The following is a 144179-nucleotide window of genomic DNA, read 5'->3' on the forward strand; positions in this document are numbered from 1 at the left end:
AAATATAAAAGAACTACGACGGACAGAGAGCGGGAACTTACTGACACATGTGCGATCGGCGAAGCAGCTCAAGAAACAGAATAAAGAAGACGTATGTCTCCTTTTTTTTCTGTCCATAATTTTTGTGTCATTCGCATATTTCCATGGTTAAATACGTGGTAATGTTAAAGCGCAAAGCAAAATAACATCTGGAATATAACTGCTGGAGTTCCACGTCTTAGCTTGCCGCGGTGAGCTCCGTTCGCGTGGTGCATTTGCATCGCAATTTGCGCTCGTTTTCTGCTTTATATACTGCCTGATGCCACGAATGTGATCTGTCTCGTACAAGTGACGACCTTTCTCAAAAGCAGGCACACGAAAATGCGGTTTCTGGTGCGTCAGCCCTTAAAACCCGCAGTGTCAAATCACTGTAAGCACTGAGCGCCTACGTCCCGTCGTCTGCTTCACATGCCAGTGCTTTGACAGCTGCCGTTCGCGGCGCTGTCCGCCAGCATATCGCCGGCGCGCCGCTGGCGCCTTACGACGGCCGCCCGGTGCCTATATCACCAGCGCCGTCAGACGGCAGCCACAATATTTGCGCGCATGCTCGGGGAGGGTAGGCTCCTTTCGTGCGCATTACGTCATCGTAGCGCGCGTGTGTCGTCTGCTAGCAGTTTTTCCCCCTCAATAGAAACCAATTTTTGACAGAAACCATGATTTTGATGCTTTTAATTCAAAACGTTGTGCTTCTTATGCTTGGCGTTATTGTAATTACTTCAACTTTTCACTTTGTTTAGTTTTCCTTCTGCTGTGTTCTTATCGTACAACGAACAGGCAAGGGAACACAAACATCCTAACTTTTATTTTGAGCAAGTTCAACAAAAGATTGATCCGTTTAGAAGTAGTATTAGTAAGCAGGAATAATTTTCTATTTGATGATGTTAGTATTTTGTCATACAACCCTTTGCGGAAACGACTGCTACCATCCTAGAGGGCAGTGACGCGTACAGCGCTGGCACAAAGTCATGATGCGCTCGAAGGTCCTCCCAATCTTGTCAAACGGCTGCCCACAGCTCGTCCCCAGTCGTCGGGCGGACAGGTTTTCGCACCATGGCTGCTTTGATGTACCCCCACATAGGCGCCGACTACGGGGGGGGGGCTCTGGGGCTCGAGCACCCCTCCCCCCCCCCCGGAAATCCGAAGCCTTCCCCCCCCCCTCCCCATTTCTCGCCAAAGTGTCATCACCAGAGTTCTGTTGCCCACATCATTTGCGGTTTCTTTAGAGTTGCCTCAACGTTTCACTAAAAATTTTATTGTGGCTGAAAGCTTACTGCATCAGCGTGGACGTGCACGGCTTTACATTCACACTTTCGCTTTATTTCTGAAAATCCTGACCATAGGACGACAAGCGCATTAGAAGCGCCAGCGGCGGCTACCTCATAAGCATTTTTTCTCACTTCCACGTTTTTTTTTTCTTTAAATTTCGACTGTGAACACTATACACACACATACAATATATTTAAATATATACACAGGAATAAGTTTGTTACATTTTTTAAAGAGAATTGTAAGGATAGGTTATGCCTGGAGAAGGAATACGTTGCTCTATGTTCACCTCCAATTTCCCCTGCCTTGCGCTAGCGTATTCCTACTTGCGCCTGCAAGTTGGAGCAATACGCTTGGAATACAGGGATAATTGGAGATCGCAGGGAGAGGCCTTCGTCCTGCAGTGGACATAAAATATAGGCTGATGATGATGATGTTCATTTCTCAGCCGCCGCGATGGCTCAGTCAGCTAAGGCGTTGCGCTGCTGACCACGAGATCGCGGGATCGAATCCCGGCCGCGGCGGCCGTATTTCGATGGAGGCAAAATGCAAAAACGCCCGTGTGATTGCGTTTTACTGCACGTTAAACAACCCCAGGTGATCAAAATTAATCCGGAGCCCTCCACTACGGCGTGTCTCATAATAAGAACTGGTTTTGGCTCGTAAAACCCCCAAAAGAAGAAGAATGTTCACCTCTCTTCAAATTGCTTTGCGTGCTTTTTTTGACCCTGAAAAAGAAAAACCTGCAGTCGTCAGTGGCCCCTTCAGCAGATTCTTTTATCAGCGGCGTGTGAAATGCACATGAATGTTGTGTGTCTGAGTATTGCTACTGTTTCCAGTAGGCAATGCTAACGACTCACGAAAGAAAAACCAACCAAAAACTGTTCTAATAATTTACAACATTTATTAGGGATGGAAACATCCCCACATGCCTGCAGCGGTCATAAATAAAAATAATTTACTCAGTAACCGAAGTGAGGCTAAGCCGGATTCACTCGCAATCAGAATCAATAGCCGCCATGCGCAGCAGCGCTTCTACTCGCACTAAACGTAAAAAGAAGAAGAAAAGAAAGAGGCGCAGTGTCGCCCGAACGGCGAAGCATCGATTGCAATAGAAAATTAGTAGACAGCTATTATGAAGTAAGGATAGTAGTTTTATCGGCCGTATAAACTTGCAAACATTTGCTTACTAACTGAATTATCAAGTATATGTTGTCAGCGCGCCCAAGAAAACATGAACACAGCACACTCGATGACCTCTGACACTAACCGTCAAAACGCTGGCGTATGAAAATGCGACACCAGCAGCAGCAAGCAGTGATCTTCGTACTGTCTATCGCTTCAGCGGAAACTGAGCGGCAAAAACACAGCGCGTACAAAGGTATTAGCCGTCTGCGGATCGCTTTCAAGATACCGCGCGCAGATTACCGCCAAAAGAAAGCGCGCGACCCGCGTATGTAGTACTCCCCAGGCGCACGGACAGCCGCAGTCACTACAAACCAGCAGATACGCGCCGTTCTTGTCCCCCCCCCCCCCTTTTTTTTTTTCAAAGCGCACGCTTATCGATAAAGTGAAGGCGGGTTCAAGACTTGTACTCTGCGCATGCGCCGCTGCCTTCTCCTCTGAGCCTTGCAAGAACCCTAAGCTTAGCGCGCTGCCACTGCGCCGTCTATAGTGATGTCTTGTGAGCATTAGCAGGAGGCACCTTCGCGTTTGAGCAGGTGGAGAATCCGAGATAGGAGAACCAAGCGAAGCGCCATTGTGTCCGTTGTGGTTTTCATGCGCACAACTTTGGAAATGTAGAGGACTTTAAAAAGCTCGCTGGTTTTTCAACGAGGTAGTACCATCGTGTCCAGGCCCTTTGGATGCGCCTCACTCGTCTCACTTGTGAAATTAAGCGAGTGCCTGCCCATGCAGACAAGTTGACAACTGACGTCTGCGACCTGATCGGTCCGAACAGGTGAGTGAAGTCTTCCGTTATTAACGCATACCCCTTCGAATACTCGACGTCTTTAGTAGAGGTTCACTGTCGCAGTAATCGTCGTCAGCATGAAAGCAATGTGAAGTGCATCGTCATGATACTTTGACTTGCGTTAACTATAATACTATACGCGCGCGATCGTACATGGTTCTTTATGGCAGCCTTGCGCATCTGGCGGCGTCAAAGTCGGCTACCACGTCAGCAGGAGCACAAGTGCCCGCGCTTAAGCCACCCAGAGTGACCAAAAGTGGTCGGCGCTGACTGATTCGGAAAATTGTTCGATCTCGCTCTAATGGAGGGGTGCGTCTTTATGAACATTGCGTGGCGGTAAGTTTTAATAAAAGGAAAAAGTGGGAGCTATCGCATAGTTCTGAGCCGTTCTGTACCAGGACGGCAGTCTTACAGAGAGAGTGCTCCTACAATAAGGCATGTACGAGGTATTCAGTTGGCAAAACTTATCAGGCGCTAATACGAGCCGAGGAGGCAGTGAGGGAACCTTCAGGAACAAGTGAAAAGTGAACGTGCGTGGTTTTGATTGTGTAAGGCAATTACTGTGTAAGACAACTACTGTGTTTATGTAAGGATCGTGTAGGCGCGGAATGCTTGATCGCGTAGAGAATCGGCCTTTGAGGATTATTCGTTCTCGCAAAATTGGTTCCCAGTGGCAGATCTATTATTCCAGTTTAAGAAATTGAGAGAATAACCTTTAAAAATAGCAACAGTTTGCTCAAGTGGCAATACATGGCTTGCACGTGACGTCACGTCCGCCCGCGCCGCTGCGTCCGCGCCATGGGCGTCTTGCGCTGGAGTTTGAGGTATAGTAGCGGCGCCTGGCGGCGGCGAAAAACGTCATCTGGGTAGTACCAGCTTGGATAGTATTGAGCCCTGGCTGTGGCGAAGCACGTTTCTAGCCCGCGTTTTGCGTCGATTCGCACTTTTTTCTGCCCTGTTTCGAGTGCGAAAAGGCTCGTCACTTCTCACAGACTATGGCGACCAGGCTGCGAGCTGGCCGCAGCCTATAGTTTTACGAAAACGGACTCTCCGTGTGCCGTGGGACGTAATGCTGGAAGCAGAAGACATCGGCGACGCCGATCCGGAGAGACCTAGCTCAGCCTCGAAAAAGCGTCACCGTCGTTCCAGCTGCGTCGTGGGCTGCCATGAACAATAAGGCCTGAATCCCAACATCAGATTCTACCGTTTTCCTTCAAGGCCTCACGCTGCGGAGCGTCGGGCGCGCTGGATAACTGCAGTTCGTCGCGCTGGGTAAGCGAAATGGAAGACCGACATAGCAGCAGGCATGGCTGGTGATTCACGATTCGAGACCCGGCCACAGCGACAATTAACAATTCGACCGGTGCGAAGTGGTGAAGTGACCAGGTGTGTGCAAATGACCAGAAATGGTCGGGCTCATTCGGTGACAATTCACTACCCCACTACGAGCAGCACAGGTTAGAGAGTGGAATGTGCTCATCCTTGACCTCAAGCCAGCACGTTGAGGCAGCACAGCAAGGTAGTATTGATTACATCACATTGATGTTCGAGCGCTGTCATTAAAAGCTACATCAAGCGAGCAGTGCACGAGCGCGCGCTGCAGCGCGATTCCCACGTACGTACGTTACTGCGAGCTTATATTCATTGCATCAGTTATTTATCAATTGCTAGACAGATGGCCGCTACTACAGCGCAGGTATAACTACTTGTCTAGCGGCATGCAGTCAACAAAGATTGCAGGAGACCCGCCGTTTCGCGGCATGTCGAAAGACCGCTGCCGTCGCGGCGCGTACGATCGTGCGCTCGAGCAGTTCGTACACCGCGGCATGCTGAAAGACTGCTGCCGTCGCGGCGCGTACCGTCGTGCGCTCGAGCAGTTTCGTACACATGTCTGCTTATCGCTGCTGTGAATTCATTTACAGAAAGAATTTCCTCGCGTTTGTGCGCCTGAATCTAGCAGCGTTCAAACCTTACCTGAAGTTCAATTTCGCACGTGCGTGACTCGCTTCACTTGCGATCGACACCGCGCGAAAACTTCGCTGCTTATTTCTTGAACGGCGTACACGTATTCGGCGTTGCATAATTTCTTGCCTTTACGCAGCATGCAACCCATGGAAAAATCTTCGGCGCCCGATATTCGTTGCAAGCCGTGGTACAACACAACCGAAAGTGGCGGGTCCGTATTGTAAACGTGCTTCCCGAAGCAGACGACCGAGCTTGGTACTACCCAGTTTCGGATTGAGGGCGCTTTTTAGCACCATTTTTGCAGCGCCCCCTGGGCAACGCAAGAGCCCCATGCCGGAGCACCGCGCGCGCCGCCTTCGCATCTGATCGCGTGCGCTTATGCGGTCTCACTGTGTTTTCTAAGCGGATTTCACCGCTCCTCGCGAGAAATGCCACCCGTTTACAGTAGGCCTGCGTTTAACGAGGCATTTGACGCAGGACTGATCGGTTCGGCGCGTGCACGATATCAAGAAAAAGTGAAACTGTGCGACGATGTGGACCCGTACACGTTGCGACTGAGTGCGGATACGACGATGGACGTTAGCGCTTTCCCCGAGGTCTCGCACGGATGCATTGTAAACTGCCTAGTTTACACTGCATCCGTGCTTCGCGACACTGGAGGAAATGAAGGCTTATAAATCGCTTGAATCCCACAACTATTTCACAAGCGGTTGGGTGAAAACACTGTCGGCGAAGCGGCTGCAAGGAGAAAAGGTGCTCCTACTAGGAGATGTAGGCTGCAGCCCCCGTTTTCCATGCCGCATTTTGTTTATAACATTCAGAGGCATTCCCTGGTTAGTCAGTGGTGCGTGCAGGAGACACGCAAGATTGGAGCTTGGTGCAAAGAAACGAACTGATACTGTCCATTTAACAACCACGCAAAAGCGGAGTTTATGTGCTAGGGTCTGAAAATTTTCAAACAGGATATGCAGCTTGCGCGAGTGTTTTGTGGCTGGGAGAATGATGTGCGTACTTTCCATGCTTTATTTGGATCGATATTTCTGCATTTTTTACATGTAAGTTTTGATTTCAACAGTTTTCAACGGGCTGTCTGTGTATGTGCGGTCGTCGTCACCGTCGTCGTAGCGGTTTTCGGGTGGCGTTGCGCCGACTGCTCTTGCCGGTGCAGCGGTCACCGCGTCGACCTCGGGAGTCGGTCGTTTGAACCATCGCCTTGCAGCACGCTCGTAGCGCACAGTGCCTTCATTATTTGCTTTGTAGCCTAGCAAAAGCGTTGGCGCCCAGTCCGGGTTCGTTTCTTCACAGAGCTTGGACGGTCTTCCTACAAATTCAAACAAATGTGATTCTAGTGCAGCGTTAAGTGCGCATTATGTAATATTGCGCAGGCTTAGCTGTTACGAAGTGGGCGCCGCACACTCGAATGTTTGGGAGATTGCCCTTGAGATCAGCACGCTTGATACGCGCAAGCCACAGGCTGCGCCGCTTCGAGCTAAGTGCTTTCGTTCGTTCGTCTTGCCATTCCACAACCTTCGGAAGCCGAAAAAGGTTCGTGTTTGCCGACTCCTTCCTTGAGCTGCTTTTACTGCGGTTGCAACACCCAACAACTGCGCAAATAGCCATTGCAAAACAGTGCCATTCGCATACGACTAACAGCGTGGGGCCATATGGTGGTGCTCCGGGTGCTCCGGTATGGCGGAAACCTAACCCAGCATTGGCGGAAGTGACGTCAGTGCAAGCCATGTATAGATTGTTGATTTGCGTTATTAAGCGTTTGTCCAGTTGACCTATCGTGGCTGAGAGAGCTGCTCTCTGCGGGTTAAAACTAGGGCACTCACAAAGAAGGTGTGCGATTGTTTCGTTGCACCGGAAGAGCATTAGAATCACAGTCGGTCAGATAGGCCGGTGGCTCGCAAGAAGCGCAGAAGCGCTTCTGTAGTTTGAATAATGTATTCCAAAATGTATGGTCATGCTGCACAACGTATTCACAAACATGCTAACAGCCCCACAACTTATTTCTATTTTCACAACAGCCGTGATCTGCACCTTTGTGGTAGTTCTTCAACGTGTGACACTTTGTTCAGCGTCCTCATGCCGCTCCCGCGTCCGAAAAGTCATTCCTCTGTCAAATTATGAGCCCGAGCTCCTTCGCAGTGAAGCCAGCACACATTGCCATGACGAAAGTTAAAACGCGCATGCGAGCGCCAGCAACGAAAGTGGGTAGACACTCAGGCGTAAGAAAAAGCAAGCTGCATATTCGCTTGGCGCATCGCTCATCGAAACAATTCGTTTTCGCGGCTCTCGGCAAAAGAAACGCGCCGACTGCGGTTTAATGTACCGCGGTGTCACGGCGCCTGTAAACAAAGTAACTGCACCGTCTGCACGCCTGTGAAAGATCTAACGGGGCAATCATGGCCCGGTGGCACTTTGAGGGACTAGGAACAGGAGATAGAGCGTGTTATCTTATGCCACCGTCGTGCGGCAGTGCGCTCAAAGAATTAAGATAACATGACGTGTGGATGTAGTTCACAAATGTAGCGCCTGCATCTTCTTTTTACATGAAACGTCTTATCTGCTTTATATTTTTGTTTGATGGCAATAATAATGTAGCTGCAGAGATCACAAGTGTCTGGTTATTCGCGACCGATGATTATACTGTGATATTTTTGTTTGTGTTCTGCTTCTCTTTTATTCCAAAAAGAGAAAAGTTGACGGCGCAGTAATGATGACATCGCAAATTGGAAAGCGCAAACAAAAATATCGCAGTATAGGGGGTGCATCATCGCACAGCACGATGAAACCGGACGTGCGCGCCTGTCAATGGTGATAACTGGACGGCGCGCCCTATGGGGCTCTTGCGTTGCCCAGAGGGCGCTGCAAAAATGGTGCTAAAAAGCGCCCTCAATCCGAAACTGGGTAGTACCAAGCTCGGCCGTCTGCTTCGGGAAGCACTTTTACAATATGGACCCGCCACTTTCGGTTGTGTTGTACCACGGCTTGCAGCGAATATTGGGCGCCGAAGATTTTTCCATGGGTGGCATGCTGCGTAAAGGCAAGAAATTATGCAACGCCGAATACTTGTACGCCGTTCAAGAAATAAGCAGCGAAGTTTTAGCGCGGTGTCAATCGCAAGTGAAGTCAGTCACGCACGTGCTAAGTTGAACTTCAGGTAAGGTTTGCACGCTGCTAGATTCAGGCGCACAAACGCGAGGAAATGCTTTCTATAAATGAATTCACAGCAGCGATAAGCAGACATGTGTACGGAACTGCTCGAGCGCACGACGGTACGCGCCGCGACGGCAGCGGTCTTTCAGCATGCCGTGGTCTACGAACTGCTCGAGCGCAAGATCGTACGCGCCGCGACGGCAGCGGTCTTTCGACATGCCGCGAAACGGCGGGTCTCCTGCAATATTTGTTGACTGCATGCCGCTAGACAAGTAGTTATGCTTGCGCTGTAGTAGCGGTCCATCTGTCTAGCAATTGATAAATGACTGATGCAATGCATATAAGCTCGCAGTAACGTACGTACGTGCGAATCGCGCTGCAGCGCGCGCTCGTGCACTGCTCGCTTGATGTAGCTTTTAATGACAGCGCTCGAACATCGATGTGCTGTAATCAATACTACCTTGCTGTGCTGCCTCAACGTGCGGGCTTGAGGTCAAGGATGAGCACATTCAACTCACTAACATGTGCTGCTCTTAGTGGGGTAGTGAATTGTCACCGAATCAGCCCGACCATTTGTGGTCATTTGCACACACCTGGTCACTTCACCACTTCGCACTGGTCAAATGGTTAATTGTCGCTGTGGCCGGGTCTCGAAGCGTGAATTACCACCCATGCCTGCTGCTATGTCGGTCTTCCATTTCGCTTACCCAGCGCGATGAACTGCAGTTATCCAGTGCGCCCGACGCTCCGCAGCGTGAGGCCGGAAAAGGAAAACGGTAGAATTTGATGTTGGGATTCAGGCCTTCTTGTTCATGGCAGCCCAGGACGCAGCAGTAACGACGGTGACGCTTTTTCGAGGCCGAGCTAGGTCTCTCCGGATCGGCGTCGCCGATGTCTTCTGCTTCCAGCATTACGTCCCACGGCACACGAGGAGCCCGTTTTCGTAAAACTATAGGCTGTGGCCAGCTCTCAGCCTGGTCGCCATGGTCTGTGAGAAGTGACAAGCCATTTCGCACTCGAAACTGGGCAGAAAAAACTGCGAATCGACGCAAAACGTGGGCTAGAATCGTGTTTCGCTACAGCCAGGGCTCAATACTATCCAAGCTGGTACTACCCAGATGACGTTTTTCGCCGCCACCAGGCGCCGCTACTATAGCTCAAACTGCAGCGCAAGACGCCCATAGACCTTTTCACCGGGCGAGGAGGAAAGGGCGCGCGACGAGCCTTTCCTCCTCTCTGGCTTGTGCGAGCCGGCGCGGCGCGGCTTGAATGTGTTGCCGGTCGCGCGCTGCCGGACGATTTGGAGGTGTTTTAGCTAGTTCTGAGTGCAATTTACGCGATTTAAGTTCTTACAAGGTCGTCGAACAACCACTGTGTAGCCTTTAGGTGCAGCAGCAGCTATTGTATCTGAAAATTTCTCCTGGATGTGCAAAAATGCGACGCGCATCATCAGCCGCGGTGTGTGTATGTGTTGTGAACTACGTTGGATGTATCGGTTTTCACTCGACGAAGAGTTGTAAAACATTTTCTTCAGCCACCGGCATCGTTCTCACGCATTTTAAGTTTAGACTTCAAATCACTGTCTACGTTCAAGGCCGAAGGCATTGCTCAACACAGCGAGCACTGCGGTTGGCAAACCAACATGTACACACAAGCTTCGTGCTTCGATCGGCATTGCCTTTTTGCCCTGTAAGGCACAATATACAAAGGGGATCGCATAAAGAGAATCCAACAGCTATGTGTAAGGCCACAATTTCCGTAAGATGGGTGAATGCGTCGTAGATGACTGAACTTACGAGACTGAAAAAAAAAGAGTTCATATATGTCCTCCTTCTGCGGCAAAATAAAACAGTACACGGGATAACGACGCAATAAGACTTCGCATGGTCGTGCCGCATGCTTGGACCACTTGGAACATGCGCTATATACAACAGACAGATCTATAACACAGCATTTAGTACTGCCTCGGACGCTCGCGTAGTCTGCAGCTAGTCCTTCGACCACTCGAAAAGTGTGATTTACACTGTACGGTATGCGGCTATTATTAACCAACTTATTTTATTTGTGAGCTCAAACCTTGCCCAGCAAACAAGGCAGTCGCCCAATGTATCTACAGATAACAACTTGAACGCTTGTCAAAGTAAACGGCACGACTTATTCTCCAGCACAACGGTACCCACGCTGTTAGGATCGTCAAATGTTTCGTAAGTACTCGTTGCAGCTAAACCAAAGCTTAGAATTACTGTGCTGAGAATGCTACAGTAAGGTAACATTCGTGAAACGAACTTTCAGAAATACCTAACTGATATTCGAGGTTCATTGTAAGCCCAAACAAACGCGCACACCTCACGCTGGGTGCTCCGTCCGCCTTAAAAATGAAATTATGGGGTTTTACGTGCCAAAACCACGATCTGATTATGAGGCACGCCGTAGTGGGGGACTCCGGAAATTTGGACCACCTGGGGTTCTTTAACGTGCACCTAAATCTAAGTACACGGGTGTTTTTCGCATTTCGCTCCCATCGAAATGCGGCCGCCGTGGCCGGGATTCGATCCCGCGACCTCGTGCTCAGCAGCCCAACACCATAGCCACTGAGCAACCACGGCGGGGCTCCGTCCGCCTTAACGTCTGCATAAACTCCAGCCGCTTAATTATACTTCAGACTTAAATTCCTTCACTACGCCTCACACGACCATTCCCCACGTAGAAGACGCCATTTCATGCTAAATAGACCGCGCGGGTGCGAAAAAATCCACCAGAAACTGCCGCCGAGCGTATACCACAGCATACAACACGGGCGTTCGCCCAAGCCAGCATGCCAACTGCCCATAGATGGCGCCACTGCCTACGCAATGGCGGCGCCCATGAAAAAACGGTCTATACCTTCAGGCTTGTAATGCTTCGGCCACGCGCTCCGCTGTTCGCATTTCTTTTCATCGTGATAGTACGTATGCCATGTGTATTCGCGTATAGCTTGTAGACAAATGTAGGTTGATCGTCCCATATTCGTTGCCACGTGAGGGTATAAAATTATTCGCATGCTGGTCGGCCCATATTATGAAGAAATGTATTTCTAATTTCAAGAAGACGCATACCTTTATTGCAGCGCGCACTAAATGATATTATGGGTAGCCGAAAATTTTTACAGCTCATTGCCACAGGCGGCGCCGTCATTCAGACTTGGCAAATCCTATTTTTTTGTGTGAAAATTGGGGTTTTTTACCGCGGGATAATTCTTCATGCTTCCAGAAATGGTCTAGATTGTTTTGTCTTTTTAAAAATTGAGCAGGGTTCCTACGCGCTTGACCAGCTCTGAATATGAATATTATACCAAACTTTGTATGTTTATGCGAGCGTCTATTCAAAATGTTATTCATTTCCCTTGCATAATGTTCAAAAGCAATGGAAAAATATCTGATCAGGAAACGGAAAGCCCCCGGTGAAGACTGCGAGGAGAGCCGTCCCTCATCCAGCACTCCCTGATTCTTCTGCAACCCTGGTTCAGGCCGGTCAAGTGGAGACCACGCTGAAATCTTTAGAGAAAGTGATGACTTTTCAGACAAAGAAATTGACTAGTTTGGAGGACCATAGCAGGCGTTCTAATGTGATTATTTACGGGATAAAGAAGTTCGCTGACGAAACCGAATCTATGATGAGGGACAAGATTGTCAAGGAAGTATTCCAAGACAAACTGGGCGTGAAATGTGAGTCTATTGGTCGAATACATAGATTAGGAAAAAAACAAAGGAAACCGACCGATCATAATTTACCTCCAAGATTACAGTGAAAAGAAGGCAATTTTTGCAAACTGCAAGAAACTCAAAGGGTCTGACATCTACATTCAGAACGATTATTCCCCATCCACACTGAAAAAAAGAAAACTCCTCTGGGGGGGGGGGGGGGGGGGGACAGCTGTAAAGAAGACAGGATGCTGAAAAAAAGAGCTTCATTGATCCATGATAAGCTTAAGATTGGCAGGGATACTTTTTATTGGGATGAATGCCTAAACAGACGCGTACAAATTCTCCAAAGCTCCCTTCGGAATCGCACAGCGAACGAACCAAACACTTCCTCAAACTCACAGGATTGACGTGCGCCCCAAGGGCCACATAAACAGCTCAGACTGATTAATGTTAATGCCCGCAGTATTAAACATAAAACTGATGCGTTAGAAATTTTATTACTGAAGCACGATCCGCATATTACTGTCCTAACTGAAACTTGGCTACATGATGAAATAAGCGACGATATATTTCCTCCTTCCTATACAGTGTTTCGAAAAGGGGAGGTGGTGTCGCCATCCTGATCAAAAATGGCATTTCTGCCCATCTCTTGGAAGATATCCCTGATATTGAATGTGTGCGCGTCAAGATAAGCTCTTGGAGTCACAGCTTTATTGTTTACGCAATATATAGACCACCAGATACTACTCCCGAATACTTACAAAAATTAGAGGACGAAATGATCAGGCACAAACAGAATAAGATTATATTGGCGGGTGACAATAATTTACCGAGCATCGATTGGGATCGCCTTAATACTGGAAACGCATACAACAAGCACATCAACATTGTCTTCAATATTATGCTACGTTATAACCTAAAGCAGGTGGTATGCGAGCCGACACGCGTGCAGGGCACTTGCAGTTCCATTCTCAACTTGGTATTTCTAAGCCAGGATTTTTCGGAATATTTTGTTTGTGTTGAAGAGGGACTTTCCGACCACCGCCTGGTGAGCATTAGCTTGCCAGTAAAACAGATGGTGCAAAGTTATTCGTCAGTACTTAGTTACAAAGATTATTCTCATGCCGATGATGTGTCCATCATAGAGCACATGGAAAACTGCCTTGTTGATTGTACCATGACTGATGCCTGCTCCCTGTGGAATCGCTTCAAAGTTATGTGCCACTACTGCATAAACAGATTCATCCCTACTAAAAATAAGAAAGTTCGCAAACATACACCTTGGATGACACGCGATGTTATTCATATTAAACGCAAGGTAAAAAGGTTAAAGAAAAAACATGGGAATCCACTTAAAATAAAAGAGGCGCAAAACTCTCTCGAACAGAAGGTAATTGCTGCAAAGAATTACTATTATAACACCTCACTTCCTAACTTTATCAAAAATGATCCCACTAAATTCTGGAACCATATGAAGGAAAAAAAGAAACCGATTTCACAGATAATAATTGAGGGCACATCAATAACTAATGACGAAGACATAGCACAGCATTTTAATGAGTACTTTCAAAATGTCTTTGCAGTGTCAGATGTTTGCATTACTATGCTTCCAGTGAAACAGGTATTTGATGAGTATTCTATTTCTTATGCTGGAATTGTCAACATGTTGGTAAACCTGAAAACCAAAGCTTCTTGTGGCCCTGACGAAATCCCAAACGTCTTTTTAAAATGCTATCCTGAACTTATTGCCGGCTTTCTTGTCAAAATTTTTTCTGCTTCTCTGCTGTCGGGACAACTTCCCGATGAATGGAGGGTGGCCAGAGTTGTCCCAATATTTAAGAAGGAGGATCGATTAAGATTACAAAATTATCGTCCCATTTCTCTGACTTCACAATGTTGCAAGCTCTTGGAGCACATTGTGGCAAACTACATAAAGGAATACTTATAATGAAAACAATGTGCTCACGGAGTTTCAGCACGGCTTCAGGAAGGGTTATTCGACTGTAACCCAATTGGTATCGGTGATTCACTCGTTTGCTTTATCACTCGACAATAATGGTCAAACGGATGCAATATTTTTAGATTTCACAAAAGCCTTCGATAAGGTCCCGCATGACAAATTAATCTTCAAACTTAGAATTATTGGCATACCTGACATTTTCATAAATTGGATTATTGCTTACTTGACAAAACGCACCCAGTACGTTAAAATTGGTGAACATAGCTTGGCCACTCTTCCAGTCACGTCAGGGGTGCTCCAAGGTAGTGTCTTGGGGCCCTTACTGTTTCTAGTGTACATAAACGATATCGTTAAAACCATAACTTCCGGTGTGCAAATTAGACTGTTTGCCGATGACTGTATTTTGTACAGTGACATAACTTGTCAGAATGATCAGATTGTCCTCGAAAGGAATTTAGATAACATATTGAACTGGTGTAATGAATGGGGTATGTTTATTAACGCTGATAAATCCGTATTTCTTCGTATTACTCGTAAAAAAAAACCACTAACTTTTTCTTATACGCTAGGTTCCTCAGCTTTGCGTGAGACTAACAACTACAAATACTTAGGTGTTACTTTAACTTCCACATTGTCGTGGAACGTGCACATTAATGATATTTGTTCTTCTGCTTTCCGCGAACTCTGTTTCCTAAGACACAAGCTGAAAAACTCCCCTCCTAATGTAAAATTACTCTGTTATTTTTCATTTATTAGACCAAAGTTAGAGTATGCATGTATATCATGGGATCCTTACACTAAGTCAAATATTGCGCGTCTTGAAAAAATACAAAGAAAGGCAGTTAGGTTTATATTTCATAAATTCGCAAGACTGGACTCTCCCTCTAAAATTATGACAGAAAATTCCATACCCGCTCTTGAATCACGCCGAAAGCAGCTAAGGTTTGAATTCCTTTCCCTCATTCTTAACAACAGGCTTCAAATGAAACCATCGACCTACATAACGCCTGCAACAACACGACACACAAGACAGCATCATCCGGACTCACTAACACCCTATTATGCTCGAACTGATACGTTCAAATTTTCCTTTTTCCCCAGAACAATATCAGACTGGAACGACAGTTTACAGACACAGTGTGACTAAACATTGTATAATTTCGTACTTGCTTGTTCCTAATTTGTTCTCTTTTTTGTATGTATTCTGTTGCCCCTCTGCTTGAACCGCAAGGTCTGCAGTATGTACTAAATAAAATAAAATAAAATAAAATAAATTTCCAGTTCAGTCGCTGAAGCTCCACCTCGCGCTGATGACACTAGGACACCAAGCTCTGTGTGCACTGCAGAAGCCGGTCCTTCCAAAATTCGATCCATCGGCGAGGTTTCTGATGCACCATCTACAGAAAGACAAGGGCGGCTCTTCCAGCCTACCTGGAAAAGTACCTACAAGTGGTTATCTTACAATGTCCACAGTGACAAGGCGTTTTGCGAGACCTGTTGCACAGCATCAGAGATGAAACTGCCGCTCCCTAACACTTCCCAAGACAAGGATTCTTACCTGGCATTTGAGAAAAATGGTTTCTCAAACTGTAAAAAGGCAATTGACAGATTTAAATCCCATGAGAGGTCTAATTTTTATAAGGAGGCATGTAATGCCGTCGTAGCTGCAAAAGGCAGCGCGAATGTGGCATATGCTTGCGCCAAGGGAAAGGCGAAAGAAATGGACGACGCCCGACAGGCTCTCCTAGCAACACTGTCGTCACTACTGTACCTGTCGACCCAAGGCTTAGCAATACGTGGCCACGAAGACACAGAGAGTAATTTGAGGCAGCTGCTGGAACTCCGGGCTAATGATATTCCTTCATTGCGATCGTGGCTTTTAAGAACAAAATACAAATTGATTTCTCCCCAGATTTTAAACGAGATGGTGGAACTCATGGCACATGACATCCTTCGTTCACTCACAGACGAAGTTCGTGCGGCAGAGCACTACGCTGTCATAATGGACGAGACAGCAGACATTTCTGTCAAAGAACAACTTTCAGTTTGTTTTCGGGTGGTCACAGAAAGCCTGGAAGTAGAGGAGCTGTGCTGTGGGTTTTTCAACACGACGGACACCACAGCGACGAGCCTCTTTGCTATATTGAAAGACATTCTTTGTAGATTTAATCTGCCAATTGAAAAGTGCCGCGGGCAGTGCTATGATGGTGCGGCAAACATGAGAGGAAAGCACCGAGGAGTACAAGCTCTCATGCAAGAACAGGAACCTCGAGCGCAATATGTACACTGCCTAGCGCACATCCTGAATTTGGTTTTGCATGATGTCGGCCGGAAAGTAGACATGTGCCGTGATTTTCTTTATGCCGTCACTGAACTGATAAACTTCGTGACCTGCTCTGCAAAGCGCGTTGCTTCTTTTCAAGAGATTCAGGTAGAAGAGGATGTGAACTTGCGAAAATTCTGCCCGACGAGGTGGACGCTAAAGGCTTCATCACTGCGGTCAGTTCTTTCAAATTATTATAGCAGTCTCATAACGTTTTTCTCTGAAACAGCATCCGAAGAGTGAACTGAGGCCGGTGCGAAAGCCAGCGGATTTTTAAGGATGCTGTTAAGTTTGAATCGTTTTTCATGTCGACGCTTCTGACAAAGGTGTTTTCACGAATGGAAGCACTGAATACCGCCTTACAAAAAAGAACGCTCAGGTTTGACCAAGCGGAGAAAATGGTGAAATCCGTCACTGCAAGCGTCGCTGAACTGAGGCACACATTCGAGGACGTCGTGCAGATGTTTTCGGGGGAGAAGGGCGAACACCTGCGAAACCTTTTGCCGGAAATGGCCAAGCTAACAAAAATTGCGTTGACCATACCGGTCTCGTCAAGCACATCCGAGAGGTCCTTTTCTTGTCTTCGGCGACTGAAAACGTACCTGCGGTCGACGACTGGACAAGCCCGTTTGAACCATCTGGCCACTTTGCACACTCACAAAGAACTCTCCCGCAAAATCAATTTAAATAAAATTGCCGACGACTTCATTGCTAGAACAAGTGCCCGCGAATGAACACATTTTCTCTCAAGGTGAAACCATCCCATCAGACAACGAAATGATGTCTTTAATAGGAAAGAGAAAGTTGCCAACTCGCAAGTTAAAGCTAACCATTTGGCAACAAAGCAAAAAGTTATTTCCAGGAACGAAAACGAGGTGCATGACAGGTCAAGTAGGGTGAGGCCTTTTGGGTACGCAAAGACGCTTCGTTGCGCTATTTCTAAAGCTTCCCAGTCTATGCTGTGCTTTTTCCTTATTAATATTTATTTGTCATATGCTGCATTAGCTGCTCAAAAAAGCAATCCACGCTCTTACTACTTCCTCTCGTGCCCTTTCCCACTGTTGAGAGATCGTTGTGTCTTATTTATTTATTTGTTAATATGACTGTGTATTTCTGCGCCTGATAATTTATTACTCTATAATCATTTATTCCGCCGCCGGGAAATAAATGAAGCCAGTGGCATAAGGCATATGCTTTGACAAGTAAATAAAGTATTGCGTCATGGAGTCACGTTGTTTTATGCTAATAATTGTAGTCATAAGTTGTGTACAGAAATTGTTATATATTGGGTATGTTTTATATATGTTATGTCTTTTCTTTTCAACTGACCTTTAGTCAGGAAAATATTTCTTGACTGTGTCATTGTATATTAAAACCTTCACAAATCGTTACATGGCTGCTTTCATTTATGTGTAGTTGTGCGACTTACAAAACACACATATCTCCCTAACGTGAATAACTTAATCGGCTTTTCGCATGGCTCATCCGAGAGACGCGAGTCTCTTTGTGGTACGAGGGGACTCCGGTTATGAAATTGAACTATATATATATATATATATATATATATATATATATATATATATATATATATATATATATGACCGCTTAGGCAAGCTGGTCGGGCCCCAGCCCCCCCCCCCCCCCCCCCCGTGAAAATGAAAACTTTCCGCCTATGTACCCCCATATACAAAACAAAAGAAAGCTTTACGCATCATTTATAACTTAGCCAGAGATCACCCTTCTGCACAGCTCTTCCAAGCGGCCGATATCCCTACGGTTTTCAACACGTATAACTTACGCCTTGTTCTTAGATATAAATATGAAATAAAGAACAATATTCCAATGCTTGCAGATTTGGCAGAATTAGCTGAATATTCTTCTTCGTATCCCTTACGGCTCATGAGAAAGTACGAAACAAGAACACCGCGCACAAATTACGGGGCCCAGATGCTGAGAACAACTTTGCCCTCTGTGTTAAATCTGTTATCGCAAAATGATTTTGATATTTATTGTTGCAAGTCTGCACTTCATGCTTTTTTGGTGAGGTGATGTCTAAAATGTCAGCTTTGAACTTATCTTTGATGTTTTTTATTGCGTGTAGCTGTTGTGTTCTTTTTTTGCAACTATGTGCGAGAATAATGTACGCTTTTTGTGTGTTTATACTTATGTACGCCAGTTTTTTTTTTTTTTTGTATACCGTCACTGCATGCTGAACTGTAATCGGCTGGGAAGCCTAGTCAAGCTCACAAGAGCTTTTTCTTCCCATGCCCTCTACTTCCTGAAGTGAAATGAAATAAAGATAAAGAAAGATATATTTTCGCAGATGTTCATGTCAGCGCCTTTGGCCGGCCAGGAAAGCATGCTGATTCTGCGATTTTCTATATGTTCCTTGACAACTTTTGCCGTGTGAACCGGCGCCAGGTCTTGTTGAAACAAAGTCGGCATCGGGAAAGACGCTGTGGGCGTAGGGCAGCAACACATTGTCCAAAATTTCTGTGCAGTGTCGCTGCGATGTAAGGGCTCCTTCTATGCGATGCAGAGGCCCGAAACCATGCCTTGACGCCGCGCCCCGCACGTTCACGCAGTTTCGGCCACTCGCGGCGACTCCCTGCACATTGGCTGGCTCGTAACTGCATGGAAATAGTATTTTTCACCATCCTTCGCAAAATCAAACGTGCATTAAGAAAAGTTTCTTACCGTGTGCCTCTGGTTCGCCAAACTCGCATCCGTTGGTCTTGGCGAGTTGTAAAAGTCGACTCATCTGAAAAGATCACTCGGCCCCAATCATCTCCCATCCATGAGGCGTGTGCTTCGGCAAACTGGAGACGTGACTTCTTGTTCGAAGCAGTGACGACTGGTTTTCGGCAGCTACAGAATTTCGCAGTCCAGCACTTCGGAGGCGTCGCCGGACCGTAGCAAGGGAAGCGTCCACATCTAGCTGCTCCCGCACTTGTCTCGCGGACTGGAACGGGTTCTCGACGACAGCAGCTATTATAAGCGTGTCTTCATCCTCCGTCGTTGCCTTTGGTCGACGCCTGTCTGGGGCATCACAGAGTCGGCCTTCTTGCTGAATGCCTGAATAATCCTGTTGACAGTCTTTAGCGGCCTGTGCACGAGAGCACCGATGGAGCGCTGTGAATATTCCTTGAGCGAATATTGTACGATTTTCCACCTCTCTTCTTCGGGAACGCGGGCCATGCTGAAATTCAGTTGCTGATCTGACAGATGCGGTAATGTGCAAGAATATATATACGCTCCTCAAAGACGGAAGCCGCTTTTTAAATACGCCCACAAGTGTCATGAGCATCATGCATGCATGCATGGCCTGGCTACAGATCAACAATGATCTTGAGAACGGCCACAAAACATTACATATATTTTCAAGTTTATTGATGCATCGTCAAGAGCGTAATGAGAATTTCAACATCGTCACCAATCCCGAACCGGACGGCTACCTTATAACGGTACGCGCGCAGCAGACGACAGGCACTTGCTTGCGTGACGCAATGCGCGCGGTGGGAGAATTTGCCCACGCCGGACACACTGCACATGTGCAATGCTTCTCGTTGCCGCCGCTGAACCGCGCTGTGAGCTCAGAAGGCCACGCGTTCCCGTGTTCACCCTCAAAAAGATTGCGACTGTACCTGGGCGTCAACCTGTGCACGCAGCCAGACTACACTGCTACCCACGAAGATCACCTACGTACGGCGTCAAGCCGGGCCGGTAGTGTCCTACGCCGGCGAGGCTTATGGGGCTTCAACCGCTACGTCATGGTTCGCGAGCTCTGGAAGGCGGTACACGTCCCTGCCCTCACCTTTGCCAAAGCCATCATTTGCATGTCTTCGCCGACCCGAGAGTGGCTGGAGCGAGGCCAGCGGGTGGTCGGACGCCTCGGAACGGGATGTCATGAGAACGTCGCCAACGAGGCCATCCAGGGAGACCTTGCCTGGTCAAGCTTTGAGGCATGCGAGGCCAACAGCAAGATTTCGTATGATGGGCGACTGCGGGCGATGGGGAAGCACCGGTGGGCACGTAGGGTGTTTGACTACATCACTGTCAACGGCTTGCGAACAAGGTGGATGAAGCGTCTGCAACAACTGCGCAGGAAGTTTGGGTTTTTTTGTTGCCCTACGCAAGCGGAAAACGCCCAGATGTCGGCCAAGGCGGTAAGCAGTCAGGTGCGCCAACGCGAAACAGAAATGTGGCGAATGGCCATGGACACCAAGTCGACACTGCAGCTGTACAAGGCGTGCAAGACAGACATCCACCGTGAGGACTTTTACGACAACAGCGTTGGTAGCAGTCTGTTGTTTGAGGCGCGGGCAGGCGCACTCAGAACGCTGGCATATCGCCACCACTGCGACTCCACCATAGCCAGCACCATGTGTAGGGCATGCGGAGAGGAGGATGAGTGCATTGAACACCTAGTGCTACGATGCAAGAAGCTCCCCACTTTACTGCCAGAAGATGCCACCTTAGCACGCACCCTGGGATTTCGCTCACCCGAAGATGCCACATCAGGCAACGGGGACGAGGTGCTGCTGGCTGCGGTGATGGTGACGAAAAGACGACTCTCCGAGTGGTGGACCCTAGTGCGCCGCTAGTGAACCTCTTTCTTTTACAACGTTGTCCCTTTTCCTTTTTCCTTTTCTGTGATGGTGACGAAAAGACGACTCTCCGAGTGGTGGACCCTAGAGCGCCGCTAGTGAACCTCTTTCTTTTACTACGTCGTCCCCTTTTCTTCTTTCCTTTTTCTTTTTTTGCCCTTATTTTTTTGGCCTGAGTATGTTTGAATACTGCTCACCCGTTACAAAGGGTACGGCCACAGTTCAGTTCAGTTCTCGGCCAAGGGTGGTGCGGTGTAGCAGCGGTAGCGGCGTCACCGCCGACTGTTCGGAAAGCGCGACGACAGGCATCATTCTAGAAGAGTCGATGGTACAATATACAGTGGCGAGGCTATGGAGGCTACCGGCGAGGACACATAGAGTTTCTCACTATAACACCTAGAGGGTAATCTGGCTGGCCACCGTCTATGCGAATTTCCTAAAGGGCGATGTGCCGTTATGGGAATGCCGGGATATGTGTCTGCGAGGTTTGTGTTGGCTAGTGTTGTACGAGGCTTCGTCTAATACATGGATATGGCTACACAAATACCGCGTTCCTAAAATAAAATCTACATAGAAGGCTTTCATTGACCCATATTACATCTCTCAATAAAGTTTAATCAATTACAGTGCAGAATCAAGCGAAGGCAAGAACAGACAAGTTGTTCCAAAGCGAGCGAGAATCTTCTCGTCTGCCCTCCAACTTTATCGGCCAGCTGATACTTTTTACGCTTTATATAATTGCACATCCAATAGTAGGTCCTTAAAATAAACAACAAAGAAGTTTTTCTTGAATAATAAAGCTAAACCAGCTTTTTGGGTGCTGTTTTAGTAGAAAATGAATCATTGTGACAGACGGGACGGTGCTACGCATAGAGTTTCTCACTATAACACCTAGAGGGTAAACTGGCGCCACCGTCTATGCGAGTTTCTTAAAGGGCTGCCGTGTCCTCATGGGAATGACGGGATATGTGTCTGAGAGGCTTGTGTTGGCTGGTGTTGTACGAGGCTTCATCTAAAACGTGGATATGGCTACACAAATAACGCGTTCTTAAAATAAAATCTACATAAAAGACTTTCATTCACCCATATTACATCTCTCAATAAAGTTTACTCACCTACAATGCAGCATCAAACGAAGAAAAGCAAGAACAGACGACAAGTTGTTGCAAAGCGAGCGAGAATCTTGTCCTCTGCCCTCCAACTTTAGCGGCCAGCTGATACTTTTTACGTTTCATAGAATTGTGCATCCAATAGTATGTCCTCAAAATTAAACAAAGCATGTTTTTGTGTAATAATAAAGATAAAGCCGTTTTTTACGTGCTGTTTTAGCAGGAAATGAATCATTGTGACAGACGGAATGGTGCTAGCCAGGCGCGTCTTCAAGGCGTTCGGGCTCTCCAAGCACGATGCCAATCCGAATCCACAATATACCGGCATTCCCATGTATACCACAGCACAACTACAGTGCACTAGAAGTATGGTGTACCACAGCGCAGCAGCGCCACATTTCCCTCTAGGTTTTATAGTGTGAAACTCTATGGTGCTACGCAGGCGGCTCTGGACCCTCGGACTGTGGCGTCGCCGCAAGGGAGAACGTGACAGCCAGGCGCGTCTTCAAGGCTTTCTGGCTCTCCGAGAACGATGCCAATCCGAAGTCACAATATACCGGCATTAGAGTGACCTAGAATCTGGGAAAGTCTCCAAAGCGCCGGCTCCGGCGAGGGCCTTTTTCTGTGAACTGCCGCGCCGCTGCTGCTCTGGACCCGTGGGCTTTTCGCACTCGCGAAGCGCGCGGGAAGCAAGGGTCGTCTGCTACGCGCTGTAGTTTTTTGCGTTCATTTCCCACGCAAAGCACTTAAACTCTATTTAACTTCAACAGTTTGGTGCTGCATGGAGCTTACCCATCTTTGAGCGTTCCCCTGTGCTTGGGCAGCAAAATAATGCAAAAACGTACCAAACTCATCAGCGCGGTCTAGCTCCGGTGCTAGAGTTCAGGAACGGTATTATGGTAACTGTGCGTGCGTAGAAACGCGCTAAATGAGCCCGCGCAAGGAAAGAACGTAAAAAAAAGAAACGTTATTCGCATGGGTACGCGGGTAATAGTACCATGCCTACAAGAATAAGAGTAACGAAAAAAGTAAATTACTCGCGCAGTCAAGTGAAATACTTACGTGCGTCCAGTGACCACTTCGATCACCATTGTGCGCTTTTCGCTCACGGTCAGCAGTGGTTTACAGCTATATGCATATGTATTTATTCGAATATTTTTTACCCAGGACAATATTTTATTATGAACAGAGCAGAGTGAGAAGGTGAAAGGGAGGCAAGAGAAAGAGCAAAGACGGCCCTAACGCCGCAATATTGTTGGCTTATTTCGCTTCAAAGATTGCGCACACGAACAATTCTTGCTGTGCGCTATCTCTTCAATACAAACTTCGCGCATGATATACCTTAAGGTTCACCGTGAGCGAAGCTTTTTTTCAAATTCAGACATTCGAAAGAAAAGCCATTTGATCCAGCCAATATATAGCTAAACAAATGTATTCTTTTGCTACATTGAAATGAATAGATAGCTAATACTGGCCTAGCCATTTACTAATTTGTTTTGTGAAGTTATTACTGCAATAGCCTTGCTTTACTAATCCGTGAATCCTCTCTGAAATTACCAACATGTAACTTCTCATTAAACCATAGTTATTGCCATAGGCGGAAAGTTTTCATTTTTCCGGGGGGGGGGGGCGACAAGCTTTCCGAAACCTGCCCATATATATATATATATATATATATATATATATATATATAACAATTGTCTATTTCTAACTTTATGGCGAAAGCAATTATATCGACACTTCAGGCAAATTGTCGCGGTTGTCGTCTCCGTGATGTTCCGCATTAAATCCAAAAGCCATATACATGAGCGACCCATACCCTGTGGGTGCGGGAAAAAGCACGTAACAGTGAGCCGAAAAGGATGGCGGCTTGCTGGGCGTTATTTCCCACGCGCTCAATATTCGAGTTAGTTGTAGGCCACGTAATCAAACGCGAATTGGAAGGAGACAACGCGTCTTCTCCTCTAGCCCTACCGTAACTGTAAATGACTGTGCGCGGCTGACGCTTATGGGGCCCGCGTGCCATATCTAATTGTTGGTAATCAATGGTGGGGTGCAATGATAAAGGGCGACCAGGGATGGCTGCTAACTCCATGCACGCTGTCTTCCTTGCCGGGCTGTTTTTCTGCGCCCCTAGTGTTGCAGAGTTAAGAAACAGAGGTCATCGCAGATCACTCACAAAGGCCGTCAGTATAGTGGACATAAAAATAGGCAGATAATAATGGTGAATCTAGTTTTCAGAGTTGCGGTGAATCGCGCGGCTGTACGAACCGTTCGCCTCCGCTACCGGCGTTCTTCACAATGCTTGCGTTGTGCAAGCGATTGCTCTAGGTCATCCAGTGAGGTATTTAAAGGTTTACATGGTCCGTGCTTACTATGTCCACTATGTCCACTATGTCCACTATGCTTACTATTTTAATTTTAGGTGAATGTTTACTACAATTTATCTATAACTAACGTATAGACTCGTGTAAGGGCCACACTTTTCTGTCGCGATTTTGACGAGCCTTTCATTGGACCGGGTCATTTGACCTCCTTATTCCAACTACGAGTATGAAATCCGGCGAAACATCCGCGATCGCCTCCTCTTGACATCCAGTAGCGACACACGAAAGTATGCTGCGCGCAACAATTCGCTGTTGAGCCCGATCAGAATCAGCGCACGGAGTGCGATTGCTTCTCTGTTGGATGTCTTTTTTTTAAATATTGGCTGTCAAGTTATGGGTGCGGCCCTTACACGGGTGCGATCCTTACATGGTTTCACACGGTAAGAATCTTCCTTCGTGTAATTGTCTTCTACTTCACTATCACTAATACTGCTTCGCCTTCCCGGCCAAACTGCACTCTTTTTTTATTTTTTTAGTACTTTGAGTCCGAGTATAAGCGCTGCTGCGCATGACTTCTAGACTTCTATTTATTCTGATTTTGAGTGAATCCGGCTTGGGTAATTTCGGTTACTGAGTGAATTCTATATGCAAGGTGTTTCAGCGAACAATTTCCAAAATTTTCAAAGGTGGCCTGAGGCAGATAGTACAGTTCTAGTTCATGAACTCGTCTACTCGAAAAGGCGGGCATTACTTGCACAAAAAACTGAAATGCATAATCGAATAATTAACAAAATTAACCAATTAAGCTTTTAACCAATTACCTTATGGCCCATGTGGCAATTTACAAATTCTAGCCGTGGAGTGCGGATCCACTTTAAACTAAATCTCAGGCTGACACCAGTATGGTATGGTATGACAAATCTTTACTAAGGTCCCTCGGAACGCGCTTTAGCATGTAGCGGGCCGCTCCCACGACGGTACAGAAAGGCCGAGCCTCTCTGCGGCGTCGCGTGCGACGTCGCGTGCCCGATGGATACCAGTGTCGAAATATTAATTCTCTAACTTTGCGGAGAAATACATTGGCGCGCCAGTCACTTTCTCAACAAAACGTCGTTTTATTCATCAAAGCACAAAAGTATGAAAAGAACAAATTATGGGATTTTACGTGCCAAAACCACGATCTGATTATGAGGCTCGCCGTAGTGGAAGACTCTGGAATAATTTAGACCACCTGGGGTTCTTTAACGCGCACCTAAATCTAAGTATACGGGTGTTCCAGCCTTTCGCCCTTATCGAAATGCAGCCGCCGTGGCCGTGATTTGATACCGCGACCTCATGCTTAGCAGTCCAACACAACAGCCAATAAGCAACCACGGCAGGTAAGCGCAAAAGTAACTGGAACGCCAATGCATTTCTCCGCAATGTTCGGGAATTAATATCTCGAAATTGGTGCCATCCTGAGAATTAGTTCCTAGTGCATCCGCCTTGCGAATTCCACGGCTAGAATTTGTAAATTGCAACACGGGCTATAAGTTATTATGCTAAAAAGCTAATTGGTGATTTTTTTAATTAGTTGATTATGCATTTCAATTTTTTGTGCAAGTGATGTCCACCCCTTCGAGTAGACCAGCTCATGAACTAGAATTGTGCTATCTGCCACAGGAAGCCTTAAAAAATTGTTTGAAAGTGTTTGCTGAAACACCCTGTATTTATGGCCTCTACATGCAAGAGGTGATGTTTCCATCCCTAATGCGTAAATGTTGTAAATAATTAGAAGAGCTTTTTTTCTTTTATTTTGTCGCCAGTCGTTAGCATTGCCTACTGGAAAGAGAATCAATATTGAGACACATATCACTCACGTGCTTTTCACACGCCGTTGATAGAAGACTCTGCCGAAGGGGTCACTGAAGTCTGCAGGTTTTTTCAGGGTCAAAAAAGCACGCAATTAAAGTAATTTGAAGTGAGGTGAACACACATCAACATATTCATTCTTTAGGTATAGGCTATCCATTTAGTTGACTACCTCCTTCTCTTTAAAAAATGTAATAAACTTGGTCCTTTGTATATATTTAAATATATTGTGTCTGTGCGTGGTGTTCTCAGCAAAAGTTTTAAAAAGATGTTAAAGTGAGGAAACACGGATGAGGTAGCTACCGCTGGTGCTTCTAATGCGCTTGCCCTCCAATTATCAGGATTTGCCGAAATAAAGCGAAAGTATAAATTAAAGGCCGTGCAGCGCGCCAACAATAGTGCCGTAAGCTGTTAGCCACCACAAAAGTGAAAATGTGGAGGCAACACAAGATAATCCTCAAATTATGTGGGTAACAGAAATCCGGTACTGACATTGTAGGGGCGGGGAGGGGTAGGCTACGGATCTGCGGGCGGGGGGGGGGCCGCCGTTCTATAGCTTAGTGGCTATGGTAGGTTGTACTGCTAAGCTCGAGGACGCGGGTTCGATTCCCGGCCACGGCGGCTTACATTTCGATGGAGGCGAAATGCTTAAAACACCCGTGTACATAGATTTAGGTGCACGTTCAAGAACCCCAGGTGGCCGAAATTAACGGAGCCCTCCACTGCGGCGTATCTCATAACCATATTGTGATTTTCGGGTGTAAAACCCCAGAAATTATCATTACTATTAATACCCTTTACCTGTGCTCTCATTTCTTCATGATATATGGGTAAGTTCGACACTTTGAGATCGAGATTGGCATTCATCACGTTTTCATCGTCACACCCACAGCATCAGAGGGATTTCTGGCCGTCGTCATATGACCACACGTCATATTGTTATCGTTAATCGTGACGTGGGTGCAAGTATGTCAAGTTACTAATGCCATGACCCATCAGTCATCTTAGTCACACATTTGTGCCTTTCCACACTATACTTTGGTATATATACCAAGTGAAGGAGCCGCGAGAGTTACGCGGTTTGTATTTATTTTTGGTACCGCGGCATCGGCCAACAGACACATTCCGCTTCCCAAGAGCCCAGTTTAGGATTTCGCCTTAATAAAGAAACAACAGAGCGCGGGATGCAGTCTTGTAAATCAAATCGAATGCATGAAATAAAAGAAAGGAAACGGTAGGGTGTAAAAGCGTTAGCATGAGCTAGCCATATCTGCTACGTTCTCTTGGTTATTATCGCGGTCTCCAGCTTATTTTCTTCTGCAGCTCGTTCACGTTGCTCATTCCACGCATAACTAAATGAAGTAAGCGCGCGGAATTACGTAACTCAAACAACCGCGTAAGCGCGGACAAAGCGAGCTAGAAGGATATAGACAAATGTATGGAGTATTCTTCACTTGTAATGTAAATTTAAAAACGGCAGGCGACATGTGAATAATTGCTAGCTGCTTAGAAAGTTACATATATATCGAAAGCGCAATGACGCTTGTGAGGAGTACCGCACAGCAGACGACCGACGCCGGCGTCGTCTGCTTCTGCTATTGTTATTGCGCTTCCCGCTTGCTTTCGCCAGGTATATCCCAATTTTATCTTGTTCACGTAATATGTATTTTTTGGCACTCCGAATTAGCTTGGCCTATGCAGCAGCGCCAACCTTTGAAGGTCGGCGTTGCGGCATTACCCATTCGAGTAGGTGTCACGATATAAAACTTTTCAGCGTTTGAGCTGAATGTGCTTCGAACAATTTAAAAGAGAAATGTTTTTCTGTGCGTATGGGTTTGAAGAGCTACAAATAAAGTTTTAAATATAAAAGCTTAGCTGGCGCTTCGATTACCGCTGCCGGCGGTGAGCTTTCGTCGTTTCAATGGTGTTGACACCCCAAGGCTTTGACGCGAAACACGCCACATGCCACACGCGTGGGTTCGGGTAGCCAGGTTAGCCAGCTAGGTTCCGATGGCAGACGTCGAACGATTTCACCGCGAGCAGAACGTGCAGCTCGGGGCCGGAAATCGCACCCGTAAATGCAGCTAGCGAGCCTCTTGATGTGAAGCCGCGAGCCGCTTGCTGCACTTTTCGTTGCCTTTCCGTTTCTTTGCCCGTCACTGAAAAAAAAATGGACAGAAATTCTGAACATAAGAAACTAATACACCTAAAACAATATTATGATTTTTATTGCGATAGTAATTATATGGACACTCAAAGCGCATTTTTGCAGTCGCCGTCATCGTCGCCGTGAGGTTTCTTACAAAGTCCAACGGCGATAAAATCGTCGCCGCGCGCCGTATGCTGTATGTGCGAGTGAAAGCGCGCGAAGAACGCGCACTTTCACGGAGAGCGAACGCACGGCGGAGAGCAAACACGACCTCTTCCGTCGTACGAAAGGCCATGGGGGGATGGGAGGGAGGGAGGGGAGGCGACGTTTAGCCATAGAATAAAGACCAATTTTAGAGAAGGGAAACTGTACCTTCCACAGTGGTACGAAAATAATAAGCGGCAGCGCATGGAACTCACTGGGGTACCCGACAGATGGCGCTGCTCAAACAGGAAACGGAAATCATTTTTTTGTGCAAAATCCAATATGGCCGTTTTTTACCGGTCGCGCACGTTGGTACGCGTCGCGCTCGCCCGGCTGGCGTTGCGGCGTGCCTCAGTGCCTTGCTGCTTAGCTTGTGCGTTCTAATTGCCAGGAGACCAACGAGCTTCCCCTACTGACGCCCATACAAACAAGCCACAAGTGAGTGAACAGGACGTACGACTTTATTGGTCGAAGACAAGCAGTGCACATTCTCGTACAAGAGCAGCAATAAAACTAGCATGTTGAAATACGCTGAAACAACAAACGCGAGCTCGTAAACTGCTCACTTTCATCATCGCACATGGCAATCCGGTAACGTGCAACAATCAGCAGCGCAAGCAGATGTTTGCACCGACAGTCACCGTTGAAGATTAGCAACTTGCATACCGAAGCAATCGGGTGACGCAGGCATCTGCTGCCGCACCCAACACAGCAACATGGACTACCGTGAGTTTTAGCATTACCTCCTTTCCAAGCTGCACGTTTATGTTTGTCTATCGGGGCCGCTAATATGTCACTGACACTCGGTGCCCCATTTTCTCTCAATATGCACAAGTCGGTTTCATGGGCATCACCTTCGGCAGCCACTTTTGCGGGCCTTTCCTCCCAGGTGGCTATCAACTTCATACACTTACGACCATGTAAGCACGTATGCCAAATTGCGGCTCGGGAAGTCCACAAGCACAATTTGCCCACGGCTGCAGCAGGGAAGGACGGAACGGGGAGCACCAATCGCGGTGCGTGTAAATTGGGAGTCTATGTCGCTGCGCGGACTGCAGGAGCAGGTGCTTACCTCGAGAGACTGCTTCCGAATGTAAATGACCAGGCCGCCACATCCAAAAAACGTAATACAGCGACCATAAACAAGTCAGATAACAGCAAAATGAGATTCCGCATTCAATCACCTCATAAGGTTCAGACAATACACTATACATTGGCTAAGGTCCACATGGTAACAGTGAGGAATGACGTACACGGGTCACTTAGGCGCATTCAGCAGTCCAACTACAGGCACAGTGCGTGTGCTTGCCTTCGTTGCACATGGTGGTCTGGTAACAAGCGACAACAAGAAACGCAAACCGATTGGGCAGCATATCCCACCTGTTTGCACCGACAGTCATCGTTGAAGATAAGCAACTTGCATTGCGAAGCATTCGGCTCATGCAGGCATCTGCTGCCGCAGCCAACACAGCGACATCGACTACCCAGCATTTTAGCGTTAACTCCTTTCCAGCCTGCACGTTTCTTTTCTTTCGGGGGCCGCTAATATGTGGCTCACACTTGGTGCCCCACTTTGTCTCAAAATGGACAAGTCGGTTTCTTGGGCATCACCTTCAGCAGCCACTTCTGTGGGCCTTTCCACCCATGTGGCTATCAACTTCATACACTTCAGACCATGTAAACATGTATGCTGCTCTCTGTTGACGGCAAATCACGGCCAACGAAGGCCACAAGCAAAATTTGCACACGGCTGCAGCAGGAAAGGACGGAATGTGGAGCACCAATCACGGTGCGTGTAAATTGGGAGTCTATGTCACTGTACGGACTGCAGGAGCAGGTGCTTACCTCGAGAGACTGCTTCCCAATGCAACTTACCAGGCCCCCCAAATCCGAAAAACGTAACACAGTGACCACGACCAAGTTTCTGCAACCAGATTCTGCAACCAACCACTTCAGTGTAGCTTGCACAAAAACCCAGGCTATTGAGCAATAAGAGAAGTTTTGAACGAGACCAAGAATTAAATATGAGAATGAGAAAGCTTGCATTCAGCAAGCCACTCTGCTCTGCAAGCAGTGAAGGCCAATAACATTAAGTGAAATGCTACATAGCACATGGTGCAAAGCTTAATGCAAGACAGATGCTGATGCCGCATCTGCTATTTCAGGAGAGGAATTTAACATGGCAACGTACAGTAGAGAATACTGCTACAAAGATGTAATGCTAATAGACAATGATGGGCCTTAAGTATGAGCAAAAAATCAGTTCACCTTTATGTTTGGATAAGGAAGAAGAGTGATATCTAGCAAGAATGGGGTATGAGAAAGCTTGCATTCAAAGAAAAAAATTATGCTTGGCACAAATTGAATTTGACAAGGCCAGGAAGCTGATTAAGGAAGGGCAAACTGATGGAACTTTTTTTGGCCAGCATCGCGCGTGCTTGTTCAGAGGTTGCAGGCGCATCTGAACACGAAGAATTTCTTTTGTTGAGGTACCTGGATGACTCTGCCAACATGCGTGCTGGTGGAATGATGGCTGAGGGCACTTTTCAGTCTTGATACAGTCCAACATAGACTTGGTATATCATCCAAATACTTCTGGATCCGCTTCTTTGTTCGTGGTGTAAGAGCCTTGTGAGTTCGGCTCCAGCCCCTTCCTGTCGGTGTAGATATATGAGGGCTCCTGTGATGAGTGCCAAGATGTGCTTGGTGCAGACTCTGTTGGGGCAGAACAGCAACACATGAGATACAGCAGAGGTTACCCAAACTCGTGTAGAGCTTTCTATGTCTGAATCCATTATGCTGCGCCGTAAATATGAACAAACATTCATATCGTCTGCTACAAACAAATGACAATGTATCTCAAGACTAGCAAGCCAATACAGCGTATATCAAGCATATTTATTTCTGAACCCGGTGTTGTTTACCTTGTAGTAGCAGCAAAAGTCCACACGTTGACCTGGTTGTAGCAGGCAGTAGCTTCTCTTTAGTATGTGTAGTGTGTTGCTTTACACTAGTGCCGTCCTCTTTCCTTCATGCCTGGAAGAGAAATTTTGACTGCATCAAAAATTGAAAAAACACAATTTCACAATATGAAATGCAAAAAGCTGTGATATATATATATATATATATATATATATATATATATATATATATATATATTGTAATGGTTTCTGACTGCGCAACACATGTAAATGTACACTGTTTGTTCTAGGGAGCCTAAGCAGCATGTTAATTAACCAAATATTGCTACTGTCCGTAAAATTGATGTCTGCCTAACTACAATGCGTTTGAACACCTGACGTATTATTAGGATCACACATGAGAACATTTTTGCGCTAATTTATACACTAGAAGAAATCACACTGCTGGTTCCACAAGCAAACGCATGAAAGACATGAATTTCATGTACTGATGCATTCTTTTCCTGCACGACTGCGATGCACCGCTCCACTACTGCAAAAATAAATGCCCTAAGGTAAACCAAACTTAACAGCAAGAACACTTGGAACCAACAAGTACGAAATATGGGTTAATTATTATGCGTGCAATTGTTTAATACATTAAATTCAGTACTTTAACTTTAGTTTGCCAAATAGTTAATCGGTTTTGTGGACGAAAAAAAAACATATTGATAAGGCTACTCAGTCGCCCAAGGCCACGGCTACAACGAGATGAAAAACGTGCTGCGCGTTCCGATATCGCTCTCTTTCATGATTGTGTGTATTACGACGGTCTCGCAACTACAGGTTTATTTCAGAAACGGCAACGTAGGGTGCCGACTACCCATATGTAATGCAGGATTTAGTTCGTTAACTTGTCTCCGCCTGTGAATTAACGAGACGAATATTAAATAACGATTCAAGCAGCAATGTTATACCCCTGTCAAGCGGGCAAGTTAAGTGCACTTACGGAGAGTGTCACTCGGTTTAAGTGCACTTTGTCAAATCTAAACGGCGCAAGCGGAGTGTCACTCGCAGAAGAGTGCACTGCGGTCGGAGTGCGTTCACGAAACGCACTTTGCTGGTCGAGTGCGTAGCCTCGCCGCCAGCGGTTTGAATGGTACAGAATGCAATGCATAAAAAAAGGACACAGAAGTTCGTTTTAGTTGTTGAACAGCTAAACACAAAATAATTTGTGTTTAGCGAGAAGTGAAACAGCACACTAATGAACAAAATGATCGTATATGCAGCTTCGTCGCACGCCGCCATGTTGTTCTGGATTGGCTAGGTATTCGACTTGGCCGGCATTGACATTGCAACACCTCATAGTAAAAGAAATGACGTTTTTGTTGAGAAAAAATAGATTAAGTTTGTTTTTATTTATAATACCACGTAAAACAATCACTTTTTAGAAGTTTTTTTTTTTTCTTTTTTATCTATATATTCAAAAAACGCGCTCGTGTCTGTCGCCATGTTTCTTTACGGCGAGTGCACTCCGTTTTCCCGTTTAGCACCGCGTAGCCTAAAGTGTCACTCAAGGTCCCGAAGTGCACTCCCCGTAAGTGCACTTAACTTGCCCGCTTGTTAGGGGTATTAAACGACTCACCGGTATTGCCATCCTCAGTCGCAGCAGAATCCGGCTCCCGTTTCGATGCATACTTCTTCCGCATGGTTCACGACCAAAACCTAGCTTTCAGGCTTACATCTCAGCTCGCAAACACGTCACTTCACCCCAAGTTAAACAATGCAAGGTGTCGAAGCGTAATAAAGTGGTTTTAGCACAAATAATCAACCAGCGTAAGTGTACCGACCAATGAATCCGTGCTTGCCGTGTCCTGAAAATACCGGTAAAATTTTTAAATCCAGGCGCGAGGTCACGTGGGAGGTCGATGATGATGAACGTTATTTTGCGTCTATAATGACAAAATAACAATAGTGTTACTACTCAAAAGTGGGATGTATAATTAAGAATAATAAATATGTACTCTGTCATAAAATAACACTTCGATAAGCGTGGGAGTAAGTTTGTAGGTTGAAATTGCGCTTACTACGGCGCCTCAAGCGGGAGAGGACGGAACTTACCAGGGCAATTTTTTTGAAAACGCACTAGGCTTGGTTTATTAGCCGCGCCCCCGCGGTCGATTTTTTCGCCCTCTGTGGCCATTTGTTGAACTTGAGAGTGTGAGAGCCCTGGTTTAGCTGTGGCACCAAATGCATATCTTGCGACTGGGCGTAAGGGGAGCTGGCGACTCAACCTCCCCCGCGAAAGGAGGAAAGCCGGAAGGCAGCGCGGGAGGTAGGGGCGCGGCTTCTACTCTTCCACCATCTGCGTACTTTGAACTTTGCGCGGCTGCGGTCTGTCGTGCGCACCGTATACCTTGAAAGCGATCTCCATACGGCTCTTACCTTTGTTTGCGCTGTGCTTTCGCCGCTGAGTTTCCATTGAAGCGATAGAACGCACGAACCCTCCCTCGCTACTGCACCGCGCTTGCTCACGCCAGCGTTTTGGCAGTCGTAGTCTGCAGTCATCGAGTGTGATCTATTCATGCGTTACTTGTGCGTGCTGACACCATGTTTTTTAATTCAGTTAGTAAGCGGTGTCAAAGTTTCTGCAGCCGATAAAACTACTATCCCTCTCCGTATATCTCTCTACTAATTTGCTATCGCAATTGATGCTTCGCCTTTCGGGCGAAACTGCGACTTTTTTTACAGCGAAGCTCTTAATGGCTTGTTCCCCCAGGATCGTGTACGCGTGTAGAAAAAAACTATCATCATCAGCATTTTTCGGCTCCATGTACGAGGCGGTTTGGCTCCATGTGAGCGGTGGTTTGGCTCCCTGTGCGTGGCGGTTTCCCGCCTGTTGTGCCTTAGCGCAGGTGTCAAAACGGATGATGGATGGCCCATTGTCACACCCCTCACCACCGCCGATGCCTCTTTCAGAAGCGTCGCGATACTCGGCGGCGGCACGTCCCACCAATCGTTGTGCTCCTTTGTCTCGTGACGTTGAGATCGCGCTAGCGCTTTTATCAGCAGTTACCCTTTGGACTCGCCATGGGACGGACGCTCGTTTAACCACATCTTCCAGGATCCTGACTAGAGATGCAAAATTTCCGGAAATTTTGAGCAATCGGAAAAAAACAGTTTTTTTTCACGTTTTTTCCCGAAGTTTTGGAAAAAATGGAAAGAACAAATTTTCTTTAGCATATGGTCGATAGTTTATAGTCAAATGTCAAAAACCATAACACTCATTATGTAAATAACAGAAGTGAAATGCTTTCTGCCTTTTCACAAACGAATGCAGGGTTTAACAAATCGAAGACAAGCCAGAAGCATCCCCGCGAACGCGTTCAGTTCTCTGTGAACGGGTGCGGCTTCTTAGAATTGTGACGGCAGTTAGAACAAAGAACACTGAAATGTCTCTTCGGTGGCTATTTCGTCGTGGATTCGACTATGAAAACATGGATCAAGATGTCTCCCCGACCGTGAAGTGCATCCACACGTCAGAAATTGGCCGTACCATTGCCGAATCTGCTTCCACACGGCTTCATATCCGCCACAGGTTGCACAAGTGCACGAGGGAAAGTCGAAATTGAACAATAACGGGCACCAAAACATGAGAAACCGCCCCCGAATGAGGAAGCCACGCTGACGCTGGAGCTGAAATTATGTGATATCGATGGCGAGTGGTCAGCCGTCGTTTGGTGTTTTGGTATCATGTGCCACGTTTCGGTTTCGCGTTCTGCGTTCTGCGTTCAACGCTGGGTGTTGCCTAAGTTTTATTTTTGTACGTTTTTCTCCACGGAAATTTTGGCCAATTTTTCCAACTGCGCCGAAAAAAACGGGAAAAAACAGTTTTTTTTCGGAATTTCCCCGTTTTTTTCCACACTTCTCAACTCTAATCCTGACGAAGCCGTGCAGTGTGCCGCGGTACGAACGCTGTGGCTCATACGCTAGTCTATGACGATGGGGCCCACTTGGTGCAGCAAACGCACTACTTAGCCACCAAGCCGGGCGAAAACAATACGCTGGTGTCCTTGCTCTTTGACGAACATGCTGAAGACGCTCAATATAATCAATAATGATAATATATAAATTCACTATAGCATATTCACTACAGCAGACCCACCATAGTCACAGCTTCGCTGGCTTCCATCTTCACAGTATAGTGGAAGTGCTCTGAATTTTTTTTGCGGATAACTTGTCAATGAAATCGAAATCAGGCAAGGAAATAAACTTTTCACACAGACATGTGACACGAAAGCGACAGTACAGGATCTATATTAACGAAGCTTTCTCTTTCGTATGCTATACTTAGCTCCGAGATATTAAATTCTATGGTTATACGTGCGAAACCTAGCGTACGTTCTGATTATGAGGCATGTCGTAGTGGGGTGATCCGGTTTAATTTTGCCCTCCTGGGAATCTGTAAACGTCAGCCAATGCACGGTGCACGAACGTTTTTGTATTACGCCGCCATCGGAACACGGCCGCCGCGGCCGGGGTCGAACTCTAGACCTCGAGCTCAGCAGAGCGCAACGCGGCAGCCACTAAACCACTACACTACTGTCGCTGGTCTTAATTACGTGTTTACCGTAAGCTGAGGACAGTGCGATGGCAATGCTGGACACCTAACTTATGGTCGTTCTTCGAGAGAAAGAAGAACTAAATTTGAAGGAACAATAAGTATAAAGAAAGCACTGTGGTCACGTGACATTGCGCCGGCGTCTGCTGTCTAGACTGTGCGATGCCGGTCAATCATCCTGCGGTGTACTTTCGCGCCTTTCTCGTCCCGACGTGTGCTGTAGCGCTGGGGTTTGAAACTGAGAAGGCAATGAAAAATTGATCCAGCTGCGTGCAGAGGTGAGTCGAACAGCACTTGTGTTGATTTATTGGGAGTGCGTGGACATTTCAACAAGAGTGCCCGTTAAAGAACCCCAGGTGGTCTAATTTATTCCAGAGTCCCCCACTACGGCGTGCCTCATAATCAGATCGTGGTTTTAGGACATCAAACTACATAATTTAATTTAATTTAACATGGCTGTCATTTAGGATTAACTTTCCGGGAACCTCAGTATAAAAAAGAGTATGAGAAAGGTATTACAATCATTGGGATATCATGTGCATTAGCGTTCTCTTTGTATATATATATATATATATATATATATATATATATATATATATATATATACCGCATGGATCGACCAACTGCCCAACGACTCCTTAAGTTTTGGGGAGGCAAGCGCTGACAAGATTTCTTCCGTTATAGTACTGTACTGAATAGCTTGCAATGTACGTAGGGTGTACTTATAAAGGGGTTATCAATTTCCCGCGTATTTTATGAGATACGAAGTTTTTCTACCGGTCATTTTCGACTGCGAGCTCTTGCAAGCTTAACGGTAGCTGTATTTTTCGGAGCCCTCCACCACGGCGTGCCTCATAATCAGAACTGGTTTTGGCACGTAAAACCCCAGAAAGAAGGAAAAGCTGTATTTTCCATTCTTGTCATGCACTGAATTGCTATGGATATCGTCACTGCAGCTTTCTGCGGAAAGGTATTTGTTGGCGGTACAACATCACATCCAGGGGCGGATCCAGGTTTTTTCTGAGGGGGGGGTCAGCTTCTGTCAATGATGATGATGATGATGATAGTAGCCTTCCTGATTTACCGAAATGCACCGTTTCTGCTCACGATAAACCCGCGTTTTATACGGCTAGAGCAACACCTCTAGCCCGCCGTGGTGGCTCAGTCAGCTCATGTGTTGCGCTGCTGAGCACGAGATCACGGGATCGAATCCCTGCCGCGGCGGCCGCATTTCGATTCGATGGAGGCGAAATGCAAAAACGCCCGTGTGCTTGCGTTGTAGTGCACGGTAAAGAACACCAGGTTGTCAAACTTAATCCGGAGCCTTCCACTACGGCGTGCCTCATAATCAGAACTGGTTTTGGCACGTAAAACCCCAGTAAGAGGAAGAAGCCCTTTAGCGAAGCCAGGTATCGGTTTCTCCGAGTTTATAGGAAAAGGACGTTACCCAATACAGCCATGTGCTTGGCGGCTGTGCCTGATGATATCGGTCGGAATAATTATTCTAGCGTGTTCGTGCTCCGAGATATCCGACTCCAAATTTCAATTGTCTTACTGCGCAGAGTTATCGACTCGACGCATGAGCGGTTTATGCTTTGTGTTGCTGTGGAAGGGAAGCATTTTTAAGATTTTTTAGGGCATTCACATCTTGATGGGTGAAGTGTTGTCCAAAACTAAGATTTATGGTTTTCTTAAAATTAGGCAATTAGGCACCCAGCAGGTGGGCACAAAGTGAGATGATAATTATCGCTGTGAGCAGCCGAATTAACTAAAGTTGAACAACTATTTTTTTTCGACTGCAGTAAGTGGGTATGTTTGTATTGAAAACTTAGAGACAGTCGTGTTTCTACACAGTATCGGTCGGAATAATTATTCTAGCGTGTTCGTGCTCCGAGATATCCGACTCCAAATTTCAATTGTCTTACTGCGCAGAGTTATCGACTCGACGCATGAGCGGTTTATGCTTTGTGTTGCTGTGGAAGGGAAGCATTTTTAAGATTTTTTAGGGCATTCACATCTTGATGGGTGAAGTGTTGTCATGAGATTTGTGCATGACAACACCAAACTTAAAGCGGCAGTATGTATGAAATATTCGTTAGCATAGCTAAAAAGGTTTCTGCTGTTGATGGTGTAGTTGTTGCTTTTGATTTCAATAAAACTTACAATACTTGGAAATCAGCAGTCACTTTATTTGCGTAGCCCAGGCAATGACCATGCCTGGTCGTCTAGTCACCATTACGCACGCGCATTACACTCCGGCTTCTCCGCTCGCGCCATTATCTCGGCATGGCAGCTGCCGCCAGCTTTACAGGCTGCGCGGTCGCGTGTTACGACAGCGGTTACGGGTTCTTCGATTTTTTTTTCGCCAGCCGTGAGGCGAAGGGGGACAGTTATTATCTTTGCCAATGCCTCCGCCGCGTTGTCAGACTAAACGCCGCACTCAACAGCCGCGTCACATCATGGAAGAGCTTTGCGCCAATCCTCACTCTCTTGCATGCGTAATCATGCGAACGACAATTAAAATTTGGAGTTGGATATCTCGGAGCATAGACATGCTAGAATAATTCTTCCAAGTGAAACTGTAGAAACACGACTGCCTCTAACTTTTGAATACAAACATACAAACTTACTGCAGTCAATGAATAGTTAATTATTCAATTTTAGGTAATTCGGCTGCTGACAGCGATAATTATCACCTCACTTTGTGTGCCCCTGGCCACATAACTTATTTGCGCAGGTGCTCTTTACGTGCCTCCCAGTGCCTAATTTTAAGAAAACCATAAAGCTTAATTTTGAACACCCGGTATGTCTAGCCTGTATTGTTTCTTAAAATAAAATTTGGGATGATCTGTCGCAGGTTTGTTATGCATGCGTAAGCACGGGTCCGTCTTTGGAGTTCTGTTGGGACACCTTGATTTCCTTAAGAAGATTCTTTGTGTTCGGCTGAGACACCTTCGTTTGCTTTGGAGCTCCGACGCGGCAACCACTACGCTGGTTGTTTACGATATGCGGATCACCTCGCATGAAGAAGAGTCTCGACGCCACCTGCAAGAACGATGTGGCCTAGTAGCCGAGAGCGCGAGCCAGCGTCTTCATGTTTTGTTTCCCACGCGACGTCATCCTTTTACACAAGGCGCGCATCTGCTCCCGTTTCTCTAACCACGCGACGCCATCCTAGGCCCGCGTGCTGGCGTTGGCCGCTGACATCACGCTCCCCCACTTCGCAGCCGCTCCGCTGCTCGAGGCTTCGCCCCGCTCCGCGAGAACGGCCACTCAGGTAAACGGATCCGGCGGCTTTGAGCATCCTATGCTTAATGTACGACAATAAAACTGCGAAGTTATAATGAAAAACTTGTAGCGTACGAACGGTACTTTGCTCGTACTGGATATTGTCAACGTGTAACTGTGATCACACAGCCCGCCGAGGTGGCCCAATCAGCTAAGGCGTTGTGCTGCTGAGTACGAAATCGCGGGATCGAATCCCGGCCGCGGCGGCCGCATTTCAATGGAGGCGAAATGCAAAAACGCCCGTGTGCTTGCGTTGGAGTGCACGTTAAAGAACCCCAGGTGGTCAAAATTAATTCGGAGCCCTCCACTACGGCGGGCCTCATAATCAGAACTTGTTTTCGCACGTAAAACCACAGAAAGAAGAAGAAGAACCTGGGATCACACTGAGTGCTACAGTTAAAGAAAAGTTGCCTATGCGTAGTTCTTAGTTTAGCTGTTAGTTGCAATGTTATTATTTATATATGAACACTTCAGCGAGATATCTCTTTCATTAAGCAGGTTGGTCGCGGAACCGATGACAGCCAATGAGGCAACCGATGACACCTCAATGGGGAACAGAGTTGATCAGGCGCGAAGGCGCTCGCGCGGACATCTGCGTGCTTGGCAAAAGGGACGTCCCCTCGTTCATTCGACGCCACCGATGGGACGAGTAAGGCACGGCCGGCGCCAGGAGGTCCAAGGTGTTCATGAGAAAAAATAACTACGGCAACTTCGCCACACCACACCCCTACGGAATACAACTAAGCTTGTGAGCGAGCTAGCTTTATACTTCTACATGGCTGATACCACTGGTACTCGCGAAAAATAATTTTGAAGAATGCTGGTGGCCATATTTTTTTTTGCGACAGGGCCATCCACATTGTCAGCGAGGGGGCGATGCAGAAATTTGAGGGGGGGGTCAGGACATCCGGACATCCCCCCTGAATCCGCGCCTGATCACATCAATATGAACTTCCTATATAGAGTGCATATATGCAGAAATGCGTGGGCAGGAACTGCCGCGAGGAGCATTAAAAGTTCACTATAGTTTATCTAAAAGCCTCGAGAGGGTAATTTAACGATGATGCTTAAAATCCGTGAGCTACACGGGAGGTAGGAGAGACGCGTAACGGATGGCTTCCGATCTCTTTTTAGCACATTGAATCATCTAACGTGCGCATAAATTTCAGGAAGTGAAAGTGTTTGCATTGTAACTGGATCGAGAAGTTAGCACAGCGGCCGGAAAATTAATTCTGCTGCATCGCACCCAAGAGCACGACGCTACAGCCTTCAGCAGCCTCGTAAAGTTCGCTCTTCTTATTCGTATATTGAACCACTAAAATGGTGCGCCAGCGGGCACCATACTTTATTATAAAGCAGCCATTTAGCTTTGCACTTTGTATACGTGTTACATGCTTCGTTCGACGCCTATTCAAATGCATCTAATAGTAGTTAAGTGAAGCTAATGAAAACTGTGCGAGTGATGAGTCCCGGCATTAAGCAGCTTCCACATGAAAGGAACCAGGTAGTTCGTGAGAGCGGGAAGGTGTATTTTTTATGAATATAAATTTCGATGACGTTAACGGAAAGAATCTGAACGGGGTAGCGGGCAAGGAAGTACGCTCTATGCATTACGAAATCCTTTATTTATTTATTTATTTATTTATTTATTTATTTATTTATTTATTTATTTATTTATTTATTTATTTATTTATTTATTTACACATCCTGCAGCAAGTCTGTTATGTTGTAGCAGTAATGGACAAGAAGCACACAAGGTGAGTAGTTCACTTCGCGCCGGTTGCTTCCCGTATTACATAATGTTTTGAAAGGAAATCCAAACGATGAAAACTGTGCACGCACACAGGGCGCGGCGTTTGAATATTGCACCATTTCCCGCGTTTTCCGTACGCGGCCGAGCGGTGCACAGTGTTACCGCGATAGAGAAAACAGTTCGTCAAAGAAGCTAAGCAGAAAACTTGCATGCACTTTAAAACCGCAGAAATTGTTAAGCAGTACCATTATATTACAGAATTTGTTAAGAAATATTACAATTCACTTTAAAGAAAGCGTGTATTTGTATGCGCGCACTTGTATGAATGCGCGTTTGCGCTGTTGACTCTGGTCAGCGCTCAGATGCATTCCCGAGTTCGCGACTTCGTGGCCGTTTCATTTATTTTCCTGTGTTGTCCGCGCCCTTTCTTTGCCTGGCTGTGAGGTGGTACATTCCCACTTGTTGCTCGCTTTTTATTGGCTTCTTGTTGCCTCGAAGGTCACCATGATCGCATCAGACGCAGCCACATCAAAGGTGAGTGATTGTTTCGAATTCCCCTTGCGTGTTCATTGTAACGCGATGAACTAAAGCGCGAAAGTGCGTACAGCGTGTATTCTGCGTGCCTCTATGCTCGTTTTCGTTACTAGTACTCTCCTTCCGTTCCGAGAATTGGTTGTACAGCACTGGATTTGTGATATTGAACATTGAGTTTTGTCTTCGTTTAACTTCACACTGCGCTTGTGGCGACGTAAAACAGCTATGTGGCGCCAGCTTAATAAAACAGGGCATGTTGTGTGCCACGATTTTTGGTGCGGTGTTCGAGCACCTATTGCTTTGCCGTTTTGGTGGAAAACAATGCGACGTGAAATAATCGGAGCTGCACTGTAATGAATTATGTTTCGTTCGCTCCACGCCGTCCAGCGACGTGCATCTGCTACATAGCGTGTCAGCGCATTCTAGCTGCGAGGATCGGTGGGGTTAAAGTCCCTAGATTTTCTGCCTGGGAGAGGAGGTAGATGTCGCTACATAAAAAAAAAGTAGGAAATCTAGGGACTTTAGGTGGGGTAGGCGAAAATATGCGCGGGACGATTTGCAGTTCGAATGTATTCTGCTGCGCTGTTTGCCGTGCGGTCGACGCTCGCACGATCAGAAGGCGCGATAATAAAGAATTACAAGGGTATGCATGCGATTCTATGTGATAGGTAAGATAAAAAAGGGGTGGTGCCAACGAATGCTGCGAGATCATCGGGTTATCTGATTTGCCAACGACGCGTGTTTTCTGCCGTTGCGTTCGACGCCATCGAGTGATTCGCGCGAACGACTTCGGGTAGGCGCTCTTTGCATTCACGGAAAAGGCAGATTCCATGACATTCTAGATTCTACTTTAGTGGGATAGAACATTCAAAATAATGAGATCGCGTGAAATTTCAGCCTTTGGCACTTCAGTAGCTCATTGATTTGCAATGTTCGAAAATCGGTAAGGGAACGTACGATATACTTGCGCATATCTGTTGTGTCGTCCCACTGTGCTTCCAGCGGCGCCTATGCGTTATCGACACATAAACGTCAAACATTAGCAAAGTTTTTTATGGCTATGGAAGTAGGTGGTTATGTCAATAAGTTATTTTTGCTTTGAATTCGCTTACTATAAAGAGGACCGAGTGAAAGGTAAACATATCCTTGTTAACTAATCATGCTTTGCCACAAGCTTGGAACAATGCTTTGTTGGTGGAGCAGTTCTATGGAATACTGTCTTTGAGAGTAAGCAAACTGTAGTAGCAGCAGCTAGACGAGGAGTAAAAAAAAATGCTACACTGTGGTTTTATCTGAAGGAGCTGCCTTTAAAAGTGGCCACAACAGTTCAGTAGATGAGCAGAAACAATTTTAGAAATTAGGAGAGGAATTAAAAGGTAAGTATTTGCCCACCTCACACTGCCAGTGGCAAGAGCAGCCACACTTTAATGTTTTCAATCAGTCATTTATATTCATCCATTTATGTCAGCTTAAAGGTCCATGAAGATCTTTCAATTGTTGCTTTTGATGTATCGTGGTTTCACATTTTAATACTGACATCTGTTTTCAGATTCAGATGCCGTAACCAGAGCGGGAAAGGTGAATTCTTTCGCCATTCACCGTCTAGCATCACCATGATCAAATGCAGTGATGCTGTGAGAATGTATTGCAGGGAGCAGAAGAAAAACGTTGCTGATGCAGCCGCAAGCATTTGCTTCATTGATCAGTTGGTGCACAGTGCCTTCAGTAGCAGACGTGTTTCATCACTCAGCTCAGAGACTGCACCGGGACTGGGAGTAAATTTCGGTGTCACTTGTGAATAGATTAAATGCAAAATGTCTTTTCAGGGTCTATGCCTGATATATGAGGGGCGTTCAGAAACGTATTATTGGTGCCATAAATTTGGAACAGGTGTACACATTAGGTTTCAACATGAGTGCACGTCTGTCTGATTTTAACAGAATAATAGTGCTGCAATTCAATGCAAAGCAAAAACAGCACAGTCCATTGAGAAAGTTGTTTGAAGAATGAGCAGTCATCCAGGCTTTCTGCATTTTAAGGCACTAAATTACAGAGAGATGGATGTCAAGTTGCACGGTGTGCAGTGTCGGTCACTACATACCGTAACCAGCTTGGCATGAATCTCCTTGCCATTGGGTCTCTTAAGATGTAGCAACTGTATTGCTGCTCATGAAGCATTTCGAAATTGGGGGTTGGGGCAGAGGTGGCCGGGCTCTCCTCTGGATCAGGCAGTGCATGCCCTCTGCTATACTGGCAATCCCACCTTAATGAGAATCCGTGATGCATGTTATCCTATTATTGAGCCAAGCGTATTACTTGTTTTGTATAAAGGAGACACAAAAGACACCCTAAATCAATTTAAACTGAAAAAGCATCGTTTTGAATCTCCATTTCTGTTAATTTCTTGGCTGTAGGTTGATTATTAGATGCAAAAGTGAAGCTCAAAGTTGCATTTTCTGAGTATCTTCCCAATACCCCAGTGCTGATACCTCATTGTGACATCATGGATTTCAAGTATAGTTATGAACTTGGGGTCATTTTGGTTCAGTTAAAGTTCTTGATGCTTTTTTTTAATTTTGGTCCTTGCTCTTTTGGTGTACAATGAAAAACACCTTTATTTGCAAAAAAATTACCTAAACATGAGCAGACACCAGCAAAATCCATGGCGTCACAGCGCGGCGGTGTGGGAACTTAAAGGCAACAGTGCCACCATTTCGTCTTGCGTCTTTTACAGTTTACTCGGCCTCTAGTCACGGTACGAGTGAATCCTTTTGTATAGTAGGAAGGTCATTTACAAATACCTCTGAAGTAATTTTTCTCCTTAGTGCTCACTCATCATGGTTGCTTAGTTGCTTTGGCATTGTGCTGCAGGCATGAAGTCGCGGATCAAATCACTACATTTTGATGTAGGTGAAATGCAAAACCACCCGTGTACCATGCAGCCCCAGGTGGTCAAAATTAATCTGGACATGCCCACCACGGCATAATAAGATTGTAGTTTTGGCATGTAAAACCCCAGAATTTATTTAATTTCTCTTTCGTGCTCCTTTAGGCTGTAACATTTATTATCTCTGCAAAAACTCATGCTCAAGGTATTCTTCTTAAAGTAGATATAAGTGTCTATAAAAGTTCAGGTATATAGCTGCTGCCATGGCCTCATTAGCATAGCACCACAGATGATTTTCAGTTTCACCATTGTTTCTTTCCACATTAAAAAATTGGCAAGCAACCATCCTTTGGAGACGATTGGCAGCATTAATGCAGTTACCATTATGATAAGTGTGTAATTAGTGATGATAAGTGATGAGGATTCTTATGGTGGTGGAATTCTTAGACGGTGAAACGAACGAGACAACCAGGATTGTGATGCATTGTATGAGAGTGCGATGTTGCCCGTTCAGGAAATGGCCGAGTCTCCCACGAGGTCCATGACGTGGACATCGAGCAAGTTGATGCTCACGTGCTTCTCAGAGTTGTGCTTGTCCACAAACTTCCGAGCCTGCTCCGTGATCTTGTGCAGCAAGAGTCGATTCATTTAATTGCCGCACCCTGCTCTTGAGGCTGATGTACACTTCGTTCAGCTCAATAGGATCTCGCAGATTACTTTGGGACATAGCAAGCGAATCTGATAAGTAGTGGTAATCACATTAACGTCGACAGTTATCTGCCTCTTCGAGCTCCTGCTGCTGCTTACCAACACAAACAGCAGTTGCCCAAGATGGCGTGAAAGAAGTTCATTGAAGAGTGGCACACACCCAGGGTCACATACCTAGTGACCCAAGCTGGTCCGATGGTTGGTTAGGAACCCTCAACATAGCAGCACGATATTCCACCCATTAGACTGGACTATCTAGTGATGCAAAATTTGCGGGAAAATTGTTAGACAGACACCCCAACATATGTGAAGTATCCTAAGAATACTAATCGCATTCCCGAAAAATCCTGAATGTTTTCAGTACTTTGGTTTACATTTTTTTGTGCTGGATAAATCATTGTTTTCCTAAAGCACGTGGCATCCAAACAGCATAACACGCTATGAAACTAGTCAAGTAAGAGCATTCTAGGTCTGGCACAAGCACAATTATTGTGATTTAATTGGAGTACGGCTGTATTGTATATGTGCTTAAAAGCCTTAAAGGGACACTAAAGAGAAACCGGAAGTTGAGCTTAAATGGTAGATTATCATTTCACGATCACAGCCATACCATTCTTACTGCAAACAGATGTTTAATAGGCGAGAAAATAGCGAAAAACTGAAGGATAGGTGCTGACGCCCCTTCGAATTTCCCGCACTACACGTTCTGACGTCGGAGATTACAAATGCAGGCCGGTCGCGATTGGTCGAGAGCGATTTATCGCTGTTAATAAAACGCAAAATGAAATACACCTTAAACGTACATAAATAGCATTTGCCAACTTTTTAAAACCGTTTCAAGCGAGGAAGTACAAGTTTAGCACAAAATTAAATAAGAAAAAATGGCATGGCAATACATCCGGTCGTGATAGTTTCGTAGTTTCGTTTTTGGTCAATGCATCGTCGCGCGCGCCTGTTCCGCTCTACGGTGTTTGGTTGCGCGTTGCGTGGCTTGAAAAACGTTGACTTCGCGGGAAACAGCCAGAAAATGCCTCGTGTGTGTAATGTTGAGGGCTGTATAAATGGCCCAAGGCGCTTGCTCAGGGGCAGCGGCAGTGTTGACTTGATTGTGTCCTTTCATGTGGTGTCGCGGGGAGAGCCCCGGCTCCCCGGCGTTCGCAATGGCTCAGTGCTCTGCCGATGATAAAACGGCAAAAGAGCCAGAGAAACCGATGGTGTGCTCTCTGCATTTCTCGCCCTCGGATTATGTGTATAATCCTGCCCTCGAAAAGTATCTTGGCGTGCCCCAGAGGCCAGTCCTTTCTCGAGCAGCTGTTCCCTCAATGCGGCCTTCATCAAACCCCCTTCCGGTGCCCCTGCAGCAGCAAACTGGCGGCTCGGTGAGTGCTGGATGAGTGCGGTGAGTGCTGGACGAAGCTCGCCGCCGGCGCGGCCGGCAGCTCACCGCCATCGCACGCGGAAACACCTACCGCTCGAGCACGGAGGATCATTTCGCGCTCCGTTTCACTGAATATCGCTGAAATGCAGTCCTGCTTCCCTGCCGAGCTCTTCGTTGCAAGGTTTAGCTGCTGCAACGGTATCCATCGCGGCGAACGCAAACGCAGCGACCATGCATGCAGCCATGATGCGTCCAGTGCCTCGGTCGTTTACGCAAGCGGTGACGTATCATGGCGCATTCTGATTCGCCGAGAGCAATGAAATTTGTGACGACACTGCTTCAGCGCCAAATCTGGGGTGAGAGAAATTGAGGAAGAGATATTTGGGGGTCTTTGTTTACGAATTTCCTCCGCTAATAACTCATATTTTTGCACCCAACAAAAACTGCATGCACTCCTGAAGGTCCCTCTTTTATTCCAGCTGAACTTCCTGTTTCTCTTTAGTGTCCCTTTAAAACTACCTTGCTAACATTACCTAAATGTGCAGGTTCACATAGGTTGGAGGAATGGTCGTTGAGAGGATCCTGGCACAGATTACCATGGCCTGCCATGATGGACCAAGCAAGCTTGCAAGGGTCTTGCTTCACCGTGTGTTCACAGAGGACCTCATGGGCCACTGACTCTTTTGGAAATAACTCCAAGGGGCAAGAAGAGGCTCTTGAACACATCAGGGTCAACGCTGGTAATCCTTTGCCATTGCATTTTTGCATCCACATTTTGTATAATAAGTTACCAACTTGCCATTAGCGTAAGAAATCACTTTCAAGTAGCCTGTATCAACAACTGCGTGCTAAAATAGCCTACTATTTGGAATGACTGTTACCGTGATCTTAACTGCCTGATGCCTCCATACGCGAATGCTTCTAAATTTTAAAGGCAGCCTCAACTGCCAGAACTTTTTGGCGGCTTCACCAGACAAAATTATGTGCATTTGTGCATTAGTTCTGCTACTTGACTGTCATTGCAATGAATAGTTTTCTGTGAAGCTTGCTACTAATCTAGTGGCATAGAGGATGTGCTTAAGTAGCCTGAAAGTGTTGTTATAATATAGGAATGCTGGAGAAGCTATGCTAAAGTGCAGTTACTGCTCAACTCGAGGGACAGCACTTCCACCAAGTTTCAGCAATCAAAATAGCCCTCCAGGTTGTGTAACGCAAGACACAGTGGTTTCACCTATCTTAACAGACCACATTGAATTAAAGTTGCTCCTGTCTTGAAGGAGGTCTATGTGGTGCCATACAGCAGCCTTTCAGCAGAGGGAACATAAGTTATGTGGCATTTTTGTTTGGTTGTTTCGATCAAAGCAACAAAAGGGATTGAGTTGCCAGCTTAACTGTCAATAATACTATGTTCAGTGAACATTCATTAATTCTAAGCGCCTAACCTATTTATTAACATGCACTTTATCACTTTGTATTTATGGTAAAAAAATATGTTTATGTGGCTTTTCCCACATGTTTAAATAAATTGAGCAGCACTGAATAGGCCCTTGGGCCTATTCAGTACTCTCCCAATTTAGGCATTATATATTTTTGTGGGTGTGCGTATATTTGAACTGGTAAATATTCGAACTGGTTGGTGAACAAGCAATTGGCAACTACGGCGTCGATTCTAGGAACACTAGAGGACAGATGTTGGTAGAATTTGCAGAAAGGAATAGACTCCGAACAATGAATACCTTCTTTATGAAGCGCCTCAACAGGAAATGGACCTGGAAAAGCCCTAATAGGGAAACAAGGAATGAAATAGATTTCATACTCTCTGCCAGTCCCAGCATAGTCCAGGATTTACAAGTGTTAGGTAGGGTAAAGTGCAGTGACCATAGGTTAAGGAGGTGTAGGATTTCTCTCAACTTGAAATGAGAAACAGTAATATTAATTGAGAAGAAACAGGCCTACCTAGACGCAGTAAGGGCAAAAGCAGACCAATTCAGGCTGGTGCTCGCAAACAAATTATGCAGCTTTAGAACACAAAGATGAAGATAACATAGAGGCAATGAATGAAACCGTAACTAGGTGGATTTCAGAAGCAGCCATTGAAGTGGGAGGTCAGGCACCAAGGCACCAGGTAAGCTCTCCCAAGCAACAAAGAATCTAAGAAACGACAAAGCATGAAAGTGTCAAACTCAAGGGATCAGATAGTATATGCTGAACTGTCAAAACTGATCAACAAGAAGAAAGAATATTTGAAATTATAACATGGGAAAGATGGAGAAAGCAGTAAAATATGGACGCAGCATGAAATCAGTGAGAAGAATACTTGGCATAGGACAAGGCAAGGTGTATGCACTGAAATACACTTGAATTAGGATAATAGCATCAGCAATTTCGATGATATAGTAAAAGCAGCAGCGGAAGAATTGTGTACTGCCCTTTACACTACCCAGAGCAGAATGCTACCTTAATTCGAAGTAGTGATTAACAGGAGACAGATGTTCCTTCTATAACTAGCGATGAAGTTAGAAGGGCCTTTCAAGACATGACCTGAGGAAAAGCGGCAGGAGACGATTGAATAACAGTCGATTTAACCAAAGATGGAGGAGATATGCTTGAAAAGCTTGTGGCCCTTTATGCGCAATGCCTCACGACTTCAAGCATACCAGAGAACTGGAAAAATGTCAACAATATTCTAATCCATACGAAGGTAGACGTTAAACAATAGAAGAATTATAGGCCCATTAGCTTGTTTTCAGTGTTGTATAAAATATACACCAAGATAATTTCCAATAGAATCAGGGCAACACTTCACTTCAGTCAAGCTACAGAACAGGCTGGCTTCAGGAAGGCATATTCTACGATGGATCACATTCAAGTCATCAATCAGACAATTGAGTAGTAGTAGTAGTAAACGTTTATTTCATGAAGGGGATTGCAGGTTGAGTGGGTGGGGCCCTCAGTCCAGGGCTCCACTGGCCTTAGCGGCTCGCTGGGCTTGGTCGAGGAGAGCCAGTTGGCTCTCCCGTTCCGTGCTAGCAAGCCAGGTCTCCCACTGCCTGTTTCTGGGTATTGAGAAATCTGCAGAGTACAATCAACCTCTCTATATGGCTTTCATAGATTATGAAAAGCATTCGATTCAGTAGAGATAACAGCAGTCATAGAGGCATTGCGTAATCAAGAAGTACAGGAGGCATACGTGAATATCTTCGCAAATATCTACAGATTCCACGGCTAGCTTGGTTCTCCACAAGAAAAGTAGAAAGTTACCTATCAATAAAGCGGTCAGGCAAGGAGACACATTCTCTCCAATGCTATTAACTGCATTCAAGTATACATGTTTATATGCATGAAGTATACATGAAGTATTCAAGCTCTTAGACTGGGAAGGCTTAGGAGTGAAGATCAATGGCGCATATCTCGGCAACCTTTGGTTTGGAGATGACATTGTCCTGTTCAGAAATAGTGGGGACGAATTACAACAAATGATTGAGGACCTTAACTGAGACAGTATAAGAATGGGGTTGAAGATTAATATGCAGAAGACAAAGATGATGTTCAGTAGCATGGCAAGGGAACAAGAATTCAGGATTGCCAGTCAGCCTCTGGAGTCTGTAAAGTGGTACGTTAGCTAGGTCAATTACTCACAGGGGACCCTGATCATGAGAAGAAAATTTATAGAATAAAATTGAGTTGAAGTGCATACAGCAGGCATTGCCGAGTCCTGACTGGGAGCTTACCACTGTCGTTGAAAAGAAAAGTGTACAATCATTGCATTCTACCGGTGCTAACATATGGGGCAGTAATTTGGAGGTTAACAAAGAAGCTCGAGAGCAAGTTAAGGACAGCACAAAGAGCAATGGAATGAAAAATGTTAGGCGTTAACGTTAAGAGACGGGATGAGAAGAGCGGTGTGGATCAGAGAGCAAATGGAGATAATCAATATTTAATTGACATTAAGAGAAAAGAATGGAGATGGGCAGGCCATGTAATAAGTAGGGTTGTTAACCAATGAACTGTTAGAGTTACAGAATGGGTGCCAAGAGAAGGGAAGCACAGTCGAGGATGGCAGATAACTAGGTGGGGTGATGAAATTGGGAAATTTACAGGTAGAAATTGGAATCAGCTAGCGCAAGACGGGGGTAACTGGAGATCACCGGGAGAGGCCTTCGGCCTGCAGTGGACATAAAAATAGGCTGCTGATGATCATGGTGAATATTCGAAACTTTCTAATAACGGATTGAATGGTGTCCTATTTGATACGGTGTTCGAATCATATGGTCACAATTCGTAAATGCGAATATTTTTAGAATATTTCAAAACCCCAGTAAACATAAAATTGGAGCGAAAATACAGCACATTTTCACCTCAGCAGCTTAGTATAGACAACAACATGAGAACTTGCTTAGTAGAGCAGGCTACGTCGCTTAGGTAGCCATACTTTACATGCTATACAGCAATTATGCACACTAACTGATAAGTTCTGTGCATGTGAAGAACTTGTTTGCCTCTGCATTTGTGCTTTTAATAAACAGTGTTTCATAACGTAGTGCGCAATGACAGAAACTTGCCAACTTTAAGAATTCTAGGACGTGAATATCATTTTATAATAATTGTTTAAGAGCTGTTCATTGTTCAAAAACTATTCAAGATTCGATACGATTTGCATCTGGCATTATTTGATTCATATTCGATTCGGTCTCAAAAATCACTATTCGCACACCACTAATATATTTATTCCAGATTTAAGTTCTTCAGAGTGACTTTTCGAGAAAAAGCAGGCAAATAATATTTTAAGTGACAATAAAGCAACTAAATTTTTTTGAGTATTCACAGTTTTACGCATGGTTTATGGAAGTTATGGAAGATAAAGTAGCATAAATTTGTTTGATGTAATAAAATTTACAAAGCTCATTTTAGTCATTTAGTAGCTTATTTTAGTAACAAAGCTTGCTTTAATCATTTCAATTTTTCGGCAGCAGTGACAGGGGGTTGCTGGGAGACATCAGCTTAAGCGTCTGCTTGCTTTCTCGTGCAGTTGGTCAGTTGGCCGCTTGGATCCGTCTTCGTCTTCCCTGTCCGTGGTGTGTACCGGAGTGCGGCTGCACACTCGTCCTCCTCTACAACATCGTCCGCAGTGGCTGTCTGAGAGGACTATAAGGCGCATCTGGAACTTCGTGAGGTGAAAGCGCGACGTCATCGTGGAAAAAGAAGAAAAAGGCGGTCATTGACGTACAACCCCTCATTTCGGCAGCAGTGACAGCACTGGGAGGCACCAGCTTGAGCGTCTGCTTGCTTTCTCGTGCAGGTTGGTTGGTGGGACCTTTTTTGCTTTTGGTCTTGACGTTCTCATAACGCTGTTGCTGCTGCCGAGTGGTGTCGCTGAGGGTTGTTTTTTCCTTCGTTGCACATTTCTTGTTGTGATAGGATGGCAAATACTGCCCAGAGAGACTATCGTAGCGAAAATCGGGACCTTCGTACAGAAGTACGTGAGGTGAAGGATGCAATAGCATTTATCAACGAAAAATTCGAAAAGATCAAGCGGGAGGTGGAGAGTATTCGCGCTGATAACAAAAACTTGAGGCAGCAAAATGAGCGGCTTAGAAAACAATGCAGTGACGGCGAGAATCGCATCAAGGAAATTGAGAGCCGGCTAACCCAGATAGATTAGTGTTCACGTAGATGTAACATTGAAATTAAGGGCACGGTACAAAGGGATGGTGAAGACGTTGCGGAAATTTTGATGAAAATTGGAAATGTGTTGAGTGAACCTGTATGCTACGCTGATATAGAGGCTTGCCACTGTGTGCCAACACGGAAGAAAGGCCAGAGCAATATAGTAGTTCAGTTTAAAAATAGACTAAAAATGGACGCATTTCTTGCGAAGGCTAAGAAGCGACGCATCACGAATGGATGCATAAACGGGACAGAAGCGGCCGGTGAAGCTGACAGTGCTCGGACGGCAAGCACTGCGAGCAGACCTGCTGGTGCAGAGGTAATTTTCGTCAATGAGCATTTGTGTGCAGGCCTGAAATGACTGCTGCCTGCAGCCATCAGCAGAAAACGCCAGCATAAATGGCGGTTTGTTTGGACGCAGAACGGCAGAATCTTTGCACAAAGGTGTGACGGTACTGAGGCCATTGCTATTTCATGTGTGGATGACGTTGCGGCAATACCCTAGAGATAAGCTAATAATAGCCACTGCTAACTAACTTTAAAATGAAATGCTCTGCCAGGAATATGTAGAACGAGACCAATATAAAATTATGCAACCAAACCAACCAAATTTTTGAACAGTACTGCACTTGAAGCATGCTCCCTCGCTAAAAAGTATGATGACTTTGCAATGCTGCATAGTGATTTCTTGTTTAATTTCAACGCAATCATGGTAACCGAGATGTGGTGTAATACACTTAACAGCCTGCCTGATCTAGATGGATACACGCACTATTCGTTAAATCGAACTGACGAGCTGGGGGAGTAGCTATTTATTTTCTAAATATGAACATATATGCCATTGTTATTGATTTCACAGTATTAACACCAGATTATGAGGCACTCAGTCTGCGTTGTAATGACACCATTTTTACCGTTTGTTATTGCCCTCCTGCGGGAAACGTGGTAAACTTTTTAGATTTTATTGACTGCCTTATGGAGCATGCTTCCTGTCAAAAGTACCGGTTGATTCTTGGTGTTGACTTCAACGTTAACATCTGCCTGGAAAATAACGCTGTGGAACTGCTTAATAGACTGACCACGCTCAGTTTTCGCAATGCCATTACAACGCCCACACGAGTGTCAGCGACTAGTTCATCTGTTCTAGATCTCTTTGTTACCAATGCTGACACAATTGTAACAGCTGCTGGCACAATTAACTGTGACATCAGTGACCACTGCCCCATATTCATAGTATATTTAAGCTCTTCTGTTGCTAGCAAACATACGCGCATGCCCAAAATATTTCACCAAACAATAACTAAATCGGCATTGTATCTGTTTAGTTCCAAAGTACGAGATAACGACTTGAGTGCTGTACTAATGAAAACACACGGAGAAAGCGCATATGACGAGTTTTTGAAAGCATTTTGTAAAACATACAAACACTGCTTTCCTATGAAATTGTTTGGACCACAGAAACGATTACAGAAGCCTAGGATTAACCGTGATCTGATATGTCTGATTAAACAGATAAGTAAACTTCACAGCCGTTTTCCAAAACAGCGTGATCTATGAATTCTGGCGGCTTTTAATATGCTCTGCAATTGACTAAGGATTTAACGGGATACGGACACAAAAGTTGGCGGGTGCTTTTTTGCGTCGGAACAAAAGTTGAACTGTTGACAATGACGAATACAACAGGATGTTTTGAAAAAAATAATGAGACATCTTTTTTTTTTGCGATTTTCTGTTGCACCTTGCCTCCTAGCGGCCACCGGCAGAAGCTGAAATTTGATGTCATAACACCCACCCGCAGCCAAGGTCAGCCACAGCTGTCGCAGTGTTTCCAGGGGTGTCAGTCCCTTGCAGTGTTAGTTTAATCCCTTTTGGCGATGTTCGCACGTGGTCCGTCGAAACACTATCCCCATCGGCGCTCCACGCAGGTCTTACATGAGGCTTCCCGCGGTCGTTGCTGGGTATTGATGCGTTCGTCCCGGTGGAAGGAAATGCCCAGACATTGCTATTCTAACAGCATCTTCGGTTATGACACGCCGTCGCACACGTTTGCCAGAGACGAGAAGGTGCGTAAACTTTGGATCACTATTCACTATTAGATCACTATCAGATCACTATTAGATCACTATTAGAGAGCTTTAGCTTGTCCGGTAATCGGGTAAACGCAAGGGTTGGGGCGGAACCGTAAACGTGAGCGGCCTGTAAGGTGCTGCCACCTGTGGCGCAGAGCTCAAACAGACAAAAATAGCTAATATTGCAGTAAGCAAGTGTATTCTACTTCGCTGCTCGTGTAAATCTTCGGCAGCAACACGATTACGCCACTGCCGAAAATTTACACCAAGAAATGACCAATAATTTTTGCATAAGCGTCTCGTGCAGAGCGAAATCTTCACGCTACGGTTCGTGAAAACCTGACCGGCACTTCCACGGCCGCCTGCTCTTCTTCGTCGCTTGACATGGAAGGCTTGTAACCATAAGCGGTAATATTTTTTGCTAAGTTGGAATGGTCCTCGTCTTCAGACGTGTACTCATCGCTGGTAGACGCACCAGAACTAGAATCCATGCTCGCGATGGCGGCGTCAGCACGCTTCGAATGACTGCGGCCGACCGGCTGCCTATCCGACGAGGGTGTCGTGATGTCATGCCTTCCAACGCCCGCGGGTCGGGCGGTGAGGCGCGCGCTCACAAAAACGCCAAAAATAAAGCCATCGGCTCCAAAATGAGCTAAGTGGCTACTTCTTTTCGGTGTAATTACGCACTTAGGATTCATTTTCAGCATTTTCATAAAATTTTCAGATTTTGTGTCCATATTCCTTTAAAGAAAGCGAAAAAGGAATATTACGAACACCTTTTCCAAAGCGCACGCACACCTTATCGTGTGTAGGCGATTATAAGTAACGTGCTGGGAACGCATTCACGGCAAAATGACCTAAACAAAATTAATCTAAACGGCAAAACACTCTCCGGCACTGCTTTATTGGAGCACTTCAGCGCACATTATGCCTCATTGCCACTAAAACGCGCACCTCCAATCTCAAGCGCGTCTTACGCGCTTGATACAAGTATTCTCAACACAGCGTTTTTTAAACCAACAGATTGCTCAGAAGTGTACCAGACTTTTAAATCTCTGAGGAATAGCAAGGCCATCGGCATAGACTGTCTACAGATTAGGCCAGTGAAACACGTGCTCGAGCTTGTTTGACCATACTTAGCACATATTTTCAATCTTGCTATCGAATTGGGTATCTTTCCTTCCAAGATGAAGGAAGCAAGTGTATCGGTCATACATAAAGGTGGCGACAGGAATGACATTTCTAACTTCCGGCCGATTTTATTGCCAATAAGTGGCTTTTTTTCTAAGCACAATATCTTGTCCGGCTGCCAGCATGGCTTTACCAAAGGTAGGTCTACTGCGTCTGCGCTTCTAGTGCAAAAGGAAATAATTCTACAGGGCATCGAGAAGGGGCAATTCACTTGGAATTTTCGTAGACTACCGTAAAGCTTTTGACTCACTCCATCATGTTATACTGTTAACTACAACAATACGGAATCCGTGGAGTGACGCACTCGCTCTTGCATTCTTATATCACTAATTGTAACAGAGCGTGACTATTAACAGTTTTGTGTTAGCACCTAAGAATTTACCGACTGGAGTTCCTCAGGGCAGCATCTTGGGCCCCTTTTTATTTAACGTATATGTGAATGATCTAAATAAAATTGACAACCAATTCTGTCCTCTCAAAATTACATGAATGGTCGCTTCGTAACTACCTTTAAATCAACGCTAAAAAATCTAAGGGCATCATTTTCACAGCCAAAAACAAAGCCGTTACTACCATACCATGGGGCCCTATCCTATTGAAGCAGTGCCAGAACACAAGGTGTTAGGCGTAACATTTTCTAACCATCGACATGATTATAAAAAAGTTGACCTCAGCTATTGGCGTGTTGTTCAGGTGTCGACAGATGTTCCCCTCTCGAATCCTCTTCCAACTTTATCATTGACTCTTTCGATTGCATTTAAAGGGACACTAAAGAGAAACCGGAAGTGGAGATTAAATGGTAGATTATCCTTTCACGATCACAGCCATACCATTCTTACTGCAAACAGATGTTTAATAAGCGAGAATATAGCAAAAAACTGAAGAATAGGTGCTGACGCCCTTCGAAATTCCCGCACTGCATGTTCGTGACGTCGGAGATTACAAATGCAGGCCGGTCGTGATTGGTCGAGAGCGATTTATCGCTGTTAATAAAACGCAAAATTAAATACACCTTAAACGTACGTAAACAGCATTTGCCAACTTTTTAAACCGTTTCAAGCGAGGAAGTACAAGTTTAGCACAAAATTGAATAAGTAAGAAAAAATGGCATGGAGATACTTGTGACCGTGATAGTTTCATAGTTTCGTTTTTGGTCAATGCATCGTCGCGCGCGCCTGTTCCGCTCTACGGTGTTTGGTTGCGTGTTGGGTGGCTTGAAAAACGTTGACTTCGCGGGAAACAGCCAGAAAATGCCTCGTGTGTGTAATGTTGAGGGCTGTATAAATGGCCCAAGGCGCTTGCTCAGGGGCAGCGGCAGTGTTGACTTGATTGTGTCCTTTCATGTGGTGTCGCGGGGAGAGTCCCGGCTCCCCGGCGTTCGCAATGGCTCAGTGCTCTGCCGATGATAAAACGGCAAAAGAGCCAGAGAAACCGATGGTGTGCTTTCTGCATTTCTTGCCCTCGGATTATGTGTATAATCTTGCCCTCGGAAAGTATCTTGGCGTGCCCCAGAGGCCAGTCCTTTCTCGAGCAGCTGTTCCCTCAATGCGGCTTTCATCAAACCCCCTACCAGTGCCCCTGCAGCAGCAAACTGGTGGCTCGGTGAGTGCTGAATGTCATTAAATAAAGCCACAAAATAACCATACTGAGTACGTGCGCAACTTTCTACGCTTGTTCTGTCGGGAACATCGTCGCCTGGCGGACCGGACGCTTTGCCTTCCGTCGACGAAAACGAAGCTCTGCTTTCCGCCGGCGCGGCCGGCGGCTCACCGCCATCGCATGCGGAAACACCTACTACTCGAGCACAAAGGATCATTTTGCGCTCCGTTTCACTGAATGTCGCTGAAATGCAGTCCTGCTTCCCTGGCGAGTTCTTCGTTGGAAGGTTCAGCGGCAGCAACGGTATCCGTCGCGGCAAACGCAAACGCAGCGACCATGCATGCAGCCATGATGCATCCAGTGCCTCGGCCGTTTACGCAAGCGGTGACGTATCATGGCGCATTCTGATTCGCTGAGGGCAATGAAATCTGTGACGACACTGCTTCAGCGCCAAATTTGGAGTGAGAGAAATTGAGGAAGAGATATTTGGTCTTTGTTTACGAATTTCTCCGCTAATAACTCATATTTTTACACCCAACAAAAACTGCATGCATTCCTGAAGGTCCCTCTTTTATTCCAGCTGAACTTCCTGTTTCTCTTTAGTGTCCCTTTAATCTACTGTTTATTAATATGGGGCAGAACAACGAAAAGTAATATTAGTAGGCTCTTGCTTTTAGAAAAGAAGGCCATTCGCTGCGCAAGCCTTGTCGACTATTTTCGCCCAACAAAAGAATTATTTCAGAGAAACGGGGTAGTTAATATCGAGCACTCATACAACTACCCTCTTTTGCATCAGCTTCATTTTGCAGAAACAAAAACTGCTGAATTTCTAAAGAGCGTATCTAATAGACCTCTCCTGGGGTACGTCACACCGCACCGGCGATGTCACAGGATGACGTCACCGACGCACACGTGCGGTGACTCTGGCTGGCAAAAAACAGCCGCTGCCAGCTTTGTGCGTGGTGCAGTCGCGAAGTAGTTGGTGTAGGTGGTCACCACATGGACTTGTGTTTTTATTTCTTGTATTTATGTTTATTTTTACGGGAACCTTCACAATTCTCTTGACTGCCAGATTACCAGTAATGTGTGTCAGAGAACATCGGCGTGTGGTAAACTGCATGATGAAAATGTGGCAACGCTGGCCTTTTTTTACTTGTGAACATGAACCTTGTGGTGTTGGTCTGTGATGGATTGTGAATGAAGAATGTCGACTTTTCCATGGAAGTGCCACATTTGTTGTGCTAAAGTGTGCGGCGAGAACAGTGACGATATCGGCTTACCTTTGCATAGGGACACGGACCACATTAACATGTGTATGTGTGTGTACGTGCGCCTATTGTACTATGCGTTTAGCAATACATCTTGCTGATGAGACTGTGGACGCGTGTTGCATGTAGTGAAAGCAGTCGTAGTGACCACCGATAGAACTTCAGGACACGTAATTATTGAACAGGTGAGAATGAATGAGATGTGATGATTAGTGAGCGCATGTATTTTGGGGCCATCCGTGCCGAGTGTGGAAAAAAAACAACCTTCGTTTGAGCATAATTTATCGACTGAGAGGTATGACTACAAATGGAGCTCCTACGGTGTTTTGAGCACTGCCGAAGCTGCGTGTATACATTTAACCACGAGGAATGTCCGAGACGCAAACCACTGAAATAATTGATATTTAACACAGAACTCGCAGGTCCTAAGTAAACTGAACTTTCTTTTTTTTCGTTATTGGTGTATTCACCTTCATGGAATGAACTTTATGCCGTGATGATGCACATAAACATCCAAAAGTTGGGTCTTGTAAAGTTGAGAGCAGCAAAGGAGGCAGCAGACACAGCAAAGTTACCGCGCAACGGATTATGTACATGCAAGATTTGGCTTTGTACATTCACAAGACCGAGACTAACAATTAAAATCAAATTATGGTATTTAACATCCCTAAGCTGTACAGCGGCTTATGGGGGACAGTGTAACGAAAGGCTCCGAATTAATTTTGTCCACCTAAGGTATCTTACCATGCTCCTAAAGCAGGGTAATAAGTTTTTCTGCATTTCTTCCTCATCTGAATTTAGGCGCCGCTACTTGGTACGGCTCCACTGAACCGCCATGTAGTTGTAGGCAAAGTTCATCTTGTATATCGTTAGAGCTACAGTGTAAATGGGGCGCAAATCAGTGCATTCACTACAATGCATGCAGTACAAAGTTGTGTTCAAAGACCAGTCATTTAGCGAAGTATCACTTTGTCACCGCGAAAATGTGCATCATCTGTGATAAAATGTTCATTTTCTAGGAGTAATGCATTTTTGTGGATGTATGGATCTACGGAGGAGGTGCACGTTTACGAAATCGCCACACGCCGACTTACAGGAACCATGCACTTGGCAACAACACTACGTTGCTGTACCAGTAAAACGGGGTTGATTATACCATTATACTTCCTAAACACAGTTCGTAAATGCTGTCACTTCAAAAAATCCCAATATGCAGGACTTACGATCGCGGCAGTTGATATACAAGCAGTGCTCTTATGCAGATAGAACAGCTTGCATGAACGTTTTTTGCCAACCAGCGCCCATATGGAGGAGCGGCAGAGGGGAGGAGCCCCCGCAGTGACGTCACGCTGTTTGTAAACAGGGAGAGGTCTATCCTGTAGAACGTAACAGTATTCATATGACAAGGGAACGCGAAAGGTGGTTGGTACTGTGCCCTAGAACCAATTATCCTTTGCAATCTGTAACTCAAAATGTGCCAGTGCTACTGAATAAACTTGAAAAATGTTTTAAAAAAAGATGTTGGTTGTGCAATATGTTTGTATTTGATTAATGTTATTTATCCACTGTATTCATCTCGTCTTATACATTACTTGCATGGGTTATTCGTGCATCTAGGATGTAGTGCATGTATTTGCACATCTTGATATACATAGTATATATATTGATGTATCGCTTATAGTGTAAGTATTTATTCTTGTGACTGTTGCTTAAAGTATAGGTTTTTTATATTTTATTGATGTATCTTCATGTATTGTCATTTAAAGGGACACTAAAGAGAAACAGGAAGTTTAGCTGGAATAAAAGAGGGACCTTCAGGAATGCATGCAGTTTTTGTTGAGTGCAAAAATATGAGTTATTAGCGGAGAAATTTGTAAACAAAGACCAAATATCTCTTCCTCAATTTGTCTCACCCCAGATTTGGCGCTGAAGCAGGGTTGTCACAGATTTCATTGCTCTCAGTGAATCGGAATGCGCCATGATACGTCACTGCTTGCGTAAACGGCCGAGGCGCTGGCTGCATCATGGCTGCATGGCTGCTGCGTTTGTGTTCGCCGCGATAAACACCGTTGCTGCCGCTGAATCTTGCAACGAAGAGCTTGCCAGATAAGCAGGACTGCATTTCAGCGATATTCAGTGAAACGGAGTGCAAAATGATTCTCTGTGGTCGAGCGGTAGGTGTTTCCGCGTGCGATGGTGGTGAGCCGCCGGTTACGCCGGCGGAAAGCAGAGCTTTGTTTTCGTCAACGAAAGGCAAGGCGTCCAGTCTGCTAGGCGACGATGTTCCCGACAGAACAAGCGTAGAAAGTTGCACATGTACTCGGTATGGTTATTTCGTGGCTTTATTTAATGACATTCAGCACTCACCGAGTCGCCAGTTTGCTGCTGCAGGGGCACCGGTAGGGGGTTTGATGAAGGCCGCATTGAGTGAACAGCTGCTCGAGAAAGGACGCCTCTGGGGCACGCTAAGATACTTTCCAAGGGCAGGATTTTATACATAATCCGAGGGTGCGAAATGCAGAGAGCACACCATCAGTTTCTCTGGCTTTTGCCGTTTTATCATCGGCAGAGCACTGAGCCATTGCGAATGCTGGGGAGCTGGTGCTCAACGCGCGGCACTACATGAAAGAACACAATCGGGTCAACACTGACGCTGCCCCTGAGCAAGCACCTTGGACCATTTATACAGCCCTCAACACTACACACACGAGGCATTTTCTGGCTGTTTCCCACGAAGTCGTTTTTCGAGCCACGCAACACTCAACCAAACACTGTAGAGCGGAACAGGCGCGTGTGATGATGCATGGAGCTAGAACGAAACTATCACGACCGGATGTAGCGCCATGCCAATTTTTTCTTATTTATTTAATTTTGCGCTAAACTTGTACTTCCTCGCTTGAAACGGTTTAATAAGTTGGAAAATGCTGTTTATGTACGTTTAAGGTGTATTTCATGTTGCGTTTTATTAACAGCGATGAATTCAGAGTGCGTACAGGTCCTTGAAATCCTTGAAAGCCCTTGAAATTAAAAAGTTAGTTTTCAAAGCCCTTGAAAGTCCTGGAATTTTTTTCCTTCCATGAAAATCCTTGAATTTCGTGAGCAATGCACTCTGATATCGGCATTGCGACCTCCTTTCTGTGGTAGATCGGCGTCGATCTGGCAAACTCCCCATTTCAGAAACAATACGCCAGCACAAGCACACATAGTTCCATTTTGCAGAACTGCATGGTAAAGATAATAGGCTTCACCGCATCAAACCGCAAACGCAGCGAGAGACCCGTGCTGCGCTTCGGTGCTGGCTTGGCTCGCAATGGTATGCTGCTTTCCTCACTCTATCGTTCGTTTCACTCCTTGCCCGTCGGTCTGCCTTGGCCCACTTTCCATCTTGCACGCGAGGTGAAGCTAAAGAGAGCTATAGTGGAGCAACTTTACCACTGATGCTCAGTGCCTTTGTTAATGTAGCCAGCAGTTTAACGAATATCTGTTATCATAGTACAGTCTCGAATCTCGATAATTCGAACTCGAAGGGGCCCCGAAATTTGTTCGAAATAAAAGAAGTTCAATTTAAAAGAAGGATTTATTCTTGAAGTATGCATGCACCATAGCACGATGCATGAACGTTGCGAGTCGTGAAACATCGTGGCGCGCGACAGCGAGCGAGGACCACGAAACTGCCCACACCGGCCAACGCTCGCTTCCCGACAACTGCAGAACATGAAACTTCAGGGAGTGGGCTAGCTGGCGCCAGGCTGGCGGGGTTGACGGCGCTGGCACGGCGGCGGGCGCACGCGGAGATCGTCGAAGGTGGGGGAGGATGGAAGCTCATATGGCATCAGCAACTTGGCGCAGAGCCATGCTCCCTCAAGGGCTGCAGAAGGTAGCGCCAACCTTAAATTTTCTCATGCCGAACCACTTTTCCTTCCTCGGCAACTCCGCCGCTGTTGTGGCTCCCCTCGCCTTCCCTCAACTCCCCCACCTTCGACTGCCTCCGTGCGTGCATGCCACCATGCCAGCGTAGCCCGTTCCCTGAAGTTTCATTTTCTGCCGTCATTGGGAAGCGAGCGTTGGCCAGCGTGGGCAGTTTCGTTGGCCGGACTGGGCCCCCGCCGCTGCTTCCCTCTAGACCACAGTGTTCAAGGTCAACAGGTGACCACAAATTAGAGGGAGCAGAAAGAAGGGTTCACTGCCATTTTCTCTGCGTGGCTGAGATGTGGTTTCGCGCACGCGTGTTCCGGCGCGATGCAGGAACGGCGACCTTGCCATCTGAGAGAGGGTCAAATTTCCGCTGCATTTCTTTTTCGCGCGCTGCATTGAGGGTTCTCTTGTAAGCTTTAGCTCTATGGCGGGGTCGGAGGAATTCTGGTCGGAGGCGCCGACGCGTGTTTTGGCACACTGTTGAGAGCATTGTCAGAGTGCGGTATGTTCGAATTAACCATCGCAAATGCTTGCGCGTTCAAATTACCAGGCGTTTTTTTGCCTCTTGGAATATACATAACTTTGACGGGACCACAGCGTCATTTCGAATAAACCGGAAGTGCGAATTAAGCGTATTCGAATTAACGAGATTCGACTGTACTACCATTGGAGCTAAAAGTAAAAAAACAAAAAAACCTTGCGCTAGCCAAATATCAAAAGTACCAGTCCTGATTACGGCATCTGATGCTTAAGAATTGGCATCCACGCAGTATTTTTATTCATAATTTTTCGCACAAACGTTAACGCTACATAGATAGCGGATTCTCGTTGAGCTGCTGGCCACATTTGCAGGAATTTAATCGGTAATCTGTTGTCTATAGTATGCCGTATTTAATGCATTGTGTTTTGTATGTGGTATCTAGTGTGTGCTGCAGTTTGTGTTGTGATGGATGCCTGTGCACAACGGGAGTTTCAAGGCAAACCACCGTCTTTCGAAAAAGTGACTTTGGATGCCACTTTGAGTCCTTGAAGAACCTGTGACAGGTCCTGGAAAGTCCTTGAATATCCTTGAATTTTTGCCTTGGAAACCTGTACAAACCCTGTAAATTGCTATCGACCAATCGCGACCGGCCTGCGTTTGTAATCTCCGACGTCACAAACGTGTAGTGCGGGAAATTCGAAGGGGTGTCAGCACCTATCCTTCAGTTTTTCGCCTACTTTCTCGCTTAATAAACATCTGTTCGCTGTAAGAATGGTATGACTGTGATTGTGATAGGATAATCTACCATTAAAGCTCAACTTCCGGTTTCTCTTTAGTGTCCCTTTAATGCTATTACCAATGCATTGACACTGCTGCCGATTATTGCCCCCCCCCCTGGCCTCCGTCAAGCTGTATGCTTACAGCTTTTTTTGCCAGGGAAGCCTTCAACACAACTTTGTATGTGTGTTGTGAATACAATTGAATTGTATTGAAACGAGGTGAAGCGGCATAGTCCCAAACTATTGCAGTGACAGCCACATAGAACTGAGTGAAAGATCAGTTTTGGAGAAAGCGAAGGGGCAACAGCACAATGAGAATTTTTTCTAGAAAGGTCCCAGCATGTTGCTGCAGCACCTCCAAAGTGATGCTAGGGAACGCTTCATTCTGAAAAAGCACATTTTTCCAGATGTTCCGTCGCTGCCACACATGTACGGCGGTGACTCAAAGGGGTAAAGGAACCAGTGCACTTGCATATGGCTCTTAGAAAACTAAGCATTTTTTTTCTATAGCTGTTTTCTGCATCATGTGTTAGTGTAACTAGCTTGGCGCACAATTACAGAGAATCTTCGTTGTTACAGTCATTGAGGCAGGAAACTTCCTTATAAGCAGTATTTTCTTAAAGTAGAGAGTCTTTAGAACAGCCATTGTAAGGCGAGTAGTGCACTCCAATTCCATGTGAGCTCAAAATGTAAGCTCAAATGAAGCCACACTGTTGCATGTGGAACTTGGTTCTTAAAACTTGTTCTGAATTCTGTTCTTTTTGCAGGCTTCACCTATCACAAGTTTCCTGGCACCAACATGCCCTAAGAAAAGAATACCTGGGCCTTGCTTCTCGCATGGGACCTAAAATCTCCTGAAGAGCCCAAGTTGGACAGCACAAACCAAAACAAGTGTTGTGCATTTATAATTTCGACATTTTTATGTTCTTAAAGAGCCGAATTCGGATTGCTCGGATACAAATGTGCTTTTTAACTCGTGACATTGTTGTTTTATTATTTATGTCAATCCGCCTTTTTCACGGCGCTACGGCGCATGCGCCCAGCCCTGGCGGATTAGTCGCGAAACGTTTTGGAAGGGTCGCGCGCGCGGCCGTGCGGCCCGTCTTGGGGGAACGTCCCCCGAAAAAAAAAATGCGCTCGCACGTGCGCTACTGCAAGTGCAAACTTGTGCTGTGTACCTCCTTGAAACTTCACAGGTAGCTCGACGTCGCTGCGGTACCGAAAACGTGCGTAGCGTAAGACTGCAACTCCACTTTTAACAGAAAGTGGCGAGGGCTTCGTCTAGACTGCACAGGGAACCACGTAGTTGCCGCCTTGCATTGATGGCTGTAATAGCAAATTTATCGATAAACCCCTGCGTTACACTTGGACGACACTAAAAAACACGTTTCTGACGAAGCTTGCAGCGTCGGTCCTCGCTCGCTGGTAGTGGCAGCGTGTGCCCGACTTCACGTACTCGTTCAAGGCGCGGTAACACTGGGTCAATACGAGACCGACAAGACGTGCACGCCTACGATTGGCCGACCATTCAGCACTGTGTCGCTGAGACCATTTTATCATACCAGGCCTACAAGGCGTAACCGATGAGCGCGAGTTGTATTGCGACGAGCTTTCTTGTCGACGGCACCGATAAAATCAGCGTGCCGACCATCGTTCGACCGAACCCCGCGCGATCGGCTGTCGAACCGATAACGCGATAGCCGCAACGGCTTCGTTAGTATATATAAATAATCGCGCTCAAAGTGAGTCAAGACATGCCTACGAAGTTGAAATGCACAAGATTCGACCGTCTCAATCTGTTCACATAAGTTAGAGCCAATGTTGATTCTGTTCAGCGAAGGTTAGGCCTGGTGCCGTCGAGTTCACGCACCCGCTACCGGCGGACCGGTACGGAAAAGTAAGCAAGGTATAATGAAGGAAACTGCTTTTATAGTCGAATTCTAGCCTTAGCGATATGAAATAAACTACCCTTCGCTTCGATCGTCGTGTACACAATAAGCTGCAAGCGGGGACACAGCGCTGTGCCCAACGCCTGTGCCAACATCTGTACGTCACCGTTCCCGTAGGCTGCCGGTCGTATTCACAACGTAGATGGGTGGGTTTTTACGTGTTCGCATGCTGACACATTTCTTAATTCCTGAGATGTACTCTTTATCTCTGCGTCGAACCCGAAACAAGAGACGGTACATTCGGTACAACAGCATAAACAGCCGCTTCGCTCAGTTATATGCCAACGGTGTCAGCGATGGCATCCGCGTTTTTGCAGGAGAACAACACGGCCTTTAAATGAGCGCTTATGCGAGCACAGTTTGCTCTAATAATGCTTTATGACACGCGCAAGCTAACTATCGCGAAGTTAAAGAAAAGCGAGAATCAGTAATAAATTAACAGCACAATATTTGTAACTGGATCACAGCCGCCATTGTTTAAGTGGCTCAGCCGCTTATACTGACTCGTCTCACGATGGAACAACGCGGCTCATATGAGCAGATATGTGTGTTTTATTCTACGTTTTGACATTCTTTCATATCAGCACCTTTTCATTTATGCACCTTTCCCCCATTTTTTTATGCTAACAACGATCTGTGGCTGTAGATGGCGATGTAAACAAGTGCATCGCTTTTCTAAATTCGACGCGGAAGGCTGCGCACTCAAAAACATCTTATTTATGCGAAATGTCTAAAGAATGTGTAAAAAGAATTACAAAGAAAGCGAGGTGCAAGTGCAGGAGTTAGCGCCAAGAAACTCCAAAGCAGCCGCTACGGCAGAGGAAACTCACCGTGCCTTTATCGGCCACACTGTAAACAAAACAGCACACTCAGCCCTGCTCACCCTACATGTATATGGTTGGTAAATGCTACATGGCTTCCAGGAACGACATGCTGCCCCCCAGAAGCCATTCATAATTATTCGCGATCCACGAAACGCACAACCGATGCGCACTTAACACGGGCGCAAGTTGACAATTCAACCGGCGAAAGCCCCAGCACCCTACCAAAACGTTTCCAGCGGCGCTCGGCAGAGGGCAGCACAGGAAAATGAAAAAGGCGGATTATGCTGGTCTCCTGAATTTATTTATTTATTTATTCATATTACCCCACAGGCTCCAGTGGAGCATTGCGTAGGGGGGGTTACAGAAAAAAGGCAATAAATAAGGCATAAAAATAACTACTAAGTAGGAAAAAACAAGTAAATTTGTACATTGGAAGGGAAATAGGAACACTGGTAATCATAAAAAAAAAATATGAATTCAGAGTCAAGAGAACATATGAAGTCGCAATTGTTCACGAAATTTGGCAGAATCTTTTATTGAAACAATATCATTTGGAAGGTTATTTCATAGTGCGATGGCGCGTGGCAATGCAGAATTATTGAATGACTGTGTGCGGCCAAAAATGCACCTGAAGCTGAGATGATTATGAAGTCGCCTAGATGTGCGAGAAGGAATTTCAAGTGACAAACGGCTGGACCACGAGTTATAGAAGTATTTATGAAAGAGGCATAGAAGGGCAACAGAGCGGCGGAAATCCAAGTCAGGAAGAACACATGTTAGATCGCTCAGAGCAGCATACAGGTGTTATGCTTTGCAATTTTTTACTTCATTTTTCATGTTAATTTTCGATATAGTTCCACCAAAGATAGTATTTCTTTACTTTTTTATTTTTTAGGTATCTTGGTTCATTTCATGCCAAACAGCCCAGTTTTGTCAAAAACTGTTCCATCATGGCACAACATTTCAAGTTTGTTTGATGCAGTAAAAGTAGGTAGAATGAGAAAATTTTCGACAACTTTGGATTCATACATACACCTGCAAGTGCATCTGTGCAATTGTCAGAGTGGTTCTGTTCGGTAAAAACTGTATTTTACATAAGTTTGCAAAAATGGTTTGTTTTGCTGTCCCCATTACGTGAGTAAGAATTAAAAGGTTTAAGTTAGCTTGAATTTAAATTAGGAGTAAGAAAAGCTCACCAGTAATGATAACCGAAAATACGTCATAGGTGTCGCCCCCGGCACTTTGGGTTGCCAATCTCATAGTCAAGCCACCAAGCCAAGCGTCATGAAAAGTAAAAATGGCCGCTCGGGCCGGCGCGGTGTGGCAGTTCGCAACGCATGATGTGGGAACAGTCCCATAGTTGCGACGTAACAGCGGGGTTACCAATGCATTGGGTTTTATGGGAGCTATGCTGGGACTGGCCGAAAACGATGTCACAGCCGGAAAATGCAGCACCCGGGAATGTAACAATGGGGTTCTACTGTATCTTGAAGCTGGTGTCATTCTGCAAAGTCATTCCAAGTGCATGCTCCTTGTAAACCCACTGACTACAATTTGTAAATAGCAATAGGAGCGGTAAAGTATTTAATGAAAAAGTTAGTCAGTTTTTGTTAATTAATTGATAATGTGTTTTGATTTCTCATGCAAGTAATGTCTGCCTCTGAATAATCTAGTTCAAGGACTAGAATTTTTTTATCTGCAGTGCAACAGCCGATCTTCAAAAATTCCGTGAAACTTACAAATGACCACCCCGTATATAAGTGACTGCTGTGGGCTCATGCGACTTGTGCCATGGTTACTGTCACTGGCTGCGTAATAAAGAAAGCATGTACTTTTTTGTGTTCTTGTTTAGTGTCATGTTAGTCTGCTTGTATATGTATTTCTTTACTTACTTTTTTGCTATTTATATCACTTGGGAAATATACAGTTAAACCTGGATATAACAAAATTGACAAATTCCAGAAAAACTTCATTATAAAGAGGATTTCGTTATATGCAGGTTCGGCACGAAAATTTGAAAAAGAAACGCTTACCGTATGTACTATCGCGCAAGAGTTACTCCCAATACACTAAAATTGCAATGACCAAAAAGTCCCAGTTTCGCCCGAAAGGCGAAGCATCGATGGCGACAGCAAATTAGCAGACAGCTATACGAAGTAAGGATAGTACAGTCAAACCTCGTTAATACGTACTCGCTTAATGCGTAATTACGGTTTAAACGTAGTTGCAAAGATTCCCCCACCCAGCCCTCATTGAACCCCATGTTTTGGCTGACCACTTCAGCCATAGTCACTAATTGCCCACCAAACGGTTAGTGCGTACTATTTTTCTTGTTCTACACACACAGGCACAAAAATCGGCAAAATCTCATGTGCGCAGACGTTCGATTCTCAAGTTGCGACGCCAGGACGACAGCCGCCAGCGATAGTGAACTTACAGCATGGCAACTAGAACATATTTCCTGCTCATACAGCTGTTGACGATTGCCACGCACAAAAGCATGGCCTTCGAGATAAGTTCCTGGTTACGCAGAGAAGCTGCCGGTAGGGGGTGCGACTTCGCTGTCGCCGTCGGATTAGTAACCATGCAGAAGCACATTTTATTGCGAAGCGCATTTGTGCCGTCACCGTGGACGTCGCTTTGAGGTTCCTTGTAAAGTCCAAACACAGCAACACCGTCGCCGCGCGCCCTACGCTGTGTATGCGAGTGAAAGCTTGTGGGGGTCAACGCGCAAGGGAGAAGGGGGTGGTGGCGGAAACGCGTTTCCGCGCTAGGCATGGCGGGGAGGCGAGAAAGGCATTTACTTCGGCGGCAGCCGCCGTATCTTGAAAGCGATCTGCGATGTGGAAAAAGTGTGCGCCTGCGCGGGCTTATCTTCAAATCGAACTGCAGACAAGGTCAATTTCTTGCGTTTCTTCGTCGAAGTACTCATCCTTGGAATGTCACACCAGGTACTGGATGCGTGGACGCGTGTCATTTCGCACAATCGCGAGGCATCAGAAATGAAGAGCGAGCGATACGATGGCGTCGTAACATCGTATATTGTCACCTAGTGTCAGGTTAGTGAAGTGAAGCGCAGAGACTTGCGCAGTAACCAAAGAGTGGCACTGCGAGCGCATTGAAAAAAAAAGTTTTTTGTTTCCTTTGGCAACATCAACAGGAAAAGGAGAGTGCCGGCTTGGCTAGTCAGGTTTGGCGGGCTAGGCCAGCTGCAGCAAGCAGTGGGATCAGGCTTGAATGAAAGGTGGGGGAAAGGTCATGCCCGCGGCGGCAAGATCGCTGGGTCAAAGGATGCAGGCCCGCCTCGCGCACGCTTGCACGCACACACACGGGCACTCGCTCTCGCCTCGCAGTCACCATGAATTCGAGCGTGCCAAGCGCGCCGCCGCCGCTTTGCATTCTGTCGCAGCAGAGAAGGTGCTTCTGTTTGCTGCTCGCGCAAAAATGACAAAATTTGGGGCGAAATCTCTAGGTTGTCGGCGGGGAAAATTCATTATTTCAAGGGGGTCTCCCGCTGCCACTTCATTACGTAGAGGTCTCAAATACATGTGCTTCTATGGAGTAACGGTGGGGAATAGAAAAACTTTGTTATATCCAGGAATTCGTTATAAGCAGGTTTAACTGTATTTTACTTTACGGCCACATCGACTTCTGTCAGTATTCAACTTTCTTATGGTGTCAAGCTGCAGGCAGTTTGTACTTTGCAATACTTTTAAAGAAGTTTATGATGTTCTCAAGCTGCTCATGGTTGCACATTTACACAAATATTTTGTTACAAATAAACACTTCACCTAGAAAAATGTTTGTTGTTTTGCACTCTTTGCACTGTTGATTTAGTGAAGGAGCATTGACTTTACTGTGTTAAGCCAATTGAAAAAGTGGCATAATGGTTCTGCTAGCAGCTTTTCCATATGGTTTTTACAGGCTAAGAGCATGACTTTGACCCCTGGCCCACAATACAGAAGCTCCTGTATTTAAATTTTCCCCTGTCCTTTCATATGCAAGGACTATATCAACGTGGCATCTAAGGTGATACTATATGACACGACATAGCTCAGCAGTATTTTAAGAAAAGTGCAGTTTTCAACACTGCTCAATATACAGGATGTCCCTACTATTATGGACCAAGATTTAAAACTATGGAAATGCCACGTAGCTGGACAGAACCAAGGTAATGTTATTTGCCGTTGCTTGGAGATACTCGGATTAAATTTTGAGAAGCTTGCATATATTGCAGATGTGTGTGCAAAGCCTTTAAACCATGCTCAAATCATAAGCACTTTTTGCTGCCACTAATGCGGCTTTAGCTCTGACCCCCCATTCTGCGTGGGATATGATTTGCTTATATGCCGTCAGCAGCAAGGCGATACACCATTAAAAGAAAAGCACATTGCCAACACGTAATTGTCTTGTCTCTTATTAGAATAAACGTAGACTGCTGTGATTCTCAAGTTATGGAAAAAAGTAAAATTGTAATTTTTTATGGCTTCAACGCAATGCATCTGTGTAACGCGGCAAAGAATACAGTGTATTGCAGTGAAGCAAAGTGAGAATTTGCATGTGTACGCAGTGTACGCAATGCGTTACGAACACTGTAAACCTCACTGGGCCACGGTTCTCGCCTTTATTATCTCAGGAGCTCACCTGAGGCTTCCGCGGTGAAGCATACAGGTGTTGCAGTGAAGCAAAATGAGAATTTGCATGCGTACCAAGTGTAAGCAAAATGTTATAAAAAGTGGAAACCCCACGGAACCACGGTGCTCGCCTTTATTATTATCTCAGGTGCACACCCGAGGCCTCCGTCTGAAAATATTTTTATTTTTGCTTGCTATGTGAGTTCACCGTAATACATATAAATATTGTGGAGAAGTTTTTTAAAGCACATTCACCATCATGAAATGTGTATAACCCCCCCCCCCCTACCCGCAAGAAAGAAACGAACAATACCTACCAGATCCCATGAATGCAAAGGCGTCTATGAAAAGGAAGCAGGAACAGGAGCGCAGTCTTCCGAATCATTCCTCATCTTGTAAATACAGTCGAATCTCGTTAATTCGAACACACTTAATTCGAACTGCTGGTTTATTCGAACTCACGTTGTGGTCCCGTCAAAGTTGTGTATTTCAATAAGCGAAAACGCTCGGTAATTCGAACACAAAAGCATTAGCGACGGTTAATTCGAACATACCGCGGACCGACAATGCTCTCAGCATCGCGCCAAATAACGCGGCGGCGCCTCCGACTGGCATTGCTTCGACACCACCATAGAGCAAAAGCTTAGGAGAGACCCCTTAATGAAGCGGCGGAGGCCCAGTCCGGCCAACGACACTGCCCACGCCAGCATACGCTCGCTTCCAGATAATGACAGACAACGAAACTTCGGGGAGCGGGTTAAGCTGGTGCCGGGCTGGCTGGACTGGTGGCGCCGGCACCCATGCCGGCAAACGCTCGCTTCCCGATAACGGCAGAAAACGAAACTTCAGGGAGCGGGCTAATCTGCGCCGGCCGGCTGGGGGCAACCGGCGTTGCGGCACGGCGTCGTCGGCACGGCGTCGGGCGCGCACGGAGACAGTCGAAGGGGAGGGAGCTGAGAGAGAGGGCGAGGGGAGCCTGTGAAGCGGCGGAGTTGCTGAGGCCAAATCCACTTCCCTGCCGCCCTCCTCCCTCACCTTCGACGGTCTCCGCGTGCAGCGCGCACCCGTTGCCATCCAGTGCCGTCGGCTCCTTGAAGTTTCGTTTGCTACCGTTATTGGAACAAGCGTTGGCCGGCGTGGGCGGTTGCACGCCGTGATATTTCACGACTCACACCGTTCGTGCATTGTGCTATGGTGCTCGCATACTTCAAAACTATGTTGTTTTTTAATTCGAACTTCTTTTAATTTGAACAAATTTTCGGGCCCCTTCAAGTTCGAATTATCGAGATTCGACTGTATACGAACATGTCTTGGTTTTGTTGGCCTTGTTTAAACAATTTTTTTAAAGCAATGCATATTCAAACAAGGCATATGATCTGAAAAAATGCGCAGAGGATTCTGTAATGCTTTGTGGTCACGAGCACTAGTGGAAATACTTGACTCACATCCGGTATGCTAACAAGAGACTCCAGAGAAACCACCTGACAAAACAAAATGGAGAGGTTATCCAGTTGATAGTAGTATGAAGTGAGTCTTATAACTTGGAGATAACTAGCTAAGGAGAAACTTTGTACCGACAGGGAAGCAGTTAATTTGCTCCTAATTCTCAAGACATGGTGAAGTAAGCTTGAGTTAATTGTATGTGCATGCAGAAGTGTGGTAAATGAAAATGGTTTCATTCAAAAGTATGTTGCAGAGTGTTGTCCTCGTGAGCAACAGTAGACTTGCATGTTGTTATTGTGCTATCAAGCCTACTTCACCATTTAGAGTGTAAAACGTCGCACAGAAGGAAAAGCCAGGGGTGACACGAGCATGTTCTTGTGCTGTAAAACATGAATCTTTTCCAGCTGGCCCAGTAGTCCATTCTCGTTGGCACTAGTGTAGTGCTCAGGGATATTGGGTAATATTTTTAGCAGAAAGAGTAATATGCACTGAAAAAAAAAAACTAGCCACCCCAAAAAGTGGTGCAATACCGTTAACTGATAATGTAGCTTCGGGTTCTCAACTGATTCGTGATGTACACATGATCCACATAAATGAGAGCTGCCTCATCTTAGCACCATTATATTTCCAAGTAACAAAGAAAACGATGAAATCTGTTAGTGTCAAGTAACCTGCAGGTTGGCTTCTTATCACAAAAGAACTCAGCCAGATGCAATGTCAGAGATCCTTGCTGCATAGCAATACAAAAGAGCGTTTTGGCAAAGGCCCTATCTCAATGCGCAAGCCTTTTGTATGAATAATTGTCATGTTTCGTTTTAAAGCTCTTGCTTCTGAATTCTTGGCAAGGGCTTGTTTTGACAGTGTGAGACTGTCCAGGACAGTGCAGGACTGTTGTCCTGAAGGCCAGTTGACAGCATTAATTACACCTGGTCAAGCTTACTGCGGCCAGTACTTGTGGTGCTCTGGCATTGAAGGAGTCATCAATAGGAATTGCCATACAACAGAGACTGGCTCGTGTACTCTGAATTTATAGTGCAAAACTGTAGTTCCATTCAGGCACTTTGAGAGCAGACCAGCACAGAGCAAACAGTTGGTACAGTCTCACAGATGGCTCCCAATGGATCTTAGAACATGTGAACATATAACAAATATGTTTCAATAAAATTTTATTCCAATGCACAGACACACAGTTTGAAAAAAAAATGCATGAGAGGAGAAATAGCCATGCAATAATCCAGGATGGTGGCTTTAGATTCACTTCACACATCACTGGTAGTGTTTGGCACACGATTGCAAAGCATTTATTATGCAGAGCAGCAGGATAGCACTCTGCGACTTAGGCTTCCTCCATGCCATTGGAGAGTTTTCCTGTGCTGCTGTGAAAGTGGGCTCTGCATCCTTTCCACCAGTCTCAGATGCTTTTTTTTTCAGTGATTGTGTTGTTCATTAACATAACTGTGTCGTACGCTAACTAGCTTCATTAATTGTCTCCCTGTACATACATCAGGGAGGTCAACTTGGCAGGTCTGCTGTCACATTTGGGCATTGTCAAAGAGCGCAACCTCACTTCAACGATGAAAAATATTTCCCCATTCTTTGCTCCTCAACACAGTTCAATGGTTGGTGTCCTCTAAATTGTGCCAATTCAGTGCATGTTATTTGCCTACTAATTGCCAAATTATTTTCAAACTCCTTTTTTTCACTGCGAGTTGTTTCTCCTGTACATCTACTTACCCTAGCCAGCTATCCAACTTATTTGTATTCCTCGTTTGTCAGAAGATATATTGCTCAGAATACCTATACTTGAAAGCATTGCCTGGCTTATCTCTCGGGATCTTCATTTGTAATTTTCCTATGCGCACATAATGCTAATCTGCCCTGTGATTATTCACCATTCCTAGTTGCATCTTAAGTACAAGACCAAGTGTTCAGGTAAACTTGCACACTCGTTACACTACCTCGTAGCTGTCATTTCACTGTAACTCTGTTACATTGTGATTGGGCCTCACTTACCTTTTAATTAGATTACATGTGCATATTCTCCCATATAACAATTACTGTGTTTCATGAATACTTCTATGTGTTTGTATATATCTACCCTTGCTATGTCAGTGCTAGTCCCGTCTGTTCCTCTTCTTTTGCGTCATTTAGTTTGTGCCGTTTTTGTAAGATGTACAACATATAACAATTAGCCAAGCTTTTATTTTTGCTATGTCATTTCCCTGTATAGTGGCTGCCAGATCATTGGTATCATTAGGCACTAAAAAGCCCACTTTCTTTCAAGTAAAATCCTAGAGTCCAAAACAGGCTTATCTTGAGCTACCTTATGTTCACATTGACTGGAGCATAAGCGTTTGAAGAATGTCGCATTCAAGAGCTGCACAGCATACTTGTCCAGGCAAGAATTTATGCACCTTGCAAGAGCTCATGCTTATTCCTTCACAATTGGCCTTCAGGATGACCTACTACAGTGTAGACCGCTTATAACGTAAGTCGCCAGAGTCGCGAATATCCGCACTATAAGCAGTACCGCACTATAACCAAAGCAACAATTTTCAAGGCCCACACATATGCAAAACATGTGCACTGAGCCGCCACGCGTATGCGACCAATGTTTGCATTCAATTTACAGTCGAATCTCGTTAATTCGAACCAAATCACGCGGCGACGCCTCCGACCGGCATTGCGCCGGCACCACCATAGAGTAAAAGCTTAGGAGAGAGACCCCTCAATGTCGTGCGTGAAAAAAAAAAACGCGGCGGAAATTTTACCCTCTCTCAAATGGCAAGGTCGCCGATTCTGCGTTGCGCTGGAACATGCGTGTACATGCCAACGTCTCAGCTACGCTACCGTAGCCACGCGTAGAAAATGGCAGTGAACCCTTCTTTCTCATTTATGCTTCCTCTACTTTCTAGTCACGAGTTGACCTTGCACGCTGCGGCTACGGCGCAGAGGAAAGCAGTGGCGCTGTCCCAGGCTGGCCAACGCCCGCTTCCCGATAACGACAGAAAACGAAACTTTGCAGAGCTGGCGTCGGGCCGGCTGTAGCGGGGGCGGGCGTGCACGGTGACAGTCGAAAGTGAGGGAGGGCGAGGGGAGCGACCGAAGTGGCGGAGTTCGCTTCCCTGCCGCCCTCCTCCCTCACATTCCACGGTCTGCGTGCGCCCTTCCCCGTGCAGGCGCCGCTCGCTCCCTGAAGTTTCGTTTACTGCCGTTATCGTGAAGCGAGCCAAGGCCGGCCTTGGCAGTTTCGTGGCCCTCGCTCGCTATGCGCGCCGTGATATTTCACGACTCGCACTCAAGATTCTGGTTTCAGCCTCACTGGCTGTTCGTTCGCACCACGTGCCCTTCTCCTCCACTTCGTCTCTCTTCCTCGAGCACTCCTTGGGGCGCCCGTTTGAGGGGAGCGTTCGCCGTCTCTGCTGACTTCTGTACTCCCAGGCAGCCGCACTGTAACCGGTATTTCGTTTCCCGCAACTGCACTATAAGCTATATGTGTATACATAGAGTGCTATGGGAAAATTAACAGGAGTCTGAAAAGACCGCACTATGTCCGGTCCTGCACTATAAGCGGTTACGTTATAAGTGGTCTATACTGTATAGTGTTTAAGGATCTGGCTATCTGAACAATTGTAAAATCGTTGCTTTTCAATAAATTCAGCAAGGGAGCTATTACAGTTTTATGCTGATGTCCTCAGCCTTATACTCATTCGGATGCTCAGGGCCTGCATTTCAGGTTGCGATACAAAGGAATCTTTATTGCCTGAGTAAGCAGAGCACTGTGATGTAGTCTAGCTTCGTTCCTGTGGAAAGAAGCAAGCAAAGAGGAGCTTGACTGAACTCTGCTGACGTAGGCAGAGAGGTACTGATACTGTTCTGAGGTCATTCGTAGAACCCGCCAGGCTGGAGGCTGGGACCTTTCAGTGCAGCTTTGCACTAGATCCATTCTAACTGATGTTGTGCTGGAGGGAGTGTTTTTTGGCAGATGGCTCAGCTGATGGGCGTGTCCTGCAGGCACCCTCTTGGAGCCTCTCGTGAGCCCTGGTCGATGTCTGGCAATGCTCGTCGGTTGCACACGTATTTGATGTACATTGGGTGTCCTAGCAGCAGCAGTTGTCAATTGAAGGCCAGCATAAGCCCAGCTGCATTGTGTCCGTTCTGCACACGGTCTAGCTCATACGCAAGGCCTCGCATGATATCAAGGTAAGTAGGATTGTGTTCGTTCATGATGTGCACAGCCCATGAACAGACCTTCAGGCTCTGGTAAGCATCTTCTCGAGCCTGCACAAAAGGTGTTGAAATAAAACAGATTAACCCCCAGTATACTTCACACCAACAGAAGATGCAAATTTTTTTTGCTGTTACTTGTGTCCAGGCAACGGTTCACACGTAGAGCTAAGCTGAAGCAAATGAGGAGTTGTTTTTTGTCTTTTCTGCATGGTTAAGGCTCATACACATTCAACTTTGCAGCAACTATGACAGCGACGACTCCATTTACTAATGCTGTCCCGTTGGTGAAGTTAAAAAGAAAATGAGTTGACTCTTCTGAAATCAGAAACGCATCAGGCAGCCATGGTAACATGTTATAAGTTCACCTGGACAGTTTTTCACTATACCTGTAACGCTCACACAGTAATATATTAGTGAGTACAGCAGAGCGAATTAACACGTGCTCCATGCCACATTTATATTTTACTTTGTTTGGAAATTAGGAAATATACGAAGGGTGCGTACGGGTCTTTGAAATCCTTGAAAACCCTTGTGTAATTGAAAAGTGCATTTTCAAGGTCCTTGAAAGTCCTGGAATTTTTTTCCATCCTTTAAAATCCTTGAATTTCTTGAGCAATGCACTCTGATCTGGACATTGTGACCTCCTTTCTGTGGTAGATCGGCATCGTTACTTTCAGATATAGCGCAAATAAGTACACACACACTAAGACACGACTATCTTAGGCAAATCTACAAACTACACGGCTGAACTACTTGAACTCTGTTGTCTGAGGCAGATTTGTTTTTATCACCTCACATAGGAAAGGGGGCGTGACACTGGTGTACGTGGTTCACCTTATAAATCGGAGGGTTTGTCGATTGAAATTAACAGTTGGTAAGCGCTCGTCCGCGTCTGTCGTGTCTCAGTGTGTGTGTGTACTTAATTGCGCTATATTTGAAAGTAACTATGTTAGACCAACTAGCCAACAGGCGATCCTTCTGAAGATCGGCGTCGATCTGACAAACTCCCCATTTCAGAAACTATATGCCGGCGCGAGCACACATGGTTCCGTTTTGCAGAACTGCGGGGAAAAAAATAAAAGGCTTCACCGCATCAAACCGTGAACGGAGCGAGACTCGTGCCGCGCTTCGATACTGGCTCGACTGGCAGTGTTTACGCTGCTTTCCTCACCCTATCGTTCGTCTCACTCCTCGCCCGTCAGTCTGACTTGTCCCACTTTCATCCTTGCGCGCGAGGTGAAGCTAGTGAAGCTAAAGAGAGCTATAGTGGAGCAACTTTACCACTGATGGTCAGTGCCTTTGGGTGGAGGTTTGTTAGAATATTATTTATGATAATATAAGTGCGATAACATTACGTATTTTCCGGTCTATAAGTGTTACCTTTGTATACGACGCACCCCCCTCAAAATGGCAGTTTTTCCAAAAGAAAAGTCGCACCGGTGTATAAGACGCAGCTGTTCTTTCGGTAAGCGATTTAAGAAAAGTTGCAGTTTCGCCCGAAAGGCGAAGCATTGATTGCGATAGCAAATTAGTAGACAGCTATACGAAGTAAGGATAGTAGTTTTATCGGCCCTATCAAGTTGTAAATATTCGCTTACTAGCTAAATAAACAAGCACGGTGTCACGCGCGCACAGGTAAACATGAAAACATCTCGCTCGATGACCGCAGCAGCTCGTCAAAACGTTTGAGTGAGAAAGTGCGCCAGTGGCAGCGAGCAAATTAACCTTCGCGCTGGTTTTTGCTTCAACGCGAATTAAATGTCGAAAGCGCAGCGCATACGAAGCTACCCACCGTTATTAATCTAGTAACAGTGAAAGCTACCGGCACTCGGAGAATGCACTTCGGCCCATTGCAGATCGCTTTGAAGATGAGGCACCCGCGGGCGCACACTTCGGCCGCGTCGCAGATCACTTTCAAGATAGCTCCGTGAGCAGCAGCTGCAGAAGCAGAACGCAACCCCCCCCCCCCATCCCGTCTCCGTCGCCTCCTCCTCGCGCATCCGGCCGCCTTCCTCTCGCGTGCGCGAGATTAAGCTGCGGTTGCCGGCTCATCCTCGCACGCTTTCACTCGCACGCACGGCGCTTGGCAGCAATTTTATCGCCATTGGACTTTATATGGAACCTCACGGAGGCGATTGTGACGGCAAAAATGCGCTTGGAGTGTCCATATAATTGATCGCAGTAAAAAGTTAGTGATCTTTTGCTCCGTGAACACGGGTCACGCGCAAACGCATATGGGTGACATATATTTCCACTCCAGGCGCATTTGTGCCTTCCCTTTTCCCCAATGTAGAGTAGCAGGCCAGAGCAAGTTACAGCTCAGGCTGACCTCTCTGCCTTTCTGTAAATAAATTTTTTTTCTCTGTGTCGACAAGGGTGTTAACATTGTCCCCGTGTGCCATATGCGGTATGTGCGAGTGAAAGCATGCGACCATACAGAAAGGAATAGGTGACCCGTAAAAGAGCGAGGAATTTTGGGATGCGCCGTCTGCACGGTGTTTCCGGTTCGAGGAAGCGCTGCCGCCACCACCGCTTCACCCTTGAAGCCTATTGATGCGCTTGCAATCCGGCTTTGTCACACTCGAAGATTACCCGGTTGCAGGCGCCTAGCAAAACCATGGCCGACTGTTCAGCCGTTGGCTGCTCAAATTCAAGCCTTAACTCATGTAACTACTGCCTTGCAGCATCCCTTGTTGAGTCGACTGTGCACAAGCATCAGAGGCATGACTGCCACTTCCAAAACTGAACCATCAGTGAACAAAAAGAAAATGAACGTACTTATCAGGTGGCAATATGCTGTGTAAGGGCCGACATGGAATGATTCCCCAAGATATTTCTTTCTCTAGCATTGACTCAAGCAACAATAACTATTTCAGTACTCGTATGCACATATAGAGGTATTATGAAACATGGTTTTATGGCACAAATTTAAACGGCACACAGCGAGATACATATATAATGCTCGTAACCAACTAGCCCACTTCAGTTCCTTGAACACAGAGGTAATGCGCAGCCGTAATATGTAGGCGATACGGCCATTTCCCCATCTTGGTCAAAAACAAGCGAAGACTTCTAACTACGTACCACTTCAAATGAACCTCGAGTTTCGACCAAGAAATGCCGTCGACAGCGCGCAGTTTTCAAACATTTTGAGCACTTCAATATCTAATTACGCTAACTGCACCGTTACTGACGATTGCAGCGATGATCACAGGGCAGTATTTGCCAGGTTGCTAGTCATCGCCTCAGCACCCGATTTTCTGAGTTGAAAACTCCGTGTGATAAATTACGTGTGATAAATTATCGAATAAAGATAGGTTTTTCATCTGTCTGTCTGACCCACAGGCAGAGCAGTCAGTGACGGTGCGTCCAAGCAGCGGCAAATGTCGTAGAGCTAAACCTGGCAGAAACAAAAAAGGCCTCCGAAACGACAACCAGAGTTCGTTTATGAATAAAAGCGTATTCTTGCCTTTCTTGGCTTGTCGCGCCCAGAGTGAACTGAAACCTAGAAATCAGCTGCATGAATGGTACGACATTGCTGGTCGACAAAGCGAACGGAAAGCTTTGCATGACTGACAGTTGAAACCGCGTAGAAAAACATTTGCGCCGGGCATGCCGCCGATGCCGCAGAGTCGTCCGTCTAACCGGAAGCAGCTAACAGACGGCGCGCCCCACAATTCCCTGCAATTCCTCGTTTTACGGGTCACCTATTCAACAAGAGCGGACATTTCCATAGAGCCCAGCGGCCTAATTGATGGCAGCACGCCACGCGGTCGGCATCAATCACTTCCCTTTTCAGTTTTGGGCACGCGCATTTTAGCACGCTGGCTGCGCCCCCCTCTCCTTTTCTTTTGCCTTACCGTGCATGGTCTTCGTGCGGAATCGGTTTATTATTTGGTAAAAATGATTGCGAACGATCTTGTCAAGTCCGATGAAATCTGTGCCACATGCAATTTCACAAAGTAGACGCAAGACCCCTTGTTAAATGCAGAAATATTTATTTTGCTCTATATAAAAGCTCGTTCCACGCTTTTTGTGCATTCATCCAACGTTGTGACCCCAGGTAATGAGTAGTTCCCGTAGGAAGCTCCACCGGACGGCATCAGCTGAAAAAAAGTAAATTACAAGCATGTTACATTTACAAGCGTGTAACAGCATGTTACAAGCATGTGTCATTTTGGTATGTAGGTATAGGAATACTGCGTGTAGAGGCGAAACGTGCCAAAAGCGGTGAATGGGCGGCAATACAATCAAAAGCAATTCGCTTTTACACACATGGCGTAGAAAGTACCCGACTTACCCTAAACAATACCATAAAATATAAAAACATCTGATTTCAAAGCATTCCCCCATTTCCGGGCATTATTTCCTGCACTTTAGCATCATAAGTACACGAGCGACTTTGCGTTTCCAAAACTTCGCCTCGTGTGACACGAGGGTACACTACATACACAGAGACGGACGCAACAGAGGCTCCCAGCCGGACCATGCTAGACGTTCGCAGAATGCCATCTACTCGCACTCAAGACAAATGCGTGGGTGCAAAGCCTGTTTTCAGTACTTTAGAAGACGGAATTTGTGAATTACAAGTTTCTCATATGTTCCTCAGCGTCATCTTTTGCGCATTCTGCCGGCGCCAGCAACACACTGCCATGTTATCACTCGTGGCAATCGCCCATAGCGTTTTCGACTGGCGTGAGTAATGAAAGAAGGTATATGTTGTTGTGTGGCCACAAAAAACGTCACAAACTTGTCCCTCTAAGATTCATTACACGCCAAACTAACTTTGTCACCATGGCGGAGCTGCTTATCGCTAACTGCGTCACAGCCCGCTGCGCGACCAGTGTGCCTCAACAGCACCAAAATAAGTTACAATAATCCCCTAGGAAGCGTTGGAAACATCTCCCAGCACGATTCATTAACTCAAATTAACTGCGCCAGGACAGCCGAGCTGTTTTTCACTAACTGCGTCTTAAGTCTCGGTCCCGTGCCATAAGCCTAATTGCGTCGTAGACTGTGAAACAAAATTTCTCACCTTGCCGTAGTCCAATAGTGCAGTGGTGTGTTCTCCCAGTGCAGAAGGAACGCAAGAATATGCCGGGAGCCGAAGAAACCAGACTACATTAAAAAAAAAACAAAGAGACGGACGGGTCGCCGCGGGCGAGCGCTCAAATGTGCAGCCGTCCTCACTCGCTTCGGTGGAGTGTCTGGCGGATGACGCATGAGTCTGTCACTAGGTAGCGCAAGAAAAATAAGTCGCAAAGTTTAAGTTAATTTATACGCAAAACATTTTAGTTTTCGTGGCAAAGAATTGCAAAAATAAAACGATGTCTGTTAACTTAATTTCACTTTTTTTTGATGCTCGCAGCAGCTAACGTTCAGGATCAATACTATAGCGTGACATGTTTCCTGTTGCCAGTTTTCGCCGAGTGTCTCGTCTTGTTGAGTTTCTTTCTCTATGGTGCGACGATGAGCCGAATCACGCACAAGGGAGCAAAGCGGGAAGGCAGCCTGGGCCTGTACTCTCGTAGCAACTGCGTAATTTGTGCAGCGGCGCGCGCCGTATCTTGAGACCGATCTGTAGATGCGATGACTTCGGGGTCGATCGACTAATGGTCGGCCTATCGCCGCTTGCGTTGCTGATCCATGCTTCTCGCACGGCGCTCGGGAACTTGATCACGAGAACCCGGCACCTCGATAGCACGCACAGAACCAGTAGCAATTAAGTCAACCAGCGTGCTTCGCGTGGCCATAAGATCGTATCCGATTTTGACGACAGTTTTCCCGAAAAAAAAAACTACGTACATAGGTCGGCACTGTTCTATAAGACGCACCGACGAAAAATTCCGAAAAAAACCATGTCTTATACACTGGAAAATATGGTATTCTGAATGTTTTCTAAATGTTTGATGAACCAACTGCGGAAGCCTGAGCAGCTGTTGTGTTAGTTGTGTTAACTTTTAATATTCCGGACTTGAGAAATGATCAAGGCAAGACATGTTTTACAAAATTGCAATATAAATTTATTTGTTATAATAGAATGGATGTGTAGCAAACTACACTGAATGGTTTGGAATTGTACGGTAAACTTGCCCAGTTAATACTGGAGAAGTCAGAGTAGCTGTTGGGAGCACTCGTGTTTCGTGAACTTTTTTTTATTTTGGTATTGTTGTGAACTTGCATAATAATCAAGGCTAGACATTATTAACATCATTGGGAAATGCATTTATTTCTTTTTTTGTGCAATAACCCTATGCTGAATGTTTTGAATATTTTTGGTGAACTTTACCCAGCCTATACTGGAGACATCTCAGCCGCTGTTGTAAGCGTTCATTTTGTGTTATGATCTTGAGAAGTTATCAAGGCTAGACATTTTTATTATAGTTGTGATATACATTTATTTATTGCAAGTGCAATAAAAGTAGTCATTTTTGGAAATGTTAGAGTAAGGAAATCCTACTTTAGATGCTGCTTTGAGACGTAGAAAAGCCTGTGACAGGTCCTGGAAAGTCCTGGAATATCCTTGAATTTTTGCCTTGGAAACCTGTACGAACCCTGTATACGGTACTGATTTGGTGTAGAAAGCATTTTTAAAATTTTTCTACTGAATTTCATTTGGAGGTTGTTGAATTTATTTATGTGCCCAAGGACAATGTTCAAAGTATTCCTATTCAAACACTCCAAATATTTCCTTTTGTACTCTGTAATGTGATTTCTTTCCCTCTCATTTACCAAAAATGAAGTTCTTCTATACTCCAGTGATGTGATTACTGCACCAAAAGATCAGTCCTGCTACATTTTCAGTAATGTGCTGCAAAGCTGCCACAAAAGGGGTTTTCTGCTACTTTCAAAAAAGAAATTATTCTCTCAATATCAAGGCGCTTTACTATCTCAAGCGAAATCATTCCTCCAGCAGAAAGTACAAACTGCAAAGATGATGTTGGTAAATGCTGAGCTCCTCATCAACCATGGCATAATGACCAAAAGTTTCAGAGATGTTGGAAGTGAGAGAGGCTTTGCTTACTGAAGGCAAGAAACGACTCTCTATTGCTGTGGACAAAATTTCGCATAAGGAGAGTATTAACCAGTCAGTATTCATAATAGAATAAAAGTGCAAAAGCTGTCACACACAGATAGGACACAGAAAAGGTCCCCTGCTTCATGACAGATCAGCAAGCCGAGAATTTGTTGCCACCTAATTTACACTATTATCATACACGTTTTCATTGTGAATTGATGAGTGTTAACTTTGTTACTTTTTTTAACAAGCTATAGTGATTACTTGCATATCTGGTCAATTTGAAACAAAGTAAGTTCTACATTTACCTCGGTACTACCCAGGATTGGAAATTACCCCAAAAAGTTCCACACTAACCATAAATTCTGGGTATTACCCAGGATTTCTGGTTAGTGATGCTCATTATTTTGGTGTTACAACCACTCTTGTGCCATTGCAAATTTCCTTTGTTGCTTTTATTTCAAACACAGCTATTTGCACTACTTGCAAGTACAGTCACCGACGGACTTTCCGAACCTCTCGGGGACAGAAAAATAGTCTGAAAAACTCGTTCACCCCCCCCAAAAGAAAATTTATTAGGCTAACAGTGACGTAAAATATCTAATAATGCCCTGCCTCATACTACGCTTGGAGGTGATCAGACTTGCTGGGATTTGCACAAGTGATGTCGTCTCTGTATACAGTTGGCAAGGGCATCACCGCGTTGGTGATTTTCGTTGGCTGCATGGAGAAAAGAAACAAAATAAGAGAGGTCCTGATGTGATGTTTTTGAAGCCGGAAGTGCAGCCATGTCGGTGTGACATCTCCCTTTGCGCGTCCAATGAGCTCGCCGGAGCAGATAGGCGCAAGCTTTGAACTTGCATTGCTACGAGCTGCTGCAAGTGCGCGCTGCTGAAGCACGTCAGAACAGAGTGTATGAAAGTTCTGTAACAGTTTTAGTGAAGCAGACGTGTTACTGTGTTTTTCTATGGCACGTTGAAGACGACGACGAAGACCCACACTGTGATTGCTTGAGTGTCTCTGTTGCTGGCTGACACTCACAGACCCGAAACACTAATTTCAAGCTTCACACCACACTCCAAAATTGGCTTGTCTCACGAACAAAATGTGCTGCGAAAAAGACGCGGCAGAAAAATTTTATCTCACTTTTCAGAAGCCGAGAGCAGCAGCGAGAGCTTCTGGGGTGTGGTTGCTGTGGCAGCATTGATGTTTGGGGTACCTGTCCCAGTAATCCTTTGCGAAAAACAGCACATGACTTCCGCCACCCTTTCTCCAACACGTCCGTGCTGGTCAGGGCCTCTCTCACTCTTTCCTTCCTCCATGGTTGGCGGAGATCGCCATGAAGATCAAAGAAACGAGCCACGTCACTTTGCACCACTTGGCTCTCTCAAATGCACAGGCAGTGGCACTGATCACACAAATGCGAAGCCACACAAACACACACAAAGATGTGATGTCTCTGAGACACACCTGCTCTGTGGACACCACGTGCAAAATAGCAACCGAAACTGCCTAAACTTAGGAGAAAAAGATACTTACCCTGCACTAAGTGATTATGACAATAGTGCTGACCGAAAAAAGAAATAAAAATGAAAAAAGTGCCGTCCCCTGAAGCGTTTTGTCAGCTAAGGTAGAGCGGGCATGGCCTCCGAGGTTGAAAAATGGTGTGTGTGCCTCCCACTTTTGGAGGCTATAGAGCAGGCCACTGGAAGGCAAGCCTGGCTGAGCCAGCGGAAAATCCAACTGGGCGGCCTCCAGAATCGGGTAGAGTAGCTTGGAACGAGCAATTTAGTCTGGAAAATAAAACTTTGTGGCCTAAATTCGTCTTGAAAATCGGTCGTGAAAATGCGTTTGCTCTATGGGAACCCTGACGGTGCACTTACGAAGTCCATAATCCACCTTTACTGAGAGCATGCTAAAACAGAAAGGTTTGTTTGAAAGCAGTAATGGAAGTTGTATAGGAGAGTTCATTTCTCTGGGAAGTTTCAGTTCATGGCAGTTTCATGTGCTAAACTAGAGTGAAGTTGCATATTAAGCAATGGCCTATGCACCTTTTTCTACTGGTCGGGTAATGGTACATGTGTGTCAAATGTATAACATAGATGACAGATAAGTGCAGATTTTCTTGTCATGTACTCATTGGACAGCCAGTTGTACCCAAAGTTTACAAACATCTGTATCTGATGCCTCACCCACAGTTTGACCTCCAAAGCACAGTGGATGAGGGTGTCCTTGAGGAGCTCGAATGCTGCCAGGTAGCCATTGGTGCTCTGCTCGTGGATCAGTACTGCGACAGGGACAGCACCAGCGAGACAGTGCATTGGTCGCGTCACAAGAAGCTGTGGAATCCACAAACACGCTGTCCCTTGCAAGCTCAAGCTCCTGGGCTCGGCGCATAATAAGGGTCACCACAAGGACAGCCCAGCAGGTACTGCTGCCACCACGGCTCACTGTGACATGAGTGCCTGGAATGTTGTGTGAAAAGAAAAGGGATCTTTCAGAACACCTTAACTGCATGTGCTTCACCAATCTGTATAGCAAGAAACTTTTCTTCAAAATACTCTTTGTTTATGTCCAAAGAAGAAAAATGGAGCCCAAAATTACCACAGCAAATCTGCCAACATTGAGACTTTACATCATGGAGCCAAGGAAAATTTAGTGAAGGATACAATTCTTTCTTAATGAATAAAAATGTAGTCTTCACTTATTCATAAACAGATCAACTCTGTTCTATGAGGTAAACCACAAACAGTCACACCATGCTAGTGGCAAAATTTTTTTCCACAGATAACAGACATGTTCACGACGCTTTGTGTTAGAGCTAACAATGCTGGACACTCCTTAACCATTTGGGTACCAGGTGTTATTACGAAAGGAAAAATTTCACTGCTGTTTAAGTGAAGCATTGCAAATCTTTAAATTGAAATGCTATTTGCTGCCAATATGTTGCTGAACATAATATAAGCTTTTTAATTTACAAGTTCAAACAAAATTTCAGACATAACACCAATGAATCTTTTTGAATAAGGATAGCTGGTGTTGCTCAGGCAAGAAGGCCTCTTAGTCACCCTTGAATAAACCTTGTAATCAACATTGAGGTCCTCTGAATAAGGGTTTACAAGAAGTTCTTCAATTTCTGCATCGTTTGAAATACCTGCAGGCTTCTTGTGCCACTGTGCCATGTTGGAAAATGGGAGATGAGAGCAACACTAGTAGTATAAGTAGTTAGCAGTCAGGAAGCTTTGTTGCTCCATGTGTCTTATAAAAAAGAAGTTACAGGCCTGTGCAGCACATGCAGCAGTCACAGCGTTAGCTGGAGGAGCAGCTCAAGCGTAGCTCCAATTTCGGCCCCACGCACAACAGGGTCATCACGGTGAAGTCTCTTTGCCTCGTTTTCCCAAGAACGATCTCAACTGTCCGCCAGGTGTTGACGGTGAGCTGCGGCTTGTACTGCTCGCTGCACAACCTTTGCCGAGTCCGATGATGACTGGTGGCAGCCACGCACGTAGCTCTACGATTCGCTTCTCCAGCAGTGGTTCGTAGCTTGTGAGGAGGTGCCGTAACGTGTACCGAAGAAGTATCCAGAATACGTGGAGCACATCTCACATCCCTTGACCCAGGGCATGGTACATTGTTGTTGTTGTTGATGATGATGGTTTATTGGCATCTTCGAAACGCGCTGGTGACAAATAGTCGCCTAGCCTGCTTGAGTTAACCAGGTCCAGCTACATGCAGCATGCAACTGCTATATGCAACTGATACATGTTGAGACACGTGGTGGAATATTATCACACTGCAAAGCAAATTTCGTACATATCCAAGCTCGGCGGCACGCATGTCACATGGCGTGCCAAATGGCACGATACGATGCTAATGTTGACGATTTTGATATAATGGCATTTCCTTTGAAACGGGATGGTGACAAACAATCAGCCAGCTTCTTGAAGTAATCAGGTATGCCATACATGTTTTTCATTACATCAATATTTGTACATTACCAGTCTTTTTCTTCCTCAAGACTTCTCCATCTACTTCGTAACGCTACCTATGCAACTGCTACATAGCGTGCCTCCTGGTGCAATAATTTGCTTGTGCAATGCAAATGGTGCACGTATAGACGCTACACTGCGCACATCTCACATTGCAAGAGAAGTGGCAGTATACGATGCTGTTGCTGCTGATGATAATGATTTATAGACAACTACCCGGCTTGATTTAATCAGGTACACTTATATATTATTTCTAGCATTCATGTATACTCATGTAACTCCTTAAAATTCTTTTTCTTCTTCATATCTTCTGCCTTGTACTGTTACCTGTGCAACTGCTACATGGCGTTCTATCTGGTGTAATAAATAATGTGCAACTGCAATGCAAAATGTGCAGGTTATCGATGCTACGTGACGCGCTTGTCACATTGCGTGTATTGGTGGAAAAAAAAGCAGGGTAGAGATTGATACAACCGTATCTCTTACAGTCATAGGTAGCAGCACAAGGCAAATTTTGAAGGAAGAAAAAAAAAGATTAAGGAGATGTATACAGAAATGTTAGACAAACACGCGTATAGCACACCTGAATAAATCAACCAGGCTAGGTGGCCATTTGTAACAGCCCCGTTTCACAGGGGATGCAATTAAATCATTATCATAATCATCGTGTCTCCTCGTGCACTAGGGCATGTTTATAGGGCATTTTTCCACTGCCTGATGTCAAACGCTTGCGTGGCTCAGTGGTATAGTATCTGAATCCCGCGCAGCGGGCCCAGTTTCGATCCCGGCGGGAACTGGGTATTTTTTTTTTTTCATTTCCGGCAATAGCGGTTATGGACACCGGTGGCGGCGGACACCATCGCCAACCGAAATGGCCATTGGAATGAGCCCATAACAGCTTATGCTGTAAAACAAAATCTACCGTAACAGTTTACGTTAACCAACTGCTGAGTAGATGGCACAACCAGTCTACGGATGTTTCACATTTGCAAATTGTGTTCGCCATACTCGGGTGTGCATCGGCAGCCAGAGCAGTATACTTTGGCATGAAACTTGAAGGGTTAAAGGTGCTTCTTCTTATTCAGAAGCAACAATTTGTCACACCAGCAATATCAACATCATATTCAAATCCTGCTATAGAATGTTACAATACTTCCATTGGAGGGACTTCCTAGCACGTGAGAAATGCATGCAGTAATTGGTAAGAAAACACTTGCAAAATGTTTGTCTCAATATCACAACAGAACACTATGTCAAACTTGGCAGGATTGATGCTCACCATTGCCAACGCAAAAAAGTCGAAGTAGCAACGAAGTCAGAATAAGAACTTCAGTCTGGACACAGTTCACCACTGAGCAAATGACTATATCTGCCCTAGTACGAAGGATTGTAAGCTTGACTTGTTCAGCACTTGAGTCCCAATGCTATTTCTTTTATTTTCTCTCATTTTTAGATTTAATGCTTCTGGTGCAGCGACCATATTTGCATACTATGAGGCAGGCAAAACAAGAGGACTGTAGGCATTTAACTTTACATAAGCAGGGATGTTTCCAAAGCTTTCCAGAAAATAGAGTTTGTTTTACTGTGACACAGATGCAATTTATACAAGGTTTCGTTTAGGCTATGTGTAAGAATTACCCAAAAACATAGCTTATTTGAGTGCGACATTGTTAGCAGTGTAGTAAATGCTAGTGATTTTTGGTTTTTGCTGCATCGATTTCATTCCCGTCATCGGCATGAATTCTGTGAATTAAAACTTCTCATTAGTATAATTTTTTTCTAAAAGTGCTCTGAAGGTTGAAAATATTCCAAAGAAAATTGCTTTTGTTTAAGCAAAACTAGGATTCTAGGGAAGAATTTTGAATGAAAACACTGTTCAGTTCATGACTCCTTCAACCCCTAGAATCATTGCTGTATCAGTAAAGTGTATCATTAAAGTATTGTTGTGTATCAGTAAAGAACTTGTTTGGTTTCTAATAAAATGTTACATAAACGTGTTTTACATGCATCCCTGTCATTCTAACTTGGTTATGAAATCTGATGTATGCTTGCCACCAGGATTCAACACAACAGTTTATCTTTCTACCGTGATTGCAGCAGGATGGCCAAAGTAGCAGCTTAGATGCAGCAGTCAACTCTTGAACTGTCATCATCATCAGCCTATATTTATGTCCACTGCAGGACAAAGTCCTCTCCCTGCGATCTCCAATTACCCCTGTCTTGCACTAGCTGATTCCAACAAATTGCCTGCAAATTTCTTAACTTCATCACTCCACCTGATGTAAAATTTCGAGCAAGCGCCCCCCCTCAAGCAAGTCGAAATTACCGGCAAAGTTAGGGGGGGGGCGCTATCCCGGAATGGCACCAAAATTCAAGATGGCAACGACAAAATTTTCCTGCCAAAAAAAAAGAAGTGCAGTGGGAATGGCATTAAAATTTTATTGAACATGAACTTTATTAAGCCAAAGATTTGTTAGTGGTGTTTATCACTCTCAAAACCACCGAAAGATCTACAGAAAGAGCGCATTGACGCTGCACCAACGCTTCGCCGCAACCGGCGAAACGAACATTGGTTATGCAGCTTCTATTCCGGGCGAAATTATGTTCGCTAGAGTAAGGTGACGCGTAATGTTCACTTTATTAAAAACCATGTCCACGGTGAAACGTTTAGCACTAATGAGAGTTCTGATACAAGTCATGCCCAGCTGTAGTGCATGGCTACCGACGGCGGACAGCGAACTGCGGCTCGGCCATGCTCGCATCGCAGCTGGTGGCACCGCAAATATCAGCATGTTTTATTCATCATGTGGAATTATTGTGAGGAGAGGGTAAAGTGGCAGCGACGGTAACAAAACATTGCTGCTTGGGAGCGTCGGCGGTTCGTTCTGAAGCGCCGTCTGCTACAGATTTGAAGTGAACTGGAAAAGGCCTAGCGACGATATCGGTGGCAAGTGATTAGCAGCGGTGAAGCTGTTGGTGACGCCAGAGCGTAGCCGCAACCATTCCTCTGTTGCTGAGTGGTCACGTTGCTGTGCCGCAGGGAAATCATCTGTGCCGTGTGAAAGGCAGGTCACGCCGTCGGCCGGCGGTCACTGAACAGACCGCCAGCCTCAGTTCGCCCCGATGCGCACGTGTGCCCACTGGCGCGCCCGGGTACCATGCTTTCATGAAGTGGCTCACGGGGCACCCCGATGCGCACCGGTGCGATTTGCCGAATTTGCCATTATTTTCGTGGATGGGATGTGGCCGGTCAGTGTTGGTGCGGAGCAGGGGGGGGGGGCGCTTTCCCGGAATGGTGCAGAAATTTGAAATTAGCAGTGAAGTTAGGGGGGGGCTCTTGCACGGGTGGGGGCGCTTGCTCGGAAGTTTACGGTAGTTTTCTGTCGTCCTCGACTGCACTTCCCTTCTCTTGGTATCCATTCTGTTACCCTAATGGTCCACCAGTTATCCATCCTATGCATTACATGGCCTGCCCAGCTGAACTTTTTCCGCTTAATGTCAACTGGAATATCGGCTATCTGCATTTGTTCTCTGATCCACACCGCTCTCTTCCCGTCTCTTAACGTTAGGCCTAACATTTTTCGTTCTATCGCTCTTTGTACGGTCCTTAACTTGCTCTCGAGCTTCTTTTTTAAACTCCAAGTTTCTGCCCCATATGTTAGCACCTTTCAAATGCAATGATTGCACACTTTTCTTTTCAACGAAAGTGGTAATCTCCCAGTCAGGATTTTGTAATGCCTGCCCTATGTACTCCAGCCCAATTTTATTCTATAAATTTCTCATTATCAGGGTCCCCTGTGAGTAATTGACCCAGATAAATGTACTCCTTTACAGACTCTATAGAGGCTGACTGGTGATACTGAATTCTCATTCCCCTTCCAGGTTATTGAACAATATCTTTGTCTTCTGCATATTAATCTTCGACCCCACTCTTACACTTTTTCGGTCAAGGTCCTCAATCATTTGCTGTAATTCATCCCCATTGTCACTGAATGGGACAATCATCTGCAAATCGAAGGTTGCCGAGATATTCGCCGTTGATTCTCACTCCTTAAGCCTTCCCAGTCTAAGAGCTTGAATACTTCTAAGCATGCAGTGAATAGCATTGGAGAGATTGTGTCTCCTACCTGACCCCTTTCTTGATAGGTAGCTTTCTACTTTTCTTGTGGAGAACCAACGTTGCTGTGCAATCCTTGCAGATATTTGCCAATATACACATATGCATCCTGTACTCCTTGGTTGCGTAATGCCTCTATTACTGCTGGTATCTCTACTGAATCAAATGCTTTTTCATAATCCATGAAAGCCATATAGAGAGGTTGATTGTTCTCTGCAGATTTCTCTATTACCTGGTTAATGACATGGATATGAGCCTTCGTAGAATATCCCTTCCTGAAGCCAGCCTGTTCTCTCGGTTGGCTGAAGTCAAGTGTTGCCCTGATTCTATTTGACATTACCTTGGTGAATATTTTATACAATACTGAAAGCAAGTTAGAGGGTCTATAATTCTTTAATGTCCCCCCGGTTCTTATGGATGAGTATAATGTTGGCGTTCTTCCAGCTTCTTGGTACACTTGAAGTTGTGAGGCATTGCGTATAAAGGGCCGCAAGCTTTTCAAACATGACATCTCCTGTATCTTTGATTGAATTGACTGTTATTCTATCTTCTCCAGCAGCTTTTCTCCTGGTCATGTCTTTCAAGACCCTTCTAACTTCATCGCTAGTTATAGAAGGGACCTCTGTATCGTGTTCATCACTACTTCGAATGAAATAGCTTGGTTACTCAGGGGACTGCACAGGTCTATATAATTCTTTCACTGCTTCTACTATGTCATCGAAATTGCCGATATTACCCTGCTTATCTTTCAGTGCATATATTTTGCCTTGTCCTATGCCTAGTTTTCTTCTCACTGATTACATGTTGCATCCATATTTTACTGCTTCCTTCAATCTTTTCCACGTTATAATTGGCCTCTTGGCCAATTAGGTTGGCCTGTTTCTTCATGACTAACTTTATTTTTTCTTTCTTCAAATTGAGAGAAATCCTAGACCTCACTAGCCTATGGTCACTGCACTTTACCCTACCGAACACTTCTACATCCTGCACTATGCTGGGATCGGCAGAGAGTATGAAATCTATTTCATTCTTTGTTTTTCAATTATGGCTTTTCCAGGTCCACTTCCTGTTGCTGTGCTTCCTGAAAAAGGTATTCATTTTTCGGAGCCTATTCCTTTCCGCGAATTCTACCAACATCTCTCCTCTAGTGTTGCTAGAATCGATGCCATAGTTGCCAATTGCTTGCTCACCAGCCTGCTTTTTCGCCACTTTTGCGTTGAAGTCGCCCATGACTACAGTATACTAAGTTTTCACCTTTCTCATTGCTAATTCAACACCTTCATAAAACTGTTATATTTCTTCCTCATCGTGACTGGAGGAAGTTGGGGCGTAGGCTTGTACAACCTTCATTCTATACCTCCTATTCAGCTTACGACTGCTACCCTCTCATTAATGCTGTAGATTCATCAATGTTGCCCGCTATGTCCTTATAGACTAGAAATCCTACTCCGCATTCTCTCTTATCTGGAAGACCTCTGTAGCAGAGGACGTGGCTGTCAGAGGACGTGAAGCTAGCCTCACTCGAAAGGGTGCGCGTGTTGAACGTTGCCAGGTTCAGTTTCCATTGGCGGCCTGTCCGGACCCAGATATTCTTCGCATCCTCTGCCGCGTCGCAGGTCTGACCGCCGCCTTGGTTAAGGGCTCCGCTGCCGCTGGGGACTGAGGGCCATGGGTAAATTGTAGGATTCATTAGGGAGGTAGCGGCCAAATACTGCCCTAGGGAGGCCAATTCCTGTTCTGGTGAGGAAGTGACTTTGTTGAAGCTTAGTGGGCCTTCCTAATTTGGTTGCAACGTGACTAGTATAGCCCCACTAGCTTTCGGCGATAATTTTTTTGCTGGTGTCAGGTGCCATTCCCTACCTGAAAATGTGAACTGGAGGAGAATCCGGACTTACAACCTTCAGATTACTATACTATAAAAAATTGAACAGAACATTACCCTAAACAAATGGTCATTTAAATATATATGTGGCAAAAACATGAACTGTCTGTTCGTACTCTACATACGTTATTAATGAACGTAATAGTGCCACTGAGAGCCTCGCTGACTTCACGGATGTACTATCAGACTCGCTCTCACTTTGCTCTCAAAACTCGTGCGTGCGACTCGCGCATTAAAGAAACAGAAACAAAAAACTTGCCCAAATTACGTGTTCAAGACTACAAGAAGATTTGGGCTTATTTATAAGTACTTCCACGCAGAAAATGAAACTCAAATGCTGCCATCTTCTAGGTATACGTGTGAGACACGCACAGCCTTAGACATACCCTTACATAATACGTCAAAGAGAAAAGTCTGTAGAGTATACCATTACTAAAAGCGACTCGCGCAGCCTGGTTCTAAGGTGCGGTATTCTCTACGTGCGTGTGGGAACAACCATCCAGTGATTTCTAAAATCAGCTGAAGTCGACTGCATAATAGCCAGTATGTAACCTGATACAGCGTTATTTTCAGAACTCGCGAAATCTGAAAAGAAAGTCTTAGTTTAACGGAAACTCACGCGAACTATCTACATATCTCTGCGAAAAAAAACAAAAAAAAACACGGACGCTATCCGTTCTCGAGCGTCCAGCTGTCACGTTTTCCTGAAAGCAAACATCAAATTAACTCGAAAAATTATCTGCCTCTACCACGATCAGAAGAGACCAACACTGCCCTCTGCCTAACAAAACATTCCTAAAACTCAAAGTTGTTCCAAAGTATCCTGAGAGAAATAAATAATAATGAATGCAACTTACCAAACGTGCCTCAAATGAAAAGCACTACTGTCAAACAAAACATGAATTGTCACGAACTTGCGCAGAAGTGTCGCTCATCAACTGGCGCAACTTGCGCGTGACCTTCCAAACTATATGCCGTTGATCAACACAGAAGCCTCTTGAAGTGTGCTAAAGAGCAAAGAATGGGTAAATATTTTTCATCTTTGATGCAAGGTTGCGCTCTTCAACAATGCCCAAATGTGACAGCAGACCTAGCAAGTTCACCTAAGTTGACCTCCCTGATGTATGTACTGGGAGACAAATAATGAAGCTAGTTAGTATACGACACAAAGATAGAATTGCTTGCATTATCACTGAAAAAAAGCATCCGAGACTGGTGGAAAGGATCCAGAGCCCACTTTCACAGCAACAGAGGCAAACTGTCTGACGACATCGAGGAAGCCAAAGTCGCAGAGTGCTATCCTGCTGCTGTGCAAAATAAATGCTTTGCAATCGTGTGCCAAACACTACCAGTGACGTGTGAAGTCAACCTGCAGTCACTGTCCTGGATTAATGCATGCATATTCCTCCTCGCATGCATTTTCTTTTTTGAAACTGTGTGTGTGCACTGGAATAAAATTTTATTGAAACATATTTGTCATATGTTTACATGTCCTAAGATCCACTGGGAGTCATCTGTGAGACGGTACCGGTTGCTCTGTACTGGTCTGCTCTCAAATTGCCCGAATGGCACTACAGTCCTGCACTATGTATTCAGAGAACACGAGCCCGTCTCTGTTGTATGGCATTTCCTATTGATGACTCCTTAACTGCCAGAGCGCAACAAGTACTGCGCGGCAGTAAGCTTGAACAGGTGTAATATAATGCTGCCAACTGACCTTCAGGACAAGTCGTGCACTGTCTTGGACAGTCTCACGCTGTCAAAACAAGCCCTTGCCAAAAATTCAGAAGCAAGAGCTTCAAAACGAAACATGGCAATTATTCATACAAAAGGCTTGCGCAATGAGATGGGGCCTTTGCCAAAACGCTCCTTTGTATTGCTATGCAGCAAGGATCTCTGACATTGCGTCTGGCCGAGTTCTTTCATAACAAGAAACCAACCTGCAGGTTACTTGGCACTAACAGATTTCATCGTTTTCTTTGGTACTTGGAAATATAATGGTCCTAGATGAGGCAGCTCCCATTTATGTGGATCACGTGTACATCACGAATCATTCGAGAACCTGAAGCTACATTATCAGTTAATTAACCGTATTGCACCACTTTTTGGGGTGGCTGTTTTTTTTTTCAGTGCATATTTCAGTGCTCTCTCTGCTAAAAACATTACCCAATATCCCTGAGCACTACAGTAGTGTCGACGGGAATGGGCTACTGGGCCAGTGGGAAGAGATTAATGTTTTACAGCTCAAAAACATGCTCGTGTCACCCCTGGCTTTTCTTTTTATACGACTTTTTACACTCTAAATCGTGAAGTAGGCTTGATGGCACAATAAGAACATGCAAATTTACTGTTGCTTGTGAGGACAACGCTCTGCAACATACTTTTGAATAAAAGCATTTTCATTTACCGCACTTCTGCATGCACATACAATGAACTGAAGCTTACTTCAGCATGTCTTGAGAATTGGGAGCAAATTAAGAACTGCTTCCTGTCGGTACGCAGTTTCTCCTAGGCTAGTTGAGTGATCTCCCAGTTATAAGACAAAGTGTAGAAACTTTATGCCACTATCAACTGGATAACCCCTCCAGCTGCTTTGTTTTGTCAAGTAGTTTCTCAGACGTGTCGCTCTTGTTAGCATACCGAATGTGAGTCAAGAATTTCCACTTGTGCTCGTAAGAAAGAGAGAGAAAATACTTTATTCCAGGTTAGACTAAGACCTAAGGAATTATAGAATCCTCTACACACTTCACCATCACATGTCTTGTTTGATTAAGCACTGCTTTAAAAACAAATGTGTCTAAACAATGCCAATAAAGCCATGTTCGTATAAGATGGGGGGCGATTCTGATGACTACGCTCCTGTTCCTGTTTCAATTTCATGGACGCCTTTTGCATCATTTGTGATCTGGTAGATATTGTTCGTTTTTCTTTTTTTTTTAATGTGGGGGGTATACGCATTTCATGATGGTGAATGTACTTTAAATAGCTTTTTCACAATACTTATATGTATCGCAGTGTAATCGTATAGCAAGCGAAAATAAAAATAATACCGGCAGATGGAGGCCTCGGGTGTGCACGTGAGATGATAATAAAGGCGAGAACCGTGGCCCAGTGGGGTTTCCAGTTTTGATAATAACGCGTTGCGTACACTGCGTACACGCGCAATTTCTCACTTCGCTTCACTGCAATGTACTGCATGCTTCGCCGCATCACACGGATGCATTGCGTTAAAGCTATGAAAAATTACGGTTTACTTCTTTCCATAACTTAAAAATCACAGCAGTCTACGTTTATTCTAATAAGAGACTACACAATTACGTGTTGACCGCGAGCTTTTCCTTTAATGATAGCGTATCGCCATGCTGCTCACGGCGTATAAGGAAATCATATCCCACGCAGAATGGGGGTCAAAGCTAAAGCCGCACGAGTGGCAGCAGAAAGTGCTTATGATTTAAGCATGGTTTGAAGGCTTATGGACGCACATCTCTAATATATGTCTGCACACATGTGCTCAGTCACTCGATCTCTGTCACTAAATTATTTTGGACAGGTGCGCGCTCCGTGGTCGTAACTAGCGTTCTCGGAAATATGCACTTTGAACTGCTACAAAAGCTTACTGTGTCGTATTGTGACCTCAACGCACGGCTCCATCATCCCGCCGCCGCCTTCCTTTTTGCTGTGGCCGTGTCCACTTTCCGCATGATTGCTTTCATGCCTCGTAAACGGAGCGACGCGGCTTTAGGCAGCGAGGCGTTGCGTTGTCACAGGCGTGCGCACAACTCTTGCACAGCGTTTCTTGAAGCATTTCAAGATGCTTCACGCGCCACGGATGCGCCACAGTGCAAGAGATGCGTGTTCCTATCGCCAAAGGGGCGTCAGTGCCCACTACTGCGCCGGGTTCACCTCGAGGGCAGCCAGCTTCGCGTGTAAACAAACTCGCATCTCGGAGGCAACGGTGGAGACCGAGGCCCGGGTAGGGTGGCTAGACCCTAGCCCGGGTGCCGCCTTGCTAGCGAAGGTGGCCTGCGGCGAGAGCCGATAGGCGTGCAGGTCTGACCCCCCCCCCCCTTTCTGCGGGAGATATGTTTTGCGTATACGCGTCCGGGAAAGGGAAGGGAGAGGGGCGCGTTCTACTCCAGCGGCTGCTGCGTGAGCTACGTTATCTTGAAAGTTATCTGCGACGGGGACAGAGTCCGCCGCGCGCTGTGTTTTCGCGGCTGAGTTGGCGTTGATGTGAGAGGTGGCACGAAGGTCAATTCGCTCACTGTCGCTGCCGCGCTTCCTCACTCGTGTTATCACAGCGAGGTTCCGCGGTCATCGAGTGAGATATGTGCTCATGTGTGCTTGTGCGCGCGTGACACCATGCTTGTTAATTTAGTTCGTAAAACCATGTTTGCAAGTTTATACGGCCGCGCCCGGCCGATAAAACTACTATCCTTACTTCATATAGCTGTCCACTAATTTGCTATCCCAATCGATGCTTCGCCTTTTGGGTGGAACTGCGACTTTTTATTGTGATAATTTATCACAGCCCATCACGACAACTGCGCAGCTTTGGCGAAAAACCACGATGCAATCATGCTGGACAGTTCCGAAAGATAAGTGCGAGCTGTCAATCCTTCATTCATACGTTAGCGCCATTAGCAAGCGGGTATTTCTCGTCCCCAGCACGTTTCGCGCTATAGATTATGGTCAAATAATGTTTACCGAGTGCAAAAAAACGTTCCTTTACCGGATAAATAGTAATATCTTTTTTTTTAATTGGCTGTTATCGGCGCGCGAACTCGTGCAGCGATGACAGTCGTCTTTCCCTTTCCTAGTAAAAGGCGTGGTTCTGGCTTTCCAGATTCTGAATGTGAATGAGCAGATTTTGTTTTTGATTTTTTTTTGGCGCGACTTTTGGCAAACGAATGTTCTTTTACCCATGATACTCGAACTTGACGCTTGGCCACAGCGAAGCACCAGGCGCACATAGGTCGCGGCATGCTCACTCATGAGCACACGCACTCATACTCGGCACACACTGATTTCACAGACATTGGATAAAGTGAGCGAGTGACAGGTGTGATTGGTAGCCGGTATTAATGGGAATGAGTGCCGGTGAGCTTCAGTAGACATGGGTATGAAGGGGAGTGAGTGCTGGTTAAAGTATTAGTGAAAGTCGGTGACAGTTCGAGTAGTCACTCGAGTGACTGTGGGCGAGTGACTGACGTGAATACGAACGTGAGTTAGTGCTGGTAAGTGTGAGTGGACATGACTTTAGGCGCTAGTGGGTGCTGGTGAGTGAATGAAAGCGAGTGTATAAATGAACATGAGTGAGTGTTCGCGATTGTGTGTGGGTGCGAGTAGCACCGCGAGCGAGTGCTGACGAGACTGAGTAGATATGTGTGAGTGAGCAAATAGCCCAAAAATTATTGTTGGGTGAGTGTACACTTAGTGTGGCGACCTATTCACACAATACACCTTTCATTAGTGCATACAACGCAGAGATATAGGGGCATTTTGCGCCTGTATGGTTTCCATTTGACAGGCATAGGAGGTATACAGAGCATGCAACCTATAAAGGCCGAAAACGTCGCTTCGAGGTTATTTTACTCTGCATAGGGGACATCTCAGTAACGGGTCACGTTTCATTATGCTGGCTCCACCCAGGCTCAGTAATCTATTGACATTAAAGCGGCAATACAGGGTGCGCTACCATGTAAAGTATTTGACCAAAGGACCTATAGAACTCTGTGGAAGTCCTCAGCATGAATCGGGGACATATGTTGACATTTTTACGCTTTCTGCAGGCTAACAACTCTAGCAACTACCGTTTTGAATGACCTTTGCTAGTGAAGAAAGCCAAATTTCCTAGCCCAAAGGACCAGTCCCATCATCCAACTCAACTGAACACTAGTCAACACCCCGTATTCTAATACAAATATTACTAGCCAACCACACTGACCAATATTAGTGCCAGTGTCAATAAACATAGTAAAGACGATTTTGTGTTCATTGATTAAGCTGTTCCAAACTACACACCTGTGGCTACAACGTAAAAGTGTATTTATCGAAAATATGTTGAAAAACGGGAGATTTCATGTCTCGTTTTGCTGGGCATTTGCCACTTAAAACGTTTTTTTTTTCTTTTTTGCCATCTCGAGCAGCTAGTCGTGCGCCAATTTAGCATGTATTCGCGGGCTTCTTTCACGCTCGCAAAAACACTTTTATGTAGCACGTATTGAGAAACAGAAAGCTGTATCGGGAGTTTTTCATGTTGCTCTACCATTTTCTCATTGACACTTTTCATCTAATTACAATATTTCAGAAGTTGAATAATAAATTAGCACTAATTATGTATTTAGGCAGGATGCAAAAAATAATCAGTATTTGCTAGCGACAGCAAACAACATTAACTTGGTTCTGTCCAGCTACATGGCATATGCATACTTTTAAAGTTTGGCTTGAGAAAGAAAACTAATGATACGAAATGTAGAGACGTCGGCCTGAGGTACAGTCCTCTAGCCAGCTGCTCTGCGTTGGAGGAGGGGAATATGGAAAGAAACGGAAGAAAGAGGCGCATAATGGGTGACGATGACGAGAGGAGGAGGATGTAGAACATATAGCAAGCAATTGGTCTCCTCAAAGCCTATAGTCCAGGCCCGCACTTTTTAAAAAGTCAAGTAACGCCTGCATGCCCTTAAAACTCGAGTTAACGTGAGGCCAAGAGCCTCGAATAACGTCCTCCGACAACGGTAGGCTGTCGAGGCGCGTAAGGTCATTGCTCAACTTGTGTCGCTCTTCTACGTACTGAGGGCAGTCGCGCATCAGATGACCTATAGTCTCATTCACATTGCACAGCTCACAGTCTGGAGACTCGGTGCGTCGCATGAGGTGCACGTACCCGCGCGTAAACGCTACCCAGCCTTAGTCTGTGCAGAAGACTGACACAGCTGCGTTGAATTTTTGGTGGCAGCCTAAATTTCATGGTACAGTCCAATCTTTGGAGTCGTCTGTGGCGATTATCCGGGTGCTTCCAGTGCTTTTATGTCGCTTTTCGGATGACACTTGAGAGAAGGCAGTTGGCCTCCGCTCTTGAAAAAGGAATTGCAAGAAGTGACTCTGGTTCTTCGAGTGCTTTCTTCGCTTAAGTAACGGCCAGTTCGTTGCCGTGTACACCACAGTGACTGGGAATCCACTGAAACTTACTTACGAAGTAGCTGCAGAGCCAATTTTGCGTCAGTTAAGCCTGTCCATACTTGAGGAGGCTGTCGCGAAATATAGTGAACTGCCTCTCCGATTGCCACTAGCTCCGTGGATGCTAGTGTCGTCTTGAGTAGCAGGCCAGAGCAAGTTACAGCTCAGGCCGACCTCTCTGCCTTTCTGTAAATAAATTTCTCTCTCTCTCTCTCTCTCTGTCTGTTACGCAGACGAAACAAACCGTCGAATGACTTGATGCGCAGGCACGACGAAAGCCCCACCAGACGCATACGACGAGACCGATCCGTCTGTATACACATTCACCGAGGAGCCATATTCCTTCGACATATATTCAAGTGTTAGATGTGTGAGGCTCACGGTATAGTATTCGCGCTTTTGTAGAAATTGCTGGAACAGAGATACGTACCCATACTATAGACATTACCCATAGGGACATACGTGGAAGGTCAGCAGGGCCAAAGTATGAGCACTCTACAGATGGCTGGGTGACTTAGAGGCGCACGAGCAATATGACAGAATGGCGTGAAGGTTGATATGGCATGTCTTTGCTATGAGTGGAACAATGGCGTCCCCATTAGAATAGTTAGAATCAATATACTTTGTGAGCATTAGTTCATACATACAAATATGTATAATATACAGGCGCGCATGTGAGCCCTTAACAAAGGCAAGGCCCCGTCTACGAGTGCTGGGTGCAAATAACGGAGGACGGCCAAATCCAAGACGCCAGGTGCACGTGCATGGCAGGGTAATGTCTCTTGCCAGATCCTGCTTACGTATACTTGGTTACTTATACTCTAAGTTGCCTATACTATAGAAAACACTGAAGCCTATGATACACTGTTTTTCCCACTTTTCCTGTTGTTGGTTCTGTTATAGGCTTTTCTAGTAGCACGTTGAAAGTTGGAAAATGGTTCATGATTTTTAACAGCATCCGCTGCATTTCCAGGTTGGGACGGGCATCCAGTCGTGCTGTGGCAGTGTGTTTTGGCAGTGACTTTTGGACGCAAGTGAACATTAGCAGTGCTGGTCCAACCGACTTGCCATAGCAGTGGGTGAGGCGTCGGCTGAAAAAGATGGGAAAACGTTAGTTCACTGCTTAATTGTTCAAAGAATGTGCCATATATTTTGCTATTAACTGTGCTGGAACACTTTATGCATTATGCTGCGTCCAAACGTAGTGAAAGGTGACCATTGAATACAGTTGTATGGAACTATTTTCATATCCAGCCTAAGTAGCAGCTGCAGAAAGCAGCCAGTCAGGCAGGGTTGCCTTATGTTACACGCTCCTCCGAAACACGCGGCAACCCTCCGTGAACGACTGCTTTCTGAAGCTGCCGGCAGGTGGCGACATAAGTTTATACTTGCGCCGTCGTGGCAGCAGCTTGCATCTCCATAAACGAAGGCAACGTTGCATCTTTACAGCGCACCTCTTGCGCAGCCGTTCCTGCGGCGAGCGTCAGCGGCGAAACCACGAGCGAACGAGCACAGCGAAATATGAAAGCAAACGAGGATCGCAGCGGGGTAAGAACGACGCAAGGAGGAAAGCGGAGAGGAGGGTGCAGCAGAACCATGAGGCGGAAAGCCGAGGAGGGTATGACAAAAGCTTGAGTAGAAAAGCGTAGTGCGGCGACGATGGCTACGAGATGGCGCCAGAGTAGCGCGTGTCGTCTAGTAGGTTTGTCGGCGGCGGCTGCTGTGAATCGCGTCCACGTGTCACCGACGCAGGGCTCTCGCGATCTCCAGATCAGCGAGGCAGTAGCGCCAAACTTCGCTTCGTTTGCAACGTGCCGCATGAGACAGATCGTCCGCGTCAGCCAATATATTGCGAAATCAAAACAGACCGATAAAGCTGCGCTCAAATTGCGCATTAGGGGGTATCATAATCGTCGGTGAATTTTTTTTTCTTATGAACCAGGCATAACTGTGCCAAGTGTTAAATTTAACGACCTAGACTCAGAAATTCGATCTTTCTGAAAGGCGCAAACTTACAGGCAACAAGGTGGTACTGATGCATCTAAACAAAAATTCAATTTTCTTTCCAATTTCGTATTCCTAGTCAAAACGTTCTGTGCTGCTGTAACTTCAACATTGTAGTGAGATTTTCACCATATGAGTCAACCGCCCTCTCTCCATATAAAGCATATAAGCAATGTTGAGTCAACATTCTTGCCTTTCTTGGACTGTGGTGGACAGAGGTTCGTCAGGGCAGCAACAAGAGTTGCGATTTTGTCGTAGGCATCAACCAGTGTGTGCCGCACTGTATCGATCAAAATACGCCACTTCTTTAAGTGGCCGATCGTACGTTCAACGATTATACGGGACGAAGAAATCCTCATTGACGTCAGCTCCTGCCCTGGCAGCTGCACTCTGCTCTTGACAAAGTTGGGTGTTAATGATTGAACATTTCTTGCATAAAATTCTTCGAAAAGCAGAAACCTCCGGTCTGCCAGATCTCGGTCTCCACTGTCCATGTAGTTCATAAATCCTGGGAAAATCATTATTCGTGTTTTGTTAGTTACAATGGGTTTACTGGTGCAAAAGCAGCTTAGACTATGCTGCGCCAGCCACAACATTTGTGTTTTGGGGAATGCGTGCAACAACAGAGTAGTATAGTGGAGTATTTGTTGTGCTGAGAACTCATGAACCAGAGCAAACTAACAAGGACAAAAGAGAAGAGAGAGAAGTTTAATGATACGAAATGCAGAGGTCGGCCTGAGGTAAATTCCTCTAGCCAGCTACTCGGCGTTGGGGAAAGGGGAAGAGGGAAAGAAAGAGAAGAAAGAGGTGCATGATGGGTGACGATGACGAGAGAAGGAGGATGTGCACAGACTGCCGCCTAGTGCAAGAAATGTATTGCATGCACGTACAATGCAATAACGTTCGGTGCGTAACTCACCAATTGACAATGTGAACTGTTTATCAGAAATTCTGCGTGCAGATGGCTTCGATAAAAACATTACGGCACCGTGTGGATTAACGGCAACAAGGTACTTCAGTGGCGTTTTATTTATGAGTACTCCATACAACTTGCTGCTCGTAAAAATTTAGTGTTCTAAAAAAATAAAATGCGCTTTTATTATGAATTCTCTTAAAGAATATTTTTAGGCAAAAAAAAGTTACTAATACTTGGCTTACCACACGCACTTCAGTGCGGTCAATGATTGCCCGAAACGCAGGAAAATGATTCAGCTCCTTCTCCCCCAAACAGGTTTCACATACTACACGGCTTGGGAACAGCTGTTTGGACAGATGCCACACAATGTTTAGTACAGTCCTGAAGCTCTGGCTCAGTGTCCTGGGGTCTAAGCTTAACCGGTAGGCCAGGCCCCTGAAGGGAAGGCTGAGCCGAAGCTTCATGAAATGGGCGAAAAGCTGTATCTCGAGTGGAAACCCCTCGCGGGCTTGTCGGAAGACGGGTACAGTGTTTGACAAAACAGCAAAAGTGCAGCCTTTGGGAGACCTGCAATACCAAGACAACAGTCACTTGACTCAGTATTTTAGCTGAAAACATGCAAACAAAACACACAGCTTGCTGTGTGTTTTGTTAAACACACAGGAGACAAGCATGCTCCAGTATTCAAAGTGTTTACAAGCGAAGAAAGGCAGTGGGTTGCCCTGACCTGTGTAAAACCACAGAGCTTCGTGCAATGACTTAAGGCAACCGTGGCCCTAGTGTCTGCGGAAGCTGCAAGCATGGCAATTTGGGTAAGTACAGGGAATTGCCTAAACTTCGTCCTTCTCACTTTAAATCCCTTCTTTGCAAAGTTATCATTTTTTAAGAAAGTACTGTGCTGTAAATAGTTAGAGAAACATCATTGAAATTCTCCGATGGCAGGGTTCGAACACAGTGCTTCTAACACAGAAGCTTGATATTGAAGCCATTACGCCACGGACACATGGACAAGCGGAACCAGTGGAATTAGCAGCCATTATGCGTGGTTGCAGAGTCTTAGTGCCCTGTGCGTTAAAGAAAAGTACATATTTATTTGATGTTTAGGCCAATTTAGGCCCGGATGAAGCGCAATAAACGAAGCCACAAGAACGTCCGAAGCCCCAAGCACGAAGATCAGACAAATCCATGTGACTCAATTATACTCGCATATTCTGACGTTTGGTAACCAGTTCACAGTCGCTCGTTTGACGGCAACGGCCTCTTGCGGGCTTCGTTCCAAAGATAGCGATTCATTTTCTTTCTTTTAACGGAAGAATTCGCGCATCGAACACCCGAACATACGTCAAAAAAGCGTATTTTCTTCTAAAACAGCAGGGCATCGTGTAGAAAAGACCACGCGGAGACTGTACAGAAGGCTGGGCGAAGGAACGGAAAAGCTAAGCCTCGAATCAGAAATGGCCTATAGACGACAGCATCATTTTGCTATCCACCTAAAAGCAACACAAGCACTGCTCGGCGCCACTTCTTTACATAGCTGGATCAAGTGTTCATTGCCTTCGAAGTTTCCCGCCTTGGTGACAAAGAGCGCACAATGCCGCACACTTCACCGCTACAGCACTCGCCGGGAGGAGAAAGGCGCGAAAGTACAACGAAAGGTTATTGACCACATCGCACAGTCAAGATACCAGTCGGCTGCACAATGCCACGTAACCACGCTTCTTTCTTTACTTATCGTTCTTTCAGATTTCGCTTTCTTCCTTTCCTTCAAACAGGGATCACAAGTGTGCTCCATTGCAATCGCACTGTCCTCTTACAGTAAACTCGTAACTAAGCACCGCGGCGGAAGTTTAGTGGTCATGGCGTTGTGCCGCTGAGCTAGAGGTCGCGGCTACGGTGACCGCGTTACGATGGGGGCATAACACAAAACCGCTTGGTCACCCTAAATTGGGTGCATGGTAAAGAACGCAAGGTGGTCAAAATAAATCCGGACCCTCCCCCCCCCCCCCCCAACGGCGTGCCTCATATTGAAATTAAATAGTTTTTGCACAAGAAACTCAAAATGTTATAATTACTACCCCCCTCCCCCCCCCCCTTAAAAAAAAGGCGTACGAGAGCTTGGTGATACGGCCCCTTTACATCACCTTGCGTGGCACGTGGCTGCGTGAAACCAAAAAGTATTTCCTTCCCTGAATTTCATTTGATTGCATATGTGATTAATTATTTGCCAAAAACCTTACAACAGCGTTTTAGCACCCACTTGGAGGCACTTGCTAGGTGCGCTGGTTTTTGATGTTCAGTATTTCTGCCCATTCCTATTTCAGTGACGGACAAGGAAAAGGAAAGACGACGAAGATTGCAGCAAGGCTCGCGGCTTGTGATCACGAGCCTCGCTGGCTGCCTTTATGGATGCGCTCTCCAGCCGCGAGCGGCACGTTCTTCTCGAGGTGAAATAGTTCCACGTCAGCCATCAGAACCTGGCTGCCCGAACCAGTGCTCCCGAAGCTTCGCCTATTCCGCCAGAGCCTGGCCAGCTTACGGATATGCCAAGCGTCACAGCTTCATAGCGCGACTGGACAAGGAAGGTGAAGCCCAAGCGTTCATCCGGCTCGACAAGCAGCGGCTCCAGTCGATCGCCACCTAACATGTCATCGTCAAACCACCCGGAACTCTACGCGGCTCTCACGATGCACCAGCAACCTGATGTTCCAGGAGACGCAACAGAAGCAGCTGCTTCCGTGGACTGTTCAAACGATGACATGCTGGCTACTCCAGCGAGGACGATTCACAAGTGCGACTCTCAATCATCGAAGAGCGTCAAGCTTATCGACACGAAGGAATGCGAGGGAAGTGTTCCTTTAGATGTCGAGGATGAAAGCAACATCATTGCTGAAGATGACGTCGTCAGTGAAGAGCCAGAGCGGAAGGCTCCAACAGAGTCAGCTGTGGTGGACATCGTGAGGCGGCTGCAAGAATTGCTGCATGAAAAGGGCCCGTCTCTGGAAGGGGATCTGATGGGAGCACTGAGTCTTTCGCAGGCTCAGGTAATCATCGAAGAATACGGCACCTTGACGGCCTTTATTGACCAGCACCCAGAATTTCGAGTGGCGCGGGAGGACCGGTGCTTTGTCTATTACAAGGACCATGAAAACGAAGGTGCTTGCCATTTCCTATCCCTTCTTCAGGACGGAGCTACCATCCCGTCAGCTTGTTACAACGACGGCGGACGGCAGCACGCGGAGGGTTATGACGACGGACCTCGGCGCACCCGCCTCAGCTCGTCGAGCAGCAGCACTTACGAGTCTGCCGTCGAAGGACCGGACGGCGAGGAAGAACAGCGCAGCATGAAGGACGGCTGGAGCCAGGTATCGTCACCACCAGCTCTGCAGGCAATGCAGGAAAAGTGCGATGCTGAAGCCCAGACCCAGGGAGGTGTACCTGCTTTGTTCATTGAGATGGAGTCGACGTTGCAAAAGCGCGACTCAGAGATCGCGAAGCTCAAAGGCAGGCTAAAAACTCTCCGGGAGAGCCATTCCAACGAGGAGCAGGATCTCCTAGTCATGATCGACGAGCTTCTCCAAATGCCTCCGCCAGATCCAACGCGGAGGGCGGCGGAAGTGAAGAACCCCGCCACCAAGAAAGATAAACCCACCGGCACAAATGGGGAAAACGACCAGGTGAGCCCACGGGATCCACTACCTCTTCCGGGGCCCGAGGATAAAGCGCGCTCGGTTCCTGTCGACCCAAGTCCACGACCACAACCTCCGTCCGACAAAGGGCTCAGTAAGCACGCAACACCGCCGCCGGTACCAGACTTCTCTGAACGGCCCGGCTGTAAGGAAGAGGCTGCAGCTTCATGCTCGGACGTCGAGTCCATGCGGCCCAGTCAGGAAGAAGTGCCAACGAAGAGCAAGGTGGCAGAACAAATTTCGAAGATAGTGCGCATGGTCAAGAAGAAGGAGCCGAGCTGCACCGACGACGAGATCCGCAGGCTGTTCGACCAAGTGCGCAGGTCACACGGTGGATTCTCCCGGATGACTTATAAGGCCATCGTTGAACTCTTGCTTGACAACATGAAAGCCATGGGTCAGCAACTGAATTGAAAACATCTGGAGACACGGCGTCTTGGGAAAAGAAAAAAAAAATATCTGCAAGCTAGAGCATCCTGGGGCAACTTCAAGCCCGTTTTTTTTTTTTGTTTCTTTCTTCTTCAAGGTCAATTTTTTATATATTTAAAAGTGTGTTGTTCATTTTCGCAGTATTTTTCTTACTTTTTTTCTTGGGAATTTGTTTAATAAATGTTTTCGTCCCGATAGTATAGGAACCCTCCTTTTTTCTTCTTAGCGCCTTTCCTGGTGCACTAAGAAAGTCGCAGGCCTGCGCGGCACACGCAGCAGTCACAGCCTAAGCTGGAGGAGCGCCTCCATAGGAGTTCCAGTTTCTGCAGCACGTGCTAGAGGGTTCGCACCTTGCGAGGAGGCGCCGTAACGTGTACCGAATAGTAAACACAGGTATTGCGTCGGCTCGAGATGTTTTGGAAAACAAGCGCACTTGCTCCGAGCCCACGGCTGCAAGCCAGGCATTGCGTTGGGGAGATTGGCGAATTCTTTCTTGAACCATGACAACTCCACGTTTGGCTATTTCAAGGCATATTTGTCACGACCATGGGGGCGTAGTAAGAAGGGGGAACGGCTTGTGGGGCTTCATCTCCACCCCCTTCCTTCGCCGCCGCCTGAGATGTGGTCGCACTGTCGCGCAAGGTGGTCGAGACAACCACCTAAGCAAGGAACTATCCTGTGCGCAATTTTGTGCGCACTCGAGGGCACAGAAAATAATTATCTCCGGAGTTATCGGACAAGTAACTGTCCTAAGACAGTGCAACCGGGGACGACAATGACTGAAGCGCGAAATCCGATGTAAATAAATGTTCCCGCTGAGTTTCCGTTACTCGCATTTTACGCGGATGACACTTCTCTGGCTTTTCTCTATCCCCAAATCTCGTCTCGTATTATATGCGGGGTTTTTCGGTATACCGCGTCTCTTGCTCGTGCTCACCCCTCCCTTATCCCTCCACCGCTTACCCCCCTCCCCCCCAGCAGCCCCCTTGAAACAAAATTTCTGTCTAGGCCTCTGGTATTGACTGAGAATTCCCAAGTACATGCCACATTCTCTAAATCGTGCAGGATGCGTTACAGTCAACTCCGGTGATTTTGGAGCATGTCAAGGTAATGGGATATTTAGGTTCCCGAGACCCTCCTATCACCCGTCTGATAGTAGACTTGTTCCGCAAATCAGAAAATAATTTTAAATAAGAAAAAAAGCCCAAAAACGATGCCTAAACCTGATCGCATTCGAGCGAATCCGTTCGTGTGATTTTAACCGGGATTCATAGCGCTGAAACGACACAAGGACGAGGAATAACACGTGTCGTTTTATCGCTATGAATCCCAGTTAAAATTACAATGACCTACCAACACGCCCAAACCCTTCGTGTGACGTCACGAGAGGCACACCAGCGGGGAAAGCGCGCAAGGCTTGCCGGTCTCGCACACGGGGCGAACGAAAGAGCTGACGAACAGACGCTCAGCTGATTCGTGACCATGCCGGACCTTTGGTTGACAATGTCTGCTGCACCAGCTCTTCAGATCCGTCAAACAGTGACGGCTACGATTCCGACGAATTCAATAGCCAGGCATCGCCGTTCGTATTCGACCCGTCACCACGAGAGCCAGCGCCCATGCGCAATATATCGCGCTGCAACATGAAGACCAAGGGTAGCCCTAATCACTGATTTTATACGCGCTGCTTGCAATTTTAGGTCTTTTACCTCGTCTTAGAAAAGTTGTTCTCATACGCGCTATAAGATGTAGAGCAAGACTTTGCGGCAGCGTTGTTATGCTGCCTACTTATTATTCTTTGCATTCTCTTCATGGACACAAATAATGTGTTCCGTAAAGTAGACATAGATTAAGACTTTGTGCGTATGATCGTTCATTTAGCAAACGCGTAACCCGCCGGGGTGGCTTAGCGCCTAAGGTGTTGCGCTGCTAAGCACGAGGTTGCGGGATCGAATCCCGGTCGCGGCAGCCGAATTTCGGTGGCGGCAAAATGCAAAAACGCCTCCCGCACATTGGGGGTACGGAAAAGATCCCCTGGTGGTCAAAATTCATCCAGAGTCTTCCACTATAAGGCGTGTATGTTAATTAAATCATGGTTTTGGCACGTAAAACCCCAGAATCCATTCATTCATACGCGAAGTTTTCCCGAGGTAAAGTGCAATGCCAGTATATTGACATCGTTGGCTGCTGAACGAGGCGGTTGTTTAGGATGCTGTATCGAAGTGGCCTCCGTTTTTTGTCTATTACGGATAAAAGGAAAAATCTTACGGCTACGTTTCACTTCATGAACGCGGTTGACGCGCAAGTTTATGGGTGCAGTAGCGCACACGAAGTTATCGACCCCTTGGGCGCCTATGCTGTCCGCATTACAGAACGCTTTCAAGATCGGGCGCGCGCGGCTGCGCCTTACGTATCTTGCAACCGGGCGCAAGGAGAACTGGCGACGTAATCTCCCACGCCAAAGGACGAAAGCAGGAAGGCAGCGTGGGAGGGAGGGGGGGCGACTTCTACTCTTCTAACAACTGCGTACTTTGCGCCGGTGCGGGCTATCGCGCGCACCTCATCTTGAATGCGATCTCCAGACGGCTCTGACCTTTGTATGTGCTGTGCTTTTGCCGCTGTTTCCGTTGAAGCGATAGACGGCACCAAACTTCGCTCGCTGCGGCGGCCGCGCTTGTTCACGCCAGCGTTTTGACAGTAGTCTGCGGTCATCGAGTGGTATCTATTCATGTTTGCTTGTGCGCGCTGACACTACACTTGTTAATTCGGTTAGTAAGCGAATGTGTCCAAGTTTATGCAGCCGATAAAACTAATATCCCTACTCCGTGTATCTCTCTACCAATTTGCTATCGCAATCGATGCTTCGCCTTTCGGGCGAAACTGCGACAGTTTTAGTGCCACTGCTGATGTTTTCTCAAAAAAAAATGAGGGAAGATGACCTACGAAAGTTTTGAAAAGCAATTATGAGGGAAGATAAACAACGTGTGAAAGGCTACAGTGGACGCACTGGAAGAGCCAGGCCAGCTCCTTCGGTTAAAGCGAAGCTTTCTTTACCTCTTCGTTGGATTTACCGCTGCTAGCTGGCTGTTTTCTAAGCTCATGCACAGGACGGCACTGCTATCTTTATACCCCTATTTGTGATCATTCCTGCGTTTCCATGTCATTATGGTCTTTTCATCATCATGGTTCTGTCGTAGATTTCACTGTCGTGATGTTATTGTCATCATGCACATATGGCTTGAACATTGAAAGGGTGAGTTAGGCCCCGTAAAATGCGCTGGGCGGGCTGTACCCGCCAACCTCTCCATCACATTGTCGTGCTGCCGTCGTTGCGACGCCGTTGCCGACATACAGTCGCCTTCATTCAAGCGTTGTCATACCTTGGCCCTCAGACCCTCGTCGTCGTACCATTGTCATCCCTGCTTGCTGTAGGCTACAGTCTTACACAATTGACCGGTACCAGACATAGTGCAAACAAACAACGGATATCGCTAGAATAAAAAAAAACAATTAGGGGCTTCTTCACACAAGTAGTGCGAAGACTGGGCAAACAGCGAAGCTGGCGACCCCACCTAGCTTTATCTCGGTTCGGCCAAGTTGTTGCGAGGTTAAGCTTCGAGACTCGACCACGTTTTGCGCAAGATCACCCCAGAATCAACAGCCCAAGGAGCAACCAACTCTCGGTCATTAATATGGAGGCTTCTGGACGCTCAAACGCTTTTGCCCGGTTTCGCGGGCTCGTAACTCCAAATCTTCTGCGAATCACCGAAGAAGAAGCCCGCGAATGCACGCAAAGTGCCTCGAGCGGCACTTGTATTCTGCGTGTATTCGCGGGTTTATTTCACATTCGGAAAAACACATTTATATAGTACGTATTAAGCAACAGAAAGCTGTATCGGGAGTTTTTCATGTTGCTCTACAATTTTCTCATTCACATTTTGATAATTAGGACAGTACTTCTCGCGTTAGATAATTAAGTACACTTACGTAATTAAATCGGAGTAACGAAAAAATTACTGGCGGTTACGCACTAGGTTTGCTTCGCGTAACGCCATTCCTCTTTTTTTTAAAATCGGGCCACGTGATAGCCGACACACACGCACACGCACACCACAAAAGATCAGTCTGATCTGCCGGGTGTATCGGAATTACACTACCAATTAAATACATGTCACCTGAAGAAATAACAATTGAAGGGATCGCATGCCTGATAAATAATAACATCAAGCTAACCACATCCTGTGGGGTTGACGATATTAATTCTAAAATTCTCAAAAACACCGTCATAGTGTCCAGTAAAATTCTTTCTCACATCTTCATAAATTCATTAGAGACTGGCCTGCTGCCCTCGGACTGGAAGGTAGCAACGGTTATGCCCATATTTAAGTCAGGTAATAAAACGCACCGGAAAACTACCGTCCAATATCATTAATATCTATACGCTGCAAAATGCTAGAACATGTTTTTGCATCAAATGTCTACAGCCACTTGGAAGCCAACAAATTTTTCTTTTCTAATAAACACGGATTTCGGAGAAATTTCCCATGTGAGACGCAATTATTCGAATTAACAACTGATTTGCATTCTAACATGGAAGAAGATTCACAAACTGATTGTGCTTTTCTAGACTTTTCGAAAGCATTTGACCTTGTAGCACATTGCAGTTTGATTTTGAAATTATCCGCTCTTAAAATAGATTCTCTTACAGTACCATGGATTCGCAATTTTCTTTCTAATCGTCAGCAATTCACAGCAGTTAATAATTTTATTGCGATAGCAATTATATGGATACTCCAAGGGGATTTATGCAGTTGGCGTCGCCGTCGCGGTGAGGTTCCGTATAGAGTCAAACGGCAATGAAATCGCCGCCGCGCGCTGTATGCTGTATGTGTGAGTGAAAGCGTGCGAGGGACGCGCGCTTTCACGCGGAGCGAACGCACTGCGGAGAGCAAACGCGATTTCTTCCGTCGCATGAAAGGCCGTGGGAGGACGGTAGGGAGGGAGGGGAGGCGACGTTTAGCTGCGGCCCCAAATGCGTATTTATATAAAAACGTTACGAGGCGAGAAGGTGGTAAAGACTTCCGAACTGCTCGACGGGTGTCCCGTTCTGATCTCGTCGAAAACCTTAGAGCCGCCCCCAGAGGCACCGGCAACAGTCACCAACGCCGCGCGCGTTCGGTGCGAACGCGGGCAAAACACCGATGGAGTCGACAACAGTTCTGCGTGTTGCTGGTGCTGCTGCATGTACAAGTTTATACAGGTGATAAATCTTCTTACTCCGTATAGCTCTCTACTAATTTGCCATCGCAATTGATGCTTTGCCTTTCCGGTGAAACTGCGACATTTTTTCATCTCCTCTTTCACACATTACTTCAGGTGTACCAAAAGGCAGCGTTCTTGGTCCGTTACTATTTCTAATATACATTAATGACTTACCAAATAACATTTCCTCTCACGTGCACATTTTTGCGGACGACTGCATTCTTAATCTATCGTTCCATTAAGGGTGCCGATGATCGTACAATCCTCCAAAAAGATATAGAACATATATATCTTTGGTGTGACACTTGGCTAATGAAGATTAACGTTTATAAATGTAAAACTGTCGCTTTTAGCCGCAAGCATGCTAACTCTACGTTTCTTTATCACATAAATAACATCACTATTTTGCATGATACTCAATAAAATATATTGGTGTCAACCTAACTTCGACTCTCTCGTGGTCAACGCACATTGCATACATATGCACCAATTCTTCGAGATCATTAGGTTACAAACGCCGCAAGTTACATAATTCTACTAAAGATATTCATAAACTAGCTTACCTAACATTTGTGCGACCTCAGCTTGAATACGCTGCATCCGTCTGGTCTCCGCATCAGAAATATTTGATCGAAAAATTCGAGTCTATTCAGAATAGGGCAGCGCGTTTCATTTCACGTTGATATGACTATAACAAAAGCACAACACAAATTAAACTCAACCTCTCACTACAGCCCTCGCATGATCGTCGTGATATAGCCCTGCTATCCTTATTTCATAAATACGCCCATAACACAGCACCATCAGTTCTGCCTTTTGAAACTCCTCATTACAGGTCATAGCGGTTGTACAATCGGTTGAATTGTATGCGCATCTCACGGAAAGACTAATTCATTTAACTACTCCGCTCTTCGAAGAGCCATTGGTCTTTGCAACGACCTTCCTAACACCATAGTTTATGAAAGTGACCAAGAAAATTTTCGGCTTCTTCTAACAACGCATCTTTCAAACAACTCTACATAACCTGACATAATATCTTTTGTCATTGCCTTTCCCGGTAATAATGTGAACTACGGCTTAAATACTATTTTGTTATAGCCTAATTATGTCTAGATTGCTCTGTAATTCTGTTGACTATGGTGATATTGGCGGTGACTATGGTGAACGTGACATTTCATTGTTGAAAGAGCTGTGGCGTCCAAAGCGTTCGGTTTGTTTCCTTGGACATATTGTAACACTATATCACTATATCAGCACATTTCTTACCCCACATATTTTGTATATGTATTAATATATGTAGCCTAATTATTGTATAAGTCATAATTTATTGTACTCTCCCCCCTCACACAATGCCTCTAGGGGCCTGTAAGGTATCCTGTAAATAAAGAAAAATAAAATATATTAGTAACGTAAAGAATCGCAGCAGCCGGTACAGAAATAGTTCAAAGAATAAAAAAATCAGCAGCCCTTCCCCTGTCGAGAAAATGGGGGTAAGCGCAGCTTGTGTGTGTATCTGACCTTCGTGGTGATTTTCTTTCTCTCTCTCTGTCTCTCTATATATCTTCCGTTCTCTCTCTCTCTATCTTTCTGTTACTCCATTTCTTTCTTTTACTCTCTCTCGCATTCTTTTTCTTTCTCTCTCTCTTTCTCTGACCTTCGTGATGATTTTCTATCTTTCTCTGTCTCTCTTTCCTTCATTCTTTCTTCCTCTCTCTCTTTTTCGTCCCTGGTATATGCCAATGAGCTTGGACCCTTTCTGCTCTATCGCCAGGATCGGCCCACTTTGGCGGAAGCTTTTTGCTGGGCACACGAAAAAACCGTTGGTAGGTAGAGGTATATAGCTTTGCTATAAAACATATAACAGGACTTTACTGACGTTTCGGCCGGGGACCGGCCTTCATCAAGAGTGCAAATGCAAGCACACAGAGCTCAATTTATACATTTTCTCCGTAAAAGTGAAAAATATATATAGAAAAAATAAATAAGGAATACCATAAAAACGTGAATAGAAACTTGCGCGTACAGAGTGGGATTATTAAAAAAAAAACGTGAGCAAAACAAAGACGTGAACACAAACTTGTAAAACGTACGTAGCCTATAACCACAAGCGCGCGTAGATTTAGTGGCGTCATGAATGTCAACACGTGCATTGACTCATGTCAAAGTCAACAAAAACGACGGCCATATACAGTGGTGCTAAAGAGGGGTGCAAAATTGCGAGGACATACATTGGCATTATGAAAACATGTTAACAAAGAGCATGCGAGGGGTCGCTGCTTCCAGGAGAGTGTTTGACCACAAAGACGGTCAATACATCCTCATCTAGCCGTAGGTCGCCTGCACTGTCACCTCCACTAACCTCTGAGTTGAACGAACTGCGATCCATTGCATTCTTCGCGTACGTGGTATCCTTTATGTTTGTGGGCAGGTTTTTTTTTTATACAAAGTCTATGAGTGTGTGAGAAATAAAACAAAATGTATAAATGAAAAATTATATGACAAATTTAACGCTGAGGTTACACCAAGTTTAACAGGACAAACATTAACATAATTTATAATGCATGCTGCAGAAATATGCATATCACTTCATGGACATACCATGGAATGTGTGATATCAGCGTTACGAATTGCATGTATATATATATATATATATATATATATATATATATATATATATATATATATATATATATATATATATATATATATATATATATATATATATAGGAAAATCAGAAGCACAACTTCGCGGTTATCTTAGGTTTATTATTTTCCCAACAGTTTCAGTCGGTGGACCGACCTTTATCAAGGGATACAGGAAAATCTTGCAACAGTCTTTTTATATCTTCAGGTAGAGAAAGAAGGCGCCAAAAAAAGGTGAGAAAGGAGAGATAGAGAGATATATGACAAAGGTGAACATGCAAAAAAAAAAGGATGCAGAGTTAAAGGGAAGACCCCAAGACCTGGTCGTGCCAGACAAAGCAGAGGGCAAGGTCGCTGTTAAGCGTGTTTCACATGCACAATTGACGGACACGCCTGTTATGTTAAGTTGAACATGCAAAAAAAAAAAAAGGGGGGGGAGGGAGGGAGAGTTAAAGGAAAGACACCAAGACCTGGTCGTGCCAGACAAAGCAAAGGTCAAGGTCGCTGTTAAGCGTGTTTCACATGCACAATTGACGGACACGCCTGTCATGTTTAAAAAAAAGAGAGAGAGAGCGAGAGAGAGAGAGTTAAAGGAAAGACACCAAGACCTGGTCGTGCCAGACGAAGCTTAGGGCAAGGTAGCTGTTCAGCTGTTAAGCGTCTTACACATGCACAATTGGCGGACACGCCTGTCATGTTAAGTTGAGCATGCAAAAAAAAAGAGGGGGAGTTAAAGGAAAGAGAGTTAAGGAAAGACACCAAGACCTGGTCGTGCCAGACAAAGTAAAGGTCGAAAGACGAGAAACACGAAAGCAGAAGAAATAACCTGCAAATGTAGTAACAGCGTGGCGAAATCAGCATGAAATTGAAAAGCAAGGGCAAAGCACGAGAAACAGGAAATAAGAAGAAGCAGCCTGCAAATATGACAGTAACAGCGTGGCGAAATCAGCATGAAGTTGAAATTGAAAAGCAAGGGCAAAACACGAGAAACACGAAACAAGAAGAAATAACCTGCAAATATAATAGTAACAGCGTGGCAAAATAAGCATAAAATTAAAAAGCAAGGTACAATAATGTGGGTGGTTCGGTCCGCTCCCCCACTGTGGTAGTGGGCATTCTTTCGACATCACACACGTGTTCGGCTTGCCTATGCGGGGATTAAGTTCTGATTTTAGCTAATTTAACTTATGGACAAAGAAACGAGAGGTTTCCCATGTGTTCATTTATGCCGTGCGTGATTGTTCTAAATTTGTGGATAAAATATGACTCTCTTTGTTCCCGTTCACGAGAAGAGCGGAAGCCTGACTGGAGAAGAGTGACACGTATTTTATCAAATGAATGCTCAGGCAGACTGATATGTTTTGAGAATGGGAGATGTGGTAGTGCGCGGGTGTGAGCTCTGTGGTTGTTTAGACGGAGTCTGAACGCGGTTCCAGTCTGGCCTATATACTGTTGGTCGCAGACTTCACAATGGAGCATGTAGATCACATTGCTGCTGTCACAATTTAGAGGTTCCTTAATTTTGAATGCGAAATCAGAGGAAGTAGCCTTAGCAAGACAGGTTGAAGTCATGTGCTTACAGACCTTGCAGCGGGGTTTACCACAAGGTCTGCAGCCTGATTCTATGTTTTGAACCGTGGTTGTCCTAGCTCTGACGAGGATATCTCTTAGATTTCTTCCCCGGCGATAGACAACTCGGGGTGGCTCTGTGAAAATTGAAGACAAACGTGTGCTCTGCTGAATGATATTAAAGTGTTTGGCTAGGATGTTGTTCACGTGCGGTAATGTAGATGAGTAGGTGAGGATAAGGTTGGTTTGGTTTTTCGGATGGCGGGGCTTTGAGCCAGTCAAAATTTCATTTCTGTCTAAGGCTTGTGCTCGGCTTATAGCATCATCAACTATACGTTCCGGGTAGTGCTTCGCCACCAGGGCCGTTCTGAGTTCCTTTGCATGACATTGGAAGTCTTTCTCGTCAGAGCAGATGCGGCGGTATCGGTGGGCCTGTGAATACGGGATGGCTTTCTTGCAATGTTGTGGATGGCTACTTTTGAAATGAAGATATTGGTGGCGGTCTGTTGGCTTTTTATATAAGGTTGTGAATATGCGATTATCTTTAATTTGTACCGTGACATCAAGAAAGTTTACAGCTGATTTAGAATAGCTGTGTGTGAAAGCGATTGACGGATGAACTGAATTAAAATCTGCTACAAATTTAAGGAGACTTTCTTCGTCGTGGTGCCAAATAAAGAATATGTCGTCTAAGAACCTTTTGTAGATGAGCGGCTTCAAAGGTCTGGCCGCAAGAAAAGGTTCTTCAAGTGATGCCATAAAAATATTCGCATAATTAGGAGCCATCTTCGTGCCCATTGCCGTTCCGCTTATCTGGAGGAAGTGTTTCTCGTCAAATTCAAAGTTATTGTATCCTAGTACTAACCGCAGTAGCGTTGACAGCGTGTCCTCGTCTAGACTTACAGGCGTGTTTGCGTTCATGTAAGCGTTGACTGTCGCGCCAATGCCCTCTGCTTGTGGTATGTTTGTGTATAGGGATACTACATCCATTGTCACCAGGAAGCTTTCTTCGGGGATCTCTAGTCCAGTTATTGTGCGAAGAAATTGGTTGGTGTCCTGAATGTAAGATGGAATGGTCGGGACTATGTCCTTAATTATGAAGTCTAAGGCACTTGAAATTCTTTCTGTTACCGTGCCGTTGCTTGAGACAATAGGGCGACCGGGGTGTAACTATATATATATATATATATATATATATTTCAAAGAACAGGAGAACGCAGTAAAAAAGAAAAAAATACAATAACTCGACTTTATAGACGTTTCGGCCGCACAATCAAATGTCTAAATTATTATTCTTTCTGGGCCGCTTTAACGTAAAGCTATTCCAAACTTTTATATTCCAATTCTGCAATCAGCCCACCACGATTGGTCAAAACATTTTCGGGCCACTCCCAACTTCGCCTGTTTGTCACGCGACCTCACGAAAACCGCAATAGCTCCCCATCTGATACAACGTGTACACACTGATTATGGATGGTTAAACCGCACAAAAGAAAAATAATCATTCCTGATTCGACGCCTTTTCACCATTAGCCCTCTGCTATTGGTCCAATGTTTTCGGGCTGCGCCCACCTCACCTGTCTGTCACGCGACCTCACAATACCGCGAAAGCTCACCGGGTCAAAGTGACGTGTACGCGAAAAAAGAAATGCATTAATATGCCGAACAAAACTGATTTTTTTTTCTGAATAGCCAGAGACTCCCGTTCCGAAAGGAATAGAAGATGGCTGCCCGCCGACCGCACAGGCCCTCGCTACTCTCACCTTCCGGTGAGTATGCATTTTGCGCATGATAAACATTTTTGCGTGGCAGTAAAACGTTATCGAGCCCTTTCGGCACGTGTACGACATCGCTCTGCCAACTCTTCCTTGCTGAGGATCCGTTTTAGCGGCATTCTTCTCCTTCCGTTGCACGCCGCCGCGATTTTCTACCAGTCACCGCAAGCTAAGTCAGAAGAAGCGAACCAATCGGAGAAGCCGGCACCACCCTCTCTTCATGCGGTTATCTACTTTCACTGTGCTGGCTCGGCCCCATCGGAACCCTCTCCACTAGAGCGTGCTCCTGAGCCGTGCTCCCTCAAGGGCTGCAGAAGATAGCGTCAACCTTTCCCTTCCTCACGAACCACTTACTACTACCTCTTTTCAGCCAATTAGATAACAAACACCTCTCAGCGCAGGCAATGTTATTGGTTTTGAAAGCGAACAAAGGTGACATCCTGTAAACGAGGAGAGTGTTTGATTGGGTTGTTTAGAGAACGCTGCGGGTCACCGCCCGATGCTTGCTTCGGTGGTTACGTAAATTTGACGCCAGGAGATTTGAATAAAAACAGTTTGGAATAGATTTACGTTAAAGAGCCCCTGGGGTTTTACGAGCCAAAACCAGATGTTATTATGAGGCACGCCGTAGTAGAAGGCTCCGGATTAATTTTGACCACCTGGGTTTCTTTAACGTGCACTACGACGCAAGCACACGGGCGTTTTTGCATTTCGCCTCCACCGAAATGCGGCCGCCGCGGCCGGGATTCGATCCCGCGATCCCGTGCTCATCAGCGCAACGCCTTAGCTGACTGAGCCACCGCGGCGGGTAATCCAATGGCGAAATAAACACAGAAACGTAGGGAAGAATTACAGCTAGAAATGCACGTGCACACCTTTCGACATCCAAGAAACCAAAAGTGATAGGGATAAATGTCTACGTATATAACAGTTAAGTCGATAGGCTTTTTTTTTAAAGCAGGCGCAAAGATTTACGTGAAGACCACCTCTACACTAAGGTTATACGCCCAGGTGGATAAAGAATGAGGTGGTAATTATTGATATCGGTGGCTTAATTAACTAAAATTGAACATATAACTTTTTAGGGGCTGCAGTAAGCAGGCATGTTTGTATTGAAAAGTTAAGACACAATCGTGTTTCTACACAGCTTCATTTGGCATAATTATCCTAGCGCATACGTACCCCGAGATATCGAACTGCGAAGTTTAATTGCTGCTAGCAAAATTACGCATTACCTTGATTTCGCCAGCCGAGATGGGAAGGTTGTCATCTTTGCCAATGCCTCTGCCTCGTTGCGAGACTAAACGCCGTACGCAACAGTCGCGTCACATCAGGGACGACCTTTGCGCCGATCCTAACACTCTTGCCTGCGTAATCATGCGAACGACAATTAAAATTTGGAGTCGGATATCTCGGAGCACAGACACGCTAGAAGAATTCTTCCAACAGATACTGTGTAGAAACACGACGGCACTAACTTTTCAATACAAACATGCCTGCTTACTGCAGCCACTAAAAAGTTCATTATTCAATTTTAGTTAATTAAGCCACCGACATGAAAAATTACCACCTCATTCTGTGTCCCACTGGGCGCATAACCTTACTGTATAGGGGTGGCCTTCACGTACACCTATAAGCGCCTAGCTTAAAAAAAAGGCCTGTCGACCTAACTTTGATCACCCTGTATATAATTCCCTTCAGTAATTGAAACAAGGCCAAGCTGGATTCACTCGAAATCAGAATCAATAGCAGTCATGCGTAGTAGCGCTTATATGCGAACTCGGAAAAAAAAACTGAAAAAAAGGAGGCTGCAGTTTTGCCGGAAAGGCGAAGCAGAATTAGGGATAGCGAAGCATAAGACAATTACACGAAGGAAGATTCCTACCGTATAAATCCGTTTAAGGGCCACACCCTCCGCTTGACAGCCAATCTTAAAAAAAAAGAAATCCCACCGAGAAGCGATCGCGCTCAACAGCGAATTTTCCCGCCTAGCGTACTTTCGCGCGTCACTGCTAAATGGCACCAAAAGGCGATCGCGGAGGTCTATTTCATAGTCGTAGTCGGAGAAATTAGATAAAATGGCCCGGTCCCACGTGAGGCTCGTCGAAATCGTGACAAAAACGTGCGGCTCTAGCTTGCACGAGTCCATACGTTACTTATATCGCCCATATGAATGGTAGTAAATTCACTCACTAATTAAATTAACGAGCATAGCGTAATGCACGACCGTCATGTAAACCTGCAAATGTGTCACTGGATGACCGCGAACACTCGCTGTCACAACGCTGGCATAAAGAAGAACGCCCGCAGAGGGGGGAACGGTTCGTACAGCCGCGCGATTCACCGCGACTCAGAAATTGAGATTCAAGATCATCATCTGCCTATTTTTTTATGTCCACTACAGGGACGGTCTCTGTTAGCGATCTCCAAATACTCCTGTCTCTTAACTTAGACTACGCGATCTGCTACACTAGGGGCACGGAAGGACAGCTCGGGAAAGACAGTGCGCATGAAGTCAGCAGCCATCCCTGCTCACCCTTTATCATCGCACTCGCCAATGATTACTAACAAATTAGATACGCCACGCGGACCGCGTAAGCGTCAGCCGCGCACAGTCACGGCAGGGCTAGAGGAGAATACGCACGCTCTACTTCCAAAGCGCGCGTTTGATCACACGACCTTCAACTAACCCTAATATTGAGCGCATGCGAAAGTAATGCTCATCAATCCTTTTTGGGCTCACTGTTACGTGCTTTTTCTCGCACCCAGGGGCGGATCCAGGTTTTTTCTGAGGGGGGGGTCAGCTTTTGTCGGTGATGATGATGATGATGATGATGATGATGATGATGATGATGATGATGGCTTCTCATTTACCGAAATTCACCGTTTCTGCTCACGATAAACCCGCGTTTGATATGGCTAGAGCAACACCTGTAGCCCGCCGTGGTGGCTCAGTCACCTCAGGCGTTGCGCAGCTGAGCACGAGATCGCGGGATCGAATCGCGGCCGCGGCGGCCGCATTTCGATGGAGGCGAAATGCAATAACGCCCGTGTGCTTACGTTGTAGGGCACGTTATAGAACCCCAGGTGGTCAAAATTAATCCGGATCCTTCCATTACGGCATGCCTCATAATCAGAACTGGTTTTGGCAAGTAAAACCCCAGAAAGATGAAGAAGCCCTATAGCGACGCCAGGTATCGGTTTCTCCGAGCTTATAGGAAAATGACATTACCCAATACAGCCATGTGCTTGGCGGCTGTGCCTGATAGTACAGGGTGTTCAAAACTATGCTTGATGCTTTTCTTAAAATTAGGCACTGGGAGGCACGCGAAGACCACCTGTGCAAATTAGTTATGTGGCCAGGGGGGCACAGAGTGAGATAATTATCGCTGTGAGCAGCCTAACTAACTAAAATTGAACAAGAATTTTTGTCGACTGCAGTAAGTGGTTATGTTTGTATTGAAAACTTAGAGGCAGTCGTGTGTCTATACACAGCATCAGTCGGGAGAATTATTCTAGCGTGTTCGTGGTCCGAGATATCCGACTCCAAATTTCAATTGTACTGCGCAGAGTTATCGAGTCGACGCGAGAGCGGTTTATGCTTTGCATTGCTGTGGAAGGGAGGCATTTTGAACATTTTTAGGGCATTGGCATCTTGCTGGGTGAATTGTTGTCATGAAATTTGTGCATGACAACACCAAATTTAAAGCGGCAGTATGAAATATTCGTTAGCATAGCTAAAAAGGTTTCTGCTGTTGATGGTACCGTTGTTGCTTTTGATTTCAATAAAACTTACAATACTTGGGAAATCAGCAGTCACTTTATTTCCGTAGCCCAGGCAAGGACCATGCCCGGTCGTCTATAGTCACCATTACGCACGCGCACTGCCCTCCGGCTTCTCTGCGCGCGCCATTATCTCGGCATGGCAGCTGCCGCCATTTTTACAGGCTGCGCGGTCGCGTGTTACGACAGCGGTTACGGGTTCTTCGATTTTTTTTTCGCCAGCCGTGAGGGGAAGGGGGACAGTTATTATCTTTGCCAATGCCTCCGCCGCATTGTCAGACTAAGCGCCGTACCCAACAGCCGCGGCACATCAGGGAGGAGCTTTGCGCCGATCCTCACTCTCTTGCATGCGTAATCATGCAAACGACAATTAAAATTTGTAGTTGGATATCTCGGAGCATAGACACGCTATACTCGCGGACAACTTTCTGTGGCAATGAAGGGCAAGCTACGGGTGCGTGGATGCTGCACATGTGTTACCGCGCCAAGTAGACTACTGTCCGGCAGCGTTTGACAGTGCTTTTGGTTGCTCGGAACAGACGCTGAATCGACGCAACTTCCACGTGCGACGATTTCGCGTTTGCCCAGACGCGGAAGGGAAAAGCCGCAAAATGAGTAAACTTTTACACTCAGTGGTGTGTTCTGTCTTATTTAACTGTTGCTAATAAGCTGTTTATGTTTGCTCTTCGCCAACATAAACCAACGTGAATTAAAACGCGGGACTCTTTTCAGAAGCACCCTCACTTGTGAGCGCTTTGCCTCCGTAGCTTTCCCTTCATTGCCACAGAAAGTTGTCCGCGAGTAAAGAAGGATTCTTCGAAGTGAAACTGTGTAGAAACACGACTGCCTCTAACTTTTGAATACAAACATACACACTTACTGCAGTCAATAAAAAGTTAATTATTCAATTTTAGTCAATTCGGCTGCTGACTAGCGATAATTATCATCTCACTTTGTGTCCCCCTGGTCACTAACTTATTTGCGCAGGTGGTTTTCACGTGCCTCCCAGTGCCTCATTTAAGAAAACCATAAAGCTTAATTTTGAACACCCGGTATATCTAGCCTGTATTGTTTCTTAAAATAAAATTTGGGATGATCTGTCGCAGGTTCGTTATAAACGTGTAAGCACGGGTCCATCTTCGGAGTTCGGTTGGGACACCTTGTTTTCCTTAAGGAGATTCTTGGTGTTCGGCTGAGACACCTTCGTTTGCTTTGGAGCTCCAACGCGGCAACCACTACGCTGGTTGTTTACGATATGCGAATCACCGCGTATGAAGACTCACGACGCCACCTACAAGAAGAACGATGTGGTGTAGTAGCCGAGATCGCGAGCCAGCGTCTTCATGTTTTGTTTCCCACGCGACGTCATCCTTTTACACAAGGCGCGCATCTGCTCCCGTTTCTCTAATCACGCGAGCTGGCGTTGGCCGCTGACGTCACGCTCCCCCATTTCGCAGCCGCTGCTCGAGGTTTCGCCCTGCTCCGCGAGCACGGCCACTCAGATAAACGGATCCGGCGGCTTTGAGCCTCCTATGCTTAATGTACGACAATACAACTGCGAAATTACAATGAAAAACTTGTAGCATACGAACGGTACTGTGCTCGTACTGGATATTGTCAACGTGTAACTACAGTGTAACTGGGATCACAATTGGTGCTACTAAGCTTGTGAGCGAGCTAGCTTTACTTCTACATGGCTGTTACCACTGGTACTCGCGAAAAATAATTTTGAAGAATGCTGGTGGCCATATTTTTTGCGACAGGGCCATCCCCTTGTCAGCGAGGGGGCGATGCAGAAATCTGAGGGGGGGGGGGGGGGGGGTCAGGACATCCGGACATCCCCCCTGGATCCGCGCCTGCTCGCACCTACAGTGTATGGGTCGCTAGTTCATATGGCTTTTGGCCTTCATACGGAGTATCACGGAGACGATGACCGCAACAATTTGCCTGCGGTGTCGATACAATTACTATCGCACAAAAACCAGAAATAGAAAACATGCGTCGAGCTCGCTTCTACGTTGACTGCAGTAGAAGCGAGTTCAGAGAGATGGGCAAGAGCAGCAGCCTCTGCTGCCTCATCTGCTGCTGGTGAACGTTCGCTTACCACGCAGCCACCGCTTTTAGTGACATCCTGCGCTAGACCCTGAACTATGTAATGTTCGACGTGGTGTTACCTTAATAATTAAATAATTCATTAATTAGTAAATAAGTAATTATTAAATAGTTATTTATTTATTTGTTTATTTAAATAAAGCAAATCTCGTTATCCACACATTCTACCTTCCCTTGGCATCACGGGTTGTGTCCTGGCAAAAAAAAAATTCCCATCGAGAAAATTAAGAACAGAACATAGAACCGGGACGGGAAAAGACGCGCCTTTCTCGTGTCTCGCATCTGGCGCCTTTCTCCGTCCCTATTCATTGCGCCGTTGCTAATTCTGAACCAATAACAACTTGCCCACTTACCGCTCTCGCAAATGAAATTTCAAAATCTCGCGTTTTCTAGCGCATGACTTGAAATAACGGCAATTCGCTTCTACGTCGTTTTCGGTTCCGTTGCGAAGAATAAGTACGTCAACCTCTTGGCCAATCCCCTTGAGTGGGTATGGGCCAAATACTGTAAGGTCATCATCATCATCAAGTCAACCTCGCGTCTAGCGAAGGAATCCCGAGACAGCGGGACTCACTGGGACTCAAAGCTGCCTCCGAGAAGGATTAGCCAACGCCTTGACAATCTGGAACACACTACACGGGGTCACTGGCATCCGCGTGGTTCTCGTTCCTGATTGGGTTACGCCAGTGGCAGTTTCAATTGCGATACCTCACTACCGTAAAATACGGTATATAAATGGAGAAGCTGCACATAGTGACGTCACGAACACCCATGCGGCTGTTGTCAGTTTCAGTAAAGGCAAGGCATTTTTCAACAAACTGTACACACGAAACTTTATCTAAATATGAGATGAATATTGGGCTAGTTTTCTATTATTACCTGGTGATACATACTCTTGAAAGAGGCAGAAAGCCAGAAACCACGCATTAGCGATGTGCTCGCACGACAGGTGTTTGTCCACAGGTCTGCAAGATACAACCACAGAGCGGCCGCCTACGAGATTCCTCCGCGTACATGGTCGGCAGCTATCCCAGCGAGTGCCCCGCGGTCCACCAGCTCTACTCCAACCTTCGCTGCTTGCGGAGCATCATGGCCCATCGTCGTCTGGACCTCTACAAGTCATGCACGCGGCCAGCGCAGCCGACGGCTGTTTCCACCTTGCGCAGCTGTGCCTGTGGAACAACTTCCTGTGGGTCATCGACATCGAGCTACGCCAAGGACGGCAGGACCTGGCTTGCCTGCGCGGACGCGTGGTTCCGGTCGCGTCCAACATGCAGCGCGTGTGCTCGTTCTTGCCGCTCATGGGACAATACTGCATCGAGTGCGTGGAGCTGTGCAAGTCCCACACGTCGCAGGTGCAGTTCCTGTTACGGGACGTATTCAGCGTGAGCCGCAACCTGAGGCACGCCAGGCTCTGCTACCACCTGCTGGACTACCCGCCAAGGGACCTGATGGACGCTCTCCGCTCCACAGTGACCACGCTCGACACGCTAGAGATCGTGAGTGTGCGCTTCTCGAGTGTGGGCGTGAGCATGCTGTGCGAGCTGCTCTACAGGTGCGACGCCATGCGCACGCTCGTCTTCCGCGATAACTGGATCGACGTGCCCAAGGATCAGGCGCTAATGCGATGATGCGGTGCGCTCCGAGGCAGCGCCAGATCCACGTCGACGAGCAGTTCGCGACGGTCGAATCCTGCTACGTGCTGGCCGACCTGGTGGCCTGCACTGAAGTCGTCTAGGAGCTTGTCATGAGCCGCGGGGGGCCATGCACGTACAGGACCCTGCACAGTTTCGCAGCGTTGTTCGTGCTCGTCGCCAGTCGGTGCGCCACGCTCGAGACGTTGGAGAAGTACAATTTAGAAGTGAAGGCACTAGACTTCGCTGACTTCCCCATACCGCTGGGTGAATCGCTCAGTGGCCTGGAGCGTGTGGCTGCTTTTCCAGCACAGTGCGACATTCTCTTGCATTTCAGTGTATATTAAAGCGATAACTGTCTTTAGCTACTTTGGCCACTTCGGATTGTTGAATGATGTCACACAATAGACAATGGGGCATACAACAATTACCCAACTTGTCTAATAGCTTGTCATTTGATATGTACTAGCTGTGGTCTTTCCGCGCAGACTACCTGGGCCACTGGGTGTGTGCCCGAAACAAACTTGCACGTAACAAATTACACGTAATAACCTGCAACCAATTAAATTTACTCGGTAATGCTCACTGCAGTTCAATTACTTTTACAGTAACCAATTAAAATGTAACCAGTTATTTACGAGACAAGCTGTAACAGGCGACTCAGCTCTCACCTCAGTGAATTTTGCGGGGACTACATAGAAGGTCCGTGGTTGGTGCCGCGCAAAATCCTCTCGGACGCTGTCTTCCGACTGGCAGACCCAGGCGATCAGCATTTGTTTCCTCATCCTGAAGCTCCACTAGATGTTGGCCGAAGATGTTCGCCGGCATTGCTATGGCTTGATAACAATGTCCACTTAGGGCGATGATGCCAGGAAATCACCTACGGGCCAGTTTTCAGGTCTACATTGGCCCTATGGGGATCATCTTCTCCGATCGCCAGCAACAATTTAGTGCTCGGCTTCCCAGAAGACTCAGATGCCAGCTTTGGAGCACTGACTAACAAGAATCTTGTGTGGAAGATATTCGTACGTTACAACATCGGCCTTTTCTCCAGCGAGCACATGAGCGAGTTTTTATTGTCGCTGCTGGCGTCCTGAAATAAAAACTAGGCAAAGTAGCCGACAAAATTTTCGGAAAACAGTTGCTAGAGAAGATAACTTGTGAAAGGCTGCAGAGGACACACTGGAAGAGCCAAGCCAGCTCGCTCAATTTACTATGTTGGTGCAATATTGATAAATGTTGAGACGAGAGTAACGTAAATGAAATCGATTACACTTCAGTAACGGCTCGGTTACTTTCATAGAGCAGTATTTAGTCACTAATCATTTGAATGGAGTAATTCGCGATTGCAATCGGTAACATTTTATTCTGTAACGTGTACAAGTCTGTCCGGAATAGACTACTGCTGCTGGCTGCTGTCTAGCTTAGTAGACAACGTGGGTTAGGGGGTATGTGCCTGAACAGACGCATTCGGCAGTGCGTGTGCAATATGGGTATGTGCCCATTCTTGGCAAATACCCAAAATGGATTTGCCAAGGTGATTCAAGCGGTGTGTACCCTTAAATAGATTAAAGCGATATCGCCGCATACGCAACAGACACCTCTGCGTCGAGCGCAACCGATAGCCATTGCGACAAAGTTGCAGCCAGGATACTAGGGATAGCGGTGGTTGATATACGGAGCTTCAACCGGGGTGTGGTGCTGGCAATATGATACACTGTATCGTCGTATCATTAGGTAGTGTAGTTAGCAGTGAGATTGCCACTGCTGATCAGTGCCGGATTAAGAAATTTCGGGGCCCGGGGCTAACTGCATCTTTGAGGTCCTAATGACGACGGTGCTGATGATGACGACTGGTTTAAGACGCTGAATTTTTCGAAGCCCACATGTTACGTTCACAGATTTGTGATAAAATATACATAATTTTTACGGGTTCCGGAAACTAAATTCTTGGCGTGATTTCTAGTATTATTTAATGGCTAGAAAAGCGTACAATCATTTCATTCTACCGGTGCTAACATATGGGGCAAAAACATATGGGACAAAAACATTAGAGTTACAGAATGGTGACCAAGAGAAGGGAAGCGCAGTCGAGGACGGCAGAAAACTAGGTGGGGTGATGAAGTTAGGAAATTTGCATGCGCAAGTTGGAATCAACAGGGGTAACTCGAGATCGCAGGGAGAGGCCTTCGGCCTGCAGTGGACACAAATATAGGTAGATGATGATGATGATGATGATTATATTGATCTGACGTACACGTCGGTATGTTTAAAGTGTTAGTCCATCATAAATTCACAATTTGTCGAAGTGCCACATCGGCATGCCGCACGGACCAAAAAACAGAAGAGCATATTCTTCAAAACAAGAAACATTTTATTAGGCATTCAACATTCAAGTTATAACAAACGCATAGCATTCAACAAAACGTATGTACAATTGCAATATTTGAACATTGAAATAATCATACGAATTATATACAGTGGCTTCTCTTTTAAATCAATGTTTACATTCAATACGACAAGGAAAAGCAATCACGTCGGACTCAAGCTTCATAACTCGTGACAAAATGGGAGCAAAGATCGACTTCCTTCACGCTGTTCGTTGACCAAAAACAAGCAGAAAGAACAGAGAAACTAACACTAAGCTAAAGCATGAACAAATGTAAGATTTAAAACGGCATCTTGCGGCTTTTCAACCTCGCAAATTTACATATGGCTTCATCAAAAGAAATAACTCTCAGCAGGTCCCTTTCGATCAACATGATGGCTAAGGAATTCAACTTCTCGCCGAGAGTGGAGCTCAAGCAGTTTTTAATTAAAGACAGTTTTGAAAAGGAGCTCTCAGCCTCGCAGTTTGTTGCAGGAATAGTTAAATATAACCTAAGAGCAATGGAGACATTTAGGAAAACGCATACAATATTTTTTAGCTCTAACATTTTGAGCAGGCTGCTCGCGCTTCTGTAATGGCAACTGCAGCTCTCCAGGTTGAGAAAGAACTGGACTGGTTCAGAAAGTTGAGCCGAGATCGCCCTTGTACGCTTACACTAATCCACTAGCTTGATTGACCAAGTCGTCATCGCAGTGAACTTCCTTGAGAAGCGCTATGCACCGAAATTTCTGGCAGAGGCTGTGTACGCAGATATCCGAGCCCGTAACGCTGTGCTTATGTTGTCAATAATTACATTTAACGTCCATATTTCCAACGTTCTGCTGCCACATGTCCTGTTGTCGCCCTGTTCTGCATGCTACAAGTTCCTTGAAGTGGATCGAGTGCGTTCACACTGATAGCTCTTATCTACGCTATGTGCCTTTGCCCAATTACCTCAAAACTTGGAATTGCGGTTGCAAAGATCTCACGAACGCGTCTAAAGAATTCAGCAAGTCCACAGCTGTTGACAGGTCTAGACCAGGTTCTGGAGTGCAACATTCGTCTTGTCGAACCGCTCCAAAGTTTAAAGCCACAATGTTGCCATGAATGCCATTTCCAGCTTGGACAGCTTCTCTAGAAGAGACCGTTCTTCGATGCTAGTGTCACAAGTCTCTGCCTCCTCATGCGAACGCGCAGAAACGAACGCGACGGCTGTCAAGAAATTGCCCCGGCCGTCGGTTTTCGACGACAACGTGGGCAGCAAGCACGCTCAAAAACCTTTTCTTTTTTTTCAAATTGTCGAGTGGGGCGCCTGAAAGTTGGGGGCCCGGGACTGCAGCCCCCATAGCCCCTACCTGAATCCGGGACAGTTGCTGATGTGATCCAAGATTTCGTAATTTATAGATGGTGACGGGATCTGCTGCAGGTTATACAATAAAGCTATCGCGGACTTTGACATTCATCATCGATTGTATCGCCCACTGCTATTTCTAACTCTTCTACGGCTCTGCATCGCCAAGGAAGGGCGTTATTCAACCTGACAGTGCGGATAATCGAATAAATACGACGGGAAATGACCAGAAACAGAGCACTTTTAGTACCGGCAACTAATTTCGAAACACCGCAGGCTATGTCGGCTAAATTGAAGTATAGTCGAAGATGATTGGGAGCGTTTGCCCATACATTACATACGAGTTGCTGCTTTTCCTTACTCTCAAAATATTTATTTTTCGAAGACGCGTAAAAAGAATTTCGCCCAGTAGTTAGTGCAATGTTCGTTTTGCGGTACCTTCGGTGTTCATTTTTACTCTCGAGTATTCTAACTTTTGAACCAATTAGAGTGGGCATAGCCACCTTGTTAGCCAGTAAAAGCTCAGGAGAAGGCGAATTTTACAATTTGGCGTAATCTGACTGTGTACAACGGCACCGCATGGCACACTGAAAGATGGCGAGGATATGAAAAATCCGCGCGAAAGAATAAGTGACCGTAAGAACCCTGTAGTAAGTTTCCTCCAGCATTTATGGGAGTAATACTTGGCGTTTCACGACAGCATTTTCTCGCGTCTATATCATTAATTATTTTCAACTGTGCGTTAAAATGGTCTTAGTTACCTTTTAACACATGTCCCACGCACTCCTATAACTACGAAAATCGAAGTGACGTTTTCACTGGCCACCTCAGTTCACTTCATTGTGTGAATGACTCATCTTATATCCATCGCTGGACGAAGGCTTCTCCGAGTCATTTACAATTACCCTGGTTCTGTATTAGCCGAACCCACCTTATGCCAGCAAATTTACCGATCTCATGAACCCTTCTAATTATTTAGAGCCATTTACTCCATTTCCTTTCGCACGAAACATGTTCCCTTTTGCGACTGTAACAATGTCGTACAAGGTGTCAGGAATTTACAGTACCATTACCAATATATATATATATATATATATATATATATATATATATATATATATATATATATATATCATTATAGGCAGCCAACAAACATAGACACCAAGGCCAACATAGGGTAAAATACTTCTACTCACTAATTGCATTAAAGAAATGATAAAAAATGGAAATTAAAGTAGATGAAAAAACATCTTGCCGCAGGTGGGGAACGATCCCCCGTCTTCGCATTACGCGTGCGATGCTCTTACCATTGAGCTACTGCGGAGCCGCCATCCGCTTTCTGGGGTATTTATGTTTTTTTCTGGGGTATTTATGTCTCCACATGGTCGATCTCTTATTGCAAGTAATGTTTTTCAGGGTGCTTCACTTCGAGAAAAAAGACTAGTAAATCATTTTTGGGTGGCTTCAAAGCGACAAAAACGCCCGCTGTATGATACATCGTTTACGCTTCGCTACATATGTTATCCAGCGGAGTTAATTTTTACAAATATAGGAACGTGCACACTAATTTGTGTTTATCATTTAAGTTTAACTTTCATAAAACCAAGGCCCGAATGTTGTATAGTTATATTTCATTCTATATTCTTATCATGTGTCGAGTAGAGGAGCCGATCCCAGCAAAGATTGTGGTGCGGTATCCTGAGAGCCACATCCAAACGATTTACGAAAGGCGAGAAAAACAGAATCAAGTGCATCGTTTCACAATACGGCCCCAGGGCGCGCGACCATAATGAAAGAGAGGCATGCCTTGTGAACGCCCGCAAGATAAATCAGTCGTTGCGCACCCGTCAGAAAAGCAAAGCGAGGCAGAAATTTTCGACTAATCCAGTGTTTCTTGAACTTTTCCAGTACGTGACCCCGCTTACTATTACCAAAGCTACCATGACCCCCCCCCCCCCCCCACCTTCATGAGCCTTCTGAAAATGGGCTCTCTAATACGAAACTGTTTATGCCGGGGTGCACGATAAACTTCCTGTAACGGATGTGGCGTCCGGCGCGAACGCGTAACATATGCTTTCTTGATAGGGATGGCGCCGCCCTCTAGGAGCGGTGAAGCGAGTTACTGCATCATGACACTAAAGAGTGCCGACAGTGAGCGCTTCGGTAGTTTTAGCGCACCGGAGGCTCCAACGCGGCGTGGCCTTGTGCAACCGGTGTAGGACTACTGCTGAGGTTACGATGCAGTTTCCACACATGGTTTGTCTTGTTCGACCGATTAGCCTTTTTCGCCTCGTGGCCTACGGAGTGCATCGGCAACATGCATCAGCAGTGTTTACACGCCGCCTACTGCTTTGCATGCGATGACACCAACTAAGCAAACTGCTACGCTAAGCGGCGCTGAAAGGCAACGACGTCGGCGGGCGACTCTCGCTTTGGTCCGGCGAGAGACACGCTAGCGTGAAGCAGAACGCCTTTGTGCGTTCGCGGAGCACGCTGCGAACTCTGCCACTCGCATTCCTGAAGCTGAGCGCGTCGCAACTGCACTGGCTGCCCAAGACGCTACTGCGCGGGACCTAAATGCTCTTCGCCGAAGCGACTCGGCGGCAGGACGCCACTCGGCAACCGGACGCCCACTTCAAGAAACCTGCAACATGGTCGCCGACGCGCAAATCATGCGCCTTTCGCTGGAGCGGACCGTGATTTCACGAAGCGATTTAGTGACAATCCGTTCGGTATCGCTCGTACAGTTTGCGAATGCCTGTGGCTTATGGCGGATTTGCGAAGTGCTCCGGCGCGTGCAATGCAGTGTGTCCGGGGGGTGGTTCCCGATCGCGAGTCGTTCGCCAACTTTCGCTTGTGTGGCAATTGTCGAGGATACCTGTGCAGTGGAAGGGTGCCACCTATGACTACTTGCTAATTAATTCTTCATGTACAATAAACATGCAACAGCTTCTCTGAAGACACGTTTCACTTTCGCGTTCTACCGATTCCCATAAAAAGGAAACAACCACAGTTTTTTTTCAATCACCCGGATACATTTAGCTTATAATTTATTTTAAAAATATTACCCACAGCAAGGAGATCTGCCACAAATGCTTGGTAATTTTTAGTAGGATTGATTTAATCATCTATTATAATAAGAAGGATGTAATTCAGCCTTTGAGGCCTGACTCCTAACTGCAGTATCATTTCTTTGACGACTTCTCAGGATAACTTTCTTAGTCTCGCACAGATAAACGAACAAGTATGAAGAGTGAAGTGGATGGTTTAGAGATTACCGTCAAAGGTTGGTTTGGGGCGTTGACGTTACTGATGATACCCTCCAAGACCCTCAGAAAAACGCTCATGATCCATCTGGGGGTCCTGAACCGCAATTTTAGAAAACAGGACTAATTGTACCACCAACAAATCAGCGTGGTACGAGGCAGTAAACTAGGCGATGTAGCCACAACACTAGGAACAGAAAAGTCGGTTCTGGCGAAAGGCGGATATGTATATCCGTGTACAAGTGTATATATATATATATATATATATATATTTAAAATACCTTACAGGCGCACTTAAGGGCATTGGGTAAGGGGGGACACAAAGTAAGTGTTCCAACAGGAGTAATGAATATAAATATTAATACAGGCAGTCACAAACCCGCCGTGGTTGCTCAGTGGCTATGGTGTTGGGCTGCTGATCACAAGGTCGCGGGACCACGGCGGCCGCATTTCGATGGGGGCGAAATGCGAAAACACCCGTGTACTTAGATTTTGGTGCACGATAAGGAGCCCCAGTTGAGTGAGTGAAATAAATTTATTTTTGTCCAGAGAAAACGCAGGTGGTCGAAATTAATCCAGAGTCCCCCCCACTACAGCGTGCCTCATAATCAGATCGTGGTTTTGGCACGTAAAACCCCATAATTTAATTTTTGAGGCAGTCACAAGCTAAGTAAAGCAAAGTTCAAAAATGTTTGTCTGGGCTAAGCTTTAAACAGCGTAAACACAGTAATTTTGGTGATATATATCACCCGAAACAATTTTCTAGTTGCTCATGCATGATTCTATTGTATTTAACCTAGGACGGGTGGTGTTCACGAAATATTGCGGTCGCAGTTTTGTTAGAACTTGTGTACGCACCTTTCTTTCCGAGCTCTTTTGTAAACCCTGCCTTTGTTGCATTTGTTGCTCTACGAACCCGTTGTTGCAATCCCCTCATGGTGCATCCTTACCACGTTTAACTGATGATTCGTCACGGTGCAAGCCATCTTCATCATCATCATCATCAGTCTATGTTTATGGACCGCACAAAGAGCGATGGAACGAAAAATGTTTGGCTAACGTTAAGAGACAGAAAGAGAGCGGTGTGGATCAGAGAACAAATGCTGATAGCCGATATTCTAGTTCACATTAGGCGGAAGAAATGGAGCTGGGCAGGCCATGTAGTGCGTAGGATGGATAACGGTGCAAGTACCTTGCAACAAAAAGGTGTCTCCGGTTATGGCTGTTTGTCTTTACCCGTTTTTTTTTTCTTTTTTATTGCAACACGTGTCATCTTTATGTAAACCCTGTTTTTGGTGTATGTATTGGTTGGTTACATTTGCTGCTCTACCTGGTCTTACAACCATGCCGTGGTGTAAAGAATTGATTTTTTTACCGCGTTTGACATGTGCAATGCTGATTCGACACGGGTTCAAGCACATTACTGCAAAAATGTGTCATGGGATCCCCCTATGCCATGCACGTGGTTTAGCACAACGCCTTACCGTTTCATGTAATCTCTGAGGAAGGCCGGACCCCGGCCAAAACATTGGAAATAAAGTATCGTTGTGTGCGTACGTGCGTCCTCAACGTACAAGTTCCTGTTCAACTACCGAATCCCGGCATACCCACACTTGATATATGTATTGTACTGAAGGAAAACGAGCAGTATGCATTGCTTCGAGAAAGACGACGACGACGAGCGGGTCGAAGCCGTGTGCCTGTGTTGCCTGAGCTGTGTAACCTCTCGCTGCAGTGCTCTACGCTCTAATTAATTAAACTAGAGTGCCTCTCTACAGTATGTTACAACAGATCCGGGGAACCCACCGCAGTAGGTCAATGGTTACGGCGTAACGCACTAATTTTGGGATTTGATCTCTGCCACGGCGGCCCCATCTAATTAGATGAGGGCAAAATGCAACAACGCTCGTGCATTTAGATTTGGTCGCACGTTACAGAACCCCAGGCGATGAATTTTGATCCGGAGTATCCCACTACGTCATGCCTCATGATCATATTGTGGTTTTGACACGTAAAACCCCAGAATTTATATTGTTTAACGAAACTCGGGAGCGACTGGTAGGGCTGTGATCTGACAAGGCGCGTTTTTTTTAAACATTTTTTCCCTGCCGTGCATCTACCATTTGGAATTTGTTTCCGCAGCAGTACATAAACGGCGGCGAACATCAGAAAGTTAAATCGCAGAGTCATACAGAAACAAAGTGTTCTCTTAAACCTTACGGCTAGCCCTTTCCGTTGTTTTGAAAGTTCGACCTTTATGTTATCATCATTACTAGACAGCTTGGCCAATCTCGTTTCCCACACAGCCTGCTTTCCCTGGTGTACCAAGTACGTTATGTACTTAACCAAAATATTAATTATAATTGCTAATAGTGAACAGCAGCGCAAAAAAAAAAACAGGCGCGCATAAAGACGCATCTGTATTGTGCCTGTACCAGTTTAATGCGCTCTTGTTAATGAAGAACAAATAACACCTTGTCTCGTTACTAATATCATATACGTAACTTTGATATCGCGCGTTTTCGGAGCGCCCTTCTTGAACTTGCATCATTTCGGTGCTTGATTTTTGTTGGTTACTACCTGTTGCGCAAAATGACGCAGCATCGCGAGAACATGTCAACCTCGCGTCTCTTGAAGGAACCCCAAAAAGCGTGCCACAAGCAAAACGTGCCGACAAAATCCCGCAGATGCTCACGTGAACAGAGTGAGGCACGACACAGCGTCCGGCCCGACTCGGTTCCAGGGATTTTGTCCAGCACTGCGCCCAAACCTAGATGCGCGGTACCGCTACGCGGTGGATGCCGACGATGAACCTGACGTGACGGCGACGCTCCCACGAAAGCGCAAGGCCCTTCCTTCAATCTCGGCTTCGTCGCTCGCTCAGCGCTAAACAAAAGCTTGTCACACGCCTCAGTGACCCAGTGCTTCGCTCTACTTTTGAGCGTAAGGTCGTGCAATCGACTCTTGCCCGTGGTAGCAGCAATCAGGTGATAGCCGACTTATTACTCTCCTAGACGACGAAAATATCCCCAGAAAATTCTTACTCGAGATTCGAGTTTATTGCAAAATTAGCATAAATTGAGATGCTAATAGCAAGATAAATAAAAACTAATGGGAACACATGTTCCTTGTAACCACATAGAAGGGCTATGTTCCTACACCAGGTCCCCGGAATACTGGCATGTGCCGCATGTGCGTTCAACCTATGGTAACCAGATGATTTGTTACACTCTCCCCACTTGGCTGAATAATCTCAGATCTGCGTCCAATGATGTACCTAATTGTTGTGGCAGAGAACTGTATAATTTCTACTGCCCCAAGAATTGGGGTTGACTATATATCTGATCCTTTCTTGTTCAAGAGTTGTATGTATCTATATAGCTATATTGTTTGTTTTTCCCAAATTGTTTGATGTGCGAAGCAAATTTGTTTAAATGTGATCTACGTGCTATATGCTCTTACTCCCTCTTTCCTTTCTCTTTTGTTTTTCCTTTTCTCCTCCCCCCCCCCCCTTCTGTTTCATCTGTTCGCTCCTTGCTGTCAGCTGCCGTTTGGACCCGCCGGTTATTACGACTAGTCAAGTTGCTTTCGTAGCAACTTTGTTCCTAATGCCTTGGCACCTTCTAGCATTGTTTTCAAGAAGAAAGGTATTATTATTATTACAAGCTCCTCAGAATAACTACGAATCTGTACCACGGGGTTGATCAGTGTTTCTGTACAGCTTTCACAATGGTCTATGTACGGCTATGAAATATTGCATGATGACGTTCACATTTCTTACTTTAACATACAGGATACAATATGTGTTTAAATTCATCGAAGCCTTTTCGTAAACATCGGCGAGGCGTAATGCTTTGTCAATGTTGCTGTACAGCTGTACGTCACAATGGTCTATGACAATTAAAGTGCATCGAGACGTTGAGTTTTCTTATTTTCACATACAAGCAGTTGAATTCATAAACAGTTTCCATTCCCGCGAATCTCCTGAAGTGTGCGGCATGTTGACCTTGCTCAACGACACTAATGAACAATGCATCGGCACGATGTCATGCTTTGCCACTAAAGTCATCCGAGAAGACACCTCACTCCCAAACCTATCCCCCTGCTACTATAAAAATTTAATACGCTACCGTCGCAGCAAAATAGCAACAAACTCACCTCGGACACGGCTTCTTCACCTTGCCGGCCACGCATTCTGTCGATTCTGTGCTGCCAGCTCGGATAGGGACGAATGGAGCTAACAACTTTCTTCCCCGTAGTACCTAGGCGAAGAGAAATCTCAAGGACCGAAAGTCCCCACATTTCTCTCTCGCACACACTGCTCCTCGCGCATGCGCAGAAAGAGCGGAGAAATCCAATTATGATGTGCTCGTGCTGTTCGCAGCTGATCGTTCAGCGCTGTGTGCTGTCTCGTGTGTCTTTTATGCCCGTGTTGTTCTTCCTGCGATACAACAAATTACAAGAGGACCTGTCAACAAGCCCATTTAGCTGTTGTCATCGCATATGCAGTATTCGGAATTCGGCTGCAGCGAAGTCGCCATGTTAATGCAGAGAGACCCTCGCGCTACCCGTGCTTAACGTCAGCTTCTGAAAAAAAAAAGGATGTGTGTATATTGCTCGTAATTTCGCATAAGTGGTTCGTGCTCCTAGCAATATTCTTGCATCAATCCGAAAGCTCACATCTGCCCCTGAAGGAAGCCGCACATGATATGTGTGTAATTACTGAACGCGCAATGATATTTGTGCTGTGAACTTTAATCTTAGCGCGGCCAGGTTCGTCCATCGCGGCGCGTGTGATGCAAGTGCTCTCTGAATATTTCGAAAGTCGTAAAAGCCGACACCACCTTTTTTTTTTTTAGGAGCTGCAGTCACTTGTGTACGTAGTATCATACCATTCTGACAGACATGGGCGTCGTCTACTTTCTCGTCCTATTTCTCGCGCTGCTAGTATGCTGTGAATCTGTTTTAAGAAGCTTAAGTTAATATTCTGCAGTAGGTAGCGAAACCACGTAGCCCCACGGCTAACATTAAAATACCTTGTTAGGAGTAGGTTTCTTTGTTTACTAACAAAATCGAACGGTAAAGTTTTGTATTCATAGTGACAAGTGTAAAGTAAGAAGCTATCGAAACTATCCGCTGATAGCATACGTGTACTTCTACCTGCTTGAGCACATTATCTTAAAACTGAGGCTGAAAACCACAGATAACCAAAAACATACGCAACTGGAGCAGGCGCTATGGTTGCTTTCCTTGAAATGAAATCAAGAATCGCAGACTTAAGCTAGTCATGTACTTAACCTATATTAGACCAATGTTAGAGCATGCTAAATGGAGCCATTTCAAACTAGTATTTGACCAAAATAAGAAAGTGCAAGGAAAGCATCAAGGAAGAATCTAATCTGGTATTCCCGAACCTATTGTATTAGCAAAACTTTATGTCTCCCTGAATTGCCTGCATTAACCCAATGCTGAAAACAGGGAGAGCTGCAGTGATCCTTTTTTTTTTTTGCTGTTGAAAAGCTGCGTGAATGTCAATAATATACTACATATGTTCTGAGGGAAAGTGAGGGGCACTGACAATATCTCTAAGCTTTTGTATGAGCTTTCACCTTGAACAAGAATGGAATAACAATATTTACCTTTGCAAGCCTCAGAATCCAGACATTCTCATATTTGTGAGGAGACCACATTAAAACTTTAAGACATAGACAATAAAAGTGTCCCTAAGTACAAGTACACATTGAACACACTTGAGTGGTTGGGTGGCCAGCTGCGAATGCAAAAGTGTCCATAGCTGCTACCTCGAGGTAACTGCTAGGTTCCACGTGTTTTTCTCCTATAGCCTATGTACCTGGTAAGCGGAATGGTTATACGTGGTCTTGCAGCATTGGCCTGTGCTTTTTCTTTCTTTTTTTTCAATAGGTCGTGGCTAGCCGATGCCGTCTGTTTATGTATTTAGCATTTATGTGCATGTATTTATATCATGTTCCGATTGTTGTACTTGCAGTGATGCAAGCATCTTTATTATATTGTACTACAGTCATTTATTAAACTTTGTGTTTAAATGTACAAAATGTGGCTACCCAATAATGGCCAAGATAGCCAACAGGATTGGCAAAAATATGGCACAGATCCAATGCACTTGCTTGAATCGACATGAGGCGAAGTTTTCACGCAACGGTCACTTAAACTCTAGAAAACTAACTGCAATGTGTACAGTTGTCCTTATTTCATCCGATGCAACACGTACTCATATGCAATGTTTGCTTATTCACCGCACAGGTTAAATAATGTATCGTATACATAGCACGGTGAACTCACTCAAACGTCGGCTCACTAAGACTTCGAACTAACCATGAGTCTGAGTTCGTGTGAGCCTGGCTGAGTAGAATTTTTGTGAATGCGAGTCAGAGCAAGCTCGGCTAAGTAATGATGGGATATGGTTATACGAGTTTATGCAGTAATACATGGAATTGCAGACTCATTAGCAACATTGCTTCCATCTTGATGGGCAAGGCAAGGCCTCGTGATGAGTCTGCACACTTTATGTGCTGTGGACATGCAAGAACAACCCACACTTGAAAAGATTCTGTCATTCACAGGAAGGAATCCAACCGGCTGACTTGACTGCACAATTTTGATCTGCTTTTGTTTAATATGGTATGTACTGCTTTTACAGGAAGTAGAGACAGAAGCAAGAAAAGTCAAGGATGTTTATGGCGAAGTAGTTTCTTAGAATGCTGTGATATGTTACAACCAGCATAAACAAATGTAATTAGATGCACTGGACACAAAGCCTGCAACACATTTAAGGGTTATTGTTTTTTGTGCAGGAGGAAAATGATACATCAGCATAATGCGTCGTAAACCTGCTGCTGCTGCTCCTCCTCCTCCTCCTCCTCTCTGGGATTTCTACCAGAATAGTTGTGCTGGACGATGTCCTGGCATCAACAGTGAAACCCACCCGAGTTTATGCAACACCTCAGGCGGGCAGAAAGGGTCACTGATTGTCACAAAAAAGCGCGTAATCCAAGCCCGCGCCGCGTGTCACGCAAGCCAGCGAAAGAACACGCCGGCCCCACGGCAACTTCAACAGAGGGGGAGAGCGCATACGCCTCAAACAGCAATGCGAACGGCGCCTAGAAGAGCATCGACGAAGCGACGTTAACCGGAGAGAGAGAGAGAGAGAGAGAGAGAGAGAGTACACGCGCGGATAATCGAAAGATAACTACAGCGGCGAGTCGAAAGATAACTACAGCGTGAGCGTGCGCCAACGGGATGAGTCATCATCCCCCCCCCCCCTCGACAACGCTTCGACGGCGGCGGTCGACGGTACGAGAAAAGAATAGAAGCTTCCCAGGCTTGGCCATGCTACCGGATCACGACTCCGATAGGAATGTTCGAGAACGCCTGTGGAAGCCATATAACCACCGTGCGAGAAGCGCTCAGTGGAGTTCAGTCCGCACCGGTGAAGTGATGTAACGTGAAGACCGAGCGTCTGCGGAAGAAGGAGATTCCCCGGCAAGCTAGTCGTCGAGTTCATCGAGCGTCTGCATTTCCGGAAGAAGTTCCGTCTTCGATATTTTCCCCGAGCTACGCCAAGATCGTCCGACTCCCAAACCATTGCAAGCGCGGGTGTATACGATTGGACACTTAGTGTTCCCTTTCATTTTGTACTTTACGTGTTGGACTCTTAGTGCTTGTCGTTAATTGTTTTCCTGTGTTTTGTGAAAACCCATCTGATTTGTATTGTGTTGTCTAGCCCAAGTGTGCACGTGTGTGTGTGTGAAGAATGCACGCCTTGTGTGAAGAATATTTTGTCGTGTTTTGAGAACTCTGGGCTCTGACTCGGTCTTTGGACAGCAACCGGCGTTCGCTGGCGCACCAGAGGGCCCATTCTTAATTGTCCTTGGTTTCGTGGGATTATTTTCGGAAGCTGATAAGTTGGCTTTGCAATTTGGTCCGGCGTCTGCGCCTCGTTCACGGGGTCTGTGACACTGATCGTGTTCCAGTAAGCCAAGGTCATCACCGGTGCAGGGTTCACTATTTCAGAGCCTGCTTCCAGGTGATGGGTTGGCCGCATAGACCGCAGGGACGCTCCCAGAAGACGCTGATTCCCCATGGGTGAAGCTTACCCAATTATCCGGGCGCAGCCACGACAGCATGCAACCTTCCCAATCTCCTGACGCAGCAGCACCAACAGTGCTGCCACTTGCAGTTTCGGACAGCTGAAGACAGACCGTCCTCCACTGCTCTTGGCAGACCAGGTCCAGTTCTACTAACCTATGGCACATCCACTGCACCGGAATTGCAGGAGGGCGTGTACAGCCCGCGCTGAGTTTGCCGGGTGCCTTATAGGTATTGGGTACAACCGTTTTCCCCCTCACTGCCGCCACGGTCCTTCGAGTCCAGACACACAGCATGAGCTCCCCCTCTTAGCCGTGTGGGTCCCCTTTGCACCCACGCGTTACCCGTGACGCACCCCGTGGAGGTGGGGAGAACTCCCATCCAGAGCCCGCGACTCCACCCAGGCTAGATTACACGGACACGCCACCATCCGCATCGCTTAGTCACCTCTGGACTATGAATGAATGCCGAACTCAACCAGGCACCCGACTTCGGAGATCAGACTTCCGCTCTGTGGCCTACAGTGAGCTGGATTACAGGGGCGCGCAACCAACCCCCAGCCCTAACAGCACGGCAATTCACTCTCTAAAGGAATGCAATTCCATACCAAGGCTTCCAGGAAGTTGGATTACAGAGGCATACCAAAGCCCCCAGCAAAATCGGTATAGTTCCTGCTCACGCGGTTTCCCTTGTGAGCATAGATGTTACTCTTCCTTGGATGCAAGCCGGGAGTACTCGAATATATTCGGCATCATTCGTGTGTGCGCTGATCAACACCTCACCCCCAGGCAATGGGTTACAGAGGTTCGCCACAAACCTCCGGCATGGACCAGCCATGGCATGCTACTGCTGCAATGGCGCTACTCGGTATCACTGGCGAAGCTGGGGATTACAAGGTGACCTCACGATGACAAAAATCGTCTTTGTGCGTCTTCCATGACTCCATGACGACAGCGGTCATCGCGAGCGTAACGGAATGGACGGACGGACAACGAAAGCCCATTTTCGAGAACTTAACTGTATTCGCAGTAAACGAGCACCAGAGGCCCCTGAGCAGCTGATAACGGGTTCCGATTGGCAAATAAGGTCGTTAAATGAGGTTAGGTATCGACAAAGTGCCCTATTTCAATGCGTTAGCAATGCCCTCGACAAAACAGATTTCTGTTTCCTCTGGAGCTTGTCGCTACCATAGGTCGGCATATTCACTAACGCTGGTTTTGACGCGGCTTTTATGTTGTGAATATCTTAGACGTTCAAAATGAAACTTAGAGGCATGTCAACCATGAAGGACAAGTTAATAGGAGCATAGGTCGGCAAACTCACTTATGAGTCCAATCACTAAAACCGACTAAGGCTGACCAGAGAGCCGGGCTGAGTAGCGCATTCTCTCACCGGCCCCGAGGCAAACAGACATATTTCTCTAATTTGTCAAGAAAAGGTCTCACAGAGTCAGAATTAACCATATTTCCTGGCAGGCTATTCTATTTGTCCACTTTTCCAATTTATCTATGAATCAACGTTAATAGGAGCTCCAAAAATGCTTTCATATTCTAATATAGGATGGACTACCCATTGGATGCTGTGAACATAACGTGACAAGGAGCGTCTGTATTAGTTCCAGATATTCAACACTTGTCGCACAATTTAAACAAATGTCATTGAGGCTGTTGTAAGCCTTTTGCTGAAAAGGCGTTTTCCTTCATCCTGGTCTCGCCGAATGGAACGGCTGCAAAGAGGGTGTAAAGAAACGGCTGGTGTTATGTTGCCGATTGTCCTTGCTTGATGATCGAACGCAAAGGGGTAATTGGTTGTCAGTGGTTGATTGCTATGGCGGTGACGGCACAGAACGCGTACACGCCGTATTCATCATGCATGACGCGCACCGCGTTTATTGTGACCATCGTGGGAACGCCTTCCTAAGACCGTGGCCAATTCACCGTCTTGCGAAACCTTTTGTGAGCAAGCATTTACTCGGTTAAAGTACGCAAGCCTAAAGTGCCGTGGTGGCAGTTTTCGTTGACGAATTGCGCCCATTTACCACGCTAGCAGTTTTTCCAAAGTGCGTGCACAGTTACGACTGCGACGGGGAGACACCGCATGTCAATGAACCTGCCGCCGTAGTTAGCAGGGGCTTACTGTTTATTAATTTTTAATTGCGCCCATTGTGTTGGGCTCTGTTGTTTCCCGTGCTGCAAGATTGCTTTTCGTTTGGAACCCTCTACCTTGTTGCATTTTTTTCTATGTTCTTTTTAGGGAGAGTAGCAAACAGCTTTAGCCGTTGGGTCGTGGACGAGGCTGGATGCTGAAATCGCTGGCGTACCACTCACACGACAA

General features: G+C 45.9%; 1 long non-coding RNA gene across 1 annotated transcript; it reads left to right on the top strand.

Annotated features, from left to right (window-relative positions):
• The first annotated feature begins 47235 nt into the window (after nt 1-47235).
• On the top strand, nt 47236-87322 carry LOC125942360 (uncharacterized). The gene is made up of 5 exons (XR_007465035.1): nt 47236-47426; nt 51716-51985; nt 64423-64546; nt 76520-76708; nt 85952-87322. It is a non-coding gene; the product is annotated as an uncharacterized LOC125942360 (long non-coding RNA).
• Nucleotides 87323-144179: the final 56857 nt, after the last annotated feature.

This window comes from Dermacentor silvarum, chromosome 1 (assembly GCF_013339745.2).
Source record: "Dermacentor silvarum isolate Dsil-2018 chromosome 1, BIME_Dsil_1.4, whole genome shotgun sequence".
NCBI classification, from domain to species: Eukaryota; Metazoa; Arthropoda; class Arachnida; order Ixodida; family Ixodidae; genus Dermacentor; species Dermacentor silvarum.